This window comes from Macrotis lagotis, chromosome 1, assembly GCF_037893015.1.
Source record: "Macrotis lagotis isolate mMagLag1 chromosome 1, bilby.v1.9.chrom.fasta, whole genome shotgun sequence".
In the NCBI taxonomy this organism is placed as follows: domain Eukaryota; kingdom Metazoa; phylum Chordata; class Mammalia; order Peramelemorphia; family Peramelidae; genus Macrotis; species Macrotis lagotis.
This window is the reverse complement of record NC_133658.1, coordinates 725,426,882-725,571,060: the sequence shown is the minus strand read 5'-3', so window position 1 is coordinate 725,571,060 and position 144,179 is coordinate 725,426,882. Positions and strand designations below refer to the sequence as shown.

General features: G+C 35.6%; 2 protein-coding genes and 1 pseudogene across 9 annotated transcripts in view; 1 reads left to right on the top strand and 2 right to left on the bottom strand.

Moving 5' to 3' along the window:
- The first annotated feature begins 27,107 nt into the window (after positions 1 to 27,107).
- Positions 27,108 to 94,590, top strand: KL (klotho). Its single transcript, XM_074216058.1, has 5 exons — positions 27,108 to 27,896; positions 54,742 to 55,252; positions 56,628 to 56,896; positions 77,707 to 78,808; positions 86,066 to 94,590. The coding sequence occupies exons 1-5, from the start codon at positions 27,108 to 27,110 to the stop codon at positions 86,386 to 86,388; spliced, it is 2,994 nt and encodes a 997-aa protein (XP_074072159.1). The 3' UTR covers positions 86,389 to 94,590.
- LOC141507916 (phosphoglycerate mutase 1-like) lies at positions 65,387 to 66,146 on the bottom strand (annotated as a pseudogene).
- Positions 94,591 to 126,154: 31,564 nt separating the features above from the next.
- The window catches only part of STARD13 (StAR related lipid transfer domain containing 13), a 624,823-nt gene continuing 606,798 nt past the window's right edge, over positions 126,155 to 144,179 (bottom strand). For 2 of the 8 annotated variants that reach the window (XM_074216050.1, XM_074216051.1), the window contains exons 16-19: positions 142,935 to 143,156; positions 138,760 to 138,977; positions 132,275 to 132,451; positions 126,155 to 130,511 (exon numbers count right to left, since the gene is read on the bottom strand). In XM_074216050.1, coding sequence (XP_074072151.1) covers positions 130,394 to 130,511; positions 132,275 to 132,451; positions 138,760 to 138,977; positions 142,935 to 143,156 — 735 coding nt within the window. In that variant the 3' untranslated portion in view covers positions 126,155 to 130,393. The remainder of the gene's footprint in view (positions 130,512 to 132,274; positions 132,452 to 138,759; positions 138,978 to 142,934; positions 143,157 to 144,179) is intronic. The other 6 variants (XM_074216052.1, XM_074216053.1, XM_074216056.1 and 3 more) reach the window with 4 other exon arrangements.

Below are 144,179 nucleotides of genomic sequence, written 5' to 3'. Positions count from 1 at the left end.
TAGACTACTGACAACTAATGAGACAAACCCATCTGTAGAAGGTGAACAGGAAGATGTTGAAGAATAGCCAATACTTATTTTCAATGGACTGAATGAAGAAATATTGACATGAAAGAGCTTTATTTTACAAACAAAAACAAAAAGAAAGAAAAGAATTGTTTCCAATGGACTTGAAACACTTTACTTCAACAATTCAATAATTCCACTAACTCCTAGAAGAACCCTTCAGTACTCATTACCTTCACTTCCTTAATTCTCCCTTCTCAAACCCTTGCACCATGGTTTTTAACTCCTCTACTGAACTGAAATTGCCCTATTTTTTTTAATAGTTTTCAACATTCACTTTTTTTGATTGATATTTTATTTTATTTTTTCAATTATATGTTATAAAAGTTTTTCAACATTCATCCACTTGCATATTTGTCACACATTTTTCTACCACCCTCCCTTTCCACCCTCCTCCTCTTAACAGCAAACAGTCTAGTAAAAATTGTACATCTACATTTGTGTTTAACATGTTTACTTATTAGTCATTTTGTGAAAGAGGAATTAAGATTCATGGAAAAGAAAGAAAATGATGGAACAGTAAAGGAAAAACATAGAGTAGTTTTAAAAAAGAGAACATAGAATCAATTCAGAATCTGTAGATTTTTGTTTCCCGCCCTGTATGTGGATGGCATTGTCCATAACAGGTCTCCTAGGGTTGTCCTAGACCTCTGAACTGCTGAGAGGAGCTGCATCCATCACAGTTGACCAACTCACAATGTTTTTGTTAATGTGTACAATGTTTTCTTGATTCCTCCCTTTGCTTAGCATCAGTTTGTATAATTCTTTCTATGCTATATACCATATCTCATTCAGCCATTCCCCAATTGATTGACACCCCTCAATTTCCAATTTTTTTGTCATTACAAAAAGAAGCTATAAATATTTTTTTAACATGTAGGACTTTTCCCATATTTTCTGATTTCTTTTGGATATTGTCCTAGTATTGATATTGCTGGGTCAAAGGATAAGCACAGTTTTATTGTTCTTTGGATGTGGTTCCATGTTGCTCTCCAGAATGGTTGGATTTGTTCACAATCTTACTAACTTAGTGTTCACTTTTATAAGATTTTGAGTCCCAATTTTTTTTTCTCCTTCCCTCTCTCCTTTCCCTTCCTGAATACAGGAAGTAATCTGGTATAGATTATACAAATATATAGGTATAGGTTATACAAACATATTAAACACATTTCCACATTATTCATATTGTGAAAGAAGAATCAGAACAAAAAAGGAAAAAACCACAAGAAAGAAGAAACAAACAAAAGAGGAAAATAGCATGCTTTGATCTACATTCAGACTCCATAGTTCTTTCTCTGGATTTGGATAGCATTTTCCATCATCAGTCTTTTGGAGTTGTCTTGAATTCTTGTATTGCTGAGACTAAGTCTATCATAGTTGATCATTGCACAATGTTGCTGTTATTGTGTATCATGTGCCCCTGGTTATGATCACTTCAGTCAGCATAAGTTCATATAAGTCTTTTCATATAAGATTTTTTTGAAATATGCCTGCTCATCTTTTTTTTATAGTACAATATTATTCTATTACATTCATATGCCACAACTTGTTTAGTCATTCCTCAGTTGATGGCATCTTCTCTATTTCCAATTCTTTTCCACCACAAAAAAAGAGCTGCTATAAATATATTAGTACATATGGGTCCTTTTCCCATTTTTTTATGATCTCTGGGATACATACCTTGCTGGATCAAAGAGAATGAGAATTCATAGTTTTATAGTCCTTTTGGCATAGTTCCAAATTGCTCTCCAGAAGGTTCAGTTTACAACTCTATCAACAATGCATTAGTGTTCCAATATTCCCACATCTCCAACATTTATCATTTTCCTTTTCTATTATATTAGCTAATATGAAAGGTATAGATTCTCATGGTCATTTACTAATGTGTCTTGTGTACCTAACCTATTTACACTGATCTACCACCGTATTTCTTAGCCAGTACCAAAAAGTTTTGATGATTGCCACTTTATAATATAGTTTTAGTTCTGGCCTTCCTTTGCATTTCAAAAATTAATTACCTTGCTATTCTTCTGGATGAAATTTGTCATTATTTTTCTAACTCTATAAAGTAATTTTTTGGTAACTTTATTGATATGGCACTGAATAAGTAAGTTAATTTAGTTAGGTTGTCATTTTTATTACATTAACTCAGCCTACCCATGAGCAATTAATATTTTTCCATTTATTTAGTTGGATTTTTTGTGGAAAGTGGTTTGTAATTGTGTTTCTTTAGTTACTGGGTTTGTTTTGTCAGATATTTTATATTATCTATAGTTATTTTGAATGAAGTTTTTCTTTGTATCTCTCTTCCTGTTAGACTTTTTGGTAAAAACATAGAACTATTGATTTTTATGGGTTTATTTTATATTCTACAATTTTGCCTAAGTTGTTAATTATTTCTAATAGCGTTTTCGTTTATTCTCTAGGATTCTCTAAGTATACCATCATATTATCTGCAAAGAACTATAGTTCTGTTTCCTCATTGTTTATTTTAATTCCTTCTGTTTCTTTCTCTTCTCTTTTTTTTTTGCCAAAACTAACATTTCTAGTCCAATATTGAATAATGGTGGTAATAATGGACATCCTTATTTTATTCTTCATTTTATTGGAAAAGTTTCTAGCTTATCCCTATTACATATAATACTTGCTAATGGTTTTAGATAGATATTATTTATTATTTTAAGGAAAACTCCATTCATTCCTATGATCTCTAATGTTTTTAGCAGGAATGGGTCCTGTATTTTGTCAAAAGTTCTTTTTGCTTCTATTGAGATAATCATATGATTTATTAGTTTTGTTATTGATATGGTTAATTATACTAATAGTTTTCCTAAAATTGAAACTAAATTGAAATTATCTTTTGATTCCCCCTTTCCCTCTGACTTCTCTTGGCTTCTGTGCTTTCTCTTGATCCTTTATCTGCATTTCTGTTTCTTTTTAGTCTCCATTCATCATCTCCTACCCTGTAACTATAAGTGCCCCTCAAAACTCTATCCTATATTATTACATCCTTGGTGATCTCAGAAGCTCCAATGGCTTTATTTGTCATCTCTGTGTGAATTCCCAGCCTCATCATTCATCCTAAGCTCCAGACCTACATTGCCAACCAACGAACATTTCCATTAGGACATTCCACAGAAAACCAAAACTCAACATGTTTAAATGGAATTTCATATTCCCCTTAAAAACTCTCTCTTCTAAAATTTGTATTTCCATTGAGAACATCACCTTTCTTCCAGTCATCCAGTTTTTCAGCATCTGAGTCATTATCAACTCTTCCTTCTTCCTCAACCCTTGAAAACATATCCAATCAGTTCTACCTTCATAATATCTCTCATCTCTAACTCCTATCCACTGACATAGCCAAAACCTTGCTTTAGATCCTGATCACTGCTAACATCTTAATTGATCTCTCTACTTCTGACTTCTCCCTTCTCCGATCCATCCTCAGAGTAACTGCTAAAATAGCTTCTCAAAAATACATTTGTTAATGTACATGTATGAATAAATGTATATGTATATGCCATTATGCTTGTACACTTATGCCCATATAGTATACTCATGCACTCATACAACATATTCATATAGTATATCTATAAACTCATACATATACTTCCAGCACAGTATATTTATAAGCTATGCAATATACCCAGAGAGTATACCCATCCACATGCATTCTTAGAATTTCTCTTAGATTCCTAGTCAGGTCACATACATATATAGTTACATACATATACATATATAGTCACATGCATATACATATATAGTCATACACATATACATGCACATACCATAACATACTCACATGCACACACAGGTCTGTTCATATACAGTAATGTATAAGACACACTGACACACTAAAGTACACACACAATTTCATCATGTAATACACACACACCTTCAACACACATGCACACTCATATGCTCATTCATGAGTACATGTGCACCAATACACAGGGACACTTGTCTATATGTGTCCATAATGCACCCGAGCACATGAATACATCTTAACCAGCACTGAATCATCTCTATAGTCCATATCTCACTCACACATGTATACATTCACCTGTATACATGCACACACATATATATATGTGTGTATATATATATATATATATACACACATATATGTATATAAATGATTTAGCTTGCTCAGTTGCTCAACTTCATTAGCACCAACTTCAATTTGCTCATACTTACATAGTTCACCTCAGGGCTGAGACTCCAAAAAAAAGTTTATTCCATGGAAACTCAATTATACACACACACACACACACACACACACACACACACACACACACACACACACAAGACTACCTATATGTGTATACACAACTGTACAATGAATATATATAATACCACAAATAGACATATACACATATATGTATAACATGCTCTCACATCCCTCACACATGCCTCCCAAACCACACACTTGGACACATAACACATACACACTTGTATAGCTGTATAGTACACACCTCTTCACCCATACCCATACACACATACACATGTATATACCCACACATGTACAACTTTGCAGTAAGTTCTTCTTGAACCTCCTAGTAATTAGTAGTACATCTCTCCTCAAATTATCCTATATTTGGGGGCAGCTAGGTGGCGCAGTGAATAAAGCACCGGCCCTGGAGTCAGGAGTACCTGGGTTCAAATCCGGTCTCAGACACTTACTAATTACCTAGCTGTGTGGCCTTGGGCAAGCCACTTAACCCCATTTGCCTTGCAAAAACCTAAGAAAAATCCTATATTTGTTTCTTTCTTCACTTATTGTATACTCCTGTACAAGATCAACTCCATGAGGTCTAGGACTGTTTTTCACTTCTGACTCTATCTCTCAATTCTTAGTATTATGCCTTGCCTTTTGTTTTGTCCTTCATTTTTTAAGATTAATGGCATCACAGGAGATGTTTTGACTTGGGCACAAACTGGATTGAAATCAGGCAGAGTTGAACAAAACCATCAGTTTTATATTCTCTTCCAGAGTTATCCAAGTCCGGGGCAAGATGAAAAGTCAGTACAACTAGTGATGGTCCAGGATGCACTGTTATCTTTGATATCTGACCCAACTCTAAGCGTTCCACAGTACCACCTTCATGATCCTTGGAACAAATCATTCTCATTTGCCAAGCCCACTAGGGGAGGTTTCCACCTGCTTGGGGTAGTCATCTCTCTGACCAGTTTGTGTCTTTCAGTTACCAACTGAACCTGGTTCAGTTCAGGTTGGTTGAGGTTACTCAGTCTAGTTTAGTCTGTCTGCCAAGATGGTTTTACCAAGATTTGGTTGCTGGGCATGATATAGCTTCTTGGAACCACAAATGAGAACTGGATGAAGGTGGACACCAGAGATAACTGAACAATCTTGAAAAGGACTCAGCAGTAAGCTCTTATAATCAGAGGTGCCAACCCTCCTGTATACTCATATATCTCACCTCCATCTGCAGTAAGTAAATAAATATTTTGGTTATTTTTTTGGGGGAGGGGGGAAATCAATGAATCTTAATAAATGGAAATGAGCTGACCTGAGTCAATGACTCCATAAAGGATTGTCTTTTTGCTGCTCCAGGGATATTTGCACTATCCATATAAAGCTGTATTATAGCTGTCTTTAATGAACCATTCCTGCCAATTTTTGTAGCAATGCAGGGTTATTCAAAAATGAATATCTTCATGTCTTGGTTGCCCTGCTGGTATTGTCTGATGTTCTCTGAATGGTGTTTTTTTGTCAAAGTCCATAAGATTTTGAGAGCTCTTAAAAGTATTCAAACGTAAACTTTTTGGTCCTGATGAATTTAAATAAAAAGAGACTTCAGAGGGATTTCCACCATTGCCATCTTTCCAAGCCATAGTGCCCAAGTGATATCTTTTTCTCCATTTTTCATTCTCATTGTTAAAGGTGGACAGGTTATTATTCTCTACATTTTTAGCTTTGATATTAGAACTGATTTCTAAAGCAAACTGGGTTGGTGAACTGACAGTCAATTGGACTGTAATTGAGTTTATTTCATTATACATATCAGCATGGCTATTCAATTCAATTCAACAAACTCCTATTAAACATTTACTTATTCATGGCATTATGGTAGGAAGTTATGCAACTAAGAATTATTGCTGGGTTCTAGAGATTCAGTGTGCTTGAATTACTGTTAACCAAAGATGAGTAACACATAGCCCATCAGACTCAGAATTTGCCCAAACCAGATTAAAATATAATTGGAAAATATTTGACACAATAAAGACATAGTAATACATAGGTAATATCACTTTGTAAAACTAAGTAGATATGTGGCCCATGGGGATTTTTATGTATGGATTAGTGGTCATTATTTCTATTTTGTTTGATACCATTTCGACAAACTACATAGTTCAGAAATGATTTATCTTGCTCAATTGCTCAACTTCATTAGCACCAACTTCAATTTGCTCATATTTACATAGTTCACCTCAGGGCTGAGACTCCAAAAAAAATTTATTCTATGGAAACTCAATAGGATAATGAAGAGTCATGAAAACACTGAATGAACTCATTAGGGATAAAACCTCCAAATATATTGAAGGATGTTAAAAGGTTGAGTTGACCCCATTTCAGTGAGACTCTATATTTCATAGCTTCTACCACTTTCTCTCCTTCTCTTCCCCATGCTTTCTTCATCTCTCATCTTGACCCTCGGACTTCAGACATCATCTATCTACATTTTGCTTCTTTGTGATCTCAGCATCTTCTGAGTTGGCTTTATTTACATGGGACTTACCTGTATTTTTCTGAACTTTTCCTCACTGGCTTTCCTGATAATATACAATTACAGAATCCCCAAATTTTAAAGCACATAGGAGTCATAGAGGTGATCTATCATCTTGCTTCCCATTTTACAGTCAAGTAAAATGGGATCCAAAGAGATGAAAAGACTTGCTCAAACATCCAGTAAGTGGAGGTGCCTGTACTCCAATCCCATAGTGGGATCTTCTGATCCCAAATCTGGGGAGGGGGTATTAAATCAAGTTATCTTTGCAAGTGAGTCACACTAACTGCTTATTCCTAATATATTCCTATTCCTAATGAATTCCTAATATAAACTGGGGTTACCCTCAGTTATTTTCTTTGAATAGATCATTTAGTTTACAAGACTCATGACTGGATCATCTGACAAATTTCTTTACTGTTACTGATTCCCTGACCTGATCACTTATTAACAATCCTGAATTTGTCTTTTCATAATGCATGTAAGTAACCACTGGAAACAGCCAAATGAATTGATGACTGCAGTCAAAACTAGAAACTTTTGCATTGGGGCAAGTTGCACAAAATGCAGCATCAAATCAACTTTTTGATCTAGGACACTGGTCCTTATGAATAAATACTACACTTCTGCTGACAGAGGGTACCTGAGTAGAAAGGCTCTCATCCTTGATATACGGGTAGAAGGGGTATGATCAGGAAGATTCCAATTTACTTAATTTTTTTTTCTTATTAGTTGCTAAACTGTTGTTTCTAAGCTCCTGAAGAACTGCAAACGCTTTTTTGTGCACTTTAAATATTGTGCTTTGGGTCAAAAAACCCTGTAGTCCTGCCCTAGGTACAGCTCTCCTGATAATTACCCAAGAAGTTAATATTCTTTTATTACTATATAGAGCATAGATCTTTATTTATTTATTTTTGTTAAGCATAGGTCTTTAAAAAAATACATTTTTAGTAACAGCTTTAGTTTTTATTTTGCCTAGATTTCCTTCCACATCCCTCCCCTTCCAGATAAAAAAAAAATTTTTTTAAGGATTTTGCAAGACAAATGAGGTTAAGTGGCTTGCCCAAGGCCACACAACTAGGTAATTATCAAGTGCCTGAGACCGGATTTGAACTCAGGTACTCCTGACTCCAGGGCTGATGCTTTGTCCACTGCGCCACCTAGCTGCCCCAGATAAAATTTTTAAGAGAAGAAATGCAGCAGTCAATCCATATAATGAAAAATCTGATGTTAAATGCAATGTTTCACACTTGCAGACCCCCCAGATGATCTTTCTTTTTTAAAAAATCAATTTTAAGGCAAGATCTTATTGTTTCATTAAATAAAACAATTCTAAACCATAAGACAGCTTTAACTCATTTTATGTACTGTTTTCACCCATTATATCCTATCCTTATTTCCCTTGTCAAACTAGATAAAATTATTCTCTTTGGTTTTCAGTTCAAGCATACTCAGTCTACTGGACACCAAACAGGAAAAAACATATATTGTATCATAATTTCTAACTTCTGGGAGACTGCTTTCTAAGGTAGCTTGGCACAAATTTCATCTAAGCTGTAATTGCTCAAGCATATACTTACTCAAAGCTTGTTTAGCAGCTAATTTAGGCTCTCAATTGTGAATTTTATGGTGGTTCATTTTCCTTTCCATGCCACTGGCTTTCTAAGGCTGTCCTTTTAGAGATGGACTAAGTTGACTGAATGATATAATCCAGGGAAAATGAATTGCTCATTAATTTCTACAAAACTGCTAATATTTTTCTATATCAACATTCTTTTGTTACCTTTAAATGCTGCCTGATATCTTGTTTTCAGTCATCCCTGTCTATTCTGAAGATGCCTTCATTAAGCTAAAGATGATGACTGCATTTTCTTCCTGAGAGGTTACAATGAATTCAAAACCCATTAATGTTCCCCAAAAGCATTCCTATTGTATCCTTCCCCGAATTTGTGAAGGTTGCATTTCATCAACCATCACCATGACCAAATGGTGCTTTTGCTAAGGCCCCCAAATGCTCCTGGAAAAATATTTTAGTCATGACTAATCTGAAAAATTCTAGTAAAATTTGCCATCTTTTGGTTAAATTCAATTTAACAAACCTTTACTAAATAACTTCTCTGGGTCAGGCACTGTGCTAGGGACAAAGAAGATGGAGATTATCTTTGTATCCCATAGATCACCCAGCCCAGGACTTTGTATATATTCAATAAATGTTGTTCAATATTGTTTAATGAATATTTATTGGGTAAAGGTACTGAGTTCTGTGGTGATGTGAACTGAAGGAATAATAATAAGATTAACTTTTATAGGGAGCTTGCTATGTGTCTGTCACTTTGCTAAGCACTTTACAATTATTAGATTAGATTAAACCAGGGAAAAACAACATGTACAGGTAAGAATACAAGAGATATGGAAAATGAATCCAAAGTAATTTCAAAGGGGAAGGAAAGAGCACAAATAATTGAGGGGATCAGGGAAAGCCTCCTGTAGGATATGAATTTGAGTTTTGCCTTGGTGAAAGTTAGGTTGATGAAACAGAGGTGAAGAACATTCCAGGAATGGGGGATGAGTCTGTGAAGATATGCAGTGATGAGAGATAGGATATGATGTGTAAAGACCAGCAAATACACTGGTGTGGTGAGGTTATAGAGAGTATAAGAAAGAGTATCATACTGAATAGTAGAAAGATAGACTGAAGCTGGATTGTTTATAAAAGGTTTTAATTGCTAAATCGAAGGGAAAGAAATATACATTCGTTAAGTGCTAGGCACTATAATAAACATTTTGCAAATATTATCTCATTTGATCCTCACAACAACCCTATAAGCTAAGTATTATTATGGATCCCATTTTATATTTGTAGAAACTGAGGCAGAGAAAGGCTAAGTGACTTGCTCAGGATCATATATCTAATAAATGCCTGAGGTCATATTTGAATTAGATCTTGACTCCAAGTTCAGAACTCTATCCACTGTGATCCCTAGCTTTTATTTTATTTCCAAGGCAACAGGGAGCCATGGAGCATACTAGTGACATAGTCAGATCTGTGCTTTAGGAATATTTAAGCACAGAGAGGCTAGATTGAAAGGTACTAATTAGGTCCAGGAAAAAGATGATCAGTTAGGTGTTGTGATGTTAAGTGAAGAAAAGTCAACAGCTATGGAGATGTGACATTGGGCAATTCACTAAACCTCCTTGTACCTCAGTTTCCATGGATGTGAAATGTGAGAGCTGGGTTAACTAGCTCTTTTGTCCCTTCTAAAAGATCTATGGTCCTGGAATTCATGACCCTATATTATGGAGCTTAAATCTTTAAGATTTAGCAACTGATTTGGTTTTGGGTATAACTGAGAGTGAAGAGTTGAAGATTAAGGTTATAAAATTGGCAGAAAGAATGGTCAATAGGAATAGGAAAGTTAGGAGGAAGGATAGATTTAAGGGGAAAGTTGGTACATCCTCTTTTGGATATGTGGAAATTCAAGATGGAAAAGAAAGTCAAACACATGGTACTAGAATATATCTATGCATAGGAGATGGAACATGAATGATTATTAGCTATATGGAATAAATCAGTGGTGTCTATTAGAATTTTGATTTTAGTCAATTTTAAGATACCATATCACTTTTTCTTCCTTCTACTCCCAACTTCATCTTTGTCAAGTCACATATAATAATAATATTCCAAACTACCAGGAAGTAGAGAAACCTAAACTTTATCCCTTTAAAGAGTTAATCTACCGAGCATTTTTTCTTTTGAAAGGAAAGGGGCAAGAAAGTATCAGAGAAAGTTAAATCTTCCATTATGACTGCTTTTCCTCTTTCATAGACAAATATTCAAGTGTTGTTTGGAAGGGAGAATGGCAAGAGCACACACACACACACACACACACACACACACACACACACACACTTGCTTATGTGGTAGTTGTTGCCTTAGTAGTTATTCAATAAGTATTGATTAAACCTTATGTGTGTAATGTATTGCACAGGTAAAGAAACAGAAGTTTCTCAGATGAGTTGGTTTAGAATTCAAGTCCTCTGTCTTCTGGTATAGACTCTTCCCATGTTACCATTTGTATTAGTAGGATAAATGTTTATCAGTGTTCAAGTTGAAATGAATAGGTGTAGGAAGGTCAGTATTTGAGAAACCCATGTTTCTAGAATGAAGCACAAACAAGTAAACTCTAATGTATTGATTGTATATATTATGAGGTCAGTCATTTATCTATGATTGAGACCACTATCTCCTGATTACTGGGGCCACAACAGACCCTACCACCATGACAATCATAAATATACCAGTGGCAGTGGAGACCACTACCTTAATTACTGAGTGCCTCAGAGATAACCTTGCAAAGATCTGCCCTCAAGGGATAGATTTTTATACCTGTCAGATGCTAAATGGAAAAGTCATAAAACCAGGTGTGGGACACATGCTTGCAGTCCCTGCTACAGAAGCTAAAGATGGTAGATCTCTTGAGTTCAGTAGTTCTGAGCTACAGGAGAGCTAAATCTGAGCAGGTGTCCACATCATTTGTTGTTGTTCATTCTTTGTTTTTGAAAAGCTGACTTTTGAAGTACTGACTTGTGCATGAATTGGATTTGTGAGGCAGTTGTGCAAAGTCATCAAAGTCCAGTGACAAGACAAAAGTCAAGATGACCAACAAGGGTCCAGGATGCAGTTAATGATTTTGATCTTTGATGATTGACCAAGCTCTAAGCCCTACAAAGCTCTTACTTGAGTCATCTTCATGGCTTGGAACTTATTTTTCTCATCCATCCATTCCAGTAAGGTAAGGTTTCACATGCTTGGGGCAGACATTCCCCTAATTCACAAGTGCATTTGAGGCATACTGGAGTATGACTACTGCACATGCTATAGCTTCTTAGAGCCACAGATGAGAGTTGGGTGACAGCTGAACCCCAATAAGTAGCCCTCACACCACAGGTGTGAATACCCTATACATCCCAGTGTGCACATTAAGTCCAAGAGCAATATGGTGAACTCCTGGGAATGGAAGTGGTGCACCAGCCTATCTAAGGAGGGATAAACTGATCCAGGTAGAGATGGAGCATGCTAAAGCTTCAGTGCCAATCACTAATGGGATTGAGAGTAGGAATGGCACTATTCTTCCAAACTGAGTGAGATAGGACACCCAGTCTAAAAAAAAGCCATAGAATCATCAGATCATATATTTAGAGCTTGAAAGGGAATGTAGAGTTCCTTCTCTAAATAAGAAAAGTAGGCTAAGAGCAATGAAGTTGCTTGCTCAAGGTCATACAACTTGTTACCCAGCTGGTTCTCTCCCACCCATTCCCCAAGGCTAGTTTCCAAAGAATGGGGGAATACAATCAAGCTCGTGACCTTGTACTTAGGACATTATTACTATTTCAAGATAAAATTCTTCCCCCTCTCCCTGGCTTAGACAGGACATCAACAATGAGGGGGAGGCAGTAAAAGGAAAAACCATTCATGCCCTCTTTAATCTCTGATGGGAAAGTCAGAAGCTGAGAAAAAGTATTCTACATAATTATTGTTGGGCTACAGGGGATAGAGTGAAGTACCACTCCATATTCTATACATAGGCATATGGTATGCACTGGAATCAATCCTGGGGATCCTGGTTTCTAATGAGGGAGAGGACCCTATTTTTGTAATCTTCCATACCACACAGATAGTTTTCTTATAGTTTAGATTATGTTTCATGTCTAAGATTTCCCTTTAAAGGAGTAAATAAATACACAACTTATAGTATAAATCAAACTCGAGTAAGATAACAAAAAGGAATTCTAAACATAAAAGAATCAAAAGATTCATGTGTATATTAATGGAATGACTTAAAACAAGATTCAGTAACCTTAAACTACTGTTTCAATATGCAGGAAGGTTAAGAATCAGTTAATTTTATTTAGATCTAAGTAACTTCTAATTTTTAGGCATTATACATTTTATCTTATCTTTGCATTCTCTAAAGTACTCCCAGTTCATGTCTGCTGGAAAAATAGTTAGACTTGGTCCAATCATTTTGTTTGGTGGCCATCCTTTCCCCTACAGGGAGATTAATTGCTGTGAATCCTTCCCTGCTCCTATTTAACTCTGAATAATGATACCTCTTAAATTCATGCTGCTGCCTTCAAATCTGGACAGATTCATCTTGGATTACTTACTCATCTATGATCATGAATTTTTAAATATGATGAGAAGTAGCCCAACCAGATTTGGGCTTATGTAGGCAGGCCATAAGTTTTAGATGCCCCAGACTCAAGGAATTCAGGGTGGGTTAAGGGGCAAACTACCCCTTCCCCCTCATCCCTTTAGGGTATGTCTTGAAACAACCCTGATATAATTCACAGTCAGAAAGAGAGAAGTTAAGGATCCCCCTTTATGGGAACTAAATATGAATTAGAGTGGGTAGAAAGGGTAAAATACAGAAGGAATAATAATAAAAAATATTGTGAAGGAAGAATCTATTGATTTGGTGACTGACGAGGTATGAAGAATTTTTCTTATCTGTAAAATGAAAACTAAATAACAAACAAGGTCCCTTTTATCTTTAACAAGTTGTCATTATTTAAACTTATTACTTGGATATTCTGATGCTCAGTGATTAGGAGAATTGGTAGACAACAGAAATGGGAAATTCAAGGGAACTGACTGGAGGATAGAGAGGAGATGAAATATAGAACCAGTAGCTGATTTATTTCTTCCACCCCCCACCCCCACACATTTAAAGAGACAGTTGATAGTACTAGTTCCACCCTCCTAAAGTACAGATGAGGAGTGTCATGATTTTGAATGAAAGAAATAGTTGGGCAAAAACAAGTTTGATAAACTTAGAAGTATTTATCAAGTTTAAGTTACTGAATGTTGTTATTGTTGTTGTTTAGGTTTTTTCAAGGCAAATGGGGTTAAGTGGCTTGCCCAAGTTGACACAGCTAGGTAATTATTAAGTGTCTGAGGCTGAATTTGAACTTAGGTCCTCCTGACTCCAGGGCCAGCGCTCTATCCACTGTGCCACCTAGCTGCCCCCGAATGTTGTTTTAAGTAATTCTGTTCTTTTGATTCTTTTATGTTTAGGATTTCTTTTTGTTATTTTACCCATGTTTGATTTATTTTGGGGATCCAAAAAAGGGCAAAAACTTGATCTCTGCTCTCAAAAAACTTGCAACCTAAAGAGGAAGTCAACCTCCCTGAGGTTTCCATTGCTGAAAAGAAATTACCCTCTTCCCCAACTACCCATTTTTCAACTTCCTCAACTACTTTTTCTTCCCCCATTAGAATGTAAGCAAGCACCTTGAGGAACATGACTGGCACAATATTTCCAGTCTGAATGAGATAGCAGACCCAGCCTTAAAATAAAAAAAGGCCATAGAATCATTGGATTACATATTTAGAGCTGTAAGTGACCTTAGTGTTCCATCCCCTCCATAAGGAAAGAACTCCAAGAGAGATGTGGTCACCAGCTTTTTTTGTTGTTTGTGTTTATGTCCCCAGTGACTAAATAATACAGTATCTAGCAACATAGTAAGCATTTAATAAATATTTGTTAATCGACCATCTGACTATAAATAATAGAACTGACAAAGAGTCATCTAATTTTTCCTTGGAGATCTACAGTGAGAGGAAACATTATTTGCAGGGGGGGTGTTGTTTTTTTTTTTTGCTAGGCATAGAATTAAGTGACTTGCCCAAGGTCATACAGCTAAGTAATTATTAAGTGTATGAGGTCAGATATGAACTCAGGTTCTCCTGACTCCAGGGCTGGTGCTCTATCTCTTGCAACTCATTATTTTTTACTCATTGCTAGATTTTGTTTCTTTTTATCATGCTGTTAATCCCTTTTCCAATCCTTTTTTCCCCATCTTTTCCATCTTTTCTCTCTATTATTTTTATTTCATAGAAAGTTCTAGTAATTGCTAAGTCTGTAATTTCATCTAGCATTTTTTGGTTGACTTCAAATGTTCTGGTGAATGCAGTGCATGTAGCTTCTTTGCAGTATTGTTTCCTGATACCAGCTTCTAATTTAATTTTTTTCAGAGCCACTGGTCAGTTATCTCAACTCTAGGCTATTGGGATATGTCTCCCTGATAAGAACACTGCTAATAAAATCTAGGCTGAGTACCTTCTGGCTAAAGCTTAAGAATTTTCTTTCCTACTTTCATATCTGGGTGAAGATCATAGCTTTTCATTCCAGATAATCATATACTTCAGGGTCAGATATTTTCACAACCTTCTCTGATTACCATGGAAATAAATCTGAACTAAAGGTAAGTGAGTGAGTAAAGGGCATTTTTCTCCACCCACCTACCCCAAATTCCTGACTCCACTATATATAACTATGATCAACAAAATCCAGTGACTTTAGCCCCACAATTTGGCCGCAGTGGAATAAGTGGGTAAAAAAATCCTGCTTCCTTATATGTGCCCATCAATTATTGCCTTCAAAATTTCCTTCCTTCACTCATTTCTAAAATATAGAGATAACTGAGTCAAATTTATAAAAAAAAACCAAGTCATTCCCCAATTGACAAATGGTCAAAGGATATGCAATGGCAATTTGCAGATGAGGAAATCAAAGCTATCCATAGTCATATGAAAAATTGATCTAAATTATTACTGATTAGAGAAATGCAAATTAAAGCATCTCTGAGGTACCACCTCACACCTCTCAGACTGGCTGATATTATCAGAAAGGATAGTGAACAGTGTTGGAAGGGATGTGAGAAATCAGGGACACTCATACATTGTTGGTGGAGCTGTGAATTCATCCAACCTTTCTGGAAAGCAATTTGTAATTACACCCAAAGGGCAATAAAAATGTGCATACCCATCAATACCACTACTGGGTCTAGACCCTGAAGAAATCATGAAAAAAGGGTAAAACTTCACTTGTACAAAAATATTCATAGCAGCCCTGTTTGTGGTGGCAAAGAATAGAAATCAAAGGGATGTCCATCAATTGGGGAATGGCTGAATAAATTGTGGTATTTTTACATTATGGAACATTATTGTTTTATTAGAAACTAGGAGGGATGGGAATTCAGAGAAGCCTGGAAGGATTTACATGAACTGATGCTGAATGAGATGAGCAGAACCAGAACATTACACACCCTATACACCCATGGGGGTGATGATCAACCTTAATGGACTTACTCATTCCATCAGTGCAATAATCAGGGACAATTTTAGGGTATCTGTGACAGAGAATACCACCTACATCCAGAGAAAGACCTATGGAGTTTAAACAAAGACCAAAGACTATTACCTTCAACTTTTTTTTTTAAAGTTATCTTGTGTACTACATAATTTTGCTATCTCTAATATTTTATTTTTTCCTCAGAGATATGATTTCTCTCTCAAAACATTCAATTTTGATCAATACATAACATGGAAATAATGTAAATATTGTCAGATTGCCTTCTGTGGGGGGGGAGAGAAGGGAGGGGGGGAATTGTGAAATTCAAAACCTTACCAAAAAAATGATAGATAGAAACTGCCGTTGTACATAATTGGAAAACAAATAAAATATTTATATAATAAAAAACATTTCTTTCCTTCAAGAATTTTTTTTTTGACTAAATATACCCCATTCTGCTAAGTATTTTGTACATGGAGTCTGTTACATTATTATCCATGTTGTTTTCTAGTTCTTTTCTGGTCATATCTTGACTTTTTTTTTTGAGGCAAACTGGGTTAAGTGACTTGCCCAGGGTCACACACCTAGTAATTATCTGGGGTCACATTTGAACTCCGGTTCTCTTGACTCTAGGGCCAGTACTCTATCCATTGTGCCTCATATATTGATTTTTAAATTAGATATAAGCTCCTTGAACTCTTGAACTTCTCTTTATTTTCTAAGTTTTGAAGTTTATGTTGGAGGACTCAGTATAATATGGTGCATCTGCTCAGAAGGTATTTAATAAATAAATAATATTAAATGAATGTCTTTGGCCTCTGGCTTGCTTGTAGCATCTAGATGGCACAATGGATAAATTAAGGGACTTGGAATCAGAAAGATCTGAGTTCATATCCAATATCAGACTCTTATTAACCAAGTTATTTACCCTCTGTTTGCCTCAGTTTCCTCAGCTGTAAAAATTAGAATAATAGCAGTACTTAGAGAGGGTTGTTGTGAGAATAAAAGATATTTGTGAAGTGCTCAGCCCAGAGCCTGGCATAGTAGACACTATATAATGCTTATTTCCTTCCCCAGCCTTACCCTGATTCTGTCTGCTGTGAGTAGAGTAGAATGCATTGCAAGAGAAGGGGTTCAGAGAATCACCATCACAATTCCCTTAAGGCTACTTATTGAGAATTAGGAGTGAAGCTGTCCTGAGGTGGTAATGGCAATGAGTTATAAGTAGTGCTACTATGCCAACAGCTCTGGTAGAAGCAGTAAAGAGACCTGGTTAGATTACAGTACCTTAGATTCTATCCCCATCTTTGTCTTGCCAGTGGACTTAAAAAATATATACTGAATTACTTGAAACATCAAGTGGAATAGGAAGAAATAGAATGCTGCTTAGCTCTCTCTCAGCCAGCAGTGGTCAATGGAGAAATCACAATGAGTCACTTTTCCTACCCAAGCCAAATCTTTCCAGCATGGGAACTAGACTGGGGCTTGGATAGATAGATAGATAGATAGATAGATAGATAGATAGATAGATAGATAGATAGATTAGATAGATACCTGGATGGATAGATAGGGAATAGGAAGAGAAGTGAGCTAGCATATGTGTTATTTTCACCTCAAAGTAGTATTACAGATTTGGTTCACTAACTTGAGCTGGGGCCTTTGGCTAAAGTCATCAGGGCAGAGACCATGCTTAAGTTAGGGTGAGTCTAGTTTTGTTGTTTTGAACTGGTAGAACTTTTCTAGTCACTTGATATAGTTTGGGATCATTAATGGTCTACTGGAGCTTCAACAAGGGTCAAGTCTATAATCATGTTTCCCAGATCCAAACTATTTGGTAGCTTGCAAATCTAAAATCAGGAAAGGATCAAAGTGTTAGGACCATCAGACCTCGCCTTAGGTGATACTACTTAGGGCTTATTGGAAGTTTGCAGGTCTGTGGTCTAATTGCCCTGATATTCTTGAAAAAACACAACAATCAATATTCAGATTAGTAGTTAGTAGGATTAGTACCATAAAAAGTCTGGCATTCCCTCCTGATGTGTATAGTACTGCCTCTAGCATAGAATTTTAAGTATTGAAGTAAGGCTAGAAGAATGAGCAAATAAAAAAAAAGACATTGAGCAATACCTAAGATACAAACCTATAAGAAGATAACATCTCTACAACATCAAAAAAGTCTCCTAGGAAAAATATAGTGAGGCCAAAATGTAACCTGGAATTCTAGGAAAAAATGAAGCAAGAAGTAAAAATAGACAGACACATAGATAGATAGATAGATAGATAGATAGATAGATAGATAGATAGATAGATAGATAGATGTATAAATGGTTGGATAGATAGATAGATAGGTATATAGATAGATAGATAGACAGATGTAAATGAAATTAGATTTTAGAGGAAAAAATTGAAAAGAGAATTATGAGAATAAAAATCTTTAAACAAGAATTATAAAATCTTACCCAACTAACAGAATCTCTTACAATTAAAATGACTCAAATTAAAGTTAAAAATTCTATGAACCACCAAGAAGTATTAAAGTCAAAAGCAACTGATCTGGAAAATAGATCAAGGACAAAAATAATTTTTTTTAAAGAAACACTGAACTATATGAAAGCCAAGACTGAAAAACCTGAATATAATATTTCAACATTTACCCAAATATTTCATAACCAGATGGCAAATAGAAAGAATCCACTAGTCATCTCCTAAAAGAAAACTCCAAATGAAAACTCTCAAGAAAGTTATAGCCAAAATCTGGAGCTTCCAGATTATAGAAAAAAAATACTTTTCAAGCAGCTTGAAAGAAAGAGTTCAAGAACTAAGTAGCCAATGAGGATAATATAAAAATTTGCAGTTACCTTTTAAAGGAGCAGAGACCATAGAATATAATATTCAAACAAGCAAAAGATATAGCCAAGAATAACATAGATAACAAAACTGAGTATAATCTTACAGAGGAAAAAATGGGCCTTTACTGGAACAGAGAAATTCCAAGAATTCCCAATGAAAAGACCAGAGATGAATAGAAACTTTGAAATATTAATGCAGGAAATAAAAGAAACATAAGAAAGTGAACTTAGGAAAGCAAGTAGAAGAAAATATACTAGGATGGAAATATTTACATTCTAACAGGTTATGAAAGAACTATTCACTCAGAATTCTGATGTCATCAAGTACAATAAAGGGAGGTAAATAAGATCATTGTAGATCTTCAGATAAAGTCTAAATGACTTCTTGTTGGGTAGATTATAGTAAGTATTCCTTTTGTATGTGATTCTGAGATTCTTTCCAAATTTAAGTTCTTTGTTATTTTATATGTGATTTTATGTTATGATTTATATATATTTATGAATGACTTAGGAAATCACAATAAAACAAAGAACTTAGAACAATCTCTTTATCTATGGTGCTCTACAACCAATACACTAAATTCAAAGAAAAAAAGATAACACAGTGGCTAGCATTTAATAGGTGCTTAGTAAATGTTTATTGATTGATATATATATAAGCAGGAAAAAAAAGAGAGTTTCTATCTTCAAAAAACTTAACATCCTCATGGGGGAAAGGGGGGAGAGAAAACACATACACAAAGGAGTAAAATAGAAAGGGAAAGGTGAAGTTATCCTGAGAGGGGGTATAGTAGAGAAAGTCAGTTGAGCAGCAACTTTCCCAGTACAACTGGGAAAGGAATGAAGCTATGGTTGAACTGAACCTCCTCTTTAAAATGGAAAAAAAAAGTTTTTGGAAGAACTAAACAATCAGAGGGAGAAGCAAGGTTGGAATGAGGATTCTATCTCTTGTTAGAGGAAAGTTCTGTGGAGAAGAGTCAGCACTGCATTCCAGAGAAGCATCAAGAAGGATGTGATAATATAGCTAGTTTTCAGCTAGATATTTAGCAAAATCTGTCATATATATATATATTTTTAGATTTTTCAAGGCAATGGGGTTAAGTGGCTGGCCCAAGGCCACATAGCTAGGTAATTATTAAGTGTCTGAAGTCGGATTTGAACCCAGGTACTCCTGACTCCAAGGCCAGTGCTCTATCCACTGTGCCACCTAGCCGCCCTTGTCATATCTTTTTTGGCAGGATAGAAATGTGGGATGAATGATAATAAAATTAGTTGGATTCATAGTTCTTGAACTCAGTTATTCAAAGAGCATTGATTAATGGATTGATATCAATCTTTCAATAGTAGGAGGTAAACCTCTGTCCTTGTCACTAGTATGTTTCAATGTTTTTTATGAAAGGCTTACCTATAGGCATTGAAAGGATGTTTATCAAATCCAAAGTGGATTTGGTACAATAATAATACAAAACAAGTAAGGATTTGCTAACCTGATGAATGACAGAATCATGATTTGAAAAAAATCCCAACAGGTTAAAATGTGTTAAATCTAACAATATAAAATACAGTAAGGATCAATGCCATGTCCTGCACTTGGGTTTAAAAAAAATCAGCTTCCCAGGAATAGGATTGAGATCTGGCTTAGCAGCAGCAGTTCATATGAAATAGATCTGGTGTTTTTAATTGATCATTGATTCAATATGAATCAAAACCATGAAACAACTGCTTAAAAATGACAACTATTATTCAAGACTGTATTCATGATTGTAACAACCAGATCAAAGGGGTTAAGAATCTCACTACTTTGATCAAAACATTGAAGAGTTAGGGGAGGAGCATGATTAAGATAAGGAAAACAGATCATATTAAAACAGTTTGAAGGACATGAGGATACTATCTGGGGAAAAAGGCTTAAAAGAACAGTATAGTGCCCTACACATTTTAATAAAGGTAGTTAATGACATTCTGTATAGCTATGGAAGGTAGAACTAAGACCAATAGGTGGGAATTATAGGAAGATTTCAGCTCAATGCATGAAAAATTGCAATAGTAGACCCGCCAACTTAAACGTTCTACATTATAAAGGAATGAGTTCTTCATCAATAGAAGAGTTCAGTACTGGATGACTATTTCAGGGATGCTCTAAAAGGATTCTCACATTTGGGGTAAGAGATTGAACCAGATGACCTCTAAAGTCCCTTCTACCTCTCATATTCTATGCTATTATTCCTTCCAAAAATTTTGAAAGACTTGGGTTAAAGATGGTGCACTAATCTTTGATAATACTGACATATAGATTTGAATTGTTCACACTCCCCATTCTGACTTTCTGCCAGACTTCCTTATTTTTTCCACTCTTTTCTAAGACTCTTTCTTTTGTAATTTGTAATTATAATCTGAGAATTTGTGATTAAGAGTGGCGGCTAGGTGGCACAGTGAATAGAGCATGATCTTGGAGTCAGGAGTACCTGGGTTCAAATCTGACTTCAGACATTTAATAATTACCTAGCTGTGTGGCCTTGGGCAAGCCACTTAACCCCATTGCCTTGAAAAAAAATCTAAAAAAAAAGAGTGGATGAATAAATGAAATATTTATTAAGTCCTTACTTTTGTGCAAAGTACTGTACTAAGTGATGGGGATACAAATAGAAAAATAGGACAGACCCTGTCCTCCAGGAGCTCATATTCTAATGGAGGAGATAACACCTTTGGAAGTTTTCAGTTGCAAATCAGATGGAAAGATTCTATAGTCCTAAGGGTGCCAAAAGCAAAACAGATTGTAATGTCCCTTATTTAGCATAATTTCCATTGATAAGATGATCAGATTCTGATATTGAACCTTTTGACAGAGCCAGAGATTTTTTGTGACAAGAACTTTGTTCTCTTGACCTTCAGGAGGTATGGTTGTAGCATCTGTAGGAGCAATTACTTTGCATCTGGAATAAATGCTACTTCCAAGGCCCTAGGGTCCAAGATCTTCAATGTCTGAAGGAAGATTGGGGTCAAGACTGCCCTTCTTCCTCTAAAAGTGTCTTTCTATTTCAACTAAGTTGGCATACCTGCCCTGTGAGCAGCAGTTAGTTGACATTTGATAGGTATGGTTGGTCCCTTCTGCTTAGGAGTTGCTTTCCTGGAAAATAACTGTGAATGCCAGCCTAGGAGGAGTAATAGTATTCTGGGAGATGCTACTGATTCCAGAACTCCTGTTCCTATCTGCTTATTGATGACAAATGGTCGGTAGCTATTGCTGATGGTGCTGAAGAAGGTGAACCCCTTTTCTACAGTGATTTCTCCTCTCAGTGATAACTCTAGGGACTGTTCTGAAAACAGACTTGTTGCAAAAAAAGAGCATTTGAAAAGGAATTAGTATGCCTGGGTTTGAGTCTTAGTTCTATCAATAATAAGCTGTGTTACTTTGGACAAGTTAAATCATTAATTTAGATCTTAGTCTCCTCATTTTAAAAAATTAAAGGATCAGATTAGATGATTTTTAAGTTTCTTTTTAACAACTAATTCATATAACTAGGATATCTATGAAAAATTTATTGTTTGAATGTTCAGTTTATGATCTTAAGAGAAAAAAATGAGTCAGAAAATATAAAATATTATACACACACACACATATATGTATATGTCTATATATGTATATATTTAGAGAACATTCTTCAATCACCATCTTGGATTACATCCAAGCTCTAGGAACAAAAAATGGAAAGGGAAAAGAACTTCTAGGTGCAAGGTAGCAGATCAAAATCTATAGCTGGAAACTGAATAGAAGCATAAATATAGAACTGTAAGGGAGCTTAAAGGTCATTTAGTTCAACTCCATCATTTTCCACTTAAAGAAATGAAAGCCCATAAAGTTTTAAGTGACTTGCTTAAGGACACACAAGAAGTAAGAAGAAGAGCCAGAATTTGAGCCCAGGTGCTCTGAATACAAATCCACCCATTTTTACCCAGAAAGGAAAATATCTTTGAACAAGTAGAAGAGATAAGTGATGATGAACTGCTTACAATTCTAATGGGGGAAAGAATCAGGTCCATTTAAAACCTCATTATCTTCAAACAAGGAAAACAAATCAAATTCAGAGAGCAAATTATAAAGGGGAGATTAAAAGCAAAGAAATAATTAGTGATGGGTGAAGTGGATAGTAAAGTGAAAGTGGATACCTTCAATTATATCAGATTTCTTCTCTAATTACCTTCTTTATAAAAAAGAGGCATGGGGTAAAAAGAAGACAATGTAGAAAAGGATATGATGGAGGGATATATATGTAATTAGCAATTATAATTATGAATGGGAAAGGGGTGAACTCACCCATAAAATAGAAGAGAGTAGGATTAGGATTGATGAAGACTCAGTTCAGGTGACACCATTCCATATGATCTTGAATTGTTTTTGAGAGTCAACATTATTTATCAATCTTTTGATATTATTCTAATATTCCTTTTTGTTTTTTGGAGACATGGAACTCAGTTTGGTCCATTTTAACTTTCAGGGAGTTTGCTACTTGTGTTTCCAAATTTTGTTCTAAGTTCTTTTTTCCCCATATTATAGACCTCAGAGAGTTTCATGGGGGTGCTGAAAGGTTAAATTATCTGTCTGTGGTCCAAGAGCTAGTATGTGTTAGAGGCTGGATACACTTAATAGTCTCATTTGTATCAGTTAATTTTTCAATATTTATTTCCCAACTAGATTACAAACTCCTTGAGGATTGTACTTTTTGTCACCCAGGAGGCTAGTATCATGCTTTTAAAACAGTAAACTTAATATTTGTGGAAGACAGCTCAAGTGGTACCATCTCCATGTAATTTCCCTCATCTGAAAAGTTGAAAATAATTACTGGAAGTTTGGGGGGGAGGGGAAGAGGAGATAAACAAAGTATGTTATCTATAGCAATAGTCACTCCTGTTCAAAAGTTCATAACCTCTTTCAAGTTATGACTTGTCTTCTCTTTCCAAAGTCTTCACTAATCAGGAGTCACATCTCATGTTTGCTATTCACAGTATCCCAGCCTCTGCCAATCAAGACTCCTACCTTCAGTAGTTTAGTGTTCCGTCATGGGCTTGTCCTTCAGGAAACTCCTCTGAGCTTGAGTGTTATGCTGATAGGATGATATGCACATATTCAATTGTTGACCTGGTTACAGGGAGCACAGTGAGAATGACATCAAGGTTATGATGTCACCTAGCTTTCTAAAAGTTTTCCTCTGATACATGGCTAGTCAATCAACTGATTGATTAGATCTATTGCCTATTGTTTTAACCTTCACCTCCAGCTATCTCACTACTATCAAAAAGTCTTCCAACAGTACAAGCTATTGAGGGGCAATTAGGAAACTCAGTGGATACAGAACTGGATCTAAAGTCAGGAAGACTTATCTTCCTGAATTCAAATCTGGCCTTAGCCTCTTACTAGCTTTGACTGTGGTCAGGTCACCTAACCTTGTCTCAGTTTCCCCATCTGTAAATTGAACTGGAGAAGGAAATGACAAAGCATTCCAGTATCTTTGCTTAAAAACAAGTCCCAAATGGAGGTTACAAAGAGTTGAACACTGAACTTTTTTATATGTTATGGATTCCCCTGGATGCTAATGAAGCCTGTGTACTCCTCAGAAGAAATTTTTAAACTGCAAAAAATACTTGGTATTACAAGTAAAATTAAAAGCTAATGAAAATTAAGTCTCCCCCCCCCCCCAACCCAAGATCTTGAACCTCCCCTTCCCAGTTTAAGAACCCCTGGTCAAGAGTGAGGCAGGGTTACAAGTACAAATGAGAGGTGGTATGGTTTAGTGGATAAAGTGTTACATTTGCATTCAGAAAGATCTGGGTTCAAATTATTAGTTGTGTAAATCATTTAATCTGAGATTGTTTTCTGATCTGCAAAATAATACCTATAGCTCTTAAACTTACTGTATGTGAATCAAACTTACTGTTATGTGAATCAAATGAGACCAAGTTTATAAAGAGCCATGAAAACCCTTAAGTATTGTATAAATGGCAGTTCTTATAGGTTGAATGAAATGATTTGGATAATTGAGAGGTTGGATGGATTACTGAAAACTCATTCTTACTATAGGAAAAAGTATTAATCACATGTCCTTTTAGAAGGCAAGTCAGGAACATCATCTTCATATGTAAAATATAGGCTAGTATTCTCAAAACTTTTGCCTTTGAAGCTAATTTTTATTTACACAGCTAATGTTCAAAAGAACTTTCTAAAAAGCCACTTGTGAAAAGGTGGATTGTCTCTTCCCTTTTACAGATAAACCAAAGCTTAGAGCAGTCAGATAGAGTCACCCTGCTCTTAAGCATCAAAACAGCCATTCCAATGCAAATTTCCTGATTCTACATGGCAACTCAAATAAAATCCACATTACTTGGTTGGTAATGGTTACTAAAGAGAACAAGTATAATGAAATGAAAAAGTTAAAAATGTACAGCAGTAGTAATTGTGATAGTATAGATAGAGCTTTGATAAACAGATATTTCTAAAAATAAGATTTGATTATCATGAAGTCTTCAATCTTAAGTTAAAAAATAAATTTATTTCCTAGGGACATCTATGGATGAAAGGAGGTCTGTATTTCTTAAACTTCCTCTGTACAATTAATTCTAGATATGATGCATTTCATTAGCCTTTTCTACTAGTTCTAAAGCTATTTTTTGTTTAAATAAAAGAGTATGATAGATACAATCTATCCAGAAGAACAAACTATATCACCTAAGCTTTTTTCCCATAGGACCTCTGAAATATTTCTAATTGAAATCTAACATGTTACATAGAACTAAATCATTCTGGAGAAAAAGCGAAGTTGTATTCAATAATTATATTGCATCAAACCCATGGAATGATAGCTATATTATTTCATACTTACAATTTCAGAATGTCATGGCCCTGGTGCTCTATTCTTACAGATAATGTTGCATGCTAACTGTATCTAAATTTAATAAACACTAATTGCTATCTTAAGAAATGGAAGGAAAGAGGTAGAAGCAGTATCATTTGTGGTATTATGCTAAGCAATTCAGAAATAACTATTCCATGATAATGGTCTTCTGGATGGTACCTGATTTCAGGGATATCAAAAAGTCCTGTGGTGTCACAGCTTTTTGAATCAAGATTTCTTTTTGGTATTGGGTAAAATATAAGGATGCTTCTATTTTTCCCTCATTTTCCTTATTCCCATGAGCATTATAACACATAACTAGATTCTTTTTCTCTGCTGAAGCCTCTAGGCAGCAACTTTGTTGTTAATTTAGTTGCTTGTCTATAGGAGAAATTTTAAAGAAAAGGGTAGAAAGACAAGTGTGGTAAAATTGCTATGATTGATCACCCAAACCTTTAACGGTAGCTAAATGAAAATTAACATTGATTTGAATTTCAATCAGACACTTTTCATAATCTCGTGGAAAAAACTAATAGGTAATGAAATGACTAAAAGCCAAGGGTAAGAGAAAAAGAAAAGAGAAAAAAAAAACACCGACCACCCAGAAAGTGAACAGTTAAATTCTGAATCATTGAATAAGATACATTTCTATCACAATCAGGTATACCTCAGAGGACCTCATTTAGTGACTGACAAATGTGTGACAAGGACAATGTCCTGAGAATGCTTTACAGTTGGCTCACTGAGAAATTTGTCTTCACTTTAAAAAAGCACTTATTCCCTCCTCTTCCTTCCCCAGCCGATTAAAAAAAATTCTGCCTATGTTTCAAGGTAAAGTATATTTTTAGGTAACGATCTCTGTGAGGAAATGAGGAAGCAAAAGCTTTTCGGAGTAGGTCTGGGTATCCAGGCACCGAGGCAGGTTCTCTTTCTGGCCTGCCTCCATCCTCTTCAGAGGAGAGGAAGCAGGTTTCTGCCCGAGATCTAGTTCTGCACTTTAGGAAAGTTAGTCTTTCTCTCACTTTCCCGAGTGGACTCACAGACAGGCATCCCTGGGCTCACAAACGGGAGAGATTTCCCTGACTAGCCCCTGGCAGCGGCTGCGTCTTTCTGGAGCAGGGCAGCGGGCTTCGGGCCAGCAGGTGCTCTGTCTCCCCGGGTGCTCTGCCCCTGCGGAAGGTGCAGGATCCCCCCCGGCCCGGGGGCTCCTCAGCGGGGGCTCCCTCCGCCCCCTCCCCCGTCCAGAGCTCTCCCCGAGTCCCGGGCTACGGGAGGAGGCGGGGGCTGCCAGGTGATCATTGACAGACTCGCCCCCCGGGGGGCAGAGGTGGGCGCGCGCGAGGGGCGCGGGCGGGGCGGGGCGGGAGGCAGAGATAAAGGGGCCGGGCCGCAGCGCGGGGCGCACCGGCAGGCAGCATGAGCCCCCGCGGCCGGGCCGGGGCCGCCCCGCAGCCCCTGCCGCCGGCCCTGCTGGGCCTGCTCTGCCTCCTGGCCGGGCGCGGCTCGCGCGCGGACCCCGGGGACGGCGCGCGGACTTGGCTGCGCTTCGCCGGCGCCCCGACGCCCGAGGCCGCGGGCTTCCTCCACGACACGTTCCCCGACGGCTTCCACTGGGCGGTGGGCAGCGCTGCCTACCAGACGGAGGGCGGCTGGAGCCAGCACGGCAAGGGCGCCTCCATCTGGGACACCTTCACCCACCGCCCCGCGGCGCCCCCGGGGGACCCCCGGGCCGGCTCCCCACTGCCCCCCACGGGGGACGTGGCCGGGGACAGCTACAACAACCTCTTGCGCGACACGGAGGGGCTGCGCCGTCTCGGGGTCACCCACTACCGCTTCTCCGTCTCGTGGGCGCGCGTGCTGCCCGGGGGTGCGGGGGCCCCCAACCCCGAGGGGCTGCGCTACTACCGGCGCCTGCTGGAGCGGCTCCGCCGGCTGGGCGTGCAGCCCGTGGTCACCCTCTACCACTGGGACCTGCCCCAGCGCCTGCAGGACCTCTACGGGGGCTGGGCCAACCGCACCGTGGCCCACCTCTTCGGGGACTATGCCCGGCTCTGCTTCCGACACTTTGGGGACCGGGTCAAGCACTGGATCACCATCGACAACCCCTACGTGGTGGCCTGGCACGGCTACGCCACCGGCAAGCTTGCCCCTGGCGTGCGGGGCAGCCGGCGCCTGGGCTACCAGGTGGCCCACAACCTGCTCCTGGTGAGTCCCGGGGCAGGGACGGGGCTGGGGAAGGGGCAGAGCAGCGGGAAAGTGGGGGCAGGTCAGCCGCTCCCAAGGGGAAACTGAGGCCCAAAGAGGGGAGACTGGTCCACGGTCACCCGAAGAAAGCAGTTGGAAAAAGGGGCTTGACATAGAAGCAGTGTCCCAGATGTTCCCATCCGAAAGGAAAGGAGCACAAAAAGTTGTGTTGGCACCAGAGCTGGGCACCTGAGGAACAACATTATGCAGAGACTTATGAGAAAGACCTTCGGGCATCAGATTCAACTTGGTCCTTTTGTAAATGAGAAAAATGTAGGTCACAGAGCTAGTAAGAATAAGGGCTGGGACTTAAATCCCAAGTATCTAATTCCGTTGCTGGGGGTCTGCCTTTCTAGGGCACTAAACCAAGTGTAGCAACCCATACTTTACAAAACTGGTACTAAATTGGAACAGAGAAGGGAAGTAGTCAATTGAGATGGGTAAGAAGAAATTCATAGGATCTTAGGATTTAAGCCCAAATAAACATAGTAGTAATAAAATAATTATAATAACAACTGACTTTTATATATACCTCATTTGGATGCCCTAGAGGGCATCTAACCCTGGTACCCAATAGCTCCTTTCCTGAAAAAGAGCATCTTTGGAATCACCCTGAATTTATGTAATGAGTAAGACCTAGAGGTTTAGGAGGGATTTGTTCAGTTTTTGTTTTGTTTGGAGTTGTTTGTTTTTTACTTCTTTAGTGATTGTAGAAGAAAGAGGAAGTCCAGAGACACAAGTTTTTCCGAAGTCATTCAGATAATCAATGTCCAGTCTTTTTGTAGTGGGTGCATATGGGGTGAATTAACTGTTGTCAAAAAGAATAGGATACATTGACCCTTCCAAGAAAAAAAATCACTCTAGCAACAATTCTTGTGTATATAGAAAATACATTAGTTTCAAAATGATATCTCTGGGTCAAATTGTATTTAAAAGTATCACCTGTGGTAGAGTAGCAGAACTACTTAAATTACCATTCCGAGTATCTTTTGGTTCAAAATCTCATAGACTATCTCAAAAATAGGGTCAAAATACACATTTTGTTTTTAATATACTATGATTGTTGATCTATACATATTTGTTTCTCTGCAGTATCTCCAGTTTTGAAATCTTCCACATTGAATGAAATAAATCATATTAACCCACTACCTGATAAAAATTACTAAGAGTAAGTTGAATACAATTTTTAGATAAAAATGGTAAAAAAGCAAAGAATACCCCTATGGAACAATGATTGGTAATAGGTTAAGCATCATATTCTATTCTTTTTTTTTTAGGTAACATTTAATCTTTTGGGTAGTAGGTCTATGTTGAAAGGTTTCAGCTCACTGAAATCATATTATTTAAATGTCTACAGTTTCTGCAAATATTGTTCTCTTTTACAAAAATACTTCATTTGCATTTTACATAATTGAAGTTGTTTAGTTTCAATGTAAAGGTTATGCTAAAAACTTCTTGCTTGAATTACTTTAAATATCTACATATTTTGACTACATTCTAGATCAAAAACATGAATAAAAACTTTTTTTACCCCAAATTAGGACTAAAAGTGAATAGACTCAAAGATCTAACACTAGGATGTCACAAAGTTGAACTAATAGTATTTATAAATTACTTTATAAAGTGATATTAAGGTTTCAAATAATGGCAAAAGCTGCTCCTTAAAATTTGTTCCTCACAGATGACATTATCACTTTAGAGAAATTATTTGAATACTTTTTTTGGTCTCTCCATGGATCATTTCAACCAGAGAAGGATGTGGGGACTATCTACTTATGTTTCTGCTTTCCATTGAAGAAAAACAAAACAAAACTCCCTCAAAAACCCAAACCCAATATAACAGCTTAATGAAGACTACTTTTGATGAGATGTAATTGAGTAATATTATAATTAAGTTATCAAATTTAGATCAAAACTAAAAATAGATACCATCATAAGTCTTAAGGACATAAGCAGTCTATGGACCACTCGGAATACTAAGCTTTGAAGAACCACAGCTCTAGATAAGTATCTCAATCTTATTTTTTTATGTGTACAGAAATAGTATTGTCGTCATTGAAATAATGCCTATTCCATATATAAAATAAAGAATTTTGTTTGCATCATATGCATAATTATACATTCCACATTTACAGTCATCAAAAAATACTGAGTTCTTATATGCACTAGTCAAAGCTACCCCTCTCCCCTTTTATTAACCTCCCTACTGCTTATATTTGTGAAACCTTCACACAGAAAAAAACCAACTACAGAATAACAACATTAAAATAGTGGACTTTGTAACTAAAGGAAATTAGTAACAGATGACTGCTTATTTTTGCTGATGTTGCAAATAGAATGGTAATTGCTATAAAATATTAACAATTTGAGTAGAGTTTGAAATTTGTGCAGTTTTTAAAAAGAGAACAAATTAGCTGGCATATAACAAATATCTGTAATAGTCTAATTATGTAATCTTTTTCTAGGAGGATTTCCTTTGACAAAATTTAAATGTAAACAAAAATTTACTTTTATGTCACAGACAATAATTACAAATGACAATGTAAATTATATCTCTGTAAGAATCAATGATGGAGGGATGGCTAGATGGTAAAGTGGAGAGACCACTGGCCCTCTAGTCAGGAGGACCTGAGTTCAAAATCTGCCTCAGACACTAGCTGTGTGACCTTGGGCAAATCACTTAACCCCATTGCCTTTCAAAAAAAAAGAATCAATGATAAAATAATAGATCTGAAGAAGAAGGTGGAGTCTTATTTTTTCCATACATCTTTCAGGTATGGGGAAGGATATATATATATATATATATATATATATATGTATTTCATGTTCGAGTATTGCATGCATATTCTCTGATAAATATCAAAAGGAGAATTGTTTTTAATTCAATCAAAAGCACAAATTCCTAAGAATACTGAACAATTAAAGGCAACATGGAAAGAAAAAACAATTTTTTTCTGGCTATTTTGAATTATTTAGTCTTAGATTAGAGAGGTCATAGGTGATATTGGATGGTGAGCCGGCCTTGAATCCAAGAAGTCCTTGGGTTCAAGTCCTGCTACTGATCTATTCTGGTAACAATCTTCAGAGTCTTAAGTGACAGAAAAGGTATTGACCTGGATTGGTAGAAGAAATTTCTTCACCAGGAGTCCTCTATAGCAATAAAATCATGGTATTAGTCCCTATCTTTTAATATTGGATGAATTCATTTTTACACCCTTAGCATATAGAATTATGTTAAACTTAGTTGTGAGCCTACCCTATTCAGATTACTGATATGTTTTATTTAAAACATTCAATGTAGGCTCAAACTAATATTTTGATGATGAATTTTTAAAAAATTAAACTTATTAATTAGTTTTCATTATTTGCTTAATGATTTATTTCATAAATAAATTCATCTTCTTGAAATAAATTGGTTGACTTTTAAATATTCCTGTGTGTCTCTTAAAATTTTACTATCTTCTTATCCCTCTCAAAGTATGGCTCTTAATTAACCTTTTGTAACCTTTTGTTTCTTTCATTGTATTTGTATTCTCACTGCCTCCCACATAGCATATGCTTAATAAATTCTTTTTGATCAATGATCAATCCAGTGACATTCAGGTCTGACTAGAAAAACATTCAATTGAAACCTGTTTGTAAGTAGAAGTAGGATTACTCATGATCACCATAAACGAAAAGCATTTATATCCTATTTGGAGAGTTTCATTAGGTGATATTCAAATAAAGTCTTGATCTTAGACTTTTGAGAAATAAATATTATTAAATAGACATGGCCCATAGGTTCTAGAATAAATGTTCTCAAACGTGTTTGTGTCATGGACTCCTTTGGCAGTCTGGGGAAGCCTATAGACCATTTGTCAGAATAATGTTTTTAAATATATAAAATAAATACATAGAATTACAAAGGAAACCAATTACATTAAAATACAGTCACCAAAATATTAAAATCAAATATATAATAGAGTAACATACTTTATCAATTCATTAAATAATAAAGACATATTTAAAATATAGCCAAGTTGTTTTGGGGAGGGAGAGGGGAGAGGAGAAAAAGTTGATGTTCGAATTTCAAAACTTTCAAAAATGAATGTTAAAAATTTTCTTTGTATGTAATTGAAAAAATAAAATTATTAAATAAAAAAAATTAATTGAATTTAAAATAAAATATAAGCAAGAGGATCCAGTACCTATAGTATTTCAGGAGTAGTGAAGAGGATAAATGATATTTTGATAGAGTTGCAACATCTATAATGTGATATGAAAATTTGATTTCTATTGATGACAGTGTTCATAAGTACTACAATATTACTGTGGTTTGTTACATAAATATACACACATATATATGTAAATATACATATATGGAGAGAGAGAGAGAGAGAGAGAGAGAGAGAGAGAGAGAGAGAGAGAGAGAGAGAGAGTCTCTATTTGTAATGGAAGAAAATGTTAGATTTCAGACAGAAATTAGTGAAATAAAGATGTATTTTTTTTGCCCAACCATAGATCCACTGCATTCTTTTCCAGAACTCCCAAGGAGTCTGTGGATCTCAGGTTAAGAACCCTTGGTCTAGAAGCTTAGATCATATTTCTACATAACCATATATTAGACTGTGGCACAGCTAATAGAATAATTGCAACTCTATGTGACTGTGAAACAATTTGTATTGATTGTTAAAATAACTAGAGAAGATAGATTTGAGTTGCAATCTGTTTATTTTGCAAATGGGAGACATTTAATCTTCACTACAGTAATCATTTTACCAATTGCAATTTGTTTCTTGCTTCAATCACTCTACACTATTGATTGCTTTTAGTTTATGAGTTTTGTTTTATTTTTTAATTAGTTTTATTCAATTTGACTTTGGATTTGGAGTTTTAATTTCCATGTGCCACCATCCAAATGGGTTTCATATTAAGACATTCCTCTGATTTATATGTTATCCTCTATTTTCATAACAGCTAGAGTGATGATTTTGTCAACAGGCAACTTGAAGTTAGGAATATCTGGATTCAAGTCTTCCCTGTGATATTTTAGTAAACTTAAAGGTCATTTTTAGTGAGTATCTCAGGAAACTTTATAAAAACATTGCAAAATTGTAGATTGGTTATAAGAATTTCTGTCTCCAAGAGTTCCCCACACTGATGAAAATAACAGGTATGGAAAGCAAAACCAAACCAAAACAAAATAAAAGCTTATTTTATTATGGTTTGGCAAATTACTTTAATCTTCAATATTCGAAGATTTGTGGGCTATGTGAGTGTGACCTCCCCTCCCCACACCCCGCCACCTATTTTTAATACTGTACAATCTCTAAGTTGCTCATTATAAATAGTACGAAGCCCAACATAGGATTCTACAGAACTTGATTTTATCATTTTAATTTCAAAATCGAATTTTCTTGGCTTAATCTAAATTATATTACCATCTTTGAAAATCTATTCCTTAGGGGCGGCTAGTTGGCACAGTGGATAAAGCACTGGTCCTGGAGTCAGGAGTACCTGGGTTCAAATCTGGTCTCAGACACTTAATAATTACCTAGCTGTGTGGCCTTGGGCAAGCCACTTAACCCCATTTGCCTTGCAAAAAAAAAAAAAAAACTAAAAAAACCCCACTATTTCTTCAACATGATGATCCCTGGATTGGTAGGTCTGACTAGGAAATTTGAATTTCTAATAATGGAAATTCTTAGATAATTCAGTACAATCGATAGCTATTAAGGAAGCTTGATTTTGATAACTCATGGCATTCAATTAATAACTCCTAAGTGCCACCAACTAGAGTTGGAATAATTAATTTGCATAGCTTGGGCCTTGCTGGAAAATTGTCTTTCCTTCTACTAGAAACCTTCACAGTAGCAACTTGTAACAAAGTAAATATTGACATATCATGATGAATGGCATTTCTTGGCACTAAAATTGTGTTCATTTATAAAAAGCAACACTGAAAAGGTCTTTTATTTTATTATTATTTCATTTTTCCTCTTTATTTCATGGATTCTATTGCTAATTCTACCATAGTCTCTGCATTTACTATCAGGAACAATCTAAGTATGGAATTTGCCTGTTTTCTTTTTTCCTTAACAACTTTTCAGAAACTACCCACAATATCTTCCATAATATTCCATGGTAAACCATGGGGGACTACCCAGACTGATGGGCTGTAGTATTGTGGAATCTCATTTAATTGACTTGTTTTGCTTTTCGAATTCCATTGTAATATGTCTACTTATCTTTTAAAGAGTTTTTCAAAATGAAATATATTAGCTAAATTCTATAGCAGTGACTTTATCTCATTTAATGGAAATGATAACTTTTCTTTCAATGAGTAAATTTTATTTTTAAGTCACAAAAACTAAGGGAAAGGCAAAAATATATCTTTGGGAAGAATAAAAAGGAAACAAATAGGAACTACTTGAATATATGTTGATATTGAGATACTCTGAGATTCCTCAGGACATTTCAAATTATTCTTTCATTGTGTTACAGCATAAAATGACTGCTAGAAGTATTCAGTACATAAAACCTTTGCATCTTTTTTCCAAAACATACTAATCAAATCTAGTGGACAAATAAAGAACTTTTTTTGACTACAAATTGCAACATACCCCCTTTTCCCCCTGAATTTTAGAATATTCACCTAGATGAAGTTTGCAAGGCAACAGAATTAGTAATTTCAAATTATTTCTCCTTTCTCACCCTAAATTCTAACTCTTTCACAGGAATATAACTTTTTTGAGGTCAAAGGGATCTATTCTGGGAGCTCATCCCAGTTCCCCTGGCACTGGTGAAGCAGGTTCTCAGAGCTCAGTTTATCTCTCTCAGGGCTGTAGGGGGTGGCCCCAAGGAGCAAAGAGGTTCTTCTAAAGTTATCAGTTCAAGCCTCTATACAGTATAATCCTATAAGCATCATTTGCCAGTATATATCTCCAGAATTGTATTTTCTTGATGGCATTGATAAACAATTAGCATGAATTAATTTTTACAAAGGCATAATGATGATGATGAGGAGGATGAAGAGGAGGAGATTTGTCCTTTCTTCTTGAATAAGACCATGACATCAAGGAGGTGGTTCCAGACAAGCACATGAATTAGATTTGGGTGAGGGGCTGTGCTAAATCACTAGCCTCACTTTCTGCTCCAGAGCCATCTATATCTAGTAGCCAGAAATGAATTGGGATGACTGGATGTGAGACAATCAGAGTTAAGTGACTTTCCCAAGATCATACAACTAGTAAGCATCAAATGTCCATCTCTTGACTCCAAGGCCAGTACTCTATGCACTGTATCACCTTTACAAAAGATTATTTAGTAAGAAAGTCTAAAAAGAGCAGAAATACACCCTGACCCCAAACTAAGCCCCACATTTACTCTTTACCATCTTGGTCCCTAGGAAACCAGAAAAAGTAAGTTCAAATTTAAAGTAATTACTGCCATTTGTCTCAATTTCTGATTAGCACAGGTTCTCTCTTGCATATAGGATTCTATGTCTGAGCAACTTGGTAGGTTCATTTATAATAGGAATCCTTAAGGATGAATTAGTTCTTAGTTGCAGCAGCTCCAGCAGAGTCTGTCATAGACTCATTGTTGGACTTCTGGAGTCACCTGAGAACTTTCAAAGATGAGAGTGTCTCAGCCAGATTCATTTCAGCTCAATAATCATTCACCTAAGGGCAGGAAAGAACACAAAGAGGCAGAAGAAGTAGAGGTGTCAGGTGTTCATGCCACAGGATGGTTTAGGAGAGGAAATTTCTGCTGCTATCTCTTTCCCTACCTAGAGGTTTACAACTATCCTTTACTTGATCACCACGAGGAAAGAGAAAAATTGGATTCCTCCATTGTAAAGTTTTTATGCATATGCAGTTCCCTCTCAGTAGTCAATTCAAAGACTTTAAAACAGTAACTAGACAGGAAATAGTCACAGGATACCTGTTGCCCCCTCATTCATGTGTCATTACGCATTCCTGGAAGCAAGATCCTAAAGCATTTGTGTGGGTTGGCAGCAGAGTACACTGCACATGTTCAAGCACTGGTTCCTACTGGTCATTCCACTGTTTGTATCCTGAGCTACCATATAGCAAGTGCTTTTTAATAAATATTTGTTGAATTTAGAGTAATGGAATGTTTGGGTTAATAAAGACCAGATGGAACTTGTTCCACACTTAGCACAATACCTCATGCGCTTAATGTTTATTGAGTTAGTTGAATTTTTAAAATCTTAACCCCGTTGGATTTGACAAGACAAAAATACTTGAAATAGTCTGGATGAATATCAATAAAAATAGATTCAATAGTGGTATTTTCAAGAGTTTATAATACAGACCATTTAGATCAAGTGATGAAAAAATTCAGAAATTAGATCACAAATTTAGCACTGAGCATTACATTATAGTGATGGGGAATTTTAGCTATCCAGACATCTTCTGGAGGACTCTTTATGTCAAAAGCAGAGCAATTAATTTGACTTAGTGATCATCTTTAAAAAGGTGGGACAAGTGATGTTATTATTTTTGTACCAATTTTTATTGACAAGGAGTAACTAGTGATAGAATGAAGACTCCATCATAAAGTTGAGTATAGTCTGAGGTACACCCTAGATTTTAGAAGAGCAGATTTCAAAGGATAAAGATGGAGAGGCAGGTTTCATTGATCAAATAATCTGTAAAGGAAGTTGGCTAAAGAAAGTTGTGAAACAGAAGAATGACATTCTGAATATACATGTAGAAATTGATGCTGCTACAGAGCAGCCAACTAAGATTTTTAGCAAGCCAAATATACATGAAAAAAGCAAGAAATTCAGATCAAATTTAAAAGAACAGCATGGTTCAGTAATGTTAATGTCTAGAACGAAATAAGGCTAGCAACAAATGTCAATGACATTAAAATGGTCTTGTTTTCTTATGATAGAGGCAAGAGGAAGATGAAGTTCAGACACAAAACTATCATTTTGCTTCTTTTTTCCCCCTAAGGAGAATGAGCTATCTTTTGACTAGGAAGGATAGCTAAAAAAAAATTAACATGGTTAATACTGAAAGTAATTGATATAAGAACTCTTCCTGCCTTCAAGTAATTTTAAGTAACCAGACACAAAGGAACTATTTCTTAGAATACTGAAAGAACATACAGGTATGATACTGAATTGCCTTTTGAGATCTTTGAAAGGTCTTGGGGAATAGAAGAGGTGCTGGATAGCTAAAGAAGGGTTAGGGTTACTATTTCTATTTTCATTAAAAAAGTGGATTGAATCATCAAATTGGACTTTTGAGCTTGACTTCTATACTTGGAAAAATTGTATAACATATGATAATGGACACACTGAAAAAAAAATTTGTTTTAGGTTTTTGCAAGGCAAATGGGGTTAAGTGGCTTGCCCAAGGCCACACAGCTAGGTAATTATTAAGTGTCTGAGGCCAGATTTGAACTCAGGCACTCCTGACTCCAAGGCCGGTGCTCTATCCACCTGTGCCACCTAGCCGCCCCTTGCCACCTAGCCACCCCTGCCACCTAGCCGCCCTGAAAATTTTCAAGTGAAGCAGTGATTATAAAAACCTAGTGTGCCTTTTGCCAGAAATAGGTGGTGACAGACTAACCTTATTTCCTGATTTTATAGAAGTGATAGATTGTAGAAATTCTGTAGATAAGGAGAATAATCTTTGGACTGGAAAGGATAGAATAACTATGGCTAATAGGGAGCTGATAGCCAAGATAAGTGAGGGAATAGCAAGAGAAAAAGATAGCATTTAGTTGCCTTTAGCACTTGACTGTATCCTCAGATGTTGAAAAAATGGGCAGGTGTATTTACCAAACTACTCTTTATCTTTGAAACATTGAAGACAAGAGAGGTACCATGGGAACAGAGAAGGCCAAAGATGAAACTTTCAAAAAAGAAAGAATGGAATTCTCTATAGATTAAATGAACTTGACTTGGATTATGGGTAGTTCTAGAACTCATTTTTAAATGGAACATCAAGAGAAGGAAACAGGGGATGGCTAGGTGGCATAGTGGATAAAGCACCGGCCTTGGAGTCAGGAGTACCTGGGTTCAAATCCTATCTCAGACACTTAATAATTACCTAGCTGTGTGGCCTTGGGCAAGCCACTTAACCCCATTTGCCTTGCAAAAACCTAAAACAAAAGAAGGAAACAGAAGTTATAATGATTTCTAAACTGGAATATCTAATATAGTGTTAGATTAGATGAATGTCATAGACATAGTTTAACTAGATTTAGCAAATCATTTGACATATATACTTGTGTGATTATTAACAAGATGAAGATGTGTGGGTTGCAAGATAGTACAGTTAGGGCGATTTGAAGTGAGTAAATGAGATTTCTAAGGGCAAATATATGGGACAGTTGGTGGAAGGGTGATAGGAAAATTGGCACTGTTGGTGGAGCAGTGAATTAGTCTAGCCAGCCATTCTGAAAGGCAATTTGGAACTATGTTAAAAAATTCATTAAATTTTGACCTAGTCATACAATTATTAAGCCTATACCCCAAAGAGATTAAAAAAAAAGAGAGAAAATCAACTGAGAAGGTATCAACTATCTCCTTCAACTGCTGATGGATCACCACACAGAGAAGAGACAAGTTAGCATTGTTTGTAGTAGCATTATCTTGAGGGAAAGATAAAAAGACAACATGTGCCAGAAGTCAACTCATCATCACCTTGACCACTTTTTCTCCTCAGACCATTGGAGACAGCCCAGGCCCTTGAACCCAAGAGCCTTAGGAATAGCAAATTTTGAGCCTGCTGACCTCAGCTATTATTTTAGGAAGCAATTCCTGTGGAGATGCACCTAGGTAACTGCTCCTGTGATGCTACAGTCAAAACCATTGAAGAACTAGAAAATAAAGATCTTGCCACCAAATGCCATGACACTATTGAGTAGTTTTATATTAGTGGAAATGACATTAAATAAAAGGCACTAACATATACTTTGTCACTGCACCCTGAGAACTATGGGTCTTTTACATCTGAACTTTAGCTAATGTGTATTATTTCCCCCATTAGAATCTGAGTTCCTTGGGTACAAGGGCTGTCATATGTTTCTGTGATATAGAAAAATAATATATTCATATTATGTTTTGTATCCCTATTGCTTAGCACAGTGCTTTGCACATAAGAAACAATACATTCTTCATTCACTTATATATAAAATATTTATAACATCTTTTTATTAGTTAAGGACTGAAAACTAAAGAGTTGCTTATTAATTGGAAAGTTGAACAAATTATATACATGAATTTAATGGAATATTATTATTTCTGTAAGAATTTAAGAAAGGGAACTTTTCAGAGAAACTTTGGAAGACTTATATGAACTGATAGAGTGAAGTAAGCAGAATCTCAGGGGGAAAAGTATTCATTAATAAAATTATAAAGAAAAATAATTTTGAGAGACTTAAGAATTCTAATCAATGTAATCAACCACAAAACCAGAGAATCAATAATGAAGCATGCTATCCATCACCTGACAGAGAGGTGATGAACTCAAGATGCATAGAGACTTAGATTTTCAACTGCAACCAGTGCATATTATTGCACATGTGAGTTAGTCTAAGGAATTAGTTTTCTTGATTGTGACTACTTATAACTAAAAATTTTAGTTTTCATTGGGGAGGGGGGAAACTACCAAATAAACTCCTAACTAAATAGGGTTATTATTTAAGAAAAGAGGGTAATTGAAGAATTTTTTTAAATGCACAGAAGAAAATAGAAAGAAACAGAGAAGCAGGATATCTTTGGAAGTTTCATGTTGAATTTAGATATTTAAAAGGGAAAGCAAGCTGCATGTAATATAGATATATATATATATATATATATATATGTATATAGTTTCATATGCAATTCTCTTTTTTATTATAATTTGAACATAGAAATACTAATTTTATGTGATTTTTTAAGGTTTAGAATAAAAATAAAAATTTAAAAAGATGTTGCCAAAGATGACAGTGTACATTAGGGGGTTCTTAATCTGGGATTGGGATCTATGTACTTGGAAGGGAAAAAAAATCACATCTTTACTCTTACTAACTTCTAACTGAAATTTAACATCTTTCTTCATTTATTTAAAATACTATTCTGAGAAGGAATCCAGAGATTTCAGCTACAAAGGTTAAGAGCCCTTGGTGCAGAATGACAAAAATAAAACAAAATAAAAAACCTGGCCAGGGGTAGACACTTGCGGGTCAACACCCACAGTAATAGGAACTGGGGAGTCTAAAGAATGAAAGAAGTCATGGGATTTGCTATTTAGAAGTCACTAGTGACCTCAGAGAGAAAACATTTTAATAAAGAGGTTATCATTGAAGCCCAATTGCATTTATATAATTTTTTTTTTAGGTTTTTGCAAGGCAGATGGGGTTAAGTGGCTTGCCCAAGGCCACACAGCTAGGTAATTATAATTATTAAGTGTCTGAGACTGGATTTGAACCCAGGTACTCCTGACTCCAAGGCCGGTGCTTTATCCACTATGCCACCTAGTCACGCCTTACATAATGGTTTATCTCTCCTGCTAGATTCGGATTTTTGAGGCTAAGTATTAAATATCATTTATCTTACAAGCACATATAGATGCTTTATGAATGCTGTTGAATAAAAGAACTCAATTTCTCTAGATTTATCCAAACTGAAATGGACAATCATTTCCTAGATATCAGATACTTAATGGAACCACTGCTTAGAAGTTCACAGTAATATGCACATACAACTCAAAGTTTATATAAAATTTGATGATGGTGAGTCAGGAATATCATATTAACATATTTAAACAAAAGCACTTTTTGTAACATATAATTAGAACCATGTAATAATAAAATTTTTGTTAGGCTGTTGAAGAGGAAATGTCATAAATTGAATAAAACATTGAACTTAGAGGAGATCAGAGTTTGAGTATGAGTGCTATTTTCTCTGTGATGTTAAATAACACCCTTTTCAGATGCAACCTCTTCCCCACTATTATACCCTTATGAGAGAAGGAAATATAACCTGTCCCCTATGGTTTATTAATTGTCTGATGTGTTATAGACACTAAATTAAGCATCAGCAGACATAGCAGATATATGCTTAACATCTAAGACTGGGTTCAGTCTAGTTCCTATTATGATTCTAATCAATTTAGGTCTCTTACCCATTCTACAAGAGGGAAAATTCCCAAGCCTCTCCTCATATACATAAATATAGCTATGGTTCTAGTTACACAGAAAGGATACAAAAGTGGAATCACACAAACATGTAATAATAAAAGAGAACACAGAACTAATATGAAATGTTGTCATAATCCTAAACCATAGACCAGGATTTAGGTACTCTCATCAGACAGCACTGTAATGCTTCTATTTGTTTTGACTCAATAAAAACACTTCTAGCATTCTAATAATCATTACTATCAGGAGACCTTGGTGCTGCCTTTTTATACATCATCATGATTATTTATGATGCTTCAATGTGAAATTACTGGCAGCTGCCCCATAAACTAGGGACCTCTGTTTCCCAGTGCCTATGAATTTGCTTTGTCACATTGAAAGTTTCTATGTTTATGTATGTTAAGATATGGTCTTAATGTGTGTAACACAAAACTCTTTACCACCATGTGACACTTAATCTCTCCTAGTTTGTTTCCTCATTTGTCAGATGGGGATAATTGCATTACTTGTTAGAATTCTTGTAAGGATCAAACAAGATTCTGTGTATTTATATACAGTTTTATTTTTTATATATACAGTATATATATATATATATATATATATATATATATATATATATATATATACATACAGCTTTATAAATAAAAACTATGAAGCTAACATTGCCTCTCTGGGCAGCTAGATGGTGCAGTGGGTAGAACACTGCTTGCAATCAAGAAGATTAATCTTCATGAGTTCAAATTCAACCTCAGACTTTTACTAGCTGTGTGACTCTGGGCCTCAGTTCATCATCTGTAAAATGAGCTGGAGAAGGAAAAAGGCAAAGCACTCACACACACACACACACACACACAAATATCAAATGGGGTCAAAAAGAGTTGGACATGACTGACACAATCAAACAACAACATTACTGCTCCAGCTCTGATGTCAAAGTCCCATTCCAATGCCTTGCTTATTATAGAGGTCTTACTGGGCTCTCAAAGTTAGTGCCACTGGATACAAGCTCCAGCATGTCCTAACAAGCTGAAAGGTCTTCAGCTCATTGACTGGGTCTGTTACCCAACCATCAGTCAGGATAAATTTGGAGAAACATCCCCAGTTGGGATGTGGGGTGATAAATTTTTTGGCCAGAATAATTTTGGAAGGCTAAATTCTAGAGAGGTTATAATCTTATGTTGGGAAAGGGAGTAAATACCAAATGATTAAAATCATGGATTCTGGAATTACTGAACCCTCTTCAAGTGTTCCATATGCTCCTGAGTGGTAGGTAGGGACTACTTTTTCTCCTTTTTACCCCTTAGAAATAACTAGTAGATTACCTTGCTAATAATAGATATTTAATACAAATTTATAATGCAATTAAATATGTATGTAGCTTTTTGGCAAACATACTGTACCTAGGGAATAGAATGATAAACTGGTAGGGAAACAGTATTCTAATGATTTAAAGAAGTTAATGAAACTTCCAAGAGTGCCCAGTACTCTATGGGAGTGGTTTTCAGTTACATAGTGCAGAGCACCCATTCTGGTTAAACTCATCCTTTTAATGCCTTTTCATATCAAGTCTTCCTTTAAAAAAAAGAAATCGATGTGGCTAGGTGACACAATGGATAGAGTACCCCAAGAGTAGTTGAGTTCAAATCCAGCCTCAGACACTTTTAATAATTACCTAGCTGTGTGGCCTTGGGCAAGCTACTTAATCCCATTGCCTTGCAAAAACCTAGAAAAAAAGAAATCAATTTGGAAACTAACTTTTGGATTTATATTCTTGAAACATATGAAAAAATAAAGCATATCCAATAGAATTTTTGAACTCAGTTATTAAAACAGTTATCTAAATAAACAAACACAAACTGATAGTAGTTTTTGATGGAGTAACATCACTATTACCTGATGAAAGTCCACATTAATAATTGTTACCTGGATGAAATTCCTTTATTCTCTTGGAATAAGCAGCCATTTTGATGGATGAACTCTTAGAAGTAAAAAGCATTGTTATTATTTTGCAGCTAATTAAATTTTTAGTGTAGTTCTGAGTGTCTGTAGTAGTTTCAAAAATGATTTATTGGATATACCTTGCAAGAGAGAAAGTGGGAAAGTGTCTAAAGGAAAGCAATTTAAGATTCAATGCTAATCACTGATTTATTATTCTGATATGGTGCCCTAACAACACAGTTACTAAAAGAGTACCATTAAAATATATTGCTGGTAGTATTAATCACACAATGGGTTTTTTAAAAAAAAATCCCAAGAACCAAGGCCTACATTGAATTCTAGCTGTCCTGTGCTTTGGTCACTTTTGGATTATTTTTGTTTATACACTTAGCTTGATTCCTCTTCCTCATCACATATCTCACCAATAAATTTTTAGAGGAGCTACCTAATAAATAGGGAGGAAATATGTCCAGGAGCCCAAGAAAAAAGAATCAAAGGTGTGAAAATGAGAAAAAAATTATAGAAATTGGGACTGTTCAATTTATGGTTTGTTATTGATACATAAGACCTTTAGAAAGAATATTGAAAACATATTTGAGGAAAGAATAATAAAAATAAAGAGAATGTCAAAATTAAAGAAAATATTTATTCTGTGAATGTGTTTTGCTACCTGTGTTATATAATATATAATTTGATGGCTAGATTTGAGTGAAAAAAATCACAAAATTATTCTTTTTGTGTAGGGTATTTTGGTAGTAATGTTCACTATATACATCCTCCCCAACATTATTCTTATTTTTTTAAATTTAAGGCAATGGGGTTAAGTGACTTGCCCAAGGCCACACAGTTAGGCAATTATTAAGTGTCTGAGGTCACATTTGAACTCAAGTCTTCCTGACTCCAGGGTTGGTACTCTATTCACTTTGTCACTTAGCTGTCCCCGCCAACACTATTCTTTTTTTTTAAAGAAAGATTTTATTTATTTTGAGCTTTACAATTTTTCCTATTCTTGCTTCCCTTCCCCCAGCCCCCACAGAAGATAGTCTGTTAGTCTTTACATTGTTTCCATTCACCAACATTATTCTTAATAATACTTTTTCATTTCCATGAAATATTGAGATTGTTATGTAAGGGAAAAGGGGTGCAGGATATAGTGATACTATCGTTAAAGTCCATGCATATTAATTTGTGTATGCTGATAGGAAAGTCACTAAGGTGAGCATAGAAATGTCACCTGCAAGCATTTCAACCAACATGAGAAAAAAGATATTAAAGGGAGGTGAGGTGGGACTTTCAGAATCTATTAGGTAGAGTTTTGAGATCCACTAATTGAGGACCTTAATTGTAGTTGACAAATATATATAGCACTTTGTATATTTTATTCACTCAGTCTTCATAATAACCCTGTAAAGTAGACACTACAGATATTATTATTGTATAAAGGGTGGGGGTGCAGCTGATACAAGGAGTCATCTTAACATTTGGTCATACTTCTCCTCTATCCCCAAGTATGCTTTGTCCATTGGCAACTTGTTAAGAAAGCAAGTGATACCCCTTTACAAAGTTTCAAAGATCACATTCTATATTCTTTATGGATGAAAGATGACTCCTTACATTAGCTTATTTCCTTATAGTTTATAGTGATCAAAAGAATTTGTCCAAGATCATTTAGCTAATAAGTATAAAAGGCAGAATTTGAAGCCAGACTTCTCCTGACTCCAAGTTCAGTTCACTTTCTATAACACAGTGCTGCTTTTCTGTGAATATGATGATATGCAATTTTCTGGCTACATTATAAGAGAAAGTTGTTAATAAGACAAGCTAAATCAAATAAGTTGGTAGAACATGGTAAAAATTCAGTGAAAGAAGGGAAAAGAGTTGAATGTGAGTTTTAAAGCATTAATGAGATACTAATGAAGTAAAAAAGAGATTGGTATTTCCTGTGTTGACCCCACTTGTTGACCCCATTTCTTTAGATCTGTGGATATCAAGGAAAGCAAAGACTTAGGATCTCATTTCCAAGAAATATGCATTACATGAAGGTAGAATTTTTCAGTGATCTCTAAAGAGCATATTTTGCTTATATTTCCACTGTGACCAGTGCTTCCATTTATGTTTCAAATATAGGCTGATTGGTCTCTCTCTTCTAGAAGAGTGGGAGAAGAGCCTAAATAATGTCATTCCACTCTCCAGATTGACAATAAAAATATGTATTCCTTAAAACAATGGACTAAGAACATTTTTTTTGAAAATAAAGAAGGAAAATTTTTTGAAGAGGGAAAGGAGAATAGAAGAATGTTAAGTAGAAAAGAAAGGGAAAAAAGACCAAGGAATGACTACTTGGAACTAAGAAGAATAAAGCTCTTCCTGAAGAGAAACTGTATAAGCTATAGACAAAGCAGTTATTTTTTCTTTAGGGGAATGATGGTACATATTCATTGGTTCTGTTGGGTGTGAGATCATCTAGGAAAGGTCATATGAAGAAGTGAGAAATGTTAGTCCTCCTCCTCCTGCTGAAAGGTCCTGAGACAGCTATTTATTGACATAATCATAACAGTGAGTTCTCCTGTCTTTCTGGGATGTCTTTAAAATGTTTCTGAAAACTTGACAAGTAGATGATTACTTACCCACATAAGCAAAAGTGACTGTTGGATAGAATGTTAAAAGACAGAACATTGCTAGAGATGATAAAATCTTGAACAAGAAAGCAATGATCAAGAAATTTAAGAAAGAAGCATTTCTGGGAAATGAATAGGTGGTTAAAAAGGATACTTACATCCCAGAATTGCTTCAAGAGTAAATTGAACTAACATTTGTAAAGTGTTTTTCCAAGTTTAAAGTACTATCATCATCATCACCACCACCACTATCTGAGACTAGTATTTGAAATTCTGAATTACAGTTTCAAAGTCTTGACCAGGCCTGTGGTGATATACTGAATTTGCTAGAAGATGGGAGAAGACTTTGAGGTAGACACTTCCCTCACCTCTCTCCTTAAACAGTTTGCATGAAGCTCCAATTATATGAGGATTGGGGCTTTTGAGGTTTTCTCAACATTAGTTACCCAGTACCAGGAAAATTGAACTGCACAAAATAAACAATTTTGTTTAAATGAGATCTTCAGAATAAATTTGTATAACTTTCAGCAAATACATTCTAATTAATAGCATACATAAATCTAGAATAAGTTGAACTACAGAGATATGGACTTTTGGAAGAAAAACTTACTCAATAAAAAGCAAACAAATTATCAAAAATGATTCCTTTAACAAAGTTCTTAATTATCCTAAAAAGTAAGATAATCAGTTTTTCTTTGTGAGAGGCTAGTGCTGCTAGATTACAATTGATACCAACCCTGGGTCTAGTGGGACCCAAGAAAGCATGACGGATTTCCTAAATTCATGTCAAGAAAGAAAATGGAGGGGAAAAAAAGGAATCAAAGTCCTTGGCCTCAAGTCCAAGCAGAGTCTACAACTGTCTAGTAGGAAAGGCGGTCCAAAGTTTAGGAAGTAGCTGCTCTTTCTCTAGACCACCAGAAGGAAAGTCAGAATAACCTCAGGAAGTTGTTCTCTTTTGGCTAGCCAGAAGGGAAGATAAAGAAAGGTGGAGAGAGACTTTACAGAAGAGCTGTCTGACCCCATTATAATCCTATACTGACTGATTCCAATCAAATTAGGTCACATCCAATCAAGTGTCCCTTAATAGTACCCAAACCTGTTTTTCTCTTCCTCCTTCAACAGAGAATGACTTAACAGCCCTTTCCACAAGAAAAACCAATTCCTGTCTGTATAGGTAGGTATTAGTTATATTAGGAGGGTTTTAGCTACCATGTGTAAACAGAAGGTCCCACTAGGAATCATTCCATTTCACCAAGAGGGACCCACCTGTTTTACAATAGAGACACCTCCTCAATCCATTCACTTCCAATGACAGGAGCTAGGAGTTAGTGGGATGGTGAGGCAAATAATTCTATTCTCCTATTCAAACCTGTAGTTTGAAGAAGTCAGTTATCAGATTTTATCTTTCCAAGGGTACAACTGGAGAATCTTTGTCCATCTAATGAGCAAGTCTGGTGTTTAAAGTGTAAAGTTATACACATTTATTCTGAAGATTTCAGAGAGGAAGGAAGGAGAATAATTCTTTTAAACAACATATCATAAAGAGTAGTTATAAACAAGAAAAAGAGCAGAAGTTTACAGGAAACATAATCCACAAAGAGTCAGTCATATAATTTATGACTTGATATGTTTGAAGAAAACAAGAATTAGACAGTCTAATTCATGGAGGAAATTTTTTCCTTATAGGTGTCATTTGGTGGAATGACTACAGTATGGCTTTGTAAGAGTAAAACATGAAAAGGTAAGGTAAAAAAAAGTTAAAAAAGGTAAGGTTAAAAAAAGAAAAAGGTAGATTAAAAAGGGCAAGAGTAGAATTTTACATTTCCGCATGAAGAAATTCTGAAATAAGGCAAGGTGGAGATTATGTGGGAAGATATCAATAGAGGCAGAAATACAAGTGATATTGACATTGGAGACCACATTCAGAAGAATAATAGCTTGTATTTATATGCAAAATGAGCTGGAGAAGGAAAGGCAAACCACTCCAGTGTCCAGTATGGGGTTACAAAGAGTTAGACACAACTGAAAAATGACTGAACAACAACATTTATATGTAGCTTTTTTTAAGTTTGCAAAGTGCTCTACATATGTTAACTTATTTGACCTTCACACCATACCCTTGTCAGGTAGATACTACTCTCCTTAGTTTACAGTTAAGGAAGCTAAAGCAAAGAGGGCTAAGTGACTTGCCCAGGGTCACACATCTAGTATGTACATGAGATCATATTTAAACTCAGATCTTCTAACTCCAATACCTGTGCACTATGCACTGTGTCACCTAGCAGCCTATTCCTAAGAAGAAAAAAATAGAAAAGAAAAGATCACATGCATTGCATGTAGGCATGTAGGAATAGTGACATGTTCTGTTTGTTTTTTTCCCCTGGAAAGAAGAACTAGTAATTTATTGACATGAATGATAACTTCATGCTTAAAAATAAAGAATCCAAAAGGGAGAATTTATATTCTAAATATGATTCAGAACAACAAGACTGAATCTTGGTGAGTGGAAATGATGGACACCTTGGGAAAAAATGACTCCTTAGAATTTATGATAGAGAAGAAAGTCAGTCATGGCCTGATTTGCCCCTTAGATTCTGAGATTAGATTTCATGTATTATAAAAATTCAATGTGAGAAGTAAGCCTTAGAATGATAACTGCTCTGATAGCACAATTTATATAGACCTTCAAGTTTCATAAGCAGCTTTATAGTATCTTTTTTTTTTTAGTTTTTGCAAGGCAATGGGGTTAAGTGTCTTGCCCAAGGCCTCACAGCTAGGTAATTATTAAGTGTTCGAGACTGGATTTGAACCCAGGTAGTCTTGACTCCAGGGTTTGTGCTTTATCCACTGTGCCACCTAGCCACTCCTAGAGCAGGATGTTCTTAATGTTTTTTTTCTGTATATGTATCATGCACCCTTTTGGGTGAAATCTGAGAACAGTGTTTTTAACATAAGATCACAAAGAAAATCAATCTAATTGAAATGCATTTATAAAAATATTTTTTTCTAAAGAAATCAAATTCATGGACCTCACGTTAAAAGTCCTAGATCTAGAGGAAGCCTCCAAGTTTATTAGGTGGATGGACCCCCTTTGACTCATATACAGAAGGACATGGACAGCAATTATGCATGAGAAAGAGGTGTAAGTGGGTTGTGTTGGCAACAGCATTAGCCTTGGAATCACAAATTCAATGAAATATTGAACTAAGATCTGCACAACTAAGAAGATGATTGTGAAAAAAAATCAACATGCATTAAAGAACTTTTCTGTGTAAGAAAAGACTTTCTGCTAGATAATCTTCCATGGCACCACCATTTACTTCAGTCCCTTTGAGCTGTTTCAAGCAGGTATCCTCTTTCCCTTTTCCACTCTGTTTTTCTGTTCCTTTTTTTGTAATATGTAATATGCCATTAAAGAGTAAACTCTTTGAGAACAAGGGCTATCTTGTTTGCTATTTGAGGTGGAAGTGTCTTCAGTGCTTAGCATTTAACTAAATTATACATTCTTCACTTATCATTTATCTAAATTTATGATAGTATATACTGAATGGAGTGGAATATAATATAAGAATATAAGAATATAATATTCTTAATATCACTTTTTATTCAAATAAGTTGCTAAAATGGCAGTATAGGCTGGTATAGAACCTATTCAAGATGATGACTATATCACAAAATATCAATGCAGTTACTCAGAAATATTTGTAAAATATGAGACTATAACTGATTATTTGGTTTTTAGGCAGTCTTACAACACTCTCTGACCAATGACCTTTTCTGTGGGTTTTCTTGAAGTATCTGAATTATAATTCTACCAATATGACTGTACAGCACTTAGCACTTCATTTGTTAATTCATAACTATTAGTTGGGACCTTCCTGAGATCCTCTCTTTGACTATTTTCGAAATCAAAGAAAGATGGAAAAATAATTTCACCATGAACTTCAGAAAAGATCACTTTCAGAAACAGGGCTGTTTTTTCCTGGGATGCCCATAACCCATTTTAAAGTGACAGTTGGTCCCTTCAAGTCTTTTTCTTTGCTAAGAGCATTTATCATATCTGCAACACAAGTGTCTATACTCTTTCCTTCAAGCATTTTTTAAAGTCAAGGTGAGTCTTGGGTTGAGGGGAGCTTCTTCCATTAAACCCTCTGTACTAGTCTGGGAACCTTACTTCTGTATTATTTTCTTCAAGGTCTCTTCTATCACTAGCAGGGGTGGGATATAGTAACCTGACAGCTAAATTTTGGAACATGACCAGATGACCCTATTATTTTAACAAAAATATTTTCTTGTCTAGCACATATTGAGAAATAGGTATATGGAGATAAAATATGTTTGGGAGAAATTTTTGATTGTCAACAAATATTGATTGGCTGGATAGATTGCTAAGTTCTGCAAGGGATTTTAGAGAGTTCGAAAGGCAAAGTATTTGCCTTCAAAAATCTTATAGTACAAGTTAGTCATAAACTATTTCATTGCTTTGAAATGTGTGGGTGACTTCATAATGTAGATGAGACTGTCTTTGGACAACCACACATAAATGAACTGCAAGGAGAAGATTATTTAGGGAAGAGAAAGAGTAGATTTGGCATACAAAACTGAAAAACTTTTCACTGGGAGTGGTGTGAAAATTGGCAGGATCTGATGAGTGTGAGAAATCAAAGGGAAAAATAAGAATAAAGGCTTCAAGGAGGATGTCATACAAAATTTACTGGAGCACTTAAGCTTGAAAACTGGAAAAGTAAGTCAGACTATTTTGAAGTTGCAGAGCAACTTAATTCAGATAGGAATGACAATAAAATTTTCAGATCTTGAATAGACAGGATGCAAAAATGAGATCTCAAAAAGTCAATAAGATATTATGTTACCAAAGGAAGTTTGATGCCATCAAACCATTTTTCTTCAACAGTTTTTAGGCAAGAAGTCAGTACCTCAAGGTTTATTGTTCCCTACTAGCTACATTTAGTGTTGTGATATGCTGACTCCTAGGGAGAATCTTGAATAGGTCTTGTTAGTTTCCAGAAAGTCAGGGTCAAGAATGGATCCTATTGTCTCCTGGATCAAACATGAAATGGCAACCAAGACCTTCATAACCTAGCACACTTCTACCTTTCCAGTCTTCTTACACCTTACTCCCCTATAATTTGATCCAGTGACCTTGGCTCCTGGTTGTTACATCAAGATAATGTGTATCTTGACTCAGAATTTTCTGTGGCTGCTACCAATACCTGAAACTCTCTACCTCTGTGCTCTTACTACTGAACCCCCCCCCCCCCCCCCCCCGCATTTCCTTTAACTCTCAACTGAAATTCCACTTTTTTTCAGGAAGTCCTTTTTTTTTAACCACCTCCCTTAATTTTTGTGCCTTCTGTTTTTATTGTTTTTTCTTTTCAGTTTTTTTTCAGTCATTTTTCAGTTCTGTCTCCCTGTAACTCCATTTAGGATTTTTTTTTTTTGGCAGAGATACTGAAGTGGTTTGCCATTTTGATTGGTTGGTTCTTATCCTTTGCCATCAAAGAAGATCAAAATAGCATCATTGTGTTTGAGACAAATTATAGTGTGTCCAACAGTGGCTGATCAGACCAATACAACCTTGGAATGCTCTACCACAAGTTGGGCACAAATAGTTCATGTAAAAACCCAGGTTGTTTACTCTTAACTTACATAGCTCACTTTTCCTTTGAGCCTTGCTCATAGAGAACAGCATCCTCTATGATGAGGTCACAGTTCTGTGCCAATGTCAATTCTAAAGTTTTTAAAAGAGACCTTCAGGGTGTCCTGGTATTGCTTCTTGTGACCTCCTGGTGAGTGCTTCTGGCATTCTAACAACATGCCCAATCCATCATAGTTGCACTCTCTGTAGTAATGTTGGAATGCTTGGCAATTTAGCTCAAGAGAAAGAACCTCAATGTGTGGTATCTGCTCCTTCCAGGTGAGCTTTAGAACCTTCTTAAGACAATTTAAATGGAAGTGATTCAGTTTCCTGACATGGAGCTGGTAGACTGTCCAGGTTTCACAGGCATATAGCAATGAGGTCAGCACATAGGTTCTGTAGACCTTTAGTTTGGCAGTCATTATATTACTTCTCACTCTTTCAGAGTCTCCCAAATACTGAGCTAGTTCTGGTAATGTGCATGTCAACTTCATTATCAATGTGTACCCCTTGGAAAGGAAATTGCCAAAGTAAGTGAACTTGTCCACAGTACTCAAAACTTCTCCATTTGCTGTAATTGATGGTTCCACATAAGGATGGTACGGTGCTGGCTGATGGAACACCTATGTTTCCTTGGTGTTAATGGTTAGACCAAAATTAGCACAAGCAGCAGAGAATTGATCCATACTATGTTGCATCTCAGCTTCAGAGGCTGTATTGAGGTCACAATCATCTGCAAACAGAAGATCATGCACCAACACTTCCTCCACTTTGGTCTTGGCTTATAGCCTTTTCAAATTGAAGAATTTACCATCAGTGTAGTAGCTGACCTTGATGCTGTGTTCATATCAGTGTAGACTTTTGATAGTATGACTGAAAGCATCATGCTAAAAAGTATGGGAGCAAGGACACATCCTTGTTTCACTCCATTGGTGACTGGGAAATATTGAGAGCATCTTCTACTATGAGGGTGCAGCCAGGAAGTTTACTTGAGTTTGAGTAAGTGGAAGACAGTTCATGAGATACGCAAGTCTTCAATAGTAGGTGACCATTGCTGTTGTTTCCAAGGACTCTCTGGCATGTCTGGTTGTCTGAGGCTACTCTAGCATTAAAGTCACCCAGAATTATAAGCTTGTATTCTTTTGGTACATTGATTATAAGGGTCTTCAGGTCTTCATAAAATTTTTCTTTGACATCATCAGGGTTCATCATGGTGGAAGCATAGACACTGATGATGTTGATGTGGTATTTTTCCTGCAAGAGGCAATCTCATTGTCATTAGTTTATCATTCACTCCTTTTGATAGACATTCAAGTTTTTTTGACCAGATTAATTTTGATTGCAAAACCTATCCTAGTTTCATGATTCTTCTCTTTACTGTGGCCACTCCAGAAAAATGTATCTCCAGCTCCAACTTCAGTAAACTGGATTAAATTTGTCAAACTTATTTCACTCAAGGCTGCTATTTGTATATGATGCCTACTGAGTTTTCTTGCAACAAGAGTTGTTCATCTTTCAGGGCTATTGGATTTTGTGTTATCTATGGGTGTGCAAACATTTCATGCTCTGATGGTGAGTGGAATCTTTTTTGAAGAAATTTTTGTAGAATTTTTTGTGTCTTGACTACAGGGAGGGATCCCTACCTGCCACAGGGTTGGGTAAACAGACTACTTTTAGGGCATCTTTTCTAGCCCCTTCCTCATACACTAGGAGGTAAGCAGTATGAGCCTTAAAAGGGTTGCTCAGATATCCAAGGGGCTGCCGAGTCTCACTGCTGATTTCAGTAGGGAATCAACCCTTTGGTCTGGGTCACTTTTGTGCAGGGTTGTTACTACAGCTCCCAGTGTATCCACACCTGCTGCTTTGTTACTTACCTGTTGCAGAGGATTTTGATACAGGAATGATGAAATGGTATGGATGGTGTCTTTTCATTTATGTGTGAATTGGATTTAAGTGAGGCAGAGTTGCACAAAGTCATTGACCTTAACTCTCTCCCAAAGTCATCACAGTACAGTGACAAGGTAGAATCAAGATAACTGATGATGGCTCTAGATGCAGTGGATGATCTTGAGGTCTTTGATATCTAAACAAGCTCTAAGTACTCCACCACCACCTGCTTCAGCTGGTTTCATGACCACTGGAACTGTGTTCTCATCTGCCCATTCTACCAGTGGAAGACTTCACATGCTTGTGGTAGACCCCCCCCCCCAAACTTACCAATGAGTTTGTGACCCCTTGATTACCTTCAACCTGGTTTAGTCACCCTGATGAAACCATTTGCTGGGATGTAGTTGCTGTGCATGCTATGGCTTCTTGGAGCCATAGGTGAAAATTAGGTGGCTCAGGTGGACATCAAAGGTGGAAGGCAGCCCTTACACCAGAGGTACTAGTCTTCCTTGAATGCACCCTATAGTCTACATTTTTCAGATGAGGAAACTGAGGCAAACAGGATTAGGTGACTTGTTCAGGGTCACAAAGCTAGTGTCTGCATCCAGATTTGAACTCAGAAAGATGAGTCTTTCTGACTTCAGACCTGGTACTCTATCCACTAATTTATCCTCTCTATAGCTTGCTTTAATGTATTTGTTTATATGTTGACCCCTAATAGATTGTAAACTCCTTGAGGGCAGAGGCTAATTTTTGCTTCTTTTTATATCTCCAGTACATAGTACATACATAGTTGGTTGTTGTCCTTTATTAGTTAAGAGGACCAAAATGACATTGTTCAGTTGAAGTCAAAGCATTATGTCTTGGACTGTGGCTGATCAGACCAATATGAGGTTGAAAGAACCATAGGTTGGGCACAGATAGTCCACTTGAACATTTGGAGTAGAGCTGTCTCTAAATTTATACATCTCATTGTTTTTTTGGAGATATTGCAGTTTCACTTCACTCATATAGCACAGTGCTTTCCTTGGTATAGGAATGCCATACCAGCATCTCCCATGTTTCACAATCATTTTCAAAGTTCTTCAGAGAGAATTTGAAAGTATCCTCCTATAGCTTCTTCTAACCACCTTGTGGGAGTTCTCTGTAAAGTAGTCTTTTAGCAAATGTATAGTTGGCATTGGAACAATGCAGCCAGTTCATTGAGTTGTGCCATAATGATAACAATAACAATAAAAATAAACTTTTATTAGTTGATTGAATGTTTACTTAGCTTTACCTTATTTATTGAATTCCATTTATATATATATATATATATATATATATATATGTGTGTGTGTGTGTGTGTGTGTGTGTGTGTGTGTGTGTGTGTGTGTGTATGAGAAAATCAGATTCTTTCACTGACTAATAATGAAGCCCTGAAAGATATTATAAGCCTCTGGCAGTGGTAAGGTTGATAATTGGGTTGGGTACTAAAACCAATAGCATTGGAAGTCATTGCTGAAGCATGTTTCAAGTCAGAACAAAAGGCAAACTCATTCTTTTATGCTTTCTTTTCTAGGCCCATGCCAAAGTCTGGCATCTCTATAATACAACTTTTCGTTCAACTCAAGGAGGACAAGTATCTATTGCACTTAGTTCCCACTGGATCAGTCCCCGAAAGATGACTGAACATGACTTAAAAGAATGTCAAAAATCTCTTGACTTTGTATTGGGCTGGTTTGCTAAACCAATCTTTATTGATGGTGATTACCCACAAAGCATGAAGGAAAATCTTTCATCTCTTTTGCCAAATTTTACTGAATCTGAGAAAAATTTCATCAAGGGAACGGCTGACTTTTTTGCACTTTCCTTTGGACCAACCCTTAGTTTTCAACTCTTGGACCCTCATATGAAGTTTCGACAATTAGAATCACCAAGTTTGAGACAGCTCCTCTCCTGGATAGACCTTGAATACAACCATCCTCAAATTTTTATTGTGGAGAATGGCTGGTTTGTTTCTGGCACCACTAAGAGGGATGATGCCAAGTATATGTATTACCTCAAAAAGTTCATTATGGAAACTTTAAAAGGTAAGGGTTTTGTCAATATATTAATTTCCTTTTTTAAAAAAGTCTCAGGGGTGGCTAGGTGGCGCAGTGAATAGAGCTCTGGCCCTGGAGTCAAGAGGACCTGAGTTCATATCTGACCTCAGACACTTAATGATCACCTAGCTGTGTGGCCTTGGGCAAGCCACTAAACCCCATTGCCTTGCAAAAGCCTAAAAAAAAAGTCTCAGAAAAAGCCTGAATTTATTAAATTCCAACATTTAACATTTATTATTAAACAATGATTATTATAGCAATAATTAGAACATATATCAATTTATGGTTTACAAAGTACTTAACAATTATTATCTCATTTTATCTTCATAAGAATCTGGCAGGAGGTGCTATTATTCTTAACTTCATTTTTACAGATGAGGAAATTGAGGTTAAGTTGCCCAGAGTCACATGATCATTAAGACAAGTTATGGCAATAATAATGTTTAGCATTCATGTGCTATTTTTTTCAGTTTGAGAAGTTGAATAATTTTACAAATAATAATATTAATTTCATTGTGAGGAGGTGAAAAGTGGGATGCAGTGAATAAATTTTGAGTTGATGTCTGAATAATTTCTGTTAGATCACATTAAGAGTAATGTTTCTTCCCGCATTATGTAGCTCCTAGTTTATTTGTTTATATACTGTTAAATGACAGTATAGAGCATAGATATTTAATTTGAAAAGAATATATATCAGAATATATCAGAAAATAACTATACAATAGTTTTTCTGTACTTTTAAAAGGACTAATTTTGAATCAAATTTTTTTTATTTAGTTTTATTTTATTATTTATTTATTTATTTGATTTAGTTTTATTGCTAGGAAATCACATTTAGTTTTGTGAGATATCTTAACATAAGGGGAGGCTTATTTGAGTGAGTAAATATTAAACTCTAACCTTGATTGCAGCCTTGGGTGAATTTTTAAAAAATCAATTTACTAAGCCATGCACATTATTTAAGTAATAAAACCAAAGATCTATTTAAGTGAATAAAAAAATTGTTAGAATACTGCTACTGAAAGACGCTTCTAAACTAAGGGTATCTTTCAGTTTTAACTTTAGAGGACCTGTCAGCTTAATTATTAATTTGTACTTTTTAAATTATCTAGAACCTTAATTTTTTCCTTAATAACTTTGAGATAGTTTTAAAAATCAAGGGACTAAGTATTAGCACTATTATGCATAGTGCCAGATTGCTTATTATAAATAAATATCTTAATTATAAGGAGCTGTATTTGTTTCACTTATTTTTTAGTGATCTGGGGAATTCATATGATGTATTACTCATAAGACAAATGAGTAATTCAAGGTTATTTTTTCTTTTCTTCCCTCCCCCTCCTCTTTCCTTTCCTCCTACTAGCCATCAAATATGATGGAGTCGAAGTCATTGGTTATACTGTTTGGTCCCTCATGGATGGCTTTGAATGGCACAGAGGATACAGCATTAGACGTGGATTATTTTACATAGATTTCCAAAGTCATGATAAGAAGTTGCTGCCAAAGTCTTCAGCCTTGTTTTACCAAAAGCTGATAGAAAGAAATGGCTTCCCTTCTTTACCAGAAAATCTACCAATAGAAGGGACATTTCCTTGTGGCTTTGCTTGGGGAGTTGTTGACAACTATATTCAAGTAAGTCAGCTATCACAAATCAACAGTCCCATCAGGTCTTGTTTCTAGTAAGTAGTACTTCATTTTTTAGGCTGAAAATAGCTACATACTTTCAATTCTTTGGGCCATGAATTTCCACAATGATGAATGGCCAACACCAAATCTGGTAAATTATACCTTCCAAAAAAAATGTTCCTCCTTTCATAATGAACTTGAAGCAGTTGGGAAAAAAGGAAATTAAGCATATCAAGATACAATGAGAAAGAAACAGTATGAAATTAGTTGTTCTTCAATAATTCACCAATCTTCATTTATAAAACTAAATATATTCTTAATGTTAATATTCCCTATGGCATGTAATTACTACACAACAATTCATCCAGAGGTATTGGTGTTCCTCCACTCAGTGGAATTCTTTCATCTCTCAAAATTTAAAGATAGTAGTCATTTTTAGAAATGCATTATATACTTTTAAAAATAACTGGTTTGAATGGAAAGAGTAGGCAGACATGACTGCTGAACCATAATGAGTCTATGTGAAGGGATCATGGAGTGAAGGAAAGGCACAGCAAAACTACAGAACAAATGTTCCAGTTTTTTTTTATAAAGGGAAGAGGATAGAGTTAGTCAAATTCTAGTCTATTAAATTAATCTTGATTACCAGAAAGATTTTAGAAATTTTTTTAAAGAATTGATTATGAAACATCCAGAATCATCATGATTTCATCTAGAGCGAGTCATGCCAGACTAGTCTTGCTCCCTTTTTTTCCACATTGTAACAACTGATATAATTCTGTGCTGATATTATCAATCTGAGGCACAAGGTTAAACAAGGGATTCATGGGTAGATCCCAGGTTGGGGATCATGGTTCTGTGAATTAAAAAAAATATTTTTATATCAGTACTTCAATATCATTGTTTTCCTTTGTACTCTTACACATTTCATTTTATCCATATTTTATGCATAAGCAATAAAAATGTTATTCTAAGAAGGGATTTATTGGCTTCATCATGTTGCCAAATGGATCCATGACAGAAAAAAAAAGAACTCCCTATAGTCTAGATAAATTTTATCTAGATTTTAGCAAAATATTAAACAAGAAAGCTCATCCTATTCTTGATGGAACCTTGGGTTCTATTTTTATGGATAGTACCAATGATTTCAGTGATATATACATCTCCCAGATGAGGAAACTTCCTTTACCAACTTTCCTTGGCAACTTCTCTACTTTGAATCTTAGAGAGCTGCCAAGAACTCTGAGAAGCTAAAATGCCTGTCCTAGGGTCACAAAGCCAATCGATTGATGCTTTCTCTGACAGCCCTCTATGGAATGCTCCCCCCCTTTCACCCCCTCATCCTTCTTACTGACCACCCTGGTTCATTTTAAGCTCCAACTAAAATTCCATTTTATATTCTTAATTCCCTAACCCCTCTTAATTCCAGTGCCTCCCTCTATTATTTCCCATTTATCCTGTACCTATCTTGCTTTGTATATATTTTCTTGCTTGTATTCTCTATTAGATTATAAACTTCTTGAGGGCAGGGATTGTCGTTTGTTTCTCCAGAGCTTAGCGCAATAATGTGAACATAGTGATGCTTAATAAGAGTTTATTGACTGATTGATTGATTGTGTTGGAGGCAAAATTGAACAAAGGTCTTCTTGACTTCAAGACTGCTTCTCTCTTATGTCACTGCCCCATTTTTATATAATCATGGCAAAACTGATTGTTTTGGGAAGACTAAAAACAATTCATTTCAGTTTATTTGTCTTTATTATCTACAGAATAACAAATATTTATTTAAAAAATTAGGCCTGCCATTTATGAAGTTTCAGGAACCACAGTAAATTCTAGTAAGTGAAAAAGTTTTTATTAAATTCTTACTATGTGCTAAGCCTATAATACTGTTGCAAAAAATCATTATAAATGATCAGTAATGACCAGGTATTTTATTCACCTCCAATTCTATTTCAATTCTGCAGATCTGGGCTTATTCAAAGTGCCCCCAAAAGTCTTCTTACAGGTTTTACCTTGCACAAAGACATATGGAACACTTTCTATGTTGAACAAAACAGAATAATACCAATAAATATTTAAAAAAGAATAAGTAGAACTGAAATTTTGTTACTTAGAAAATGTCATGTCTTCTCATTAGAAAGAGTTTATAAGAAATGTGAACTACTTTAGATTGTGAACCTAAACAAGATTATGTATGTTCAAGAACGCTATTCTAGGCATCTTGAAGAGTACAAAAATCATTTGTTCTTTCAGTAAACATTTATTACATGCCTAATCCATGTAAGACTTTTCCTGTTTACATCTGGATTCAACTTATTGTTTTTGTTCACTATCTGTACAATAATTATATTCTGCTAGATAAGTCCTATGAATTATTCACCTATCTGAATGTCATAATCTGGATAATATATATATTTTTCATCCACTTGGTTTTCCTTTGTAGATTATTAGGCAAATTCTTGGATGTCTATGAATCATCTCCAGAAGCTTTGTTCTGAAGTTTGATTGAACCAACAAAATGTCCCAAGAAATACAGAGAGTGAAAGAGGCCCACATATGGCAAAGGCACTGTTCTTATGTATGGCTCAAAGGGAGGAAAAATAGACCTTTTTAACCTCTTCCCCTTCTTCCCTTGTCCAAGGCAGATATTCATTCCTTTCAAGAGGGAAGCAGGAGGTTAGGGCCAGAGGATCACTCTGTTTTCCTGAGAGAGAGAGAGAGAGAGAGAGAGAGAGAGAGAGAGAGAGAGAGAGAGAGAGAGAGAGAGTTGGTTCTAAGTATTCTTTCTATATTGCTTTTTTCAAGGGGATATGATCAGTTTCCATGTATTTAATGGTGAATTTGTTGTTTTGAGGAGAAAGGGGAACACTTTTTTCCCTATATCCAAGGTTTGATCCTTTTCCCACTAAATACCAGTTTTACAATGAATTCACATAGTGAATAGCAAAGAAATTCACTTATCCAAATCATAGCAAAAGTGAAGTTCAAGAAGTTATATATAGGAGAATATGTGCCTGACCATGCAAAGTGAAGTTCTCCCATTGTGAGCAAGATGACTCAGCTCTCCTCTCCTCTCATGTCTTCTGAAATGGGGTTAGTATCTTTTATCTTTTCTCTCTTGAAACTGGAAGCCAAGAGCAGCCAATGATGAATTCCTTAAGGGGATCTGGGGAAGACTGGAACTCTCTTTTCTCACCAACTTTACCCTTCCACATGCAGGGCATCTCCACCAATAAGGAGGAAGTCCCATACCAATAGGCTTTGGGACAAGGAGTCACATAGTCAATAATCTGTAATAAATAGACTGCAAGAGTAGATCTTGTATTCTCTAAATCTTTTATTCATTTGATTTACTCCTGATGATAAAGATGTAACTTAGTGTGGAGTATCACTTTTGAAAGTCTGCCTCTTCCCTTGGACCATGTGTAAATAATTTTCATAAACAGTTACGTAAATGAGAAATTTTTAAAAAGTATTTTCAAATCTTTTCTATCTTTCTTCTGTTTGGTATCTTCCTTTCACTTTCAGACTTAAATCCCCTTATATTGATTTTGCTTAGTTTGAGTCTCTTGCCAAGTTTTCTTTTAAATCTGCTTTACCATCCACTGCTTTTCTGTATTTTATGATGTAATAATGCTCAATATCTTCCATTATCCTTCTCTAGCCAATTTTACAAATGAGTTTATAGTATAATAAACTTGGTTTGCTTGATATCCTTTGTTCCCAAAGAGGCTCAAAATGACATCACTATATTTAAGTCAAGTTACAGCGTGTCCTACTGTTTCTGATCAGATCACTATGAACTTAGAATGCTCTATTACAGGTTGGGCACAAATAGGCCTTGTGAACATTTGGGGTAGATTCTCTAAATTTCTGCATCTCACATTTTTTTAGAGATTTTTTTGCTGCAAGGGTACATCCACAAAGTTTTATTGCATTTAGATAAATGAAAGATGGTGTTGGTGATGAGAAGGTCATGAGAATCACAAGTCTTAAGTAGTAGGTGACTATTGTGTTGTTCTTTCTAGTTTCATTCTTCCTCAAAACACTTTGCCATGTCTGGAGGTCTGGGCCTACTCTAGCATTAAAGTCATCCAGAATTATAAGTTTCTCATCTTTTGAACAAGGTCTCCAGGTCTTCAGTAAATTTTTCTTTGACCTCATCAGGGTTCATCATGGTGGGGTAGGCACTTATGATGTTGGCATGGCATTTTCCGGCAAGTGGCAATTTCATTGTCATGAACCTATTGTTCACTCCTGGTAAGCATACAAGTTTATTGACTAGATTAGGGGGGTTTTGTTGTTCTTTTTATTGTTTTTTTTTTGTGGGGTTTTTTGTGTATGTCACAATGGGTTTAAGTGACTTGCCCAAGATCACACAGCTAGTAAGTATCAAGTGTCTGAGGTCAAATTTGAACTCAAGTCCTCCTGACTCCAGGACCCATGCTCTATCAACAGTACCACCTAACTGTCCCAGTTAGATTAGTTTTAATTGGAAAACCTACAGCAACTTCATGGTGCTCTCCTTCACTGTGGCCACTCCAGAAAAATGTGTCCAGTTCTGACTCAAGTAAACTGATCTTCATTTGTCAGCCTTGTAATCACTCAGGGTTGCTTTTTGGATATGATACCTGCTTAGTTCTCTCACAACGAGAGCTGTTCATCTTTCAGTTCTGTTGGATCTTGCATTGTCCATGAGTGTGAGCACATTGCATGTACTGATGGTGAGTAGAATCAATTCTGAAAAAGTTATTGTACATTTTTTTGTGTCTGTTTGAATTGTAGGAGGGGATCCCCACCTGCTATGGTAATCAGACCAAGGTTGGGAAAGCAGTTTTTAGGGCCCCTTGACTTGGGCCTTTCCTCACACCAGGAGGTGATCAGTGTGATTCTTAAAAGACAGTTCAGGGGTGGCTAGGTGGCACAGTGGATAAAGCACCGGCCCTGGAGTCAGGAATACCTGGGTTCAAATCCGGTCTCAGACACTTAATAATTACCTAGCTGTGTGGCCTTGGGCAAGCCACTTAACCCTATTTGCCTTGCAAAAGCCTTAAAAAAAAAGACAGTTCAAATACCCAAGGGCTGCAGAATCTCACTGTTGCTTACAGTAAGAAGATGATCCAGTGGTCTGGGTAGCATAAAGGAATATGACTGTAACTCCCTGTGTATCTGCAGGGAAGTACCATAGGATTTTGAGATAGGTAAAAATGGTAAAATGATATGGGTGATGTCTTTTGATTCATGTGTAAATTGGATTTAAGTGAGACAGAGTTGCAGGAAGTTGTTGACCTCATTCTCTCTTCCAGTGTCTTCATGGTCTAGTGGCAAGGCAGAATTGAGATGCACTGGATGACCTTGGTGTCTCATAGGTCTAATCAAATTCTGAATACTCCACAATGCCCCTTCTAACTGACTTATGGCTGTTGGGACAAATTGTTCCAACCTGCCCATTCCACCAGTGGAAGACTTTACATGTTTGGGGTAGGCACCCTGCTAATTCACTGACAGGTTTGAGACCCCTCAGTTACTCTCAATCTGGTTTAGCCCATCTGCCAAAATGGATTACTCAGGTTTGGCTATTTACTGGGCATGCTTCAGCTTCTTGGAGCCATAGGTGAGAGTTAGAGGGATAAGTGGACATAAAAGGTAGGAAAGCAATACTAAAAAGGCTAGTCAAGACCTCCTACCAGAGGTGTTAGTCTTCCCTGAACATGCTCTACACTCCCAAATATAATCAACTATGTTTCTAATATCACTCTGAATGACAATTAAGGCAAGTGTTTGCCAACAGGCATGTAAGTTACTTTGAATTTCCTCATTATAGTCAAACCAGTTAAATTATTTCAGTTCAATTTTTTTTTTTTTTTTTTAGGTTTTTGCAAGGCAATGGGGTTAAGTGGCTTGCCCAAGGCCACACAGCTAGGTAATTATTAAGTGTCTGAGGTCAGATTTGAACTCAGGTACTCCTGACTCCAGGGCCGGTGCTCTATCCACTGCGCCACCTAGCTGCCCCCAGTTCAACTTTCTGAATGAAATTATTATAATCAGTGTCTATAAACTTTCTTCCATCAATATCTTTTTATTATCAATAATTTGTTTGAGAGGTTATATTTGGATTTGTTTTAATTTAGTGCTCTATCTTTTTCTGTCTTATTCTGTCTTCTTAATTCATACTAATTTTAATCTCAATTTAGTAAGTTACTGGTTTGACTGTATAGTCAGGTGATTCATGAAAGATTCCCACATTAGTAATGAGTCATTTCCTGGAGGGGAGAACAGGTTTAATTACCTTTGGGAAATTATAGAGCTCCTTTATTGATGTCAAACTTTTTCCTGAAACAAAACCTATATTTTTGACACCAACATTTTACCAATGTTGTTGTAGGGCTATAAATCTTGAAAAATCTCCAAAGCATTAATAATGAGAAGTATTTTGAAGAGCACACTGCCACACATAACAAATAAGAAACTCCTGAAAAGAATTAGATTAAAAGATACCATTAGAGAGATATTTGATTAAAAACAAACAAATAAACAAGATGGTCACAATCTAAAATCTGGGAGAAACTGGATGTGGTCAAACAGGAGATGGAAAGATTAACCATCATGGATGACATTTGGATGTCAGGGAACTAAATGTATGAGGAGTGATTTTAATTCAGAAGATCATTACATAAAATATTATGGGCAAGAATTCCTTAGCTCTCATAGTCAATAAAAGTATGAGAAAATTAGTACTGGGGTATAATCTTAAAAATGATCGAATGATATATATCAATTTGAATCCAAGGCAAATAGTTCAACATTTCAGTAATACAAGTCAGTCTATACACCAATCACTGATGCCAAAGAAGCCAGTTAATCATTTCTTTGAAGACTACAACATCTTCTGGAAATAATATTTTAATAAATAATCCCATAGGGATTTAGAATGTTAAACTAGGAAATCAAAAGATAATTGGAATAGCAGGAAAATTTGGCCTTGGAGTACAGTATGAAACAAGGCATAGACTAATTGAGTTTTGTCAAAATAACTTGCTCGTTAAAGCAAACATTCTTTTTTCAACAACCTAAAAAGGTGTATATGGACAGAGTCAAGATATAAATCAGATTGATTATATACTTTGTAGTCAAGGGTGGAGAAGTTTTGTAGAGTCAATGAAAACAAGACTTGGAGTTAAGTGTAGGACAGGTCATGACCTTCTTAGTGTAAAATCTAGACTTAAATTGAACAAAATACCAAATAGGTATGATCTACATAACATCCCTTATCAATATGAAGTGGAGGTAATGAATAGATTTAAGTGATTAGATCTGATAGAGTGCCTGAAATACTATGGACAAAGGTTCACAATATTATATAGAAGGAGCAGCAAAAAACATTTCACAGAAATGAAGAAAAAGAAGAGCAAAAAAAAACCCAAGACTGTCTGAGGAGACTTTCCAAATAGTTGAAGAAAAAAGGAAAATGAAAGTGAAAGGAGAAAGGGAAAGATATACCCAAATGAATGCAAAATTCCAGAGAATAGCAAGGAAATATAAGGTTTTTCTTAAACAAGCAATGCAAATACATACAGGAAAACAACAGAATGGGAAAGACAAGATCTTTCATTTTTCATCATTTTCATTTATTTATTTATTTATCTATCTATCTATCTATTTATTTATTTATTTTATTGCACATCACTCCTTTATTATAGTGAACAACAAAAAGGGGAAGGGGGAAGAGATTAGTACAGTAAATGTTAAAACTGAAGACACAGGTGACTGGACATGAGGTGGAAGGCAATGGGACACTGAGACATTTCAACATAATCTAGGGGCATTTCACTTCCACAGAACAGAGCAGGGGTTATAAAATACACAGTGGTATGTATTTTTTTACCCTTTAGAAATCAAGGAACTCTCCTCTGATGCTGCTTGAGATGTCTGATGATGACCAAGTGGGACAGTTTAATTTCAAAAGTAATAACTAGTCTGAAAAGGGCTTTTTGTGAAAGAAAATGCAAAGAGTAAACATTAAGACATGATCAACCTCCCAGATTAAATTTTCTTGAATTAGGGAGGGTAAACAAGACTTTAATGATTCGTTAAATGACCACCTGGGTTATAGGTAGCTTCCTACAACAGCCTGAGAGGACTGCCCTACTGGCACAATTGGCTCATAGGAATAACTGGAACAACTGCTTCTTTCAACTCCCCAAATTGGTCATTTCTTACTCTGTCCCCATCCCTAACCAGATCCTTAATGAGCCAAACGACCCAGGAGGCATTTTGACTAAAGTAGTTGAAGGGAGGGGCAACAGGAGAGAAAGGAATTGATCTGAAATAGGGAGGAAGAAAATGAGAAAAGGAACCATCGGTCCCCTACCTGCAGCTATGTATTGTGATCCCTAAAGCGATGGTCAGTGTGTGGAACAGGCAGGGGAGAGATGAGTGGTGGAGAGAGTGAGAAGGAAAGCACCTGGCTCCTGCTGCACGGACAGCCTGCTTTCACTTCTTGGCCTTGCCCTGGGCTGCCACAGCCTCCATGGCTTTGCCAACGGTCTCCTCATCTCCAAGGAACTGCATCGGTTTGATGGGGTTCAGATTCTTGTCTAACTCATACACGATGGGAATGCCAGTGGGTGGATTCAGCTCCCTGAGTGCTTCTTCAGACAGACTCTCAAGATGCTTGCCAATCCCTCAAAGACTATTGCCATGGGCTGCATCAGCACCCGGCTTCCTTCCTCGATCTGAGGGACAATTTCCTCTTTCCAGAAGGGTAGAGCCGGAGCAATGGTGTCTTTCAAGCTGTCCCAGGAGGGCAGCTGAGCCTCAGTAAGATCTGCACAGCCACGGTCCTGGCAGATGTTGCTGTAGTCGGGGTGGTCAGCCTCCATTGGAGGTGGAGGGATGTCAAGGACCACTGCCAGATCTTCACCTGGGCCTCACCTGCTTAGCCGCTGCCCCTGCTTTGTAGAGGCCGGTCAGACCCCATAGGGCCGCTCATTGAGGCACCGAGTCCTCACAACCGGCAACCGCATCTGGTCAATGGCATCTAGTATTGTCCAAAGGGTACGAATTGCTCTCTTCTGGACAGCAGTGAAGCAGATATCAAATTCATCACCAGCATCTCTCAGCACCTGGCTGCTGCGCTTGGCCTCCTCGTGCCCGGCGGGGCTCAGGTCCGTGTCGTACCAGCCGCTGAAGTGGTCTCCAGGTTCCAGGCGCTCTCTCCGTGCCAGATCAGCACCAGCTTGTAGGCGGGCATGGTGGGCAGAGGCGCAGGGCACGGGGCGCGGGGCAAAGGACAGACACTGGCAGGCAGGCAGGCGCGCCAAGACAAGATCTTTAATAAAAAATTAGACATAGCAAGGGAAAGTTTCAAGTGAAAACTGGGCGTAATAAAAAATAAAAATTGTATGGTTTTAACAGAAGCAGAAGAAACTAAGAAGAGGTGGCAAGAATACACAAAAGAACTAAACAAGAAAGCTCTTAACATTACTTACTCCGTGGTGTGGTTATTAATCTAGAGTTAGACATCCGGGACAGTGAAGTCAAGTGGGTTTTAGGAAGCATTGCTAACTAGTAAAGGCTGGTAGAGGTGATGGAATTTCAGCAAAGCTATTTAAAACTCTAAAAGATGATACTGTTAAATTGCTACACTCAATATACCAGCAAATTTGGAAAGCACTGGATTGAAAAAGATCAGTTTACATATCAATCAGGACAGTGCCAAGGAATGTTTAAGTTGCTGAAAAATTATGTTTATTTCACATGTCAGAAAGTTTATGCTTAATATTCTGCGAACTAGGCTCTAGAAATAGTGAAATGAGAATTACCAGAAGAGTAGGCTGGTTTTTAAAGAGGCAGAGGAATTAGAGACCAAATTGCCAACATTCCCTGGATTATGGAAAAAAGCAAGGGAGCTCCAGAAAAACATCCACTTCTGCTTCATTAATTTCACTTATGTCTGTGTGCATTTTAACAAAATGTGACAAGTCCCCCAAGAGTTGGGAGTACAAGATCATATTACTTGTCTTCTAAGGAACCTGTATGTGGGCCAAAAAACAATAGTTAGAGCCACACCTAGAACAACAACTGATTGGTTAAGATTGGAAAAAGGAATATGACATGGCTGTATATTATCACCTTATTTCTTTAACTTATATGCAAAGCACTTCATGCAGAATGTCAGACTGGATGAATCAAAAGTTGGAATTAAGATTGCCAAGAAAAATAAGAATAATCTGAGATATGCAGATGATATCTTTCTGGTGATAGAAAGTGAAGAGGAATTAAGAAGCTTCTTTGTGGAAGAGGAGAACATAAAAGCTGGCTTGAAGTTTAACATAAAAACACTCAAAGATCTTGGCAACTGGTCCTATCACTTCCTGACAAATAGAAGGAGAAGAAATAGTAGAAGTAGTGTCAGATTTTATATGCTTGGGCTCAAAAGACGCTGCAGACAGCAACTGCAGCCCTGAAATTAAAAGATACTTTCTCGGGGCGGCTAGGTGGTGCAGTGAATAGAGCACCGGCCTTGGAGTCAGGAGTACCTGGGTTCAAATCTGACCTCAGACACTTAATAATTACCTAGCCGTGTGGCCTTGGGCAAGCCACTTAACCCCATTGCCTTGAAAAATCTTTTAAAAAAAGACACTTTCTCCTTGGAAAAAAAGTTATGGGAAATCTGAGCAGCACACTAAAAAAAGGCAGAGAAATATCCTGTTGACAAAGGGCCATATAGCTTAAGCTATGTTTTTTCCCCAGTAGCAATTTTTGATGGAGGGTTAAACCATAATGAAAATATAGACTCTATGTTTTTAAATTGTGGTACTGAAGAATATTTTTGAGAATCTCTTGGACAGCAAGGAGACCAAATCAGTCAATACTTGAAGAAAATACTTTAGTTATTTACTGGAAGATCAAATTCTGAAACTGAGTTTAAATACTTTGGCCATATAATGAGAAGATGGGAATCTTTGGAAAAGATCCTGTTGCTGGAAAACAATGAAAGCAAAAGAAAAAGAGGACAGCAGAGGATTAGATGGATGGATAGCATCATGAAAATAATGAATATGAAATCAGACAGATGTCAAGAGATGCATGATAGAAGGATCTGGTTTGCTATGGTTCATGGGATCACTGTACAAGCTGGACACAATTGAATGACTGAAAGACATATATTTGAGACTCATTTCTTGAATTTCTTCTTTATGAATTTTTGCAGCCTTCAACTCAGAATATTCTTCTGCTCTACACTTTCAATGGCATTATGTTTGGGAAATGTACATTGGCATTATTCTTCCATTCTCTTCTTTTTTAAAGATGATAATAGAATATAAAGTTACCAAGCAAATAAAGTCTTAATCAGCCTTAGTTAATTAAATTCCACTTCTAGTCAGGAGTCTGATATTTCTACATTTTACGTTGTGGTCCACAAATCTCATTCTTGGACAGCATACTCTAAGCCAACTGTTTACTTCCCAGATCATTTTTAAAAATTCTTTATCTTTTGCTTTTAAATGGGCAGCTGTGAAGAAAACATTACTTGTATCCCTGTGATTTTTAAATTTAAATTTCATAAATTCTAGGGGTGCTGTTCCTTCTAATTCTTTGTAACAAATGGATGATAACTACTCACTTTTAATGCTTCACAAAGGCATTAATGAGTCTGACTGAAGAAACAGCATTCCTCCATGCCTGAAATACTCCCTTTCCTCATTTCTGCCTCTTGGCTGCCTCAGCTAAATTCCCACCTTCTGCAAGATGCTTTTTCTAGTCCTTAGTGGTTTTCTAGCCTTAGTAGTTTCCCTAAGATTATCTCTAATTGGTCCTGTGGGTATCTTGTTTGTACATTTGTTTGCTTATTGTTTCCCCTCTTCATACAGTGAGTGAGTCCTTTGAGATTAGGAACTTTATTTTTTGGTCTTTCTTTGTATCCCTAGTGCTTAGTATAATGTCAAGAACAGTGGAGCTGCTTAATAAATGCTAATTTGATTGATAAAAAAATTTAATTAGAAATATAGTAATTGTCTACTTTGTGCAGAATGTTGTGCTGTATTGGGGAATACAAAGATGAAATCAGAAATAGGACCTAAAAGGACCTTTCACTCTAATGGGGGAAATGAACTTTATTTGTTGGGTAAAAGGAAGCCATCAGAGGTTTTTAAATTGGGAGTGATAACACCAGAGCTGAGTTTTAGGAAGATTTATATGGAAGAAGCAGGCAGAATGGTGGGATGGAGTGACCAGAGATTGGAGCAAAACAGCTAATTAGGAATAAATTGGGAGAAATATTAAGAACCTGAACCAGGGAGGTGATGGTGGAAATGGAGAGAAGGGGGTGCATATGAGAAATATTACAAAGGTAGAAATAATGGATTTAGTGGCAGAATTTGGTAGGGGCAAGGGAAAGGAAAGAGTAAAGAGTAAAGGATTCTGTGGTTTTCAACTTTGAATGCTGGTAGTAGAGTGTTTGCATGAATAAAAATAGAGCCCTTAAGCATGGTATACTCTTCAGTGACAGTCCAGCCCACTATTGCCAACTAGCTCCCAAAGACTTAGTCTCTGTTACCTATTAACAACACCCTTATCTCTCCTAGTTCTATCTTTGATCCCTCTTTGGGTTACTACAGTTGATTATTAAGCTTGGCAAGTTTGCTGTCTGGCTGTGAGTATTGCTCAATCAAGTTATTTTTCAAAATCTGTCCAGGAGCAAACTTCTCCCAGCCCCAAATCATCTTTGTCTGCCAGAACTCTTGTACAGATTGAACTAAATATTTATTTTCTTCCCTAATATGTAAGGATTGCTGTTGCTGTACTCCCCCCCCCCCATCCTCATTTTCCTTTCCTTCTCAGGCAACCAGTTATTGCCTAGAATTCTCCTTTGGTGTCCTATTAGTACAGGGGTGGGGAACATTTTTTCTGCCAAGGGTCATTTGGATAGTTAGAACATCATTCATAGACCTTATAAAATTATCAACTTAAAAATTAATCTGCTATATTTGGTTAAACATTTAATAAATTCACCCCTACAAAGCTCCTAGATTTATTGAATTTTGAGTCCTGCCTGCAGTTACTTTGGTAGTGTCAGACTAAAGATTTTGCTGGTCTTATATAGCTTCAGGTGGACATTCCTAGTCCCTGTGCTAGTGTCATTATGGGCTCCTCTCTTCCATCCAAGGTACTGTGCAGTCAGATTAGCTCTTTTAGAGATATCAAGGTACAATGGAATGGGCTCTGGGGCTCAAATCCTAGATCTTCCACTTAGTTGCCATATGATCATGGGCAAGTAATTTAACCTCACTCCATCTCTTCCTTTTCATTCATGAAAAGTGATTTTTATAACAGATGACTTCTTTTTTTATTTGATATTTTATTTTTCCAAATACATGTTATGAAAGTTTTTTCAACATTCATCCATGATACTGAGGGCAAGACTCTATTGCTTTGCCAATACTCAATTCTGGATTGCTTCCCAGGGCAAAGAAGTGCCCTAGAACTTTCAGCTGCAGTGGACGGAGATACCTTGCCACAGTTCTAGGGCCAAAAAAAAGAAGATACTTGTGGTCACTCATAGACCAGAGCACATGCCATGAGAGTGATAAACACCTCTCTTTTAGACCATATCGCCTTGGTAGAACTGAAAATTTACAGGTCTCTAGAAGTATCTATGAAAACAAATGTATAAAGTCCTTGAAGTGTGGTACAATACATACTCCACTCTGGAAGTAGAGCCCCACTTTAACAAAAGTCAAGAAATAGACTGGAAAAATGAACAAACAACAGAAAAAAATTTTGACGATAGAATTTACTGTGGTGATAAGGACAATCAAAACACACACTCAGAAGACAGCAAAGTCAAAACTCAGATATCTAAAGCCTCAAAGATAAATATGAATGGCTCTCAAGTCATAGAAGAGCTCAGAAAGAATTTTGAAAGTCAAGTAATAGAAGTAGAAGAAAAATTGGGAAGAGAAATGAGAGTGATGCAAGAAAACCACAAAAAATGAGCCAATAGCAAGGTAAAAGAGATACAAAAAAATACTGGAGAAAAATAATACCTTAAAAAACCAAATAGACCAAATTGTAAAAGAGGTACAAAAAGTCTAAGAGGAGAGGAATGCCTTGAAAATCAAATTGACCAAATGGAAAATTGGACAATGAAAGTTCACACAAAATTGACCAAATGGAAAAAAGGCACAAAAATTCATTGGAGAAAAAAACTCTTTAAAAAGTAGAATTGGCCAAATGAAAAAAGAGGTACAAAGCTCACTGAAGAAAATAATTCCTTAAAAATTAGAATTGAGTAAAACAAAGTTAATGACTTCATAAGAAATCAAGAAACAATGAATCAATATCAAAAGAATAAAAAAAAAAGATGACCACATGAAATATCTCATCGGAAAACAATTGATCTTGGAAATAGATCTAGAAAAGATCATTTAAAAATTATTGGACTATCTGAAAGCTATGACCAAAAAAAAGACATTGGGGAAGAATTCAATAGGTATGTGAGGGAGAGATCCAATATCATAACACTGTAACACCAAACTGTCTCTTGGCTTTGCCTACTCCGTTATTATCTGTTAAAATTTTTTTCTTCTATCATATTCTCAGTGATTCATCTCCAACTGCTTATGTTTAGGTTCATTTACTACTAGTCTTTCCACACCATTGATTTTCCTGACATCACTAACTAGCTCTTGGAATTCTAGGTAGTTTTTTGCCCTTCTTAGGAACTGTTCCACTGGTAAGGATCTTGGAGGGAACATGTTATTTTTTTCTTTCTTTTTCTGAACCTTAAAGCATCTTCTTCTCCTGAGACAAGGATGATCTGCTGAGGAAGAAGACAAAAACTAAGGAACAGCCAGAGAGGTAGAAGGAAAATGACAGAAGAAAGTGAGCCAGGGTAAAATTTATTAGAATAGTGAGAATCTGTGCAATTAGATTTATGTAAAATATTAGATAAGAGGGAGGGTAATTAAGTATTTAAAGATAGGAAGTTAGCATTCTTGGGACTCTAGTCAACTTCAGAGCCTCAAAAGTGGCATTTTCAAAAGAATTTAAGAGAATACTAAAATATGCATAACCTCACTAGTCATTTAAATTTATTTTGTAAAATTATAGTAAAAAAATACTATCATGAAAATCATATAATATGTCACTTATTGCTCTGGGTCTCAATTTCTTCTTTTGTAAAATGTAGAGGTTGGATTAAGTAATCTCTAAGGACCTTTCCAACTCTTATGAAAAAATTGCTTAGATTTTCCATTATGAAGACTTATGAATATTAAAAATTAATCTCAAATATTTGGAAACTGGAAGAAATAAGAGTTTTAGGGAACAAAAATTATTTAAATCATTTAAACTTATTAAATTATTTAAACTTTTTTTCACAACCTATGTAGAAAAACTTCTAAATTAAAAAACATAGATACAAATAAGTATGAATACTTTTACATAAAATATTTCTTTATTTAAATCTTTTTTGTATTAGGGGAATGTAACAATGCTTTCTTTTCTAAATTTTAGGGCATTAAAAAATTCTAACTTTCTTATCAATTAGTTGCCTTACTCTTACCACTTTATTTATTTTTGTTTATTATCCCAATTGTTCTACCTTCCTTATCAGTTCCAACATTAATCCTATTTGTTGTTTTGACTCTAGGACCCAAATTAATGAACAGTCATGTAAATCAGACTTTCATATACCAGGTCTTTTACCATTTCTCCAATACAGTGATTCTTAACTTGGAACTTAACTTGAACATTTTTTTTGATAGATGCATTTCAATATATTGTTTTCTTTGGTGTTTCTATGTATTTTGTTTTATGCATTTAAAAACACAAGTCTGAGAAGAATTCTGAGAATGACTTCACCAGACTGCAAGTTCATGATACAAAAATAAAGATAAAATATAAATATAAACCATTCTCTTTTTACCTTCCTCTGATGCCTCATTATGACCTGGAGATGATACTGAGATTTTGAAGACTGTGGAAGGGGAGAACAAGCTTTAGCATGGCCCAACAATCTGAAGAGATGCCTTCCACAGACCAAGTACCTACCTAACTGGATGTCAATCATCCAAGCTAAGCTTGCAGAGGTTCATTGCCAGTTGTTTGACCACCAGTTGATGAATACTTTGGCCATAGTAACATATGAAACCAAACTACTAAATGGTGAAGGATTGCAGTCATTGTCAGTGGAATCTTGAGTGAAATCCTAGGCCTGCTGATATATTAGAACATATATGCATATTTATTTTTACCTAGACTTGTAGGAGACAGCCAGTTTTGTCATGCTACCTTTGTCTTTCCCTCAACATTAGAAAGGTTAATATGTACTAAACAGGCCTTGGCAATTATTACACATTTTTTTTTGCTAGATTTTTCTAGTAGAGGCAGGAAAAATGAAGTTAAGCAGAATCTATGTGTTCACTTTGAAACTTAAGGAATAGGGGCAGCTAGGTGGCTCAGTGGATAGAGCACCCAACCCTGGAGTCAGGAGTACCTGAGTTGAAATCCGGCCTCAGACATTTAATAATTACCTAGCTGTGTGGCCCTGGACAAGCCACTTAAACCTATTTGCCTTGCAAAAACCTAAAAAAAAGAAGAAACTAAAGGAATAAAAACAACTTTTCGATATCATCGAAATGGGAGAAATGGCAAATGTTGGAATGGATGTGGAAAAATTGGTACACTAATACACTGTTGATGGAACTGATCCAACCATTTTGGGAAACAATCTGGAATTATTCCCAAAGAGTTATAAAACTATTATATACCTTTGACTCAGCAATACCACTATTGGGTCTGTTTAACAAGGTGATTAAGGAAAAAAGGAAAAGAACCTATATGTTCTAACAGATATTTATAGCAATTCTCTTTGTGGTAGAATGAAGTGGAAATTGAGAGAAATATCCCTCAATTGGGGAATGGTCAGCCAAGTTGTGGTATATGGAATACTACAGTACTATAAGAAATAATGAGCTGATTGATTTTAGAAAAACCTGGAAAGACTTGAGTGAAATAATGAAAAGTGAAGTGGGTAGAACCAAGAAAACATTGTATACAGTAACAGCAATATTGTTCAAGGACCAACTGTGAATGACTAAATTATTTTGAGTATTACATATACTTAAATCAATTGGAAAGGGCTCAGGAAGAAAGATGTGAAAGAACTTAATAGAAGTATGCATTATATGGTTTTATATATGTATGTGTGAGTAACTGGGTTTAATAGTGGTCTTCTCTAGTGAACGGTGGAGAAGGAGGGAAGGAAGCAATTTGGGATTTAAACTGTAACAAAAACGAATAAATAAATGAAACAAGAAACAGCTTAATCTTCTGTGGCTCTCTAGCTGTCAAAGATGATAGTAACTCTGTTTCTTCTGAACTCAGTGGTGGCTTTATATTATGTTTTATATGAGGAAGAGGAGGAGGAGGAGGAGGAGAAGAGATGAAAGAAGAGGAGGAAGAAGGGGGAGGAAAAGAGGGAGAAAGAAAAGAAGAAGGAAGGGGAGGAAGAAAAAATTGACTACTTAGGAAGGGAAGAAGTAGTTAAAAGAAGAACTATTTATAGAACAATTATTATCTGCCAGACTTTACAAATATTATTATCTCCTTTGATTCTCAAATAACTTCAAGATAGAACTGTTATTTCCATTTTAAAGTTTAGGAAATTGAGGCATACAGAGGTTAACTGGACTTGCCTGGGCTCCCATAGCTAATAAATGAGTATTTGAGGTCAGATTTGAACTGCTTTAAGATACATCAAAATGAAATGGGAGAAATTTTTGCTCATTTAAGAAAATGTCTATGCCTCTAATATTTGAGTAGTGCCATATTTATATCCCTTAATTTGGGAACCAAAGGATCTGAGTTCATAATTATGATTAGATGAATTGATAGCCTGTCTAGATAAACTATGTAGCTCTTATCATGGATTATCTTCAGATTTTTCCATTTAAATTTAGACCTTATTATCATTAGGGCCAAGGCACTTTGCAATAGGGCAAAATTTTTAAATTTTGGAAAAAAGATATTTTTCAATGGCTACCAAAGTCTGGATTTTTAAGATATAGAAATCCAGATAAGAGAAGTGCCTTGCATGTTTCTTATTTATTTTTATTTTTTAAAAAATTTATTCATTTAAGACAATGGGTTTAAGTGACTTCTCCTAGGTCACACAGCTAGGTAATCATTAAGTGTCTGAGACCAAATTTGAATTCAGGTCCTCCTGACTCCAGGGCTGGTGCTCTATCCACTGCACCACCTAGCTGCCCCCTGGCTTGTACATTTCTTAAAAATTATCTTAGAATACATAACATAAAGAATTTGTTTTTATCTAGGCAGCTAGGTAATACAGGGAATAGGGTGGTGGACCTTGATGTCGGAAGATAATCAACAATAAGACTTACACAATTTACTTAGATGATCTTTAAATTCATTTAATCATAATTAGGTACCCAGATGGGTTGGTTACCCTTTCTTATACAGGCTACTCATATATTGGTGGTATAGATATTTCCTTACATTAACAAAAATTTCTCCCATTTCAATTTGACAGATCTAAAAGCAGTATCTTTTCCTCCCACTCTATAATCTGCATCAGAGCTCTATGAGGAAAAAATATATGAAAGTTGAGATTCAATGTGATGGTTTATTTTCCCCTTTAATAATCTATTAGAAATTCCTTGATGTTTGGCAGAGCTTTGCAGAACTCCAATGTCATTTCTAATTTTAAAATATTCTGTAAAAATACATTATGCATCTGATGGATTACTTACAAAAAAGAAAAGCCTAATAGTCTTTTTCATATCAGCTATCATTGAGACGAAAATGAGAAATATAGCTACTGCCTTTGGGAATCACAGTTATAAAATTTTTACTCAATTTAGGGTTCTTTTAAAAGCTAACCAAAAGTTATTCATAAGATGTATATTTTCCCTTCAAAAAGGGTATGCAAACATTTTTCTGCTGCAAGGCCAAGAAAGTATAATTTGTGGATGCATCACAATGGAAAAATACTTCTCACAGCATTCCTGCAGCATTAAGGGAAATGCATGCACTGGTAATCTACAAGGGACAATTCTCCAGAAAAGCAATTTCCCTCTGACATGCAGTTTTTTATTACTTTCCTTTATAAGTGCAGTACTGATGTCCCTGGAGAAAACCACAGCTGATTTTCAACAGCCCTATAAAATTCAACAGAACCTTTACTGCACATTAGAAACTGCTATCAGGCTGACCATGACTTTTGGAATCAGGGTGGAGTAGAAGGTCAAACCAAGACACTTGAACTCTATGAGAATTTTTTTTTAAGTTTTAAAGAAATGATGAGGCAAAGGAAAATGTAAAGTTTTGAGTAGTGTGCAATTTGCATTTCTTGAGAAGAGTAAGTTCACAGGATAATAGTTTCATATTTAGTTGTTCTAATGATTTATTGTCATTTTGGATACTTATGTTTAAAATGATTAAAGATCATAGTTGCCACAAAATGCTTTTTTAAAAATTAACTTTTGCTTTTTATTTTGACTCACTATAAATTAATTTTAATTGTTTAATTTAGTATAGCACTGAGTGTTCCATTAGTTGGAGTTTTATCTACTTTTCTCTATCATTGGGGCTTGTTGTGAAGACAACAAGCATGGGGCTTTCTCTTTAGAACTGAGTTTAGATGAAACCATATTTAGAGGTACTGACAGAATTTGCACTGCTTTCAGCTATAGAAACAACAGAGTTTAGCATCTAGCTAATAAAAGAATTGTCAAAAATAGAAATCTATCAGATGGCATGCTAGAGTGAACTCTTCCCTTGTGGTACCCTGACCCTCCTAGCTTTTCCCACCCGCACTTCCACTCAGTGACCTCTAGTGCCCTTCAGGCAGGCCAGCCCTGTGATAGTGTCCTACCACTCTTCCATTTCTCCACTGTCCTCCTGCTTCTCCCCTCCATGCCAATCTAAAGAAACAGTTTGTACAGATTGTTACATGCATGGTTTGAGATTCTTGTCCTATGCACCAAAATGCCTCATTATAACTCTGTTAATGTGTTTATTTTGCTCATTAGCACAAATTTCCAATAAGTTACAAAAGCTTAACATTGCATTAAGACTTTCAGCATACCTTGCCTCATTACTGTATACCTGGGAATCATTAAATATTAATAGTATAATTTTTCAGTTGACAATTGAATAAGCTTGTATTTGTGCCAAAGAATCAAGTTTTATATTCAAATATCTGTATATATACACACACATATATTTCTTTCTCCAAAGTTTATTGATTTTGACTCTTAAGACTTGCTCATTCCATTGAAAAAAACCATGGCTGCTTTATTATTTCAAATGACACATTTCTATTAATATGTTATTTCTGTTGTTGAGTAGTTATGTGCATGTGTGTGTGTGTGTATTATAATTTTGTAGTTGAAAGGTACTGTATAAACTTATTTGTTTTTTTTTTCTTTTCATGTTAAGATGACCTTAGAGATTAGAAGTATGTGTTTGTTTGTGGCAATTATGTATGTAAAAGACAAATGTTCACAAGGAAAAAAATCCTATGTCTCTATTCAGTGTTTTTTTAAACCATTTTTGACTCATTCTTTTCTGTTATCATTCATTGTTCTACTTAGTGTTTTTTAAACCATATTCACCTCATCTTTTCTGTTATCATTCATTGTTCTACTTAGTGTTTTTTAAACCATATTCACCTCATCTTTTCTGTTATAATTCATTGTTCTGCTTAATGAATTATCTATGTTTACTGAATTTTCTAGGACTTTCCAGTTAAAACTCATGTTTTTCTTTATTCTTCTTAGGTAGATACAACTCCTTCCCAGTTTAATGATCCAAATGTTTATGTCTGGGATATCCATCAGAGCAAAAAACTTATTAAAGTTGATGGGGTTGTGACTTCAAAAAGGAAGCCTAATTGTGTGGATTTTGCTGCCATCAGACTCCAGATTTCTCTGCTTCAGGAAATACATATAACTCATTTTTACTTCTCACTGAAATGGGCCCAGATTCTTCCTTTGGGGAACCAATCTCAAGTCAATTATACAATCTTACATTACTATCGCTGTTTTGTGAGTGAACTTGTCCGTGTCAACATAACACCTGTTGTCGCATTATGGCAACCAAGCCCTGAGCATCAAGGTCTTCCCCGTCTTTTAGTCAGATATGGAGCCTGGGAAAACCCCCTAATTGTTCATTCTTTTGAAGAATATGCCAGACTGTGTTTTAAAGAACTTGGCCAGTTTGTTAAGTTTTGGATTACAATAAATGAGCCTCATATACAGAATATGACATATAATGCAGGACATAATCTCTTAAAAGCCCATGCACAAGCTTGGCATTTGTATGATCAACATTTTAGAAAATCTCAGAAAGGTAAAATATCAATAGCCTTACAGGCTGATTGGGTAGAGCCAGCCTGTCCTTTCTCAGAAAAAGATAAAGAAGTAGCTGAGAGAGTTTTGGAATTTGACATTGGCTGGCTTGCAGAACCCATTTTTGGCTCTGGGGACTATCCACATGTTATGAGAGAATGGCTGAACCAAAGAAACAATTTCTTTTTGCCATATTTCACTGAAAGTGAAAAGAAGTTAATCCAGGGATCATTTGATTTTCTTGCTTTAAGTCATTACACCACTATCCTTGTGGATTGGGAAAAAGAGGATCCAATGAAATATAATGAGTATCTGGAAGTACAAGAAATGACAGATAGCACATGGCTAAATTCACCAAATAGGGTGGCTGTAGTACCCTGGGGATTACGCAAGGTGCTTAACTGGTTTAAGTCCAAGTATGGTGACATCCCTGTGTACATAATGGCTAATGGAATTGATGATGATCCACATGTGATGCAAGACAAGATGAGGATGTATTATATACAGAATTATGTCAATGAAGCATTAAAAGGTAAGAGTTTCATAATACAATGTAATAGCAGATTTTTTAAATGTTATAAGTGTATAGTATTCTATTGATATGTACATATTAAAATTCTCAAATCCTAAAAATATGATCAATATATAGATGTTCTTATCATCTCTAAAGTGAAGGCAGTCAGCCCCTTAAGAAAATACTGACCAATTTCCTGTGACTTCCATTTGTATCCAGCAGATGATTCCAATGTTTCTCAACATTTGAATCTTGGTTGTAGTTCAGTCAATTCTTTTCTTTTATGTCCAACTCTGTGTAACCTTCATTTGAAATTTTCCTGGCAAATATATTGAAGTCATTTTCTTCTCCAGCTCATTTTTACAGATGATAAAACTGAGGCAAACAGGGTTAAATTACTTGTCCATGGACACATGACTAGTAAATTCTGGGGCCACATTTGAACTCAGAAAGATGAATCTTTTTGACTATAGACCTGGCACTCTATCCACTGCTCCACCTAACAAGTTAGAAGTGGAAGGGCACATATCTCACTCCAGGGATTATGCAAATGTTCTCTTTAAGCCATGGAGGCAATCATTAGTTTTCAAGGCTTTGCCAGGACAAGTTTTGGCAGATTTTTTTGTTTAACTATACAGGAAAGTATTAGAGTCATCTGTCTGGTGACAGGTTATGTTAATTTCCTGAGGATCAGTTAAGCTAATTTAGAGAAGTATCTTGTTAGACTGGCCTCTGGATTATTAATTCATAGGTAATAGGGATCCGTGAAAGAATGAGGAATAAAAAGCAGGTCTTAGTCCTATGTGACTTTTCACTTTCATAGACATGAGGGCAAAGAAGTAGATAAGGAATCCTATTTCCAGTCAAGGCTAGGGCCTTTTCCATGCACTCATTTGGAGAATCATTGAAATGGTAAAAGAAAAGCTGATGACATTCCATGTTTGCATGAGGGAAGGAATTGGAATGAAAGCTTTGAAGAGGAGAAACATTCTTTTTTTATTTTTTTGAGACAAGTTTCAAATTCTCCCTGAGACTATGAGGACAGAGAGAGAAAAAAAGACTTTGGAAGCTATATGACATGTAGGGGAAGCTGACTTCTCACTATGTCTTTGCTTTTCTTCCCCCCCCCCCTTTTTTCCCTTTATTGTTTGTTTTGATCTCAATTATTGACTCCTTTTTAACCATCCCCTTCCTTATTCCTCACTGGTTTCCCTCTTGGGTTTGGTGAATTTCTACACTAAACAATGGGGGTACATGGGTTTAACTCCTTTATCTTTTTCAGATAGGAATAAGGTTCATCTCATGCCTATTTTCTCCACCTTTACTTCATCTTTGTAAATTCATCATCTACTTCAGTTTTGAGAAGTAATAAATTCTTTTTTTCTTTCTTTTTTTCCCAACTTTTAAAAAATTTTTTTATTCTCATTTTGTACAAATGTTTTTTTACATTAATAAAATATTCTTGTTTACAAGTAAACAAAATACCCCTCCCCCCATGAATATAGATAGACTTGCTTAGGCAAAAAAAGTAAAGGGGAGAGAAAAAAATTAAAATAAAAAATAGTAATAATTGTAGGTATGGCCAGGTGGCGCAATGGACGAAGCACCAGCCCTGGAACCATGAGCACCCGAGTCCACATCCAGCCTCGTAAACCCAATAATCACCCAGCCATGTGACATGCAAGCCACCCAGTCCCCAATGCCCTGCAAAAACCAAAAAGAAGAAAAAAAAAGACTCAAAATAAAATAAAATAGTAATAATAGTAGGGGTGAGAAGTAATAAATTCTACTCAATTGTTCTCCTTTCTATAGTAGTATTTTCTTTTTAGCCTCACTTCCCTATCCTCTCTTAAAACCTGCAGAACAGAACTTCCATCTATAGGTCTTCTATATTTCTTATTTAATTCCCTCAATTGTCTTTGACTATGTTAAATGTTTTGTTTTTGTTTTTGCAAGACAATGGGGTTAAGTGACTTGCCCAAGGCCACACAGCTAGGTAATTATTAAGTGTCTGAGGTCATATTTGAACTCAGGTCCTCCTGACTCCAGGGCCCATCCACTGTGCCACCTTGCTGTCCCCCTCAATACTCTTTGAACATATTGATGCTCTAAAGGGATACTTGTTTCTTTCTTCCCTGGTAGAATATTTGCACTATGTGATAATATAGCCACTTCCCTGGGGATTTCTCAGAGGAACTCTTTACTTTTGCTTCTTCCAAACGTCAAGTCAGAAATCTGGCTATAGTTTTCTCTGACTGTTGAATGGTAGCACTGAAAGGATCCAGGTTTGTTTGCCTACTCTGACACTGAATTTGCTGGCATTTCTTTACTATTGCCTATGGGCTTCTAGCTGACTTTTTGTATAATTCAAATTGCTAAAATTTACCTAAATTTACCTTCCCAAGAAAGTTTTTCTTGACTTTGAAAAATATTGAAAGCCTTTTATTCCATTAAAGGTCCATTTTCCACCCCAAACTCAATTTTCAGATAAGCCTGCATCTTTTATCTTATGGAATGTTATATTCCAAGACTTCCTCTTCTTTTTACAAGAAGTTGCCATGTCTCATGTGATCATGATAGTGGTTCCTTGGCACTTGAACTCTTTCTGTCTGTCTATGCAGCAATTTTTTTTTGAAGTAGAAACTTTGGATTTTAGTTATGACATTCCTGGAACTTTCTTTTAGGTAGTAATTATAGGGAATCCTTTCTAGCTTTACTTTGATTTCTAGTAGATAAATCCGAGCAGTTTTCTTTTGTGGTTTTTAAAAGTACAGTGTTATTTATTATTTTTTTATATCATGTTTGTCAAAATATCCAGTGATTTTAGAATTACCTTTCTTTGGTCTATTTTCCATGTCATTAAAAATCAAGTATCTTACTATTTCTTAATTTTTCACTCTTTTGATTTCTCTCTAATATTTATTTCTATCATTAAATAGATGGTTTTTATTTGGTTCTATTCTATTTTCAAGGAATCCATTAGTTGGATAAAGCTTACCACCTTTTTTCTAAGTGATTTACCATCTTTTCAATCTTTTTTTCTTCAGAGCTATTATTTTATTTTTTTAAAGTCTCATTTCTTCTAGATATTTATGTTGTCGTTGTGGACAACCCATTCTTTATTTTGAGTCTGCTTTGATTTGTTACCAAAATGCTTCCTATTCCTAGGCTTAGCCTCTAAGGCCACAATAATTTTTTTTCTTTATATAGGAGGTATCTTTGGTTTAATCATTTCTCCAGTTTTAATACCTGAACTGGAGTTCAGTATCAGGACCAGACTCTTTCCTCTGCTGCGCTTTTGAGTATGCTGATTGGCCCTTGTTGATCACACCCTGGGTAATGTCTGTTCCTTGCTGACCTCTACCTTCCAGGATTAAGTACCTTTACATCTTTGAAGTTCTTGAAGCTGGGGCTTTTGGTTCTCTATGGCATCTCAAGACCACATTCTGGGGACATCGGACCCCATGAATTGTTATATTGGTCCAAGTGCTGCTATTCCATATTTATTGAATGCTGTTGCTCTCCAGTTCTTCCAAGAACCTGGGTCTTTCTGACTATCCTGGGGATTTCTCAGAGGAACCCTTGAGTCAGAAACCTGGCTATAGATTTCTCTGATTGTTGAATGGTAGTACTGAAAGGCTCCAGGTTTGTTTGCCTACTCTGATACTGTATTTGCTGGCATTCCTTTGCTATTGCCTATGGGCTTCTAGCTGACTTTTTATATAATTCTGGTCTGGAAGTAGTCACTTGTAGTTTCTCATTTTCTTTTTGGATTGGTGTAAATTTAAAGATTTTATTGGAGTTAGATGTATAGGAGTCCCTGAGGCTGGGGTGGAATCTGCCTCCGTTAAATCATCTATCTTCCCCAGAATTCAACTTTTTATAATAAATGATTATTTTTCTTTATAGACATTTATTTTTTCTTCAGTGAGATAATTGGAAGAGACTAAATATGTTGAGAACCAAATATTATCCCACAAAAGGAAGCTGACTACAAAACTTACACAGGAAATATCATTATTGATGTAGGAGTCATTTTTATCTTCCATCTGTACAGTCAGACTATTGACTTATTAGTCAATACCAAAATCAATATCAAATTAGAAAAAAATAAAAATGAGAAACCATATGGCATACAATTAAACAAACTTCAAGCGACCCATTTAAGCAAGCTATTGATGTTTTTAAAAATGGGAAATGGGTAAGAGAACAGACATTGATAAAGACTATCAATATTTCCTATTTCCTATGGAAGTCAACCAATGTAAATTGAAGAGAATAAAAATATTTAGAAATGACCTTGGCCAGGAAATGGTCTCTTTGCCAAGCAGAAAGATGCTTCAGGCTAAGGTAATACCAATTTAGAATATAAATTTGTTGGTATGTAAACTGGCAATCAGATCATCACAAAGATGAAACTAGGCCAATAAACAGATAAAAATAGAAAAAAATCAAGATTATCATAAACTTATTTTCTATAATAATGGTGGGAGCACTACATTTGAATTTCTAATATAATAATTTCTGATGTGTTTGCATGAAGAGATGCAGAGCACTAAGGAAAATAAAGATGACTCTAAATAAAGATGAACTAAATACAATTTATAGAGTAGAGTTCTCGGCTGAAGGTGATATAATTATGAGAACATTGAGGAATAGATTCTCATGATATTTGGAAAGGGTAGGAGATAAAACACTCTGGAAATAAAAACCAAATATGATTGCTACCCTCAAAAAATCAGTCCTGAAAATATAAATAACTTTCAATAGATAGAATGACTTTCCCCTATCTTGATGAGAATAACCCACAAGTTTTTTAAAGAATCCTTGATAAAGATATGAAAAATAGAACAGATAATTTCATAAATGATTTTTCACAATAGACCAGTAAATCAGTTAACAAATGTTTATTAACTGTCTACTGCATACTAGATACTGTGTTAAGTGCTAGTAATACAAAGAAAGGGAAAAGATGTTTCCTACCCTCAAGGAACTCACAATCTAATGAGGGATATAACCTGAAAACTGCTGACTTCAAACAAGATATGTTTGCCATAGATTGGTGCTATTCTACAAAGGGAAATTACTAGTTTTAAAGAGGGATTAAGAAAGGCTTTTTGATTTAGCTGAGACTTGAAGGAAGCCAGGGAGGCCAGGAGATGGAGTCAAGGAAGGAGAGAATTCCAAGTATAAAATCAGCCAGTGAAAATACTCACAGTTGGAACAGGGTATTTTGTGCAAGAAACAATAAGGAGGCCAGTGTCAATGGGTCATGTTGACTGAGAAGTGTAGATAATTCCAGAGACCATTGTGCTTATTGTTTGGAGACTATAAAAAAATTATTTGGTAGAGCAAACTATCATCTTAAAGGATCTCTTTCAACAAGATGTCTATTTTGCAAATGTTGAAATCATATAAGCTTCCTTGAAATAATTAGCAACAGAATTTTTTGTTTAATAGCTCTCATTAAAATATCTAGTGAGATAGAAGAGAAAATAAGTTCAAAGTGTTTGTCACAGACATGCAAAAATGTTCATTGCAAAGTCCAAATCAAAAAGAGATTCCTTATCTTTGGCAAAGTTCTGCAGCAGTTATTGTAGATAATATCTTACTAATTGCATCAATCTTCAGGGCATATGACAGAATTCATATATAAACTCTATTATAACTCAAAAGAATTTTATGTCATTATCTTCACAGGAAAAAAATGTATAAAAATGTGTATAAGAATTCCTTTTGTCTAGATTATGATATACATTTGAATGGAAAGTCACTAGAGCTGATCCATCCATTCATATAGTTGGATGGCATTTCACCCAGAACTCAGTCAAATCAACAGAGCACACTCAATGTTCAGGAATTTTTCCATATTCTAATCACAGAGTATAGATAAAGCCCTTAATCAGTTTGAAAGTATTTGTAGGACTTTTGACTTTTGAATGAAGACAGATGACTCCACACAGGACATATCTTGTGAAAAGAATCAGACAAAACTTCTCAATCTATGTAAAAAGAGCAGTTGTCCCATTGGTTAAACTCAATGTGATTGAAGGCTCCAAGTTGAGGAGATAAAGTTCTTAGTTAATCCCCTGTGAAAGAATCAGCCTGGACCAGTATAAACAAGAGAAAGGACATCTACTTGCAATTAGGGAAACACATTAAAAAATAAATATGGATAAAGATACAGGAGGATAGCCTGATATAAAATTAGCTGGTGAAAATACAGTTGGAAGAGAATATCTTGTGCAAGAAACAGCAAGGAGGCCAGTGTCATTGGGTCATGTTGACTGAGAAGCATAGATACCATTATGCTTATTGTTTGGAGACTATAAAAAATTATTTGGTAAAGCAAACTATCATCTTAAAGGATCTCTTTCAACAAGATGTCTATATTACAAATGCAAAAATCTGAAATGTAAATTAAAAAATAGAGACAGTTTAAAGAATTATGACCTTTAAGGGTGGACACTACAGAGATAATGATATCAACTTCCCAATAGTAAACAAAATCTTTCAGGAATAATACAATTTCCAAATAATCTTGTTACCTGAGAGTTTAGTTATAATTTGAACTGAAAGGACCCAGATGGCTGGAGGAGAAAGTGAGACCGGTGACTTAGCACAGCATCCCCTCACCCAAATCCAATTCACGTGTTTGTCATGGCATCACCTCCTTGATGTCATGATCTTCTAAGGACAAATAATAATAGCAACAAGTTATAATCTCAGTTTTAAGGGATAAGATGCAATTTGGGATGTTGGAAAGAAATTTTAGAGATCCTGAATTGGACAATTACTGCTTTTGTGACATTGAACAAGACATGTAACCTCCCAAGGCCTCAATTTCTTCATCTGTGAATAAGAGAGAGATGTGTTTTGATTTCAAGTCTTCTGACTCCAGTGCCAATTGTTTAAGTCCCTGACCTTAGGAAGCTTAATATTTACATCATATTGAGCTAATTAGACTGGGGGAAATGAGTCCTCACTAAGTTCATTACTCTATGTGTAAATGTTTTGACATTGGATATGACAACACTTTTTGATACTATTAGAACTGGTTCAAGAGATTTAATGAATTCTTGGTCTTTGCTTATTATTTATTCTTGGTCTTTTGCATATTTATTTAAAGTTTTCTAATTTCATTTTTGGCTTCATTTTAAAAATTGAATATCTGTTTTGAAGGCTACGTTAAAGGTATTTTCTTTAAATAACTGTTGCCTATTACACAAGCTTTAATAATCATCCTCCTTTTTCTTATCTCTCTTATTTTTTCAGCCCATGCATTGGATGGTGTCAGACTTTGTGGATACTTTGTTTATTCATTTAATGACCGAACTGCTCCCAAGTTTGGCCTCTACCATTATGCTGCAAATCAGTTTGAACCAAAACCTTCTATGAATCATTACAGGAAAATTATTGACAACAATGGTTTTCCTGGACCTGAAACTCTGAGAAGATTTTGTCCAGAAGAATTCATCCTGTGCACTGAGTGTAATTTTTTCCAGACTCGAAAGTCTTTATTAGTCTTTATAGTTTTTCTATTTTTTGCCTTTATTGCCACTATTTCCCTAATTTTTTATTACTCTAGGAGAAGTTAAAGGAAAGAGGTCTGAACTTTTCTTTTCCCAGTTATCCTTTTGTTAGTTCTGAAGAAATTATGCACAGTATTTGCTGTTATATATTGTGAAACTGTAGCTTTCACACATAACTTTTCCAATACAGCATCCTTTTTGTACTGTGTAATGAAAATTTTAAAACATATGAACAACTTTTTTCCTTTGGATAAAATCTGAAATGTAAATAAAAAAAGAGACAACTAAAATCAAAAGAAATTTTTTTAAATGCCCAAATTAGGTGAAAGCATAAATAACAACATGCTTTCAGCAATAGAATATAGCTTTTCTTTGGAAACATTGTATCCATCATCCCTATTCCTATTTCTAGTAGATGAAAAGTTAGAAGTATTTAGATTAAAAAGTTGGGACCAAATCACTTGACCCTAGCTCAATACCACATTACAGCATGGCAAGGACCTCTTGACTGATCTGAAAATTTTCCATGAAAAGAATTGATGAAAAAATATAGGACATTGGGGAAATTCAAAGTACCTAAAATTTTGAAAGGCATGAAGTATATCCAGAAGTGCTACTGGAACAAAGCTGATGTTTGTTGTATTGAATATAATCCTGTCTTAACCTGCTTTTATAAGGAAGGTACACGTAACAATAGTCTATCAGACATTGGCTTTAAGTTTGGTGTTCTCAGTAAATAATCTATAATGCATTTCTTGTATTTACATCATGCATTCAGGCCTTGAAATGTGGGTTTATTGTGCTTGCAAGGAGGAAGAATGTGAAGATTATTCCATGTTTCAAAGAGCAACTCAGAATGAGCTTTGTGAAGGGGCCATAACTTGGATTTTTAGTGTAAATATTTAATTAACAACACATAACTAAATTGGTCTGATCTTTTAAGACACTGAAAAATTGAACACAAAGATCTTGAGAGATATAGACAGATATAAATATCTATAGATATCTATGTATGTATATATTAAAGATATATAATGCATATTATATATCATCTATTATGTTTTCACTGCTAATCATATGAGATTTATCTTTAATTATTTGTTGGTTTTTGACAAAGGAAACTCAGCAAATCCTAGAGATGAATTTGAACTTATCTCCATCTTTTAGTATCTTCAAAGCAGAACATTTTAATGTTATTACTACTTCATAGGAAAACAATGGAATATCTTATTTAAACTGTTTTGTACCATGTCTAGTCTTTTATATGTCACCTGAGCTATCCATGTTTGTATTCTATTAAGAAAAGTTCTAATGAATATTATTTGGCTTTCGGAAAACATCCACTGAAGATGTCAGGAAGAAGAGGAAATTGAGAAGAAACAACTATAGAAGTTGACTTTTGATACTGAAAAGCATATGGCAATATTTTAAAATGTTTTCCTTGGGTTTCAGTGTTAGGGAACCTAGATATTTAAGAATATTTTTTTTTAGGTTTTTGCAAGGCAATGGGGTCATGTGGCTTGCCCAAGGCCACATGGCTAGGTAATTATTAAGTGTCTGAGGTCAGATTGGAACTCAGGTACTCCTGACTCCAGGGCTGGTGCTCTAACCATTGTGCCACCTAGCTGCCCCTAAATTTAAGAATTCTTTTTAAAGGTCCTTGAAATCTATTCTTTGTAGATTGGTAAACACAAGGATAAAAATTAATGTCCTAATTCTTTTTTTTTTGTAAGGCAAATGGGGTTAAGTGGCTTGCCCAAGGCCACACAGCTAGGTAATTATTAAGTGTCTGAGACCGGATTTGAACCCAGGTACTCCTGACTCCAGGGTGGGTGCTTTATCTACTATGCCACCTAGCCATCCCTTGTCCTAATTCTTAAAAAGATTATTCAGAATCAGAGAAAGAATTAAATTTTCAGTTCATTATCATTTTTCCTTCTCCTCCCCTAATAGGTAAAATTATTCTTTTATTTATTTTAGCATAAATCATAAGTAGAATGGCCTGAAGATATATTTTACTTGAATTGCATTGTTATTAAAGGGTATGCACAAGTAAGTAAGATCACAGTTTTTGCCCCTTCCCCCTATATTTTTGTCCTTTCACTTCCATTTAATATAAAAAAATTATTCTGATTAAGGGATGCATGGAATTTAAAAAATCAGACTCTACAGAAATGGTCATAAAATATGATTTGGTCTCCTAATTCCTTCCTGTTCTTCCAGTGCATTTCCCTCATAAAGCTTTCCTTTATTTCCATGGTCATAACCTCATGATCTATCACTTTATTGATTCTAAGGCATCCCCTCCCCAACCTTCCATAAATAGCAGCCTACTAGTTCTCAATTCTGAGTATCCCCCACCATCTGTTTTCTTTACTTATTTGTGAAAATGGTATTCTGCATATTTCACACATTATAAATTTGTTGTATTACCAAAACTGGCCCATCACCACTGCTCAGCAATGTCTGTTCTACACTAAGTTTTTTTTTTTATTTCCCACAATAACTGATAAAACTTTTCCTTTCTCAAATACCCAACTGTATTCCTACCCCAATACTTGAAACATATATCTAACTACCCACTTTTTTAAAAAAAGTTTGGGGTCATCCTACTTGAGTTTCTTCAGCCTCTTCACTTTTCAAAACATCTCAGCATCACCATTCATGCCCTCCTTCTTTCCTCTTGTCTAAGAGGAAAAAAATCTTTCCTCTACTTTCTGAAGTTTTATTCAGATCTTTTCCTATGCCCCTTTAGAATCAATATTGAGTGAATCATTCTCGTTTTTTTGGCAAGTCAGTGGGGTTAAGAGTGACTTGCCCAAGGTCACACGCAGCTAGGTAATTATTAGGTGTCTGCGGCTGGATTTGAACTCAGGTCCTCTTGACTCCAGGGTCAGTGCTCAAACCACTGCACCACCTCACTGCCTGGAATCATTCTCTTGATTCATTTTTTCTCTATTGGATGACTTTTCTCTAGCCGCCTACAAACATGTTCAGCTCATCCTAATCTTAAAAAAGTTTTTCTTCGCCCCCCTTTACCACCTAGCTTCCCCATCTTTTTCCTTTCCTTTTGGTTTTTTCAAGACAAGACTTGTCCAAGATCATACAACTAGATAATTATTAAGTGTCTGAGGTGGGATTTGAACTCAGGTCCTCCTTACTCCAGGGCTAGTGGTTTATTTACCACGCCACCTATTACCTGTTTTCCTTCACTTCTTGAAAGCTTTTCTGTTCTTTCAACTTTCTTACCATTCACTCTTTCCTCATTCTGTTCCAATATATGACTTCTGACCCTACCCCCTACTGAGATTATTCTTCCAAAGGTCCCCATAGAATACTTTTTTATCAAATCCGTAGTGTTTTTCTTAGGTCTTCTACTCTTTAATCTTTCTGTAATTTTTTTTAACATTGTTAATTACTACTCTTTCTTGACACTATCTCTTCCTTAATAAGAGAATTATTTAGCATCCAGAATCAGAATCCAATAGCTTCCAAGACATTACCCTTTCCTAGTTCTCCTACACCTAGAAAGCTCCTTTAGTCTCTTTTCCCAGTCTTTCATGTACATGTCCTAGTGCTTCAGGCAAACTGGAATATTCACTATTCCTCATTCAGGATACTCATTTTTTTGTTTCCATGTCTTTATTCACATGTTCTTTATGTCAGGAATGTCTTCTTTTCTTATTTGTTAAAATACCTCCTTTTTTTGAAAGCATAACTCAAAGACTACCTCCTCCATGAAGCTTTCCTTTCCAAGCCTTTCTCTGTCATTAATGCTGTTTCTACTTCAGACTACCCACAGCACTTTGAACAACTCTTATACACTTATATTTTGTAGATTTTTGTGGCTGTGTCATATTCCCCTTAGAGTAAAAATTCTGTGAGTGAAGGGATTTTCTTATCAAACCTTTGCATCTCTTTGTTAGTAACAGCACAGTACTCTGGAAATGCTTAAAGTCTATTTGTTGAAATGAGATTAGAGGTGGTATTTGTATATGGGAAATGAATATTCAAAAAATATGGAAATGTAATTATAGTTTCTTTAAGGGGAAAAAAACAAAAACCTTATATTAACTAACCTATTACTTATTAGTTTCAGAATTACATTAGCTCCCTTTTGTGCTAATGAAATACAGTATACATTGATAATGAAAAATCAGAATATGTTTAGAACAGATTAGTATTTGACTTCATTTTGTTGTAAAAGTTGTGTTATTATTGCCCCTTTCTTCCCATATGTTCTAGCTGAACCCATTATACAAGATTCACCTTGGATATTCAGGAAAATAATGTTGAGCATTGACAAAAGAATTGTAATAAGTCACCAAGTCACCTCTTTATTCTTACTTTATATCTACCAATGCTAGTCTCCAAATTCCTTACCAATAAATTTAGCTATGTGGAATAAGAAGAGCATTATTAAGCAGAGGAGGGGAGGAACATGAAATCTAAGTGTGCTAAGCTATGACTGGGAGGTCAAAATTCAGGGAAAAGAAAGGCAATAGTTTTTAAAGTCAAAAAGAAAGGTCAAAGTGCTGAAAGAAAAATCAGTTTAAATATATTGACTGACAGGGTCTGGATAAGATGCTAGGTTTCATTGCTTAAGGACATAACACAAGTGATGAAATAAGAGATCTATTAAATTATTGAAATCTCAGTCATAACCAAAACATCATGTGAATTTTGTGGTTCTGCAGGGAAAATAATTCTAAGATCATTTATTGCCTCTGGGAGTTAAGAGGACTACTGTCCTTATGAAGGCAGTTCAAAGCAGAGAAGACAAATTCATAGTAACTCACACCAGGGACCAAAGTAATTCTCCATTTCTGCCTGTTGATTATTGGGATTAATTTGGTGAGTACTACTATACAAACCCAATTCTTCAAGCTATTCATATACATATACATATATATATATATATATATATATATATATCTCAAACCAAATGTTTTAGGAACTTCTGCTAGATAATAACATTTTATACAAAAGTAAACAATTTCTTTAAAAATAAAATATATTTCAAATTTTTATAAGTACTCAAAGTCTGAGACTATGAAACAGTGAAAAGTTGATAGTAGTTACCACTGACCATATCTGATGAGAAAGTATTAACTTCTGTCCAAAGTTGTAGAAACTGATTTATATAAAACTGACCAATTAGATTCAATAAGTGAGGCCATTATGAATGTCATATACTCATAATTACTTCCTATCACAGAACTCAATTACAAGAAAGAAAAACAATGAAATACAGAATAATTTTTTGTATGTACATGGTAGTTATGGGAAAACTTTATCTGGTAATATACCTCATCAGTACATTTAGACACCAAGAAATTAAAAATGGAGAGTTGATATGTAACAAGTCAAAGTTCTAAAAATGATGTAAAATGAAAATTTTAAAAATAATACATTACATAGACAAAGAATTATCTCTCTCTCTCTCTCTATCAATTACTAGAAAGATATGATAATACATCTTATATCACTCTTACTACAATAAAATGTAAGCTCCTTGAGGACAAGGATATTTTGTCATTTTATCCCCAACAGTATAATATTTAGAATATGGGCATTTAGTGAATATCCGTTTCCTGGTTCCAGCAAGTCAGTGGTCACTGAGTTTTTCTCTGCCTGAACCTGAGTTTTCAATAAATTTTCTAATATTCACATGAATCCATGATCTCATTAATTTGGATAGTCCCTCCAGCTTTATCAACTGAAACCCATTCATAGGTTTCTCATTAACTCTTCTTGTCCTCTCAGAAGTTTACTGAGGGGTCTGCGCAATATAGTAGGAGCCTTCCCGGCTTTCACTTGAAATCCTCAGATACTAGTGGAGTTCACAAATTGTCCACCTGTCATTTATTGTTGTTGTTGTTGTTGTTTGTCCTTCCTTCTTGAAGAAGACCATGATATCAGGGAAGTGACCATGACAAGCGTGTGAATAGGATTTGAGGGAGGGGGTTCTGTGCTAAGTCACCAGCCCCACTTTCTCCTCCAGAGTCACCTGACAGGGTGCAGTGGATAGAGTACGATCCTGGAGTCAGAAGGACCTGAGGTCAAATCCAGCCTCAGACACTTAATAATTACCTAGCTGTGTGACCTTGGGCAAGTCATTTAACCCCACTGCCTTGCAAAAACCAAAAAAAATAAAGTCACCGGAGTCTGGTGAGCAGATATTAATCTGGATGACTAGAGACAGCTCTGGATGTGATCAGGGTTATGACTTGCCCATGGTCACACAGCTTGTCAAGTATCTGAGGCTGGATTTGAACCCAGGTCCCCCTGACTCCAGGGCTGGTATTCTATCCACTGTACCACCTAGCTGCCCCTGTCATTTAAATATCTAGGTAAAAAATTCACTTCTGCCCCCTAACTTATTTTTTACTTCTGAGAAGCTTCTCTTTTCTTCCCTTTCTTACTTCCTTTTTCTCAACTGCTACTAAACTGACTTTTGAAGTTTCTGTCATGGGTTTATGCATATTTTTCTGTCCCTACCTCTTTCCCTCTTTGTTCATATTAAGCCCATATGCTTAGTGTGAACTTCCCCCACTTTGCCACCTTTAAATGTCATCTGCTTGACATCAGTGTTTGCTTTTTCTTTGTATCTCAGCATCCAGCAAAGTGTCTTAAACAGAGTGAGTTCTTATACTCATTGATGAATTAATTGATTGAATTCTACCTATTGAAATTCTGCCCTACAAGACCCAGTTCAGGTGTCACATCCAGGGTGAGTTCCCTGACTTTTCCTTCCCTGAGCCCCCCTTTCCCTTATATTCCCATATTCAGAAATCAGCTCCCTCAGATCTCTTAAATGTCTCTTCTTGGGCTCTTCTGCAAGAAGAACATTTTAATATTTGCCTACATTTTATTTATTGAATAGTGAATTTCCTGAGGGAAGGGATTACAATCCTTGTATTCCCAGGTGCCTAGCATATTGTAGATACTTAAATATTATATTAAATTGAAATCTTTGACTAGATTTCAAGGTCTTTTGGCTGGAGAGTAACCACTCTACAGAGTAACCCCTTATTTAAATTTCTGAAGTGTTTGTATAATTTACAGGTTTTTCATGTTTCATTTTGTTTCCGGAAACATATACTCAGCACCCTTTCTAAGTCTCTCCATAGAGGGAGAGGCATTTAAATAGAGAAAATAAGGTACCGATGACAAAGAAAAGCAAGAGAATATCCAGCTTCTCCATTGGTCAAAGCAGGAGAGTTCTTCATTAATAGAGACCCAGCACTCATTTTTGAGTCTTAACCTTGACATCGGAAGTGTGACTAGACAACCACTTGCATACTGAATTTGTGAACTGTCTCACTCTAGTCCTTTTATAACAATCACTCTTGCCCAGCTCATTTCATTCATTAGTAATTAAGAAAATTAAATATATAATTTTACTACTGAGAGACACTTGCAGGGGTAGGGACAAATGTGATCTTCCCTGAAGTTCAGTCCTTCCTTCCTTCCTTCCTTCCTTCCTTCCTTCCTTCCTTCCTTCCTTCCTTCCTTCCTTCCTTCCTTCCTCCCATTGGCTAATAATGATCTCAGACCTGGGAAGACCTAGCTTTTAAGAGGCCACTGCATCTAGGGTCGTCTCCAGTTATCCTGATCCATATCTGGTCACTGGACCAAGATGGTTCCAGACTTTGCACACTATCTCCCCACTGAAATCCAGTTCACTTGCAAGTGCTGATATCAGTCTTCTTCAAGAACAAAGGGCAAACAGCAATCAATCATTAATAAAAATAACCTTGTCTAGACTAGATTTTCTGCAAACATTGGATTGAGGGACTCTTTAAGAAAGTCTGCCAGAAGAGATTTCCAACTCTGTTTTTTTGAAAGAGTCAACATCAAAAATATCACCTTTAAAACTTGTAAGGTCATTAATTAGTAGGTAAATAACTGAAAATTCATAAGACTAACCCATTTTTGCATTAAAGAAAAACTATGGGTATTATTTGTGGAGAAAGTCTTTGATATGTCTTTCAATACTGCATTTTATACATTAAATGTAATTTTGACAAATATTGATTTTCCATGTTTATATAGGAATATCTGTGGAAGTGTTTTTCACCTCAGAGAAATATTTAATCAAACATTTGCATTTCTTTATATGAGATAGTAGTGTAGTACAGGGCACAAATTCAATTCAAACTATTTTTAGATGTTTTGGGGTACCGACTCTCTCTCTCTCTCTCTCTCTCTCTCTCTCTCTCTCTCTCTCTCTCTATATATATATATATATATATATATATATATGTATATGTAAAACTCAAAGTTTTGACTCACATCCCAGGTTGTTATTAGATGCTGAGCCTGAAAAATCTGAAGGCCACATTATTATGCCTATGACACAAAAGATGTAGAGTCAGCTTTTAAAAATTTAAATTAGGTGAAATTATTGACTTCTTGTTAAGTGGCCCATAGACCTCAAGTGTCATATTCATTGGAAACTGATAACAGTGATTAAAATAAAGCAGAACACCAACATAGAATTAGCAAGCCAAGGAGAGAGAGAATAGGGGAAGGAGTTCTAGACAATATGAGGAAATTGAATTATATTTTGTTTTTTATTTCTTCCTCTTTTTTTCCCTGCTATATTTGCATCCTATCAACAGACTCCACTGATACAAACCCAATCCTATAAGAAAAACAAAAACAATATTGTTCCAAAGTCCTTTCGGGTTTAAGAGATTCTATGAAACCTTAGTCATCTTCCCTGTGCTAGAAAGCTTAGCTCTTCTGTTAGCTACTGGCTATCCTAAGATGCTTAACCCCCAGTTGATTATTCACAAAGGTAATGAAAGAAATTTGTGGAATAATTCCTTTGTGTTCATGTGACCATGGAATATATTGTTATTCCAATCTTTACTGTAAGTTGCATTCTCTATTTTTGTTGTTGTTATAATAGATTTTAGAAATTGAATATTTTGTTGTAAAATGCATTTATATAAAATGAGTGAATAATGTGAATAAATAACAGCATCAGAATGTTCTTTTAATTTGATATTATATGATGTGCCTGATTGACTATTCCATTTTAAAAATAATTCTAAGGTATCTGCATATTAGTCAGAAAAATTAAGCTATAAAAACTGCACCATTGTTGTTTTTAGTGGTTCTTATAAACTATATATATGTCAATTTTTTGAAAGTAAACCATTAAGAATATCATTGCAATTTAAAATTATATATTTTTATTCAAACTATTTTGTGATATCAATGAAATATTTTATTTCTGAATGCAGGTTATATAAAATTATAAGTATAAAAATACTTTACAAAATATATATATATATATTTATGATACTGGCTGCTTGGAAATAACAACATGCTAGCAGAATCACATATCACAAATTGTACTCTTCTTCCTTTCTTAGTAAAATAACTTCTCCTGGTAATTCAGTCAATTATCCAGACTCAGAATCTTTAAGCCATTTTGTATTCTTCCCTCTTTCTTAACTCTACTCCAATGCATTACCAAGAGCTGCTCCTCTATCCTCCATAATGCATCATACACTTGTCCCTTTTTATTGCCATGCTTTTAGCACCCTAGTCTTGACCCTTTAACATAATGATGTCTTTTTGATCCTCTTCAAGAATGAAGGACAGTCCTTCAATTGGGGAATGGCTTAGCAAACTGTGGTATATGTATGTCATGGAATACTATTGTTCTGTTAAGAACCAGGAGGGATGGGATTTCAGGGAAGCCTGGAAGGATTTCCATGAACTGATGCTGAGTGAGATGAGCAGAACCAGAAGAACACTGTACACCCTAACAGCAACATGGGAATGATGTTCAACCTTGAAGGACTCGCTCATTCCATCAGTGCAACAATTGAGAGCAATTTTGGGCTGTCTGCAAAGGAGAGTGAGAGCTGTATCCAGATAAGGAACTGTGGAGTTTGAACAAAGTACAAGGACTATTCCCTTTAATTTAGGAAAAAAACAGATATCTTATTGTCTGATCTGTTTACCTCTTAGAATTCTTGTCTCTTCTCTAAGGATATGATTTCTCTCTCATCACACCCAATTTGGATCAAGGTACAACATGGAAACAAAGTAAAGACTGACAGATTGCTTTCTGTGGGGGGGGGGGAGGTAAGATTGGGGGGGGGGATTGTAAAACTCAAATAATATCTTTAATAAAAATTAATTTAAAAAAGAATGAAGGACAACAACCAATCAGCCAACCAGCACCCTTGTCTAGGTCCTCACTATTTTTGGCCTGGACTATTACAGGAACCCGACTTGTCTCTCTTCCTCTAATCTCTCCCATCCCAAATTATCCCATGCAATATTATTTCATTAATATTCTTTAAAAGCTTTAAACATGTCTGTTCCTTGCTCAAAAGTCTTCAATGACCTTCTTGTGAACTAAGAAAAGTACCCATTCAAGGCTCTTGACCCAAGCCTACATCGACCCCTTACATCATACATATGTTGAGGGGTATAGAGGGAATTCAGAGAGGACTAATCCCTCTTAGGGATGCTCATCTACCTTTGATTTTCATCCAACTCTCATCTGTGGTTCCAAAGAGCATCCTGGTAACCATCTTTGCAAATGGACTAAACTAGGTTGAGGGTAACTTACAGGCCTCAAACCCATAGGTGAGTTAGGGAAATGTCCAAAATATATGAAGATTTCCCCTCTCAGAATGGGCAGTTGAGTATAATTTGTTTCAATGGTCATGAGCAGGTGCTCTGGGGCACTTAGAGCTTAATTAAACATTGAAGATACTAAGATCATCCACTGCACCTGAGCCATCGTCAGTCATCTTAACTTTGGTCTTGCTACTGGACTTTATTGTATCTGGAAGAGAGAGCAAAGACGATAATATTGTGAAAGTGAAAGTGAAATCTAGTTCATTTTCAAGTCAAGGCATCATCCTGTGATGTCATTGGTCCTCTTCAAAAAGGATGGACAACAATACATACTGAACCCCTCGGCTAAACAAGATTATATGCCATTCCCAAACTAGCTTTTCTCCTTCTCACCTCCATTCCTCTATTCAGGTCATTGTCTCCTTCAATCTCCACCATTTGGATTTTTCCTCATCCTTAGTGCTACCTCAAATACCACCTAATCTATGAAACCCTTAATTGGCTATAATTTAAATTAATATCTCTCTCTGAACTCACCATTTTTAGATCTCTGGAGGTACTTAATTTTCAGTCATAAGTTAGTTTATCTTGTCTCTACTACTAGAAATTAAGCCTCTGGAGAGGAGGGGCTGTTACATTCATCTTTTTGTTTCTCAAAAGTCTTAATTCAGTGCCTTGAAAACACTTGGTTCTCAGTAAGTATTTGTTGAAGGAATCATTAATGAAAAATGTGTGATTAGAAATCTATAGCATATGTTGGTTTAGAGGGGGCCACCTGAGATATTTTGGTATTTCCCAAAGCTACGATTAACTCTGTATGATCTAGTATTCTGGTAACCAGAAATCTCTTTAATCAGCACTTCTGGTTATATTGATAATTGGTGTTTTTAATGATGATCATGAACTTTCTGAATCACCAAAAAAAGATGAAATCCTCATATTGTAATTTTAGTTGTCTGTGTATTTAATTTGATTTCATTTTATGTGCCCATAGGATCTGAAACTTAAGGGAAACAGAGTTTATATAGACCAAACATGAGTGGAGAAAACAGAAGTCCAGATGAAGTCCTCCAAGGTCATGCAGTTTATAAAAAACTGGAATTCAAAAGCAGGTTTTCTAGCTTCAGATCAGGAGCTCTTACCACTATTCATATTGACTTTGAAAACTGGTTGTATAGTAAAGTTGAAAATTACAAACACTAACAGTTACTAAATACAATGATTAATCTAATTAATAGAGTTATATTTCAGTCTTTCAAGGATTTGTAATTCAGGTTACTTTCTCCCTCCATAAGCATTTATCTCTTCCTCTTTGTGCTCAAGATTTTATTCAACAGTTAAAGAAAAATCATCAAATGTGATCAGTCCTCTGATGACATGAAATGATATCTATGAAATAAGACAAATTGGTCTGCAGAAAATAGATACTGATGTTGGGTCTATATTTGAGCTTGTCCAGCTTGGCAGAACTTGTCAGCTGGTGGTTCACACACATAACCTTTTATAATTTCTCAAGCAGAAGTTTGACAAATTTATTTCTCTGCTTCATAAATTCCAGTGGATCTCTATGATTGAATGCAAACTCCTTTTTTACCACATAATGTTCTACACCAACTTCCTATCCAGCCTATTGTGTATTATTCTCCTTCAGGCATATTACAGTATAGTTAAACTGGCCTTCCTGATGGTTCCTATATGTGATATTTCATCTTCTGCCTCTGTGCTTTAGGTTAGGTTGTCTCCACAGACCTGGAATGCCTTCTCTTCCCCTTTTCCCCATGCTCCCCATCTCTTCCTCTTAGAATCCCATTGCCTTCAACATTTAGTTCACACACTACCTCTTATCTGAAACCTTTCTTGATGCCCCACCTACTGGTACCTTCCTCCCTCAATTTAGCTAATGCTTATTTTGTATTTACATTGGTGATGTTATCATAATTGTCATAGTTGTTGTTATTGTTCATTCTTTGTTCTTGAAGAGGACCAATGACATCATGAGGGTGATTTCTTGACCTGTACCTGAATTGGATTTAAGTGAATGTTCATGTAATAGCTGATGGAGCAATAATAAGTATTGCTAAGGAATACTTGTTATAACAATGTCTTACTAAATGGAATATTCTTCTGATTTGGGATTATGAAGTAATCTTGTATTTATTTCTATGCTTGGGAACAATGTTAAGGAGAATTGGTTATTGATCCCAGATGAGCCTCCAAATTGTTACCCATAGTCAAGAAAGGAGCTTTGACTCTGGCTCTGGCTCTGGGCTCAAGTGGACCATTCTTAGACCAGAGGAGGCTGAATCTTAAAAGAGGGGAGGGTTCAGGTTCTGCCCATTGCACCATTTAGCTGCTCCTAGGAGGCACCTGGGTGGCATAGTGGATAAAGTATAGGACCTGGAGTCAGGAAGATCTGAGTTCAAATCCAGACTCAGATACTTATTAGTTGTGTGACCATGAGTCACTTAACTTCTTTTTTTTTTCTTTTTTTAGATTTTTTCAAGTTAATAGGGTTAAGTGGCTTGCCCAAGGCCACACAGCTAGGTAATTATTAAGTGTCTGAGGTCGGATTTGAACCCAGGTACTCCTGACTCCAAGGCCAATGCTCTATTCACTGTGCCACCTAGCCGCCCCGAGTCACTTAACCTCTAAAAATGTGCAAAGTAGATGTCAAATATAGAATAGCTATTTATTTCCCCCTCCACAAAAGAAACATTTAAAACACAAAAGATTTCACAAATATATAATAAATCCTTGAAATGTGAAACAAATACCCATTACCTAGTATTGTCCCTTGGAAGATAAGGATAATTTTGTAGAATTGTGGAACAGATTTTTATTTTCATTTCTGACTCCATTATAATGTTGTACAAATCACAAATTTAGATCTCCTGGCAAGCAAGGGCACCACTTGTCTTTCTTAGTTCTTTAACTTTCAGAATCCTCCTTGAGGGTTTCTCCTGGTGATGATGCACTTTTTCTCTCTCAAAGTGGGGTGTGTGTGTGTGTGTGTGTGTGTGTGTGTGTGTGTGTGTGTACTATTTCAAGTAGTACCTTATGTGAAGAGAGAAACATTAATTCAACAACTCCTAACTTCTTGAATTCCTGAAAGTAGCTATCAAGACAAGAACATTCATCTCTCATGATTACTGTTTCGTTACTTGTGCTCAGGAAAAGATATGGATCAAATATCTATTCAGGAACTTGAAGTCCAGTCTCAGGACTTTCCACCTAGATAACAAAGCCTTTCCAGCTGTTGCATGGCTGCTGGAAAGGAAGAGGAAAGAAATCTCTTCCTTCTCCCCTTTTCAAATTTACAGTTGTGGCAGAGGAAATATGAGTCAGAGAAAAATGTTCTATAATTAAGCTATTTCTTTCTATGCTGACCTTATACTAACAGTGACCTCCATTCCATTGTTCAAAGTTATGGAAACTTCTCCTGCCCATATTCTCAAACCATGGTCTATCTTACAGAAACTAATAGAAAACTCTAAATTGACCCCTCAAGACATGTGCATCCTTCCTTAGCACTGCCCTAACTCCTCCCTTACCTTTTTCCCAGCACATTTCCTGGCCTTTCCCTCTGCTAGCTACCACTTATGTCTTGGATCATCCCAGTTGTAATACTCTTGCAAGGATCTTTAATTTTCTTTCTCTATATATCCTGCCACTGCCTTTACTTGCTCTCTCTTAGCTTATGTTAAATTTCCCTAAGAAATCTAGTCTGTATTACTTGTTTACTTGTTTAACACAGTAATACATAAATTAACTTTTTTTTGTCCCTAAATACCTTGGAGTCAAGAGTCAGTCTTTTAAATGAATTTATTCACATTCTCAAAGCCTAGACCAGATCAACCTAAAACATTTTTGAGAATCGCAATGATAATTGTTGGAATTTGAGGAGGCCAGAAACACTATGGCTATGGGGTTAAATGACTTGCCTGCATTTGGGCAAGCATTTGAACTCAGGTTCTCCGGAGTCTAGGGCTGGTGCTCTATCACCTAGCTGCCCCCTACTAACACACTGTTGATGGAGTTATGAATTGGTTCAGTCATTCTGGGCAGAAATTTGGAAGTAGAGCCCCAAAGTGACTAATCTATGGGCAGTGACCCAGCAATACCACTATTAGGCATATATTTTAAAGAAGATAAAGACAAAAGGGAAGGAGACACACATATGCAGTAGTATTGCACTATAGGAAATATTATGATGGCTTCAAGGAAACCGTGGAAAACTTGTATTTGTCTTGAACAAGGTAAGCAGAATCAACAAAATAGTTTAAACAATGATCACAGTAATGTGAAGGAAAATAATTTTGAAAAACTTCAGAACTCTGACCAATTTTTAGTGACTAATCATGACTTCAGAAGATGATGATATATGCTCCCCACCCTCACTTTGGCAGAATAGTCATAGATAAAAGATGAAGAATAAAGCAAATATTTTTTAAATCTTGAGCAAGGTTTTGATCTGTTTTGTTTGAATACACACACACACAAACACACACACACACACAACACACAGCACATTTTTTTCATAAGGGAGAGCTTCTATTTTGAGGGGGGCAGTTACTGGATAGTAAGAATGGTACAAAAAAAGAGAAAAGGAGCGTTTAGTGAAGCATTTATAAATACACAGAAGACAATAGAATCCAATTCAGAAGGGAACATAAATAGGGCAGTTCCATTATCATAGTGTGAAATTTAACATATACCTTTAAAAAATCATACCATAGAAGAAATTTATAGTTTCAAACCCAATCTTCCTTTCTCTCCTTTGTATATTAAATGTTTATCCTTGTTAGGTTCAAAAATAGAAAAGAATTTTTTTTTAAATGGAGAAACTTGGTGACTTCATGAACTCTAATAAATCTGTATTGTTCCTAGGAGTAAAAGAAGATAAAAATATCACTACTTATAATAGTCCATCATGACTATATATGAATAAAGCAATTCAACTCTTAAGAGTTAAAAATTCAAAAAACAATCTATCATTTGCAATTCTATCTTTTCTTTTTTTATTAAAATGTTCATATTTGGTAAACTAAAAAATAAGAGTGTTTTTATTGCATGTGAATGTGCTTTTTCCAAGAGAGCATAAGAGACTTGCCAACAAGTTTCTCTCTTTAAGAAAAAACCCACCCAACACCTTCTAAATTTTGAGCCTAATAAACATGAAAATTTTCATCTGCACCAGACCATGAGAGGGTGGATAGTAGGAAAGTACCATTTGTTTATCCCTGTGCTTTCAAAAGAAATAAATTATATTATTAGAATTCAAAGCATGAATTAACTTCTTTTTATCATGGTGTGCAAACTTAATTGGCAAAAAGAAATTAAGAAATGTAGAAGAAATGGATGGCTTATATTTTGGCTAAGAATAAGTTATGAACCAGAGAAAGAGGGTCACCAGACATCACAAGCCTGGTCAGACTTAAAGAGTGACATGGAAATAATCCACATCTATCCTCCTACCCCACCATATTGTAAAAAACAGTCAGTATGCTTTTGGTTGATATCAAAGGCAAGGAAAATTAACCTGAGGAAAAGAAAGTTCAACATTTGATTTACAGGATTTAAGCTTTTCTTTGCTAACATAATAAGCTCTTCTCCCAAAGCAAGTTGATTTATTTAAAAGATTCTACAATGAAAGTGTGCCTCTTTAAAGAACCAAACAAGATGATATCAAATGAATCCTAAGAAAGTAGCTTATGATTTTCCTTTTTTCCATTGTCCTATTTTTTACAAATTCATTCCTAGGGAAATTTTGTTCCTAAGCAAAATATCTTGTCTGCTACCAACAAATCCTCTGATATCTGATGGTTACAGAGGAATCTCATTGTCCATCAGATATTGTGAAAATGTAAGATGTTCCCCACTCCTACATGAAAATGTTCTCCAGTGATTAACAGAATATTTAGAAAATATCTGATCTTTGATCTGAGTATATTCCTAATTTCTAAGAAATGAGAAATTCTTAGAATTCCTTTCCTCTCCCCAATCCCTATCATTAGTTCAAATTTGGAGTAAGAACCTTAGAAGAACCTCTAAGAACTTTAGAGATCATCAAATCCAAACCTCTCATTTTGTAGCTGAGGAAACTGGAACCAATGCATGTTGAATAAGTTTCCCAAAGTCACACAGGTAGTAGGTAATACAGTCAAAAATTTGAATCCAATAAAACCACCTCATAGTACAGGTCTTTATTACCCCTCACCTGGACTATTGTGACAAGTTATTTTCCTGACTGAAGTAGCTCCCTTCTCCATTATATTTTCCTTATAGATGCAAAAGGGAGACTCCTAAAGTATAAGTTACAGTCAACTAAATTTATTAAATCTTTACTACATATCAGACACTGAGAATACTCCCCAGAAAGTTGAGGGTCCTAGAAATTTTGACTTTTTGGAATAAATATGTGTTAACTTTTCCAGAGTTTGTCCTAATCAGAGACAAACATTGCTATTATGGATGTTTCTCTAAGTTGCAGACTTCCACTAGTATATGTGTGCGTGGTTGGGTGCAATGAGGGTGTGGGTGGGAGTATCTAGAGAGAGAGAGCTAACATTATTATATTATACAATATAAGATATATTTACTATATTATAAAGGAACAGGAGGATTAGGAAATATTCCTCCTAAAAGGTAGGACTTGAGTTATTATTTGAGGTAAAGTCAAGGAAACTATGGGGTGGAGATGAGCAGGGAGAACATTTCAGGCATGAGGAACAACCAATGAAAATGCTTAGCATTATGTGGTAGAGGAAGAGCAAGGAGGCATTGAATTGCAAAGCATACTAATGGGAGAAAGATTGGTTGTTGTCTTTTGTTCTTGAAGAGGTGCAATGACATCTCTATGTTAGAGTCTTACAGTGTGTCCAACTGTGGCTCAGAATGCTGTACCACAGGTTGGGCACAAATAGTCATGTGAACACCTGGAGTGGATTCTCCAAACTTTCACATCTATCATTTCCTTTGAGCTGCTTCAATTCTGTTCTGTTCATAGAACATCTTCTCTGATGAGGTCACACCATGCTGGGTGGTCCAGTGTCTCCCATGTAAAATAAGGAGAGAGTAATTTGATGACAAATGCCAGCAGATATTCAAAGAAAAAAATGATTTTGCATAAGGATACATGAAAACCTAAAAGAAAAAAGTATGAGACAAAAAAATAAAATAAAAGCTGTGGAGAAAAGAATTGGAAGGAGAATAAAAAGCTTAGAAGAGAAAGTAACACAAGTAACAAATTTCCTGAAAACTAGACTATACTAAAAAAACACTCCAAAAGACAGCAAGAAATATTAAAACAAAATCAAAAGATTGAAAAGGATAGAGGAATACATAAGATACCTGATATTGAAATAACTAATGTGGGAAATAGATCAAGAAGAAATAATTTAAGCATCACTGGACTTCATAAGAATCATTTTTAAAAAAGATTAGACAGTATATATATATATATATATATATATATTAAGAAATCATAAATGAAGATAACACAGTCTTATTTGAACTAGAGAGCAAAGTATAACTACAAAGAATTCATCAATTGCCTCCTGGAATGATCCTCCAAAGAGGAAAAGCCCCAGCCATGTCATAAACAAAATTCAGTGCTCCAATGTCAAAGAATTCAAATACCAAGCAATGAGATCTGTCAGTTTCTATTATAAATGTGATGATATTTTGAAATATACTACTACCATAAAAGACAAAAGATAGGGGCAGCTAGGTGGCGCAGTGAATAGAGCATTGGCCCTGGAGTCAGGAGTACCTGAATTCAAATCCGATCTCAGACACTTAATAATTACCTAGTGGTATGGCCTTGGGCAAGCCACTTAACCCTATTTGCCTTGCAAAAATTGAAAAAAAAATATAAAAAATATAAAAAACACAAAAGATATGGACCTAACAAGGTAGAATAATTTAGTTTGGAAAGTTGAATATAATACTAAAGAGAAAAAATGGGAAATCCTTTAAAGGATATTCATGTATTTCTAACAAAAGAACTATAACCAAATAGGAACTTTAAAATGCAAAAATAAGTCAAGAGAAGACTCTAAAGTTAAATATATTTGATTAATTGAATGGAACTATATGTTGATATGGTTCTAACATTATAATAGGAGCAGAAGGAAATGACCCCTTCAAAAATTTAATGTCTTTAAGGGGATACTGATGTATTTAGTTAAGAAAAATAGAGGTCCTGGAGGAGTGTTGTCTCTGTTCTAAAGGTTTTAAGAGGGATAATGAGAATGAAATTAAAAAGAATAGTGTAGGGAAAAAAAAGTAAGAAGGGAGTAGAATATTCTACTTCTCAAAATTGGAATATGTTAAAATATGAATGTACAAATATGGGGTAGGGAAAGTAGGCATGAGTTAAACCTAACTCATCTCAAAGAGAGGAGGAAGAAGAGTTGAATATATACACTTACAAATGATTTATTGTAGAGATACCAAAAACTCATCAGGGAAGCAAGTGAGTATAGTGTGGGTGGGATTGAAAAGGGGAATGATACAGGGGAAGGAAAGAGCCAAGAATAAAACCAGTTTGCTGGTCCTGAAGGAAATATTAATAAAGAAAAACAAAACAACCAGAACTAATGGGATACTTTAGGTTGCCTCTTTGGTAGTTGCAGATGGTTGAACAAATTTTGGTATAATATAATATAATTAATATAATTAATATAATAATATAATATAATATAATAGATATAATATGCATTTTGATATATGATAAATACAATGGAACATCATATAGTGTGGCTATATGGTATGACAATATAAAACAATACAATACAAAATAATATAATGGAGTATAATGTATTGTAATAAGTATTTAGACAGGGGAATGTATGTTTAAAGCAAAATTAGATACAAAATGAAAAATTTCAATACATTAAATTGAAAAATTTTAAATATAATCAAAGTCAGAAGGAAGGCAGAAAACAGAAAAAAATTCTATAGACAATTAAGCAGTAAAAATCTCATCTAAACTATATGCAGAATTTTGTCAAAACTGTAAGAATATGAGTCATTCCCCAATTTATAAATGGTCAAAGGATATAAATAGGCAATTTCCTGATGAAGAAATCAGAGCAATTCATAGTCACATGAAAAAAATGTTCTAAATCATTTTACACTCTTGATATGGTAATATGATCTTCTTCTATAAAACAGATTAACTTACTTTTTGTTCCTTTCATTATTTGTCCAAAAAAATCAACTCCTTTTTTTAATTTATCAATTCAATGAACTTTTTTTTGGCTTTAATTTTGTTAATCTCTTCTTTGATTATCAGAATTTCTGTTTTTGTGCTGTGTGGATATTTTTTATTTTTTTCTTTTCTTGTTAAGTTGATTCATTGATCTGTTCTTTCTGTTTTTTGAAAAAAGTGTTTAGATAGACAAATTTTCTTCTAAAAAGAATTATGTTATGTTACAAAAGTTTTGGTTACAGTCTCATTATTATCACTTCATTTAATGAAATTACATAGTTTCTATAATCTGTTCTCTGACCTATCAATTCTTCAAAATTAAATCATAAACCTCGATTTAATTTGAATTATTTCTTTAAAGATCCACTTCTAATCATAATTTTTTATTATTTTGTGCTCACTAAAGGATTTAAAAAATAGTATTTCTGCATTTACTTTTGCCCTAGAATATAGTTAAAATTTTTGTAAAAGTGACTGGTGCAAATGAGAAGTAAGTTTACTCTTTGTTATTCAGTAATTGCTTGAAACATATATCTAAACTATATAATGTTCTACTTGGTTTCCTAACATCTTTCTTATTTTCTTATTATATCTTATTATGTTTGTTTAGGTTTGAATCAGATACACTTGGATTAAACTTTGCTTAGCATTTCTCCCTGTAATTCAATGAACTTTTTCTTTTAGTATTTAAATACTATGTCATTCAGCACACTCTCTATCTCTATATCTGTATGTATATACATACATATATATGTAACTAATATGATGCTATTTTAAAATATATCATACATTTTAATATCTACCACTTAATATAATGTATCTCCTTTGCTTATGTTTTTTAATAATGTCTATTTTTACTGTTGCTTATCTGAGATACTGATTGCTACCTATCCTTTTTTGAATTAATCTAAAGCATAACAGATTTTGTTCAAGGCCTTCATTTTAACACTGTGAGCTATTTATATTTCTGGGGCATATAATGGAAACAATATATTGTTGAATTTGTCTTTCTAATTAATTCTCTATACTCTTCTATTTTATGGATGGATTTATCCTATTCACATTCATGATTGTAGTTATTATGTATTTCTTTCCATCATCTCCTCATATATTTTTTCCTCTCTTTGCCACCCATTTTTATGAAGATGGTGAAAGAGAAGGAATGTGGTTGATGCTAATGTTCCATCATTGAGCCCTACAGCCTTTTCTCTCATCCCCTTGCCTAAACTTTGATCATTGATTCTTAATTTTTTCTTTCTTTCCTTTCCTTTGAACCTTCACAAGTTGAAATTGAAATTAGTTTTGCTTGTGACCATTCAACCCACCACTTCCCAGCTCTACCCTCTCAAGTTCTTTCCATTTTTCTGTCTGTTTCACTATCAAGTTTAAGTAGTACTATATCAAACTATTTGTGTGTGTGTGTGTGTGTGTGTGTGTGTGTGTGTGTGTGTGTGTGTGTGTGCAGGTATGTGCAATGAATGGATAGGCTGCTGAGCCTGAAATCAGAAAGGCTCCTCTTCCTTCATTTAGATCCAACCTCAGATACTAGGTGTGTACCCCAGGATGAGACCAGTTTGCCTCAGGTTCCATGTTTGAACTGGAGAAGGAAATGATAAATCATTCCAGTAGTTTTGCCAAGAAAACCTTAAATGGGGACAGAAAGAGTTGGACTTAACTGAAAAATGATTAAACAACAATACAAAGTATATGTATGAGTCTCTATATGTTTTCAGTCCTCCTTTTTCTAGTTTACATAAAAATGAGGTTCATATGATGCCGGTTCCTCCCACTCCTTTCTCCATGTTTGTATACTAGTCTTATTTTAATTCTCAATTATGCAAAATATAAGTTCTACTTCCTTCTTTCTCATTTTTTCCATACTGCATTATGGTCTCCTTTCATTTTCCTTTTAAAGACCATGAAGATGCAACAAAACAATCCCATGCAAAGCATTTTTCTTAACTACCTCTGTGATCTTTTTTTGGTTGTTGGTGTTTTTTTCCAAGGCAATAGGGTTAAATGACTTTCCCAAGGTCACACAGCTAAGTAATTATTAGTGTCTGAGTCTGGAGTTGAACTCAGGTTCTCTTGACTCCATGGTCATGCTCTATCCACTGTACCACCTAGCTGCCCCTGCTTCTGTGATCTTTGAAAACTTTAAGGTTTTGAAGAGATGTTAGATTCTTCTCAACATATTAAAGCATAAGTACTTTATTATCACTTAGCACCTTGAAATTTCTGAACTATATTTCAGAGTTCCTACTTAGTTCCAGTATTTTCAATAGGAATTCTTGAATGTTCTCTATTCCATTGAGGATCAATTTTCCCTCTAGTAATATTATACTAAATCTTGAAGAGTTGTTAATATTGGTTCTTAGCTTTTTTTTTGGAAAATTATTATTCCAAGTCTTTCTGATTTTCTCTTATTGCTGTCAGGTTTTATGTAACCCCATGTTTTGTAGTATTTAAAAACTCTTTCTTTCTGACTGCTGTGCAGAACTTTTTCTTTTCCTCTTAGCTCTGGACATTAGCCATGGTTTTCATGGTAGTTTCATTTTGAGGTTTCTTTCAGGAAGTTATTGGTAGATTCCATTTTTCACTCTTCCCTCTAATTTTGATAACTCTGGACATTTCATTTTATTTTGGATTAAGTGACTTGCCCAGAGTTACACAGCTAATCAATCAAGGTCAAGTGTCTGAGGCTAAATTTGAACTCAAGTCCTTCTGACTACAGAGCTGGTCCACTGTGTCAACCAACTGCCCCAATTCTGGGCATTTTAAACTCATGACTTTTCTTTAGGTGTTTTTTTTTTTTTTGCAAGGCAATGGGGTTAAGTGGCCTTCCCAAGACCCTACAGCTAGGAAATTATTAAGTGTCTGAGGCTGAATTTGAACTCAGATCCTCCTGACTCCAGGGCCAGTGCTCTATCCACTGTGCCACCTAGCCACCCTTAAACTTATGATCTTTTTGAAATTTAATATTCTTACACCTTTTTTTGGATCATAGTTTTTAGGTAGTCCAATAATTCTTGAATTCTTTCTCCTTAATCTATTTTCTAGGGCAATTCACATATACTTCTATATTTTTTAGTCTTTTGATATTGTTCTACTATTTTTTTCCACTTAAAGAATTCTGCTAGGCATTTCTAGAACGTCTTCTACATGAATAAGATCTTTGATCTTTTATTTGAAGTTATTTGGTATTCATCCATACCTTTTGTTTGTGAGTACACAATAAAACCTTATTGACTGACTGGCAGGAGAGAAAATCAAGTCTTCCATCTTGATTTGAATGTAGTATTATTTTCATTTTCATTATTGTAGTTATTTTGTTTATCATTATACTCATTCTGCTTTCTTTGCCCCATAGGCTGATTCCTTCTTGATCAATTTTAGTGTTTGTAATACTACTTTCTATCCTAATACAATGCCCAGGGCTTAGAACACTGCATAGTAGGCTGTAAGAATTTAGTGCTTTGTCTACAACTATCAATCAATCAATCTATTATCAGAATTTATTGTCAGCTTATCTCATATCACTCAAATGATTTCTGCTACCATATCCTCCATCACTAATTCAGTTGAAGAGGTAACCCAACTCCTTGATCAAGATAGCTTTTCTCCATATACAAGTGTTCTCATACTTCTCCATCAGAGTGCCCACTCTATCACGCCTGCTGTTTCACTTCTCTTCAGTCTCTCTCTGTATACTTACTGCTTCCTTCCTGCCTATAAGAATGCTTATGTCATCACCATCCTCAAAAATGCTCACTTGATGTATCCATCCCTGTAAGTTGCTGCCCTTTATCTCTTTTTTCCCCCTTTCTTGGCAAGACTCCTAGGAAAAACTATCTATAACAGATGACTCTTCTTTCTTCTCCTGTTTGTGTTAATTTTCTGCTATCTAGCATCTGACTTTATTATTCAACCAAAATTCCTTGCTCCAATGTTCTTTAATCAACAAAGCTAATAGTCTTTTCTCAACCTTTATCTTCCTTGATCTCTTTGAATACTTAACACCATCAATTGCCTTCTCCTTTATATTCTCATTTATCTATGTTTTTATGACTCTTTTCTCTCATGGTTCACATCCTACCTATCTGATCACTCTTTTTCTGCGTCTTCATATAAGACCTGCTCACTAACTGTGGGTGTCTGCCAAAGTCTCCTTACTGATTTCTTTTCTTCTCCTTTTATACTGTTTCCTAGATTATCTTTTTAGCTCCCATGAATTATCATCTCTATGCAGATAATTCTCACATCTATTTGTCTGGTCTTAAACTCTCTTCTGATCGTTCTTTCATATCTCCAACTGTCAATTGGACATCTCTAACTAGATATACCACAGACATATTAAACTCAACTTATGCAAAACTGAATTCATTATCTTTTCCCACCTCTGGTTCCTTGTTCCTGACTTCCATATTACTGTGGAGGGTACCACCACATTCTGATCACCTGAGCTCACAATTTAGGTGTCAACTGGTACTCCTTCCTTTTCCTCATATTCTCTCTTAAGTTCTGTCAACTTTACCTTTACAGTGTCTCTTACATGCACCCCTGTCTTTCCCCTGACACTCCACCACCTTGGTACAGACCCTCATCATATCCCTCTTGAATTCTTACAATAGACTGCAGAGTGGTTTTCCTGCTTCATGTCTCCACACTATAGTCTTTTCCCACTTAGATATCTTCCTAGATAGATCTTCCTAAAGAGTGGATCTGACCATGTCACCTATCTATTCAATAAAGTCCTGTGGTATTCTAATACCTTCAGGATCAAATATAAAGTCTTTTGTTTAGCTTTTAAAACCCTTCACAATTTGTCTGCTTATTTTCTCAGTCTTTTTGTACCTCATGCCCCCTCCCCACCAAATACTCTGTGAGTCAATGGTCTCTTTACTATTCCATGTCTCCTTACTATTCCTGGTCTTTACTATTCCATGAACATAACATCTTCCCACTCTGGCATTTTCATGTCTATACCCCATACATGGAACTCTCTCCATTTTCATTTCTGTCTCTTGGCTTCTCTGGCTTTCAAAACTTTAAACTCCTACTTTCTAAAAGAAGGCTTTTCTAGTCCACCCTAATTTTAGGGCCTTTCTCTGGGACTACTTCCAATTTATGTTATATTCATTTTTATGTACATAGTTGTTTGAATATTGTCTCTTCCATTGGATTAATAGTTCCTTGGGAGCAAGGAATGGGTTTTGGATTTTTACCAGGATATAGTCATTTTTGATGATGATGATGATGATGATGATGATGATGATGATGATGATGGTGATATTTGTCCTTCATTCTTGAAGAAGACCATGGCATCAAGGAGATGATGCCATGATAAGCATAAAAATTGTATTTAATTTAGGGGATGCTGTGCTTAGTCACCAGCCTCACTTTCTCTTCCGGAGTCATCTGAATCCAGTAGCAAGATATGGAGATGGTCCTGGATGTGAGGCAATCAGGGTTAAGTGACTTATCCAAGGTCACTCAGCTAGTAAGTGTCAAATGTCTGAGGACAGATTTGAATTCAGGTCCTCCTGACTCCAGGGTCAGTGTTTTATCTACTATGCCACTCAGTTGACCCTAGTAGGCACATAATAAATGCTAGTTAATTGTCTGATGAACAGTTATAATGATCAGTTTGAAGAACATTTGAAGGAGCATATATTCCTTCCCTCTTCTTGATAAAGAGGTAGAGGGTGACAGAAGAAGAATGTGGTATGGATTGTTAGATGCAGTCATTTTTTTCTGGTCAGTTTTGGTTAATACTGATGTTGTTGTAAAGAAAGACTTCATGAAACTGGGAGCTGAATTTTGTGAAATAACTTACATAAAAGTCAAAACATCATTAAAGAAAGTTTCTCTCTGGGAGCTTCTTATGCTGATAATACCCTGCTCAATAATCATCTTGATCATCATTGTTGAGGGAGACAAAAACCTGAGTGACATGCTGCCCCAAATTTTCTCCACTGTAATTATTCTCTACTTTCACAAAGAATCTAATGGAAGAAAGATCTCTAAGGAAGAGATACTCCATGTGTTCCAGATTATAGATGAACAGACATACATATATGTTTATATAAACATATATATGTATGTATATACATCTGTGTGTGAGTCATGGAAAGGAAGACTTTGAGTTACTACATGAGTTCATTTCTCTTAGATGGGCAGTGCAAATGGATAATGAGCAGCGTTCAGAATTGAAACTGAGGCAATTAATGGATTAGGTTACATTTGAGAAATTGTATACCATTTTCAATAAACCTCCAAGATACAGCCATAGACACATTTTTAAAAAATATGTATATACTTCTTCTACCAGTGAATATATCAGAATACCACCATGCTTCAGGAGACATTTTCCTGAATTATTTTCATACAAAAATCATCCCTCCCTAATTGCTCTGCAATTAGCTAAATTGGTCCTTAGATAATAGACAGGCAGCACATCTGTAGGATCAAGGTTGACGCCTTTCTAGTCTGGGATGACCTGCCAGAGTTTATGCCCCTCTGGAATAGTTTTGAAAAGTGAGGATCAATCTCTGCCATGCTGTGACATCAGAATAGGATGTTACGGATGAACTGAGAGAATAATCTGAGGGATTCAATCCCCATTTACTTTGACTTCAGTTTCTTCAGATTGGAAAGGTAATTTCTTGCTGCCCCCAGTTCTTTGTTGCACCATTAAAGTTGGCAGCCCATATCAGACCTTTCGCCTCACCTATTTGTTGCCAACATGTAACATGTATTTATTTCTAAAGTAAAATTCTACATCAGAAATAGAAAATGAGTCATGTTACTCTGTAATTACACTAATTTTAATGGGTGAAGTTCCAGATTAGAGGTTTAAAAACATCTTTTTTTTTAGATGGTTCTCTAGGACAAACTTTGACAAAAATTCCAACTTCTCAGAAAGAAAGTTTCCGATGATAATAGAAATAGTTCTGCTACTTACTAAGTGGGGAATGTATAATGAGTTTGGTTGAACATGGAAATTCCCCATCAGTTACATGGGGAATTTCCACAATCAACAAAAGTCTTTTCAGGCATCCTGACACTTCTCAGATTCTTCCTTAATAGACACTGGTACTAGATGCACAGTTTTACTTAACACTCAAAATAAAAAAAATAAAAAAATAAAAAATAAAAAAATAAAAAAAGCGCAGCTTTGTTGTTTCTAATTTGGGTAATGGTGATCTCACTCAAGTGTTTAACAAAAAAAAAAGTTCCAATTTTATTGGTAGGAAGGACTTAGGCTTTCCTTTGCTAGCTTTGCCAAAAGGCATTGTTTGACCTCCATGATGTTATATAATCTGCCTTGTTTAACATGTTATCGTGTTGCAAGCAACTCAGTTCAACAAGTTAATGCAACTCAATAGGACCTTCTTCACCTGGCTGGATGTGTTCAGACTCAGCAGAGAGAGAATGTTGGAACTTGGACATGGACTATAATGGGTTAAATCCTGCTTTAGGCATTTATTAGTTCTATGACTATAACTTAGTCCCATAGGTTCTCTAAACCTCAGTTCTCTCTCTCTCTCTCTCTCTCTCTCTCTCTCTCTCTCTCTCTCTCTCTCTCTCTATCAAGTTGTGAGGTTCAAATGAATTAATTTGAGTTTAGCCTTTAAAGGTTCTGACATTCTTTATCCTAACTTCCACTTATATTGTTGCCTGGAATATTGTTACAACCCCCACTTCCTCTCAAGATGTTTGGGGTACCCTTGAGAGGTAGTGAGATGATTTCTCTAATATTGCTCCTGGTTTTTGCCCCAATTCCAAAGTGCTAACCCTATTCCCTTGGTGTTAACTATCAGTTATTAGTGCCTGAATTCTATTTAACCAATAACAGTTTATACAAAGGGTAAATACTGCAAAAACAAAGCAATTACAGAAATGCAGACATTTTCTCCCAACACCTGGGGACATACTCTTTCCTATGCTACCTCTCCTGACCTTTCAGAGCTCATAAGGATATTGTTATGGCTAATTTCCAACCCCAATCAAGAAAGAATAGACACAATAAAGAAGCAACAGTAGGGCCACTTCTCTCCTTCATGTGATCAGAGAACTAGGTCTCTCCTCTACCCCATAGCCCACAGCAATTTATCCTCCTTGTTCAAATATTAATCTGGTCAGGAAGAGTGAAAGGTGTTATTTTGTCCTATTAGCACCTTTTGAAAGAATTCCCTGCTTTGGGTGAGCATCCAATCAAAAAGTTTCTTCTGATAAGAAGCATAGAAACAATGCCTGTTTAGGAAGGAAGGAAGTCAATGCAGGAAGGAAGGAAGGAAGAATGAATGGAGGAAGGAAGGAAGGAAGAAGGGAGGGAGGAAGGAAGAATTCTTAAGCATTACTATATGTAAAATACAAATAGAAAAATGATTCCTGCTCTTAAGGAATTTACATTCCAATGAGAAAAGACAAAACAAATGAAAAGTTTTAAATGCAAGTAAGATGGGAAGGTCCCCTGTTCCATAGAATGAATTGGCAAAGCAGATGACAATGACTTTTCTTTAATGTCAATCATATCACAAATCATAATAATATCACAATAGCCAGCATTTATATAATACTTTTAGGAATGTAAAATACTTTATATCTGTTAACTCATTAAGTTTTTGATATTTGGTCATATGACATTGCTAAGGATTGTGGAGATAAAAATTTTCTTTTCTAGGTATTTAGTAGATGTGGCTATAGTATCTGAAGGAACAGTTGCCAGGCTCCAAAAAGTTGTTTTCCAGGATGATGGATCAGGACATTGGTCTGTAAGCTCAAGTCAAATTGAGGAATGTATTAGCAGAGCACAAAGTGGTGTGCTAATAAGGATTGGGTTCATTGGTAAGTTCCAAGTTAAATGTGTAGAGGACTTTGTGAACCTAATTTGATTATTGAAAAAAATCAAATTTGAAGAGGAAGATTCTCAGGGTCTGAGCCATCAAAACCCCCAAAACAATGATCTAGTGAGGCTTGGGCTATTATTGACCAATCAGTGAAAGCCAGAATGATTTGAGTTTAAAAGCAAGTAGCTCCATTTGAATCCCAGTGGACTTTATGAAAGTCTGGTTTTACAGAGCTTTAGTTCAAGAAATCATAAATGAAACTACTAGGGACAAAAGAGTTAATTGTCCCAGATTTTAACAAATGATAGAATTAAAAAAAGTGGGGAAGAGAAAAAAATCTAGCTCCCCCCCCCCAATTCCAGGATATCTTGTGAGGCTTCAGCGATCAAAATTTATATTCCTTTGGGTGGAGCATTCACATGTAAGGGTATGATTCGATTCCCCATGTGGACAGAAGAAGAAGAAGGAAGGAAGTGGTGACTCCTATAAGGAGGAGCACAGAGGGAAATGGAGAAGACCTTGGAGGTCATTCAGTTCAGCACATTCATTTTACTTGTGATCTAAGACAGACAGAGAGAGACAGACAGACAGACAGACACAGATAGAGAGAAGTAAATTTGTTCAGGAACTTGAAAACTAAGGGGTATATCTGTGAGATATAGTGTCTAGTAAACCAGTTTGAATCAGGATAACTAGGTTCAAATTCCACCGATGATACATATTGACTGTGTGGTCAATTCTCCAACCTTTCCATCCTTGAAAAATTCTCTAAGGCTTTAAATTGTAGAATAGTTCTCTATCTACTTTGGTAGAAGGAATTCAGATCAAATAAAAATATTGGCACCCTTCCTTCACAATCCAAGTTTACTTATCAGTCCCACTCCTCACTGTTGGGGAAAAGGAGATGAAGTGCCCTGTCCACACTTTTTTGCTCTGGTTTAGATGGATCTCAGACCATCTAATAATTTAAATCTAAAACTTAGTATTTTTTGGAAATGAAATGGTAGTATTTTTTTTTCATTGTCTTTTCATTTCCCCCTAGTGTAGAAATGCTGAATAATGATTATGCCAACAGGACCGGGGGCATTAAGGAGAGAGATTAACTTCCTAAGGTTATCTTATAAAGAACAATGGTATATTTATCTTTACCATTCATCTCCTGCTTATCCGAGGAGGGACATAGCTTTAGTGGCCTTAGGAATGTGGGATTTCACACTGAACATTTTGAATACCCCCCCAAAAAAACCCCACCAAAAATTGTGGTTATAAATGTGGGGGGAAGTTTTAAAAATATTATAGAGGGATAGCTTAAAGGGAAATATATTTTAGTGCAAGATTCATAAAAATTATCATCCCCTACCTAAAAATCTATGTATCACCAGGCAATGACACATTTGAACATTTAATATTTTTAATAGCAGGATTACTCACCTTTTAAGCCCAATTTTCAAGATACATACAGCACTACCAATTTAAATTCTGTTGTACTTCACAATAAAATATATTTCCCTAAAGTCTTTGAGAATAGGGAAACATGTTATCTGTTTTATCCTTATATCCTTATATCAGATACTTAATAATTATTTATTTTTTATTTTTCATTCAATTTGACTGAATTGACTAAAAGAAACTAGGATTAAATTTGAAACCCACTGTTACTAAGTAGATATGCAGATTTGGACAAAGTTCTTAACCTTTCAAGGCCTGAGTTTCTTCATTTTAAAATGTTGTCAACACTAAGGTCTCCATGAGTCCTTAAAGGTTCAGATGTTTCTCCCAAATGAATATATTTTTCCTTTCCACTTTCTTCTGGCCCTATTAGATCTATTTGAGATTGCTTCTTTCACACAAAGCTCTTTGGAAATTTTCCCTGAAGGAGTGCTATAATGGGAAAAAGTGGACTATTAAACCACTTGAATGGATCAGCAGGGTAGTCAAGTGAGAGGAGAAAGGGAGTCAGGAACAAGCTTCCTTCTAATATGGGGACACTGGAGAGTCATGCTTTCTAGATAATTAATAATGCATTGGAATTCACAAATATTTAAGTACCTACTTTTATGAGACTGCTTATCCTGGAAGGCAAGGGAGGTACTAGAGATGATCCCTTATAAGCAGGAGCCCAGAATGAACTGGAAAGGACCTTTGAGGCCATCTAGTCTAACATATTCAATGAGATGAAGTGATTTGTTTAAGATTATCCAGGTCTTAAAGTGACAGAATCAAGAATTAAATTCGTGTACTCTAATTCATAACTCCACATAAGGAAGATTACCTCAGGCAGAAGTTCTTAACTGTTTTTGTGTATTACTCATCTCTTTGCAAATCTGGTGAAACCCATGAACCTCTTCTCAGAATATTTTAAAATGAAATACATATAAAAGAAGTCAAATATATTGAAAATAACTACAAAATTAAAACAAAACAAAGCAACTAATCAAACAAGCAAGTTCATAGACTCCAAGGAAAGAACCCTTCAGTTTTGGTAATTTAAGGAAGATTCAAAGAGTAAACACTTGTGCTGGGTCTCAAAGGATGGGAAGGATTTCTTTTAAGAAATGTTTTGGGTATTTTATATTTTTATTTCATAAAATATTTTCCAAAATACATTAAAAATTTAGCTTTTATTTATTAAAATTTTGAATAACAAATTCTTTCCCCATCCCAGTCTGTCCCCTACATATTGAAAAGACAAATATGATAAATTATACATATGAAGTCATACACAACATTTCCATATTAATCATGTTGTAAAAACACAGAAAAATGCAAGAAAAAGAAATAATGTGAAAAGAGTATACTTCAAAACCAGGAGGGAGGGGAATTCAGGGAAGCCTGGAGGGATTTGCATGAACTGATGCTGAGTGTTATGAGCAGAACCAGAACCCTAACAGCAACATGGGGGTGATGCTTCAGTGCAACAATCAGGGACAATTTGGGGCTGTCTTCAATGGAGAATACCATCTGTATCCAGAGAAACAACTGTGGAGTTTGAACAAAGACCATGGACTTTGTCCTTAAATTTAGGAAAAAAACCTGATAGCTTATTGTTTGATCTTGTCATCTCTTATACTTTATGTTTCTTCCTTAAGGATATGATTTCTCTCTCATCACACTCAATTTGGATTAATGTATACCATGGAAACAATGTAAAGACTGGCAAATTGCCTTCTGTGGGGGGTGGGGGAGGGAAGTAAGATTAGGGGGAAAAATTGTAAAACTCAAAATAAATAGAATCTTTAATAAACAAAATTCAACCCCCCCACCCCCCAAAAAAGAATATACTTCAAACTGCATTCAGACTTCATCAGATCTCTCTATGGAGGTGGAGGGCATTTTTTTCCCATCATGAGTGCTTTGGAATGGTCTTAGATTATTGTGCTGATCAGAGGAGCTAAGCCTTTCACAGTTAATCATCTTACAATATTGCTTTTGTTGTTAACAATGTTCTCTTGGTTCTGCTCATTTCACTTTGCATCAATTCATATTAGTCCTGATGGGTAGGATTTCAACAAGGATGGACAAAGAGGGCATTCCAAGGATAATGCATAGAGATAGGAAAGGATGCAATTAGTTTGGGGAAGAGTGAACAGAGTCATAACTAAGAAGAATCATAAAGCAAATCCTTGGCAAGAAACATAAGGAGGGATCTCTTGGGGAGCAAAGAGACCCCAGGATAATTAATGGCTCTTGTGGGCAGAATCACTGATACCACAAGGCTACTGGGGTCTGTCCCTGGAAAAATGGTTCCCCCCATCTAGTAACTAAGATTCAATATTTTCTTTAGATTTAACATTAAAGAAGTGGTTACAGGGATTCAGAGAAGGGGAAAGGTGGTGAAATTAGAGTTCTTAGACTTACATTAAATAGATAAATTTTAGAGAGGGTTCTGAAATTCTGAAAACAGTGTTCACTCCTACTCCCACTCAGTCAGTCTAGAGAGAAGCAGGTAAACCAATAATAACATCCTTCTGATACCACGACATTATATTTCATCTGCCTTCCATGATAACCACTATGGGTGAAAAATTACTCTCTCTTTTCTTGCGTTACTCAATCACCAATTACTGAGGAATAAATTATCCTCAACCCTTACTTCTTGTTCTCTCATTCTTATCCTCTTCAATTCTACTCTATCCACGTCTTGTCCTCAGATCATCATCCACTATGCCCTCCAGAATTCCTGTTCCATAATGGACGTATTTGCTTTAATTTTGGACTTTGTTATCACTGGGACTTGATTTCTATCTACACTACATTCCCTGGTCATCCTTGCTATCACTGGCCTCACTCAATCTCCCTCCTTCCACATTTAGTACATTGGTCTTGAAGGGAAATTTGGAGTGCTCCTTATTTTCTCTTTATTCAGAAAACTCTCTTCCTTTGAGCCTTACATTACAAACATTTTCCACCCTATTCAAATCATGGTGGCTGTCATGGTCCCCCCCCCCCCCCCCCAAGTAATCTTTCCTTCTTACAAGGTTCAGGCTCTTGCACTGTCTTTCTTTATCAATTCCAACTCTTATTCTAGGGAACTTTAATAAACATGTTGATATTCCCTAAAATTCCCCAACTTCCCAGTTCCTCAATATTCTTAACTCTTGCTATTTCTGGCTATAATCTGGCTTCTCAACTCATGTGCCTTAGAGGGAATAACTTAAAATTCTCTATTCGGGGGACCATAGCCTGTACTTGTACTTGTCTCATCCTAGGACAAGGTAGAGAGAGGTAGAGTGGTGGGAAATCGCAGGTCCACCATCCCCACTTTCTTTCCTTTGTCATGTCATTCCTGTCTGAGAGTACTGGTTGATCAGGGTGGAGCCCAAGTCTCACCTGGACCTTTTCACCTTTACTACTTCTTCCTTGCTTGAATATGCAATGAGGAGTCACTTGGGTTTTTTTTTTTTTTTGAGTAGGGGAATTATACAATCAGGTCTATTATCCATTTCATTCCAGTGCTGATTTAAAGGCTTTATTAGGCCATTTGCATCTTCAAATCACCATGATATTTTCCAAATTTTAACATTAAGGGAAATTTAAATAAATTCTCATTATAGAGGGTGATTTTCTCTTCAGTTAGATCAAACAAAAGTTGAAGAAAGGAGTTTGAAGAGTTTCTTTCTCCCCAGACCATTTGGCATAGACTAAGACTTGACCAATGTCATTTTACCCCCATATACCAAGTCAACATCTGTCTTATGCTTAAATGTTATTCCTTCATTAAGAAGACCTCTGTGCTACACAGACTGATCTCAACGTGGATAAAGTTGGCTTTGTCCTTGAAAATTTTCAGTCTTCCAACCATTCCAGAATACTGATTATGGATTAAATTTGTAGTCATTTTAATCCACACTTAAAGGGAGAGGTTATGTTCTGAGGTCCTGGGATGCCTAAGTGAATTTAATATAAGGAAACACAAGTGTTCTTTCCAATGCCCGAAATTAGTTTAATGTATGTTTTTTTTCCTATTAGGGCCATTGAGGTTGAATAGGTAGAGTAATGGGCTCAGAGTGAGAAAAATCTAGGTTTAAATAATGATTTCAATATTTTCTGGTTGAAGGACTTAACCTCTATCTATTTTAAGCAATGGGTTTGCTTGAAGACTTCCAGAGATTTATCTATTTAGTCATAGATTACAATCTGAGCTGGTGGAGGGACTTACTACACTGACAAAATCACAAATCTCTTATGTATTTGTCAATAGATTTACCTGGGGTAGGGACTATCTGCTTCCTAGCTAGAGCATAAAATGCCCTTTCTTAGTGGGACTAAGGCATAATTCAGTGGAGATAACCATCCTTTTATTAGTTTCTAAGCCATTCCTTAGAAGAGAGATAGATGCATCTGCTTCAGCATTGGAGGATCTTAGCTTGAAGTCTTTCTGACTACTTGTATGATCTTGGAGAAATCACTCAACTATTGCTGGCCTCAGTTTCCTTATCCATAAAATGGGGTTAAAAAAGTGGGAGTAAATGGTCTCCAATATCCCATTCTGACTCTATATGACATTCAACATTTTCTCAAAATAAAAATAAGACAAATCTACATCCTATTCAGTTCCAGGTAATCTACAGTTTTACTTATGTAGTTGAGCTATCTGGAAATCAAATTTGATCATTTACATGAAAATTCTACTTTTGTCACACACTTTCAATATCACAAAGTGATGTCTTGTCTACAAACCTCTCCCTAACTCAAGACTCTCCTAACTCAAAGGATATTCAAAGTGATGGATGTTGAATTGTTGCTATGAAGCCATGGTTTGGTCTCAATGTCAAGATACATCCCCTTAGGGAGAATGGAATCTGTATGCTTGGGTGAAAGATAAAAAGAAAATATATGTTGGGAAAAAAAACCCTTCCTCTAAATAGATCTGTTTGGGCAGGATTTGATGCCAGAGGACTTGGATTCAAATTTCAGCTCTCATTTACTGGCTGCATGCTTTTTGAATAAGCTGCTTACTTTCTCTGAGTTCCAGGTTCCTCATCTATAAAATTGTGTCTTTGTGTGTGTGTGTGTCTTTGTGTGTGTGTGTGTGTGTGTGTGTGTGTGTGTGTGTGTCTGTCTGTCTGTCTGTCTGTATGTATGTATGTATGTCTGTGTACACTGAGAAGATAGGAGTTAAACTAAACCTAGAAAGTCCCTTCCAATTCTAAAGTCTTATCCTAATATTTAAAAATTGTAGAGTAGATATGAGCAGAGATAATGCAATGAATTAATAATTTCAGGTAACTTCCCAGTCAAAAAGATTTTGTCTCCTGACCCTTCCCCCAAGGGAAAACCATGGCCACGGTCCCAAGTAACAAATATCTAACTTAGAGTAACATGAGTTTGGGTGGAGGTGATAGGAAGCCACTTCGTATTGCTAATGATGTTTATTAGGACTAATAGAAAAAAATGTTTTCTCTATGTGTCAGCATAGAAGAGGGGCTAGGAAGCAGGAAAGAGCCATGGGGTGCTGGGAGGGCAACTTGGCCATAAGATTGCCAGAGAATAGGAAGGAATCTGATGCAGCTGGTTTGTTGTCAGCTTGTGCTTAGATACAAGAGGATGTAGTAATGGGCAAGAATGATGAAAAACATAAATCTGAGGAGAGAGTCAGTGGAGTGAAAGAAATGGAAAGAAAGAATAAAATGACTTATGTGCACAAAAAAGAATGGGAAACTAAGGGGTATACATTAACTGAGGATGGTATATGGCATATAAATGCAGTGAAATATTATTGTGCTATAATAAATGATGAAAGGAATGGCTTTAGAGAAACATGGGAAGACTTGTAAGAACTGATGTGGAATGAAGTGAGCAGAACCAAGAGAACTATGTATACAATAGCAACAATATACATGTTGTTTTCTCCATTAGTTTGTGAACTCTTGAAGGCAAAGATTATTTTGTTTTTGTATTTTTTCTTTTTCCTCTTTTTGCATACTAGCACTTGGTATCCAATAAATGATTATTGATTAATTGATCTTAAAGAAAATATGCCAAAGATTTGTGATTTTTCTCAGTAAAGAGAACTTCTGGTGTGGGGAACAACCTCTGAATGGTTTGTACCATCTTTCTTAAGCTTGGAAAACTCAATTGGCCCAGGCTCTTCTCTTGTTTTCTCTTCTGTGTTACATTCTCTTATTCCCTGACCTCTTGACATTGGTTCCTTAGGATTTTTCATATTTCTGACTTTAATTTGGGATGACTTCATCTTTTCAAACCTTCAACCCTGCTAATAATTCAAAGAATTAAAAAAAAAAGCATTCCACAAGATTCTTCATATCTCCCTCAACAGAACCAGTTTTTAAGTATAATGCATAGAAGATTAAAAATTTAAAATGAAGAAACCAAGGCTCAGAGAGGTTAAGTGACTTTTGTCCAGGGTTACATAGCTAGTATAATATTGGAAACCAGTCATTAACATTAGCACCAGCCCAAATCCAGTAGAGCCCCTTCAGTTAATGAAGGGAAAGGGAAGGGAATAAGCATTTATTTAACACCTTCTATTCTAGGTACTTTGCCAACACTTTACAAATTTTACCTCATTTGATCCTCACAACAATCCTGGGAAGTAGGTGCTATTAATATTGCTATTTCACAGTTGAGGAAACTGAGGCAGAAAAAGTTTGTTACTTGCCCAGAGCCAGTAAGTATTGAAGGTCACATTTGAATTCAATGTTACTGATTGTAGGTCCAAAACCCTACTTACTGCACCACCAAATGGTATTAGAAAAAAATACAAATATAAAAAATAATACAGATACAAATGACATTCATGGCCCCTTCACAACATTCTTGCAAAATTATACATTCTACTCTTGCTCTCTTACTAGCTGTGCCTCTGTTAGAGAAAGGACAGTCTGGGATCTGGGTAGCTGACAATTTCTTTTTGCTCAGTCTAAATGACTCAGTTTCACCTTGAGTGAGATATTTCACATTTCTACACAACATCTAGATTTTGGAACATAGGGATATTGGCATTTGTTTGTTTAATACTCTAAAAACTCCATTTGAAAATGGCAAAATATTCTTTTTTCTTCTCTTCTCCAAGAAAGGATCATCTGCTTTCTATTCAATTCCAATAAGCTACAGCCTTTGTTGTATAAATGTTGCCTCTTTGCCATCTCCAACCCAGTTCTTTGTGGAGATGGGAAGTCCATAGCTGCTACACATTGCACCTTTTTTTGGGACATTTTCCTATGTGTTGATCAGTTGTGCTGATTTTTTTCCCTCTCTAAAAAATACTATTTGTTATATAGGATGACTTGCAAGGAGAGGGCAGGGGAGGGGGAGATTGGGATAACTATGATGTAAGAAAAAAAACATCAATGAAAATTTATTTTTAAGCCTCTCCTATGATACTCTGCATCATGGGAGATCTATCCATCAATCTATTAGGAAACAGACTTTTGTGGGTCTGTTTTAACTATCCTATATGACCTTAGACAGTCAGCCTCCCTCAGTTTTAGTTTTGTCACCTATAAAATAAAGGGTTTGAACTAAAAGATCTTCAAGTACCCTTTCAGTTCTAATTCTATGACTTCTATGAAACCATGATCATTCTAGGCCCTATCAATTTCCCACAACCTTTGAATCCTGTAGACACACAATGTGACACAACTGAATGATTTTTAAAAAATCCAATTATCTTGCCAACTAGATTTCAAATTCTTTGAAGGCAAGAATCATGGTATAAATAGAAACATAAAACAAAAGGTATGTGTTTCAATCACACACTTTTGTATTAGCTATTTTGTTAGCAAAGGCAGGAATCACTTATGAGGCATAGGAAGGCAATATAAGATGTTAAAAAGAGCTTTGTTGTTCAAAAACAGTATTACAAAGGAAATACTATTTTAATATCAAATGCAAAACCATCAAATGTAGTGCAAAACATGAACTAGCCTCTAAAAACTTTGGGGCAGAAGGAAATTAAAACAGGAGAGAAATAGACGTATACTATAAGAAATGGAGTAAAAAAAGAAGAGATTTGTGCAAGGGTCAAAGTGGAAGAAGACTAGCATCAACCAGGTTCTAGATATAGAGTTCTTACCTCAAAGAAGTGATGGAGAGATTTCAGAGGGTCCATGAACTTGCATGGGGAAAATTGTACCTTTATTTTCATTAATCTTGAACTAAAATTTAGCATTTCCTTCGTGATTCTGAAACAAAAAAAGGTTCTGGATCCTGCTTTGGAATTTAAAAGCTGGTTAGGACAGGATAAAAAATCCTTTTGCTTCTAGGAATTCTGACCCTCCAAAAGCCACAGTAGTTCTGGTTTATAATCTCTTAATTCATCCAAGTCCTATCTAGATAGATGAACTTTGGGACAATTCCTTCTGAGTTCCTACCTTGCTCAGTCATTGCAAAAGGACCAAATCACCAAACAACAAGGCATGTTCTGATGAATTTGGAGCTGGGAGATATGTCTGGGGCTCAGGCTCTGCCACTTCTTTCTTTTTTGGGGGGGGAGTAAATCACTTGACTTATGTTTAAACAGTAAGGTGGGGGATTTTGTTATAGCTCTAAATCCCAGGATTTCGAAGGTGCAGCTTGAGGGTTTGGGGGTCTCAAGATCCAATCTGCTTGCTGATGGCTAGCTAAGATTCTTTTAATAATGAATAGTCTTTTATAATTATGACATATAAATGACATATCTGCTAACACTCATGGCAATATACCACACTGAAGTCAGTGAGTGGATCAATTAATAGAGAGGGAGCCTGAGGATCTCAAAGATATTTCTCAAGGTTGTCCAGGATTGTCCTCTTTGACTAGGGCTAACATAAATAAAAATCTCTTCCACCACTTACTGGCGATGGGGCCATTGAGTTGACCGATATTGATTCTCACATGATTGATGATGATTTTTCTTGTAGGGTTTTTTTTAAAAGTGGTCAATACTGCCATCATAAAAGGACTTCATTTCCAGGGGATTTGTTAATCAAGGAGTTGCTGTATTTTTATATCCCTTACTTACTAAGTACCAGTAAATATATTGATTAAGAGATAATCTCTTCCCTCTATCTTGGGAAATCTAGGAATTGGAAGAGCAAACATATTATGGCAAACATATTAGAGAATAAAAAAAATCCCCAAACCCTGTGATATTGTGATGTATATCTTTTACAAGTTCTCCAAATCATTCATTCCTATTTTTGACAAAAGGGGGGTATTTGCATTTTTTCAGAATGTTCTACATTTAGGGAAATGCCAGATCTTTCTTAATCATCTCAACTGATAAATTAGCAATAATGCTGGCTGCAAAAAGAATTTTTAAAAAATGATCACTTTTTTCATTTTTGAATTCATTAAAAACTTTTTGCAAAGATTCAACTTTCTAGTTATATTTTCCATGAGACAGTATTAGCATTATTTAGTACAAAGTGGAGCATATACCAACTAGAGATCAAGATGAGGTGGCCACATGATGTGAAACATTTGAAGAATAAGCCTGCAATTAAATAAGATTTTAAAATAATCTGCAGAAGGACTGAATAGTCTTCATGAGCAGCAGTGGACAATATTTTTTTTTTTAGGTTTTTGCAAGGCAAATAGGGTTAAGTGGCTTGCCCAAGGCCACACAGCTAGGTAATTATTAAGTGTCTGAGACCGGATTTGAACCCAGGTACTCCTGACTCCAAGGCCGGTGCTTTATCCACTGCACCACCTAGCCACTCCCAAGCAGTGGACAATATTAACAGTGTGTTTTGTTCACAGTTTCAGTGTTTCATTGGCCTTTTTTTGCAATGCTAATTACTTTTCTTCTTGCTTCTTTTACAATGGACAAACTGCCAATGTGAAGTATTTGATGGGTTGAGTCAAACAGAGCAACATGTGTCATTTGGCCTGGTAGTAGGAATAATGAGTGGGAGTTGTAAAGAGGCAAATTAGTCAGGAAAGGAAAAACTTCTTCACAATTAGAGCAATCTAAAGTGGGATGGGTCACTTCACTGGAGATCCCTAAGCAAAGCATATGAACACTCATTGGATATTACCATAGAGGAAATTCTCTTTCAGGACTATAGAAGGCCAGATGTCCTAGATAACTTCTCACTCAGATTTGGGGATTCTTCCAGTTCTTTGTTGCAGGAGAAAGATTAATCTATCTTTTATTTGTATCCTTGTTCACAATCTTTCTCAGGATCATCAGCTCTGCTCTAAAAATGAGACAGGTATTGAAAAGAAAATATGAGTAAACCTGACAGATGGAAGATAAAGGAGATTACTCAGTGTGCAGAATCCTTTTATTTATTTTCTGGGAAAAAGTGGGGCCACATTAAATTCCAATTGGCTTAAATAACAAGGTATTGAGATGATACTTATAGTTATTGAAATCTAGTTGGAGTAACATTGTCAGTATTTCCATGATGGCAGTTTGGTAAATGGACAGTGTGTCTACCCCAATGAGCTTAACTTAGAGGAGGGAAAGTCTAAATTTGCCCATAATCCACACGATTCCTGATTCCATATGGGTGGTATTTTTATTATATGACCCTTCTATCTTTCATTACTTTGAAACAGAACACAGCAGAGAAGTACAGGTCTTGTAATAGACCTTCAAGAATCAACCAGTTTTGTTTGGAGAAACTCATCATCCAGCAGAATAAAAATATCTTGAAGGCAGGACCCATGGTTTTTTGTCTACCTCCAAGAGGAGCATGATGTCTTATAAATAGTAGGTGCGTAATAAATTTTATTCTCAATTTGTTAATAAGAAGCAATGTGGTATAGTGGATAGGATTGTTTTTAGAGCCAGGAAGGCATTCAAGTCCTGTTTCTAGGCAATTAACTTAACTTTTCATTGCACTAGGTGTGTCTCTGTAAGTTGAAGAGAAATAGTGGCAGAAAGTTTCCTTATCACCAGATAAAGAATTACTGATATCAATGAAATCAAAGATGTAGTTTCTAGTCTAATAGTTGTATAGTGAACCGAATAGTATCACTGGAATGTTTGGCCACAAGAAATGATTAAATTTCTTTTCTCCATAGGAACTTCAGGAAGATTGTTTGTCAAGGCAGAAAAGGGTTATGGTCTTCAAAAAGGAGCACTTAAAGTTCTGAAACAACAAAAGGGCAATCTTATGTAAAGTCTTCCTTTATCATCTTTTCTAATTTCTTCATTATAATTTCCTTTTTATATAAAATAGATTAAATTGAGGTCAATATTCACTATCACTTAATGAGAACTTTTTTGAAATTTCTTTTAAAGACATGACTCAATCCTAAGCACAAGAATCAAAGTATGATGAAAAAAATCCTCACCCAACATTTCAGTGTATAAAGCATTTTCAGAGCGTTTTTCATGATTTGGTGCCAGTGATAATGCTGGTAGTCTCTATTTTTTTTTTTTTTTTGGCAAGGCAATGGGGTTAAGCGGCTTGCCCAAGGCCACACAGCTAGGTAATTATTAAGTGTCTGAGATCGGATTTGAACCCAGGTACTCCTGACTCCAGGGTCAGTGCTCTATCCACTGTGCCACCTAGCTGTCCCCTGGTAGTCTCTATTTTTGAAGAACATATAGAAATTATATAATATTTCATTTGTCTCTATCAATTGAAGTCCATGTGAAGCAATCAAAAGAAAAATCTGTGCTCATGAAATAGGATTCCCTCTTCAGTCATAGACCATACAAACAAACATGGATCATAAAGGAAAGAAAAGTTCTTTAGCATATATAAATTTATTTGACTCGGCAATTATTTATTTACAATTGATGATTGATACCAACTGAGGTAAAATATACATGAGGTATAAATATGAATATAACATTGAAAATGCAATGATCATATTGTATTCCCAATGACAAGATAACAATGAACAAAATACTGTATAGTGTTTGACACAAGCTTAATGCATTTTTTAAAAAAGGTATGCCATATTGTTAAGCAGTTGAGAGAATGAGAATGTGAACAAAATTAAGTAATTTCAAATATTCCATCAGGAATAAACTTTTTTTTTTTGCCCCCCCCCCCCAGCCATTCTGTTAATTTTTTCTCCAGATGATGCTTGACTGTCTTCTTCTTGCTATATCTGCCATTTTTTGGCATACATTTTTCCTTTTTCATTCCTACTGATGAAACATGTTCAGTGACTGGATAGTTTGAAGTCAGATAATAATGTTTATTTTGATGCATACTATGAGGGAAGTTAAATATCAAGTTAGAAGCTAGTTTGCATGGTTCCTAGAGGGTGGCTCAAATGGCAGTAGCACATTACAGGTTTTCTTTAGAATTCAAGATACCCTGTGCTATTGGGGCAATTAAAAAAAAAGTTGTTTTTTAATGACAACTGTCTTCACACCTGGTTAAAAAAAATGCAGCAAAGGTTCTCTTGCAGGTGCCTGAAGCAATTTAGTACTCACACCTCTAACACTTTTAATCTCCTCTACAGAATGTCTGCATGTCGCTGACAGTAGAAAACATAAATGCATGTGATGCAAGCAGATGCAAAACACTGGGAGTCAGTAAAAGAAGCTTTTTCTCCACCACCAATTGCTGGATGACTTGTCTTAAGAAAAGTCTCTAACTGAATCCAACTATTAATAAATTCCTCTTCATATCATTGGTTGAATGCATTTAAAACAAACAAACCAACCCAACCCAAAGTAAAACTTACAATTGGTTTTGGGTAGTCTTTAGATTAATCTATACAGCAATAAATAAGATTGGGGAAAACACTTAGGTAGCTTGAATTGGCTAATGAAGAAACATGATATTAATAAACTTGTACATTTTTCTAAAACTAATTTAGGAGTATATTTTTGGTTTTATGTTAATTAAAAACTCTTTCAATTGTAAAACTTCAACAAACTATATTTTAAAAAGTATTATTTATAATAAAATATCAATTCCCTGAAGGTGTAATGGTCCATACTCTTGAATGGCCATTATTTCTCTTAAATTGGTGTCATTATTAAGAAATCAGTGCAATATATTGGTAAGAAGATGTTAATTAACTATGACAAAAAAGTCTATTAGTCAAATTGAATTTATGAAAATTATGAAATGTCTCTATGAAAGCTTTAGAAAAAGTGTAGGTTCTTTTTTACTTTAAGTATAAAAAAACTATAATATTTATCTCTAAATCTGGGTGGGAACATTGTTTCTGTTTCTGTTAGAGTAAATACTTCACCATGAGCTAGAATAGTCATCAGCATCTTGTAGCTCCCTGAACATAGGCTGATGAATATAGGTACTCATAGGCTACTTTTTACATTCTAATCCCATAATGGCTAATTACTTGTCAGGTGCTATTTTGTTTTTAATGGAAACTATTATCTTTTACCTATATTGGTCAAGTCTCCATTTAATTATTTTATTAATAAGAAGTGATGGTCTGCACAGAAGAGAATGACTGAAATTATTTTCCTTTGGTTAGATATCAAAATGGATTACATGTGTCATGTCTTAGGGCTGCTATTAGTGGATATTGCTTAATCTTTGTTGCACTGAGGAGATCCTAGAAGATTGGATAAGAGTCAAAATGATGCAGGTGTTTTCCTGTTCCAAACACTCAATTATAGATATATGTAATATATATATATATATAATATATATATAATTACTATACATATATACAGTATATAGAGATATACACAGATATGTACATATTCTACATAGAATTTTATTTACAATTTAAAATATGCTTCGTGGAAGCGCTTAAATAGCAAAATTAGGCAATGCACAAGTAATAATCTTTAATTTTAAGTAACAGAGATAAAAGTTCTGATAAAAGAATATCTATTATATTAGTGATGAGGACATCTTCAGAAGACGGCCTTGCAGAAGTCTTTGCTCTCTGATAGCTTCCAGCCACTTTTCAGACTTCCATGCTAAACACTGTCCAAGTCTCTCTTTCTCTTTGATTTGGGTTTTTGCTTTCTCTTCATTTTTGACCAGCCATTTCAGATTTTAGTTTCTGGTCCCTCCGCAATTATAGGTTGAAAAGAGTTTCTTATTCTGGCTACTTCAGCTGCACAAAGATGCCCAAAGCCTTTGTTGTACCACTCTGGTGAGTGACCTCTGTTCGGGGTGGGGGAAAACAGAAAAATACTTAAAACGAATGTCCAAATCAGAATTATCCATCATGATTCATGATTTCTCTCCAACATATTTGCTTGAAATCTCAGAAGGCTACCTCAGTTTTAAGAGTACTTGGCATTTTATTATCATGAGAGAGGCAAAGGGATGTAATAGAAGGAGTATCACCCTCGAAGGAAGACACCAGTGTTTGAATGAAGGCTCTTATACTAGTTGGGTGGGTGGGTGGGCAATTAGAAGTAGTCTTGTAGCACCATGGACAGAGCACAGTACTTAAGAATCAGGAAAACTTGAGTTCAACATTTGCTCCATATACTTACTAGCTCTGGGATCTAGGGCAAGTCACTTAATGTTTCTTAGACTCAGTTTCTTTCTCTGAAAAATGGGGTTAATAATAGCAGCTTACTCCTGACTGTTGGGGGGGGGGAATCAAATGAGGCAATGTTTGTCAAAACACAAATCTCCAAATGCTATTGCACCTATTGCCATTATTAACATAGGATCATAGGTTTAGAGCTTGGAGGGACTCTCAAGGTCATATTAGCTAATGCCCTCATTCTACATGAGAGGAAATTGAGGGCCAGAAAGAACCGACTTTACCAGAATCACACCGCAGGTAGAAGTCTGCCAGGGGAGTTGAACCTAGGTCTGATTCCAGGTCTAGCCTCTATCAACTACTGCATGCTGACTATAATGTAGTACCTTTTTAAATAGCTCTCCTGCCTTGAGTTTTTAAACATTAGTTTCTTTAACCATAGAATGAAGATGCTATAATTTACAATACCTATTTCACATGGCCAGGTGAAGAAATCTCAGTATGCTTTGTAAATATGAGCTATTATTTGTCAGTCATCAAATACCTAGAAAATCTTTTTTTTTGGTCAAGAAGTCTGTAAGTTTTCCCCTATACAATTAATCAATAATTGTTTAAGAGCCTATTATGTGCCAAGAACTATGTTAAAAAGGGAAAAAGACAGACCCTACTTTTAAGGAGGTTTAAAATTGAAAGGGGGTTGAAAATATTTAAACAAATATATACAAAAGTAGTTTTAGACAGGATAAATAAGAAATTAAGGGAAAGTACTAGATTAGGAGAGGATACCTTATCAATTTGGGAAAGACTGAACAAGTTGTGATATTTGATTATGATGGAATACTGTTGTGCTGTAAGTAAAGACAAAGGGTAAAATTTTTAGTTGGGAACTTAAAAAAGAAGTCAGTAGTCAGAGCACAGGAGGAAGAGTATTCCAGTCACAGGAGACAGCCATCAAAGAAGGCTGGCAACCAAAAGATGAAGTTTCTCGAAAATGACACCAATTCCTTGGGGGCAAAAAGAAATGAATAATGTCTATCATTTACCAAGAAAAATATCATCCTGTGCAGGACCATGAAAATCTTCTGAAACTTCAGTCGATTTAAGTGAATTGGCTGCACAGAGGCCAGGAGAGGCAGCAGGCTTGATCAGATAGATGGCTCTCTGTAAAGCTCAGCACAGGTGGTAGCCCAGGAATGTAAGCAGAGGCAAAATAGCAAAGCAAAGAAAAGGCAAAATTTGATAAGAGGTGGAGAAGAGACCTAGAAGACTCAAGAGGAATCACTATACCAGCAGAGAAGGGAAATTATGAAAATAAGATGGTGGGATGGGGTGAGGGGTAAAGACCATAGCTTTGGTGGCTTCACTGGGTGAATCAATTCTGACAGCCTTTAATCCTCTGTTCAATTTGCTTCAGGAATGATATACTCACTTGAGGTCAATCCTGCAGATGTGTGTTAACCTGGACTTGCCAGAGCCACAAGGTTCTATTAGATACTGAGAATCCATTACAATAGCTCGCACGCCACCCATCAAATGAGCTTCTTCATGATCCACAGAGATAGACACTAGAGTGCACATTCCCTTTGGCAAATCAGTCTTCCACGTCCTGAGTAAAACAAAGGACAGTATAGCTTAAGACATGAAAAATAAAGCAAGACCAAATACCAAGTTCAGATTTTTCAGCTCTATTTTACTGTTGGGAACAACAACCACCACTCCCAAATCATCATTTTCATGCTGGAATTTATGAGAGGCAAAATTTTTTTTCTATTAATCTATTTTAGGTTATGTGAGTAAATTCTCTGCTTTCCTCAAGCCTTTCCCTTACCCATGGAGAAGGCAAGCAATATGATACAGACTATACATGTAAAGTCATGCAAAACATATCTGCACATTAGCCATGTTACAAAAAAAAAGCAAGAAAAATAACATATGTAACAAAGAGGCTTCATTAGTCCTTTCTTTGGAAGCTGATAGAATTTTTCATCATGAGTCAATTTAGAATTTTCTTGGATTACTGTCTGAATCAGAGTAGCTAAGTCTTTCACAGTAGATCATTGTGACAATATTGCTATTACTGTGTACATTACTCTCTTGGATCCATTCACTTCACTTTGTATCAGTTCATATACATCTGCCAAGGGTTTTCTGAAACCATCCCCTTTGTCCTTTTGTTTTTGCACAACATAATTCCATCATAATCAAATACCACAACTTGTTCAGCCATTCCCCAGCTAACAGAATTCACTAAATTTTCAATTCTTTGCCAGTACAAAAAAGTTGTTTATAAAAAATCTTATTCGTATAGGTCCTTGAAGTTTTTCATTGTTTTAACTAGTTTTTTGTTAATTCTCTAGGGTTTTCTAAGTATACATCATATCATCTGCAAACAGTGATAGTTTTGTTTCCTTGGGCTCATTTTTATTCATTAAAATTCTTTTTCTTATCTTATTGCTATAGATAGAATTCCTAGTATAATACTGAATAATAGTGGTGGTAAGATATCCATGGTTTCACTCTGGATCTTACTGGGAAGTCTTCCTGTTTGTCCCCAATACAGATAATGCTTGTTCTGGATTCTAAATAGATCTTTCTGGTTTTTTTTTTTGGTTTCCATGCTATACATTGATCAAAATTGAATGTGCTGATAGAAAAATCATATTCTTGAGGAAAAAAATAAAATAGTAGAGATAGCAAAATTATGTAGTACATAAGACAACTTTTTTTTTTTTAAAAAATTGAAGGTCTTTGGTCTTTGTTTCCATGGTTCTTTCTCTGGATAAAGATGGTATTCTCTGTTGCAGATACCCTTAATAATTGCTCTGATGGAATGAGCAAGCCCATTATGGATGATCAGCACAGCCATGTTGCTGTTAGGGTGTACAATGTTGTTCTGGTTCTGTTCATCCCACTCAGCATCAGTTCATGCAAGTCTTTCTAGGCTTTTCTGTTCAGCCATTCCCCAACTGATGGACATTCACTTGATTTCCAATTCTTTGCTGCCACAAACAGGGCTGCTATGAATATTTTTGTACAAGTGACATTTTTACCCTTTTTTCATTATCTCTTCAGAGTATAGACCCAGTAGTGGTATTGCTGGATCAAAGGGTAAGCACATTTTTATTGCCCTCTGGGTGTAATTCCAAATTGTTCTCCAGAAAGTTTGGATAAGTTCACAGCTCCACCAACAATGTGTCCTAGATTTCCCACATCCCTTCCAACATTGATCATTGTTCTTTCTGGTAATATTGGTCATTCTGAGAAGTGTGAGGTGATACCTCAGAGATGACTTAATTTGTATTTTTCTAATCAGTAATGATTTAGAATTTTTTTTATATGAATAAGGATAGCTTTGATTTCCTCATCTGTAAATTGCCTTTGTATATCCTTTGACCAGTAAATAGATATTCCTTAAGATTTTTATTAAGAGTTCCATTTATTTCTATGCTTCCCAAATGATTAAAAATATGACTGGGTATTATATTTTGTTAAAAATCTTTTCTGCATTTATTGATATAATCTTATGATTTTTGTTGTTTTTTTTGCTACTGATGTGGTCAACTATGCTTATTTTTCTAATATTGAATTAGTCAGGCATTCCTTGGTATAAGTTTAACCTGGTCATAGTGTATGATATTTGTTACAAAATATTGGAGTCTTCTTGCTAGTATTTGATTTAAATTTTTTTGCATCAATACTAATTAGGGAAATTGGTCTACAGATTTTTCATTCTTTTTTTTTTAATTTCCACTAAAATTAATGAAGAGAATGGTTGTTATGACTTTGCTCAATCTGAAGTCTTATTTCAAGTCCCCTTCCCTTTAATCAAGTTGTTTTTTAAGAAACTATGTGCCAAGTTTCATGTAGAATATGGCAGTTAAGTTGAGATGTGAAGAAAAGTATGGTTATAAAAAGTGAAGATGAGGAGGAAAGGCATTTCAGACTTGAGGCTCTGCCCATCTCCCAAGGAGATGGGAGATCAAGTGACATGGGTGCCAAACAGCAAGAGATCTTGTTTGGTCAGATCGTTGAGTGGATGAAGGGGAGTAATATGCAATAATCCTGAGAAGGAAAGTTGGAATCTAGTTGTGGAGGGCTTTAAATGCTAAACAGAGGGGTTTGTATGTGACCTTAAAAGATACTAGGGGATCACTAGTGCTTATTGAGGAGAAGGATGATTTGATCAGATACAAGTTTTAGGAAAGTCACTTACACAGTTTTGTAAGGGACAGATTAGAGAATGTACACACTTGAGACCAGAAGATAATTAGGATGCTTTGTAATAGTTCAGGGAATTATTAGTACATGCAATCTTCCCTTGAGTATTTTTCATTTTAGGATGAATCAATTTCTCAACATTTATGGACATGTACAGAATATAAATATTTGTACTAAATGGTGACCCTTTCACTCAGGTGTGATAGGTTTGGGAGCATGAGAACATTACTTCTTTTAACATACTCATGCAATTAAAAAATATTAACTTTGGTTTGCTTTAGGCATTTGTAAGATATATTGTCTAGGGAATAAATATTGAGATTTAAAAATTTTATGTATTGAGTGAAAAGCATAAATAAGCAGTTGTTTTTATGTTGGGGTTGGAACTTTGCACATGCTATCTCTTTTCATAGTTTTCTGGAAATTTCCATCTTCAGATCCTTCCAAGATTACAAATTCAAGATATTTACACTAGAACTTCTTATACTTTCTTTGAAGTATGTCTTTTGGATTTTATTTTTTTTTGTTAATGGTACAAGAATCTCTATTCTTCAAGTCTTAAAAGTCAACTTCACCTCCTTCACCCATAGTCTCTTCCAAGGATGTCATCAAGCGCAATGAAGTTTCCTTTTATATTATCTGTTTCTCAAAACTGTATAATCTTTTGCATTTCTATTATTACTTTCCTTGGTGAAAGATCCCTCTTACATCATTCCTCAACTAGTAAAATAACTTGTCCTTCTACTTCTAGTCTCTTCCCTCTTCCAATAGATTATATTATTTCTCTGACAAAAACCTCTGACCAAGAAAAAAATTTCCTTTCTACCACAAAGAAAATACAAATTTATCAGCCTGGTATTACTGCTTTACATTATCTCCTACTACTTCCTTTCAGGTAAAAGTAGAATAATATTCAGTGGTACTTGCACATGCTGCAGAAAGTTCATACTTTTTCTTGACCTTGTGCAGAATTCCTCATTCTGTTCTTGGCCTGGAACGACAAGATCGGAATGGGAAGGTACCCTCTAGCCCAACCTCTAACTCTCTACCACATCACTGACAAGAAATCATCCAGCCTCTTGTCTGGAGGAGTGAAAACTTCCAGTGAGAGTGGACCCACTATTTCCCAAAGCAGCCATTTACATTATAATTAACTCTTTGGAAACTAATTTTTACAACAAAAACCTGAATTCCCTTCTTTGCAGTTTCCTATTACTGTTTTTTTCCCCCTTATCATCTGGGCATGAACAGTCCTCCAAATAAATTCTTGAGTGTAGCTATCATCATCTACACTTAATTTTTCTTCTTTAGGTCCTTCAACTAATCCTCTTCATCAGATCTAAATGCCTTCTTCTTTGGTGCTGTCTAGATTAGTGATATCCTTCCTAAAATGTAGTATCCAGAACTGAATAAAATATTCTATAGGTAGTCTGATCAAGTAAGTAAAAACTATGATAATTCTGAGAATGAGTTCCTATTTCCCTTAAAGGGAAAATGATTCAAGTTGTGGGATATGATTGTGACTGAATATTACTCTGCTATAAGAAGGGATGAGGTAGGTGGTTTCAGAAAAAATCTGGAAAGACTTACACAAATGAATGCAAAATAAAGTGAGCAAAACCAGAACACTGTACAAACGATAACAGCAACATTTTTATGATGACCAATGGTGAATGACTTAGCTATTCTCAGCAATATAATGATGCAAGACAATTCTGAAGGACTTATGAGGAAAAATGCTTTACATCTCCAGAGAAAGAACTGATAAAGTCTGAATGTTTTTAAAAACAGCATGCATTGATCTGCAAACAAAAAAAACCCCTTTATTTTTAATGGGCTGTTTTTAGTTTTGATCTATATTTCTTTTACAACATGGCTAATATGGAAATATATTTTGAATGATCACACATGTGATATATGTGATATATCAAAGTATTTGCCTTCTCAAAGAGAAGAGAGGGAGGGAGAGAATTTGGAGTCCAAAATTTTAACACCAACATTAAAAATTGTTTTTACGTATAATTGGAAAAATAAAATATAAAAATTTTTTAAGGGAAACAAGTCTAATTTATATAAAAATAAATGCTGCTTCTATCACAACTTCTGTGAGTATGTATGTATGTATGTATATATACATATATATATACATACACTCCTCTAATCACATATGTATATAAAGCACAATATATTTGCACACATGTATGCATATACAGGTATGCATGTATGTATTTCAAGACAAAAAAAGTTCCTTCAAGAAAGGGACCAGTCCATTTTCCTCATTATTTCTCAAGCCCGCCACATAGCAGGCACTAATAAATGTTTGCTGACTGAAAAAGATGGAGAAGAGATTTAGTATACTGGCCAAATGTAGTCATTTATATTAACATGTGGAGGCTACTAGTAAGCTTCAGAGAAATATTAAATGAAAGTAAATAATTATAAATTTGAAGGAAGACTGGCCAGGAAAAAAGGGGGTGGACACAATCTAAGGCAAGGACCTCTAGTTACTCACAGGGTTTGAGTTATCAGTGATATTTCTGTAATTCAGTGAAAGAGAAGGAAAACATGACACCATCATCCTTTCTCCCACCTTGCCCTGATGAAAGCAAGGAAACAGACTCTAGACTTTGCAAGATGACAGCAAATAACTGGTGATGAGAAGCTATATTTTTGACTGCCTACATTTTTCCATCCGGGTCCCAGAGATTTCAGCAAAAGTTGCTGAGAAAAATTCATGTTTATAATGAATGGGTCCTTAAAAATTACTGCAGCAGAGAAACAGACCTGTTAAGAAAGGATCCAGCAAGAAAGGCAACCAAATGCCATTTTAGAGTTGTCTGTCCAAAAATAATTTCATTTATGAAGTACTTAAAGATTCATTTTATGGTGCCATTAGCGCTTTTTAAATCCATACTCCATGGGAAGTATTGTATAAGGGGGCCTGTTTTCAACCAGTCAATAATAAAAAAGGGCTATGCTGATATCATTATAGTTTATTGGGTTCTTCTAGTATTTTCAACCATTTTTCTCTCTGATGTAATGCTGACTCATCAGACCACTTACATGATGAAAACTGAAGATCACTGGATTGGCATCAAATTCCAATCCCAAAACGCAAAGGTCTGGAACTAAATCCCATAAATCAATTAAAAGCAAACTTTCAACAGTTACCCAGCAAACCTGGGCCCAGCTCTGTTATTTCCTAAAATCTTAAATACCATAAAGACTCCAGAATAGTTAGGAACTCTTAAGGGTGTATCAGTGTTTCCAATCAAAGTAATTAGCTATGATCACAGCTTGCCTTTTTCTTAAAAAGGGGAACAAAATAACAACAAAACCCAAGCAGCAACATTTGAATAATTAGACAATGTTTACTGACATCAGGATCTATTGTAAGGAAGTGAACAATAGTTTTAGTTGGTGCTGTCTATGTAAGCAGTAGGGCTATAAGAGATATTGGGGGAAAGGAAGAAAAGGCTAGTGATAAACAAAGGAAAAGTTGGGTTTTACTGAAGAAAATACTATTAAGTTCAGTCATTTGGAACAACAAAAGTCCCACCCGCCTGCATCCAAAATTTTGATGAATGAAACTTTGTTGGTTAATGCTGGACAAGTATTAAGGACTGGCAATATAAATAAAAGTATGATTATTGAAGGAAGAAATGGAAGATACTAAGGGAAGGAAAGGAGTCTTACCTCAAAACTACAAAGTCTCTAGAAGGATGAGGAGCCATACTGTTCAAAACATATTGATAGATTTCTGTTTGTTTGTCCAATGTCTCCACAATCTTCCACTGTACAAAATCCTCATCCCAAAGATGACGCTCTCTCAGCACACGGTTCAACACTACTGAGGGGGGAGCTTCTACTTCCACGGAAGCTTTCCAAAGCCTCAGTGGATTTCCATCTCCAACCTTTGAGAAATAAACCAAAAGATATGATCAAACAGTTGAAGATGTTATCATTGGTGGGGGTGGGGTGAGGTGAGGGATGGGACTTAAGAAATTTCTCAAATTCAAGAGTTTTCCTAGAAAATGGCCTCAGGTTGAAAAGTAGACTCTAGGGAATCTGATATTTCCATCCATGCATTTGAAAAGAACTTCATTTGCCTCCTATATGGTCTCTAGTCACTTATCTCTACTCTCTCCAATCCATTTTCTTTTTTTTTTTAATTTAAATAGTATTTTATTTTTTCCAGTTACATAGACAATTTTTAGCAATCATTTTAAAATACAACTTTTGAGTTCCAAATTTGCTTACCAACTTACAGGGGAATGAGAGAGAAGAAATGTGATATAAAGTTGCTGTTTGTCCTTCATTGTCGAAGAAGACCATGACATCAGGGAGGATGCCATGACAAGCACATGAATTGGATTTGAGTAAGTCACCAACCTCACTTTCTCCTCTGGAACCATTTGGGTACAGTGATCTGATATAAATCAGGATGACTGGAAATAGCCCTGAATGTGAGGCAATCAGGGTTAAGTGACTTGCCCAAGATCACATAGTTAGTAAGTGCCCAAGTGTCTAAGACCAGATTTGAACTCAAATCCTCTTGACTTCAAGGTCAATGCTCTACCCACTGTGCCATCTAGCTGCCCTAGTTAAGTTATATATGCACAATCATGTAAAACAGAGTTCCATATTATTCATATTGCATAAGAAAAAATTACAAAAGAAGTAAAAATAGTATGCTTCCATCTTCATTCAAGACTCTAATCAGTTCTTTTTTCTGGATGTGGGCAGCATTTTCCAACATCAATCTTTTGGAATTGTCTTAGATCACTGTAATTTTTTTTTGATTATTTTTATTTATTTTCCCTACTACATGAAAAAATAGTTTCCATCAATCATTTTTTTTTAGTTTTTTTTTGCAAGGCAATGGGGTTGAGTGACTTGCCAAAGGTCACACAGCTAGGTAATGATTAAATGTCTGAGGCTAGATTTGAACTCAGGTACTCCTGATTCCAGGGCTAGTGCTCTATCTACTGCACCATCTAGCTGCCCCCTCAATCATTTTTTAAATAAGGTTTTGAGTTTCACATTTTTCTCCCTCCTTCCCTTTTCTCCCTCTTCCCCCAAAAGAGAACAATTTAATATAGGTTATACATGTATAATTATCCTAAAAATATTTCCATTTAATCATGCTGTGAAAGAAGAATCAGAACAGAAAGGGAAACTATGAGAGAGAAAAAAACCCCTAAAACATGAAATAAAAAAGTTTAAAAATTGAAAATAATAAGCTTTGATTTTCATTCAGACTCCATAATTTCTTCTCTGAATGTGAATGATTTGGAAAACTGCATTTCTGAGAAGAGTGAAGTCAATCATAGTTGATCATCCAACAAGGTTGCTATTTGTGTACAAATTTTGTGTACAAAATTGTCCTGGTTCTGCTCACTTCACTCAGCATCAGTTCATGTAAATCTTTCCAGGTTTTTCTTAAATCTGCCCATTAGTTCTTATAGAAGATAGTATTCTCTTTCATTCACATACCACATGCCCATTTGTTGGGCATACCCCTCAATTTTTAATTCTTTATCATCACAGAATTATCATAAATATTTTTGTATAAATAGATCCTTTTCCCTTTTTATGATCTCTTTAGTATATAGACTTAATAGTGGTTTTGCTTGGTCAAAGGGTGTTTGATTGCCTTTTTTTTCTAATCTATTTTCCATAAAGTTGCAAAAACTAACATTCCTAGAACACAAGTTTGACTTGAAGTTTTTAATCTGGGATAAAGTAACAAAAACAGGAGAATTTAGAGGAAGGGCAACTTGCTGGGGAGGAAGGATTATAGTAAATTTCATTTTGGAAATGATGATTGCAAGATATTCAAAAGGCAGTGGGAGTTGTTGGGAGAGAGAATAGGGTTGTATATAGATTTGAATGTCAGCTATATAAAGCAAGGGAGCAGAACCCAAGGAGTAGATAAGAAAAACAAGAAAGAGAGAGGCCAGGATTGGTCCTTGAGATTCAGTTTTGCTTAGAGGGAACAATATCCATATGGATGATGATCGAGCAAGAAAGTCTGAGAAGGTCAAACAGGAGGTGAACTAGGAAATATACTCTGAATGTTAAGCCAGTATATAGAAAGTATCTAGAAGAAAAGGATGGTGAATAGTGTCAAAATCTGGTGATATCCGGGATTATGAAGTCTGAGGAAATGACACTAGAATCAGCAGTAAAGAAATCATTGGTGACATCTGGAACAGTGGTTTGGATAGAGTAGTAGACTTTAGACTATAGTTTGCATGAAGTTGAATAAGGGAGATGAAATACTAGTAGTGAGAGAATACTAGGAATTTAGCAACAAAAACAAAGAGCAATACAAGATGGTAGCTTGAGGAAGTGGTAGAGTCAATAAGGGATGCAGAACTGATCATGTTATTTAAGAAGCAGGGGTCTACAGAAAGGGAAATATAAAGATGAAGAAGGCAAACTTCTTGAGGAAATGGGAAAAAAAGACATTAGAAGGATTGGCCTTGGCAAGAAGAACCACTTCATCCTCAGAAATGAAGTAAAAGTAAAGAAGACAAGTGAAAAGAAAAAGGGATCTTGAGGTATGAAATAGGGGAGATTAAGAAGCTTATGAAGAGTGCCTCAATTCTCTCAATACAATAGAAGAAATAACTATTTCCTGAGATTATATGGTGGGTTGAGGGAGATTTATACTAGCTATTGTGGGAGCATGATAAACAATCAAGAAAGAAGAAAAAGGATTTCTGTGCAGTAATGAGGGCACACCTGGGATGCTATAGTGACCATGATAGGCACAGCTGTGTCACTTACTCTAGAAGCCTTTAGCAGTTCATGAGAAGGAATGGAGAAAGCAGAAAATGAGGGAGAAAAATGTCTGAGGACTGACAAACAGAAAGATATTCAAGACTGGAGGTCAGTGCAACATCGAACTAGTTAAGCACTGGGTCAAGACCATGCAGGGAGCAAAATGAGAAGTGGGAGGTTGGGCTAGACAAAAAGTTGATGTTCTACTGGACTACACATTCAACACAAATCAGTGGTGTGATATGGTTGCCAGAAATTTTTAGGCAGCCTTGCATTAAAACAAGGAATATGTATTCAGATCTTAAGAACTGATGTTTTTTTGATTCCCTCCCCTGGTCAGAGTACATCTGTACTACTAGGTTCAGTTATGGGAACCATATTTTAGGTAAGACATTGCTAAACTGGGAGACTAGGCAGGCGTGCAAACAAGTTGTGAAGTATCTTATATTGTTTGAGAAAAATGGCACATTTATCTTGGGAAAAAAAGAAGGTTTGTCTTAGGGGGACATGATATTTGCTTTCAAGTATTTGAAGGATTCTCAAGTGGGAAAAGAATGATAGATAATTTGTCTTCTTCCTTTTCTACCTCCACAGCAAAAAAAGATATACAAATCTAATGAAATTCCTATTCAGCATACTGATAAATTCAATTAATCTGATCAAACTGCTTTGAAAATTTTTGTTCTTGTTAAAAACAGGGTCCCCTGACCAAAGGGAACAAGCAACAGATTAGGCTTGATATTAAGAAAAAACTTCCCCCAAAATACAGATGGCCAGAAATAAAATGGGCTGCTTTAGCAGGTAGTAAGTTTCCCCTCCCTGGGAAGTACTCAAGAAGAAAGTTGAATGGTTGGTCAACTGGTTGGAACAAATGATCTCTAAGGTCTTCTTCCAATTCAAAGTCCATAATCCTTCCCTCCTGTCACTTTTGAGCAGTTTTAACTGTTAGTTTTTCATTATATATCAAGGTCAAAAACCTAACTCTAAGCAATTTCCACTCATTCTTGTTTGTTTCACTCCTGGGAACAAGACAGTCTTTGGTTGACAGAAGCATCTTGGGGTCAATTAACACCAGAAATTACCTTTTTGAAAGCAAGGTCTGTACTGTCTGTGCTTGAACAAGTCACCCATCCTTTGAATTTTTCCTTTGCTTCTTTCTGTAGACCTTGGATGAGATGTTCCAAATACACATGGAAATTCCCTCCATTCTCTTCCAGCTGTTTTCCCAGGTCTTCCAGTGTTGGAGAATGGATTTCGGCTTCCATATAAGAGTTACGAGATTGAGCTACCATATCATGTGGGACCTATTCCAAAAGATGGCCAATAGAGTTAAGTGAAAGAAATATTTAGATTTTCAATAATCTTTTCATTCAAAAACTGTAACAAATGTTTATTGAGTTGCTACACATATAAAACACCAAGGAAATGAATCAATTAAATCACAAATATTAGTGCCCACTAGAGTCCTTGCCCTTGAGGAGTTTAACAATTTAAAGAATAAGTAATGCATAAAAGGTATCTTATTTGTTTAGATCATGATTCCCCCCAATACCATTGCCAATATTAACATTGTTTTTGGAGGATAAAAAATACAGTAATTTTCTAGTTGTTCTTTCCATTTCCTTTCCATTTCCTTTTTAGTCCATTAGTTTGATTCAAAATCAGTTTGATTCAAGATGTATGACATGGCATAAAGAATGCCAACAGGGCTTTGACTCAGGTCTTCCTAGGCACTTGATTGCCACTTCCTAGGCACATGATTCTGGGTCAGTCACAGTCTAAGTCTCAGTTTTCTCTTTTGCAAAATACCGACAATAATACTTTCACTACGTATTTGATAGGTGGTGCAGTTTTCAAAACACTGGACCTGGAGTCAGGAACACTCAAGTTCAGATCCAGTTCAGACATCAGTAGCTACAAATCACTTAACCTTGGTCTACCTAAATATTCTCATTTATAAAATAGGAATATTAACACCTACCTCACAGAGTCTTTGTGAGGATAAAATGAAATATATGGAAAGTGGTTTCTAAAACTTAAAGTACTATATACAAGGTATCTTAAATGATAATGATGATGATATTGTATATATAATATAAATGTAAAGCCCAATACATACATATACACATATAAGTATATATAAACATATGACAATATATAAGTGCACAGTTAATATAGGATCATATGTAGACTCAGCAGCATGCCAGGTCTGAACAAGATTGGATCCTAGAAAGCTTATGCTATACCCATGAAGGGAGGTCACTAAGTTCCTTATATTTTTTAGAGTATCTTATTTCTCTTGACACATTCTGCAAACACTTTACCAG

Bases quoted from the DNA above. Each gene is read 5' to 3' on its own strand.
- KL (XM_074216058.1), top strand. From the start codon at position 27,108: ATGAGCCCCCGCGGCCGGGCCGGGGCCGCCCCGCAGCCCCTGCCGCCG. The intron at 56,897-77,706 runs GTAAGTCAGCTA...TATTCTTCTTAG, and splicing joins TTGTTGACAACTATATTCAA to GTAGATACAACTCCTTCCCA. The intron at 78,809-86,065 runs GTAAGAGTTTCA...TTATTTTTTCAG, and splicing joins TGTCAATGAAGCATTAAAAG to CCCATGCATTGGATGGTGTC.